The following is a 144,179-nucleotide window of genomic DNA, read 5'->3' as shown; positions in this document are numbered from 1 at the left end:
ACACAGTTAATGTTGAGATGCCAGTGTTTGCAGTATGATAAACATTTTAATGATTTGCACCCAAATTACACGCTAACTATTTAGTCTGCTATTTGAATAACATTTAAATGTAAGAAGTATGCAGAATGCAAATACAATTTACTGCTAAAGTGGTAATCTTGTTCAGAATAAAAACAGAACTGTAAGCACACACATATATTCTTAACTTAAAGTGATACAAGTAGATAATGTGAAATAATGAATTTAGTTGAATCCTGATTGTATGTCTCAGTTATATGATGAGCACACTATTTTCCCCCTTTCTCCAAGTTATTGTTGCCTTTGAGGCATGGCAGAACACTCATTTTGAGCTTCTCTCTTTTTAAAAAGTTTGCAGACAGTAGTAGAGATTGGAGAATTGAAAATTATTGAGTTAGCACTGGAATCGTTCCTCAGCTGAGCTGAAGAGAAATTGGGACAGCTATTGATGGACAACAGAACTGCACTGTATTATATAAATCATTCAGGTGGCACTGTCTGACTTCTTGCGTCCAGGAGCAAGCCTCACATTTATCAGTGGATCACTCTTCAGCACTTTATAATACAGAATACCAAGCAGCTCTGTTGTAGAGGATAGGTAGAGCAGACTAACCACTAATGTCTATGATTTTGAAATGAATACTTCTGAACATCCTTGGTATTGTCCGTGGTCTAAATAGGATTGAGAAGAATTTAAATGGGCTAAGGTTCCTATTGCATGAGACTACATTTCACACTGTGTAGTGTAGCAATATACCCTTCCAACTTACTGAACATCTTCTGAAGCCCCCCTACATAGTCATTCCTTGTTTTGTGGGGGAGCAGGCACGATTGCAGGAGCTCTGATTATGTACACATAGCCAGCCATGAAATGATTACAGCTGCACTGAGACCTTCACAGGACCCCAGCACATCTTAGCACTGGTATCATTGTTTGGCATCTTATTACTGGAACATGTTTCTGCAGTCCTGTCTTTTCCCCACAAAGCAAATCTAGACTGGCCCTACAACCCCCATATATTTAAATGTTAGTCTTTGCTCAAAAATTGTAACATTCAGGTCAGTGATGTTCTAACGCTGAAAAGTGACCATCCTATATGTCATTTGTAAATTATAGGAAACAATTAATGTTAGTATGGCTCCTTGCTTCCATAGTCTGAACATATTTGTCATGCATCTGATGAAGTGAGCTCTGATTCAAAAACTACATTTCTTAAAATTATTATGCAATAATAGATTTATTGGTCTTTATTGATGCCACAAAATTTGTCAGTTCCCCCTCTGTAGTTTGTCATACATGTTGCATATGTGTTACTACTGGACAATCTACTTTTTGGTCTCTCGTGCACTGTCCTTTATTTCACTGGATGACTCACATTAGAAAGGAGTCTTTGTTTATTCAAATAGGGAATTATGAAATGAAATCTAATGAAATGAAACATGGCAACAAGTTCCAAGAAGAGGATTACCATCTAAGACCATTCAAATCTCAGGTTTTTTTACTGAGCTAAGTTTTGATCAGATGTCTCATCATGGTAATCTATTTCCTTATGATTATTTTTTTAAATTTACTCCCAGACTAAATACAATTTACTGAGGATTATTTGACTGGCATATAGTTATTTATTCTTATCTCATCCTAGCTCTGAAAAATGTTGTTACCTAAAAATAAATAAATAAATAAATAAAAATACCCCCCCCCCCCCAAAAAAAAAAAACCCCAGCTGACCTGATGTAGAAGTTAGTGAAAAACTTTAGAGTCTATGAAGATTATCAGATGGGGGGAAGAATCATAGAATTGTAGAGCTGGAAGAGATCACAAGGGCCATCCAGTCCAACCTCCGGTCATGCAGGAAATCTCAATCAAAGCATCCCTGACAGATGGCCACCCAGCCTCTGTTTAAAGACCTCCAAAGAAGGAGACTCCACCACACTCCAAGGGAGTGTGTTCCACTGTCGAACAGCCCTTACTGTCAGGAAGTTCCTCCTTATGTTGAGGTGGAATCTCTTTTCCTGGAGCTTGCATCCATTGTTCCGGGTCCTGTTTTCTGGAGCAGCAGAAAACAAGCTTGCTCCCTCCTCAATATGACATCCCTTCAAATATTTAAACAGGGCTATCATATCACCTCTTAACCTTCTCTTCTCCAGGCTAAACATCCCCAGCTCCCTAAGTTGTTCCTCATAGGACATGGTTTCCAGACCCTTCACCATTTTAGTCACCATCCTTTGGACACACTCCAGTTTCTCAATGTCCTTTCTGAATTGTGGTGGCCAGAAATGGACACAATATTCCAGGTGGGGCCTGACCAAACAAAATATAGTGGCACTATTACTTCTCTTGATCTAGACACTATACTTTTATTGATGCAGCTTAAAATTGCATTGGCCTTTTTAGCTGCTCCATCACACTGTTGACTCATGTTCAACTTGTGGTCTACTTGGACTCCTAGATCCCTTTCACATGTAGTTTCATTCAGCCAGGTGTCCCCCATCCTTTAACAGTGCATTTTATTATTCTGCCCTAAGTGCAGTACCTTACATTTCTCCGTGTTGAATTTCATTTTGTTAGCTTTGGCCCAGCTTTCTAGTCTATTCAAGTCATTTTGAATTTTGATCCTGTCCTCTGGGTTATTAGCTACTCCTCCTAATTTGGTGTCATCTGCAAATTTGATAGTATTCCCCAATTTTGTCCTCCAAGTCATTGATAAAGATGTTGAATAGAACTGGCCCCAGGACAGAGCCTTGTGGGACCCCACTGGTCACTTCTCTCCAGGATGTAAAGGAGCCATTGTTGAGCACCCTTTGGGTTTGCCCAGTCAACCAATTACAAATCCATGTAACAGTTACTTTGTCTAGCCCACATTTTACAAGCTTGTATGCAAGAATGTCATGGGAAACCTTGTCAAAGGCCTTACTGAAATCAAGATATACTATATCCACAGCATTCCCTTCATCTACCAAGCTGGTAATTTTATCAAAGAAAGAGATTAGGTTTGTCTGGCATAACTTCTTTCTCTGAAACCCATGTTGACTTTTTGTGATTATGGCATTGCTTTCTAGGTGTTCACAGACCCTCTGTTTAATGATCTGCTCTAGAATCTTTCCTGGTATTGATGTCAGACTATCTGGACGCTAATTATTGGGATCCTCTTTTTTCCCCTTGTTGAAGATAGGGACAACGTTTGCCCTCCTCCAGTCTGCGGTGACTTCTCCTGTTTTCCAGGAGTTTTCAAAGATTATTGCCAATGGCTCCGATATTACATTTACCAGTTCTTTTAACACCCTCGGATGTAGTTCATCTGGTCCTGTAGACTTAAATTCATTTAGATTAACAAGATATTCCTGTACTATCTCCTCTGCTTCATTTGTTAATGTATATTTGTATTAGTATTGAAAATGTTCAGATGTGACAATAGTTGTTACAGTTTAAAATTGGTTGCTGTTGAAGACCAGAAAGTCTAGGCCTGAAAACAAAGATGTTTATCACACTATGCTCTTAAAGAGGTACTATTCCAGTGTGACTCCTCTAGCTGCCTCCTGTTGCATGCTGGGATTGGCAGTTTTAAGGAGGGGTATTTAGAATTCTCAGGCAGAGAAGTTCAGCTCCTTAAAACTGCCAATCCCAGCATGCAACAGGAGGCTGCTAGAGGAGTCACACTGGAATAGTACCTCTTTAAGAGCATAGTGTGATAAACATCCATGTGTTCAAGGACAAATGGTCGAGACAAAATGTAAACAAGACATGGTTTTGTTTGTACTATGATTGGTTCCTATGTTGCATGGCAACTGTTGGGAAAGGGGCTGTCCTATGTGATGACTCCGTGGGAATGTTTATTCTTTTGAGAAGAACAAAGACTGATCTTATGTTCAAGTTTTTCCCCCCGGTGAGCATGGACTTTGAAAGAGAAAGATGTGCTGTACAATTGTAGCTGTTAGCTTTTGTAAATAGCAACTAAGACAATAAAAGCCCTCTGAAGAGTGAAGCATGCTGAAGTCTGTTTCTTTAATTTAGCAGCTGTTTCACTAGGCATTGTTCCAGCAAGCTTTTCCTGTGTTGGAGTTTGCTTTGATCCTGAGTTCCAGAGAAGATTGCATCTGCATCCAGTTGGTACCAGTTCGGAGCCATGGGGCAAGAGACATCACCCAAAACAAAATTTTTCTAACATCATTATCCTCAGGTTGAGCACCCTTTTCCTTTTCTGAGAAGACTGAGGCAAAGAAGGTGTTGAGTAATTCTGCCTATTCTCTGTCCTCTGTTAGCATTTTGCCACCTTCTCCACGTAGTGGCCCTACCATTTCCTTCTTCTTCCTTTTGCAGTGGACATATATAAAAAACCCACCTCTTTTTATTGTTCTTAACATCTCTAGCAATCCTGAATTCATTCTGCGCTTTAGCTTTTCTGACTTTACCCCTACACATGCTTGCTATTTCTTTGAATTCTTTTTTCATGATTTCCCCCTTTTTCTATTTCCTTATACATGTTGTGTTTAAAACTTAGCTCAGTTGAAAGTTCCTTAGTCATCCATCCTGGTTTCTTGAGACACCTCCCATTTTTCTTTCTCACTGGAACTGTTTGAAATTGTGCCTTCATTATCTCCCTTTTGAGAAACTCCCATCCGTCTTAGGCATACTCCCAACAAAGTCACACAATCATGCTGGAGATTTTCAGACACATTGCCCTTATCCAGGACTTAAGCCATGAAGATCCAAGAATGCTCCAGCAACAAACCATTCATGGGGAATTCCAAGGAACGGTGTCTTGCTGGAGCATTCCTGGAGCTTCTTAGGTTAAGTCCTTCATGAGTGTGATGTGGTCTGAAAATCTTCAGCTTGATTGCGTGACTTTGCCTTGAGTATGCCTTTTTCTTCCCTGATTTTCCCCCATCTGATAATCTCCCAAATCTTCATGGTTTCATGACAACCATCATTCTGGTACGAATCTTGAAATTTTCAAAATGAAATAATAACTTTTGCACCCTGAAGATATGAACAGAATTCAGCTCCCACCACAAGAAAATCATGATAAAAAGTTTTAAATATTATATTGTTGTGTTGAAAGGGAAAAGTTTATTTCTGTATCAAATACACTGTTATTACTTTCCAGCCCTTTATTCTTTTGTAAAAGGAATACTTCCTTTTTTGTCGAAGGATGACTTGATTTCTTGTGAGAAATAGAGTGGCTAATTCTGTCTTCTACTGACAGAAACCTTAATGGGAAACATTTGAAACCTTCAAATAATAAAGCTGAAATCTTTAGCTATAAACTTCTTCCATTGCTTTTCAGCAAATAGGCAACAAATGGCATCCATAGCAGAATGAGAAAATTTTCAGATTCTCCTGCCACAATTCTCATATTTACTGAAATGCTGACAGTTGTTATTGATGTTTATCTTTTACACACCAGTAGTGCCCAGAAACTTATTTTGGTTGGGACAATAAATATAATAAAAATGTTGTTCTCATCAACTATAATCATCTTTGAGAAAGTGGAGAGAGAATTTGGCCAGGCTGGCTGTAAATTATCTATTTTTCATCCTCCACAATGTCTTAGGGCTAGCAAAACTGCAGGGTATGGGGCTCAATCCTACATCACCTCAGCTTGGTGTAAATATCTGTATGTGCTATGATATGTTTAGCTATGTATCCTTCCACAAACTTACTGAATAGGCCCCTGAAGTCGCTCCGTATGGCCATGCTTCATGCTGAGCAGACAGGATCAGAGAAGCATCTGCCTATGTCCTCAGATGCAAAATGATCATAGCAGTGTTCACATCTTTGGAAGACCCTAGCTGGACTGATGTCATAATTTCACATTTGGCTATGAGGCCATAGCCAGACTCTCTTCTGAGGCTTCTTGCCTGCTGTGAAGCACAGAATGGCCATGTGGGGTGGCTTCAGGAGATTTCAGTAAGCTGGGAAGACTTTGAGTGCTGGAGAAGAAGGAGAAGAAGGAAGGGAATATAAACTCACACATCACCTTAAAAAGTAATCTGTATATATAGATCGGTGTCCCTAACATACTTTGGGCCATTGTGTGTGTGAGACAGAGCAAAATGATAAAGTCCTACTCCCCCCCCCCCCCCCACTTTTTAGAGCATCCCACTTGGTCTTCTTTTTTTAAGAGCTGCCCACATTAGTTCACCATCTGGCTTACAGCTCCTTTCTCTGTTATCTCCCACCAGTGATTGGAAAATAGAGGGTATTTAAAGGATGTGAAGGTTCCAGATGGAACTGAATTTTACTTTATAGCCCAGCAAGTTTATTCCTCACTAGATGCAGATTCTATTTACAGGCAACAAATATAATTAATAGTATATATCAGAGAACTGAATTATTCTTTGCAGACTTGGTAAAAACATGTTTTATTAGTAATTACTGTATTTAGCTATATTTACTTTGATCTGACCTCATGTCAAACAGTAGCCATCAAGTTGCATAGCAAGCTACTCCTAAAACTCAGGGTGGATAGGGAACTCCTGTTACATGGTGGATAGGGAATTCCTGTTGAAGGGAAGTGATTTTGTTTTTTAAACCCTTCTTGGCATGCAAACTTAGTCATGTGGTGCTCTAAGTTTGACTGTGGGAATTTCTTGGACTCTGACCATACTTCAGAATTAACCACAATATTTCTTATAAATATATTGGGTCATTTAAGTACATGCATCTTATTTTTTTCTTGTTATTATTTCTTGCACTTTGTTGTTACTAGGTACACAGCTCTTACTAGCTCGTGTCTTAGAAATCAATTTGGCTGCTTTCCTATTGAAAGGATGTTTTGTTCTTTTCCTTGCCCTCTGACACTTAATACGAACATTGGCAGAGTTTCTTGTTAATTTCATTTGTGTCACTTTTGAAAAGTCAAGAACTAACGTGTACTGCAACTGGAGACTTGGCATACTTTTGGCAATGATGTTCTGGCTTGTATTTTTATAATTCCCTTATTTTTCACAAATAAATATGTGCACTGTTTAGAAGCCAAATATACAGATGGCATGAGAAACAGTGAACTTTAGTTCAGCATTGTATATCAATCATTAATGAATGTGTCTGACAAATAAAGCATTGTATTTTTTACAGTTTGGTATTTTGGTATCATTGAATGACAACACAATCTGGGGCATGGGGAGGTGGGGTGGAGACAACCTGCAATAATGATTATCCTGGGGTAATATAAGTTTAAATATGCTATATACTTTATGTAAAGAAGACATGAATGTGGAAACAGTATTGCTAGTTCTGAAAAGCATTTTTGTTCAGCTTCTGGAGCACTCAAGACCATGTAGCCTTCCTTATAAAGGAAGGAAGTGTAACTTCTGGGGAGAAATCTATTAGCTCATATAGCTACAATGTGGCCTGACTGTTTCAGTTTTGTAGATCTGTTGAAAGTTGGCTTATGAAACCTCATGAATGGGTAAAATGAGAATGACAGTTGCACAGCCTTTTATATTTTTGCTTTGTGTGTATGATCTTCCTATTAACCACTCTATCCTAGATGCTGCAAACACATTGCCTACCTGCTGTCATTAATTTGTCATGTGCAATCTCAAAGCAATGACATCTGGTATGCACTTTGGAACTTGAAAATAAAAGACATCTAGATTGCTAGGTAATTTTAGTATTATGGTTGTTAGACAGAAATAGAGGATAAATGCCTATGTAGGTAGGGTGACCATGTGTTCTACTTTAAGGAAGACAGTTCTTCTTGTGTAATTTGAACCCACTGTTATGGGACCTATCCTCTGAAACAGCAGAAATTAAATTGTATCCATTTCCCACACAACAGTTCTTCATGGGTTTATATTTCATATTTAGATATCATCTCAAACTGCCATACTCCAGGCTAAGATTATCCAGCCTCCTTGGCATTGCTCAAAGAGAGCTTTTTGAGACCCTTTGTCATTTTGGACATGTTCTCCTAACATATTTCTGTTTATTGTTTCATCTACTCTGTATTTGAGTAACTTTGGATATAATTGTATATATGTATTTATTTATATGTTTGAATACATTCCTCTGGGCTCTTTTTATTTATTTAATTAAGTGTATATGCTATCCTTCTAGTCAATGTAGTTCTATTGTCAAGAAATTACTACATATGTTAAGTAGTTGTACCTGGTCTCTTTATTTTAGGAAGAGTGTTACCTGAGTGTGTGTGTAATCTCTATTATTATTGGCCAATTGGGTAGAGGAGCCTTTACAGATGGAATTGTACTTACCAGTTCAATTCAGAAAGAATAAGAGAAAAAACTGGAGAGGAGAAGAGAGGAGAGGAGATGTGATTACCCTGGATGAGAACCAAGCGCCAGTGCGCTGTAGTGATTTGATTGTTGGTAAGACACTGGTTTGCATATTGCACTTGGTGATGGAAACTCACAAGTAACCTTGGGTAAATCTCACTCTTTCAACCTCAGAGAAAGGGACCTGCACTGAGAACACAATAGCAGTGGCAGATAAGGGAGCTCCAGACCATGTGGTTTGCTGGCTGTCAGGGTGGAGTTTCCAGGAACCGCCACAGCAAACAGCTGCTCTTTTGAGACCAGGACAAAGGCCTTTGGGACCAGGATCAGCCCAGAATGACCAGATTGGCATCCAGACTGGCTTATCCCAGACAATGGCTTGGCCTGTGTTGTCTGTACAGGATGACATGAAGCTGGGAATCTTTTGGTCCTTGCATTCATCCCTTTAGTCTTGAATAGATGCATAGATACACATTTTAAATGGCATTTTTCTATCAGTATAAAGACTATTCAACTATGCAAGTATTAGTACTTCTCAAAAACCTATTTAAATGAACCAATACGTTTTATGCAATGTTGGGGTAGAAATCATTATGAGGTTTTTTTTTGGGGGGGGGGGATTCAGTACTATATTACTTGAAGTATTTCAGGGCAGTAATTTCTGGTTCCAGTGAAAAACAGAAATATGGGTGAAAATGAATTAAATTGCAATTAAACCTGAACTCTGAAAACCTTAAAATTAGAATTAGTATTGACTTTGATATTTGAGATGACAGTTTCACATTAAATTCATTATAAATGCTCTGCCTTTTAGGATTATTTTCAATCAGACGTTGTTTGTTTACACATGGTACATTTGCTGAGAGAGCCCAGTCATTTTACTACTGTGACATCACTTTTATAACAACTCCAAATGTCAGACACAGCCCATGTAACCCATGTGTAAGATCCACAAATTCACTTGCATCATTTGTTAATGATATCATATGTAGTAATAATTCTAGGTTTTAAAAAAATACTTTCATTTAGGTGATGGGTCAAAACTCTCACAAAATTCACATATAACAACCAAAATTTTTTGGAAAAAGTTGGTTAAGGTTACCATTTCAACCAGGCAGACATGAAATATATTCTGCTGTCTGATATACTGCAGGCCCAAACTGAAGCAGATGTGGACAGAGAGTAGAAAACAAAGGAAAACTATGAGTGTATGGAGCAAGACTACCTTAAAGGCAGAGGCTAAGCAAGGTCAGCTCTGATTAATACTTGAATGGGAGACTGTCATTGAATATCAGGTGGTATGGGGTATGGGGTCACCTTAAGTCAACAGGCAACATGAAGGCATATATACAGAGAAAGACTCTACTTTTGATGTGGAAGTTATTTCATACCAAATCTGTTGGTAGCTTAAGGTGACACAAAAATGTTGCTATATTTGTTGCAGTAAAAAAGCCTGGGTAGCTTTCTAGCATGTTCTATGGAGGGTTCCAATCGAGCTGTACTGAATGAGATTACACTTTCACTGAAATCTTATGTTCATAGTTTGGGTGTATTTTTGGACTTTGCCCTAAGTCTGGATACTCAGGTTTCAATGGTGGCCAGGAGTGCATTGGCATAGTTAAAACTTGGAGATGTCAGATCTGGCTGCAGTGACACATTTCTTGATTAAATCCAGTTTGGATTGCTGGAATGCATTGTGTATTGGACTGCCTTTGGAAACTGTTCAGAAACTTCAGCAGGTCTAAAGTGCTACAGCTAGAATGCTGATAGGGGCTGATTACAATTCCCTTGATGAGATAGCTTTACTGTCTACTGGTTCATCTCCAGGCACAATCCAGAGTGCCCTTACTGTCATAAAAAGCCCTATGTGGCTTAAAGCCAGACTATGAAAGACTGCATTTCCTTATACAAACCTGCTGTAGGTTCTCACGTGAGGGCTTTCTCATAATCCAACTATTGTCACAGGCTTGTCTAGTAAGGACACATGAAAGGACCTTCTCATTAGCTACTCCAAGGCTGTGGATTTTTCTCTTACAGGTAGCTAGGTTAACATGCTCTGCTTTGCTGGTACAAAATGATATATTTTTTTAAACAAAAATGAAACAGGGATTTCAAAATTTAACTGGTTATGCAGAAGGGTCTTTTAATGGGGTGTGTGAGCAAGACATTTATTTTCATTTTTATATCTTTTACATGCCATGTTTGAAATTATTGGTGTTTTAGTAAATTGTAGGTTTTTTTAACTTTTTTATTGTCAGGTTTTTAGCAGCACCATATTTTAACCTTACATATGCTAGTTTGAGTCCTATGTAATAAGAGAGGGGTGGGATATAAATATAAAAAATATTTCAAATATATTTTTTAGTATTCAAGGTGCCACATGATTGTTTGGAACTGAGGTCTTTATGTCCAAACTTGCTTGAGCATTCTCAGATTTTTGGTATCCACTGGGGTCCTGGAACCAAACCCCAGCAGATACCGAGGACTCACTGTTCTTTGTTTTAGCTTGTGAAAACAAACAAACAAACAAAATTATCTTAGCAAACTTATTTAGGTACATTTTTTTCTTATGAATTGTCTATTAAGTTCCTCATTTCCACAATAAATTGACAATTCTCTTCTTGTATGAAACATCATTGGGCTATACCAGGGCTATTATTTGAAAGTAGTTTATTTTGAATCCAGTTTTTTTTTTTTTTTGTTAAATTAATCTATCATAGAAATTCCCATAGGAATGTTGCAAATCATGGCTAGAGTCCTATATGTATACTCAAAATGGTGCAAGAGGAGCAGTCAAATATATTTTTATATATTTGATGGATACAATTTCCTCTTTTTAAAGAGATAATACTTTTATATTAAATTTGGGGTGGAAACGTGGAGGAATACAGTCAGTAGACCAGCATCTACATATTATGGAGACAGCCTTGTTCAGATTTATTTATTATAAAGTTTTTAATTTCAGGACGAAAGTATTTGTGACTTCAGATAAGCTCACACCTTTCTTTTTCAGACATATTTCTCTTTTTAAAAAATAACTAGTGAGGAAAAGCAGCAAAATATAGACATTGTCTATGGATAAAGCTAAAGCTAATATAAGTGATGTGAGTTTGTTTTCCTTGCTGGCTAAAGATCTCAGACATTTTGAACAATTCATACCATGGTAAAGCTTTTGGAAAAGAGACTGCTGCTGCTGGTTTTTTTTTACATACAACGAACACTTTAAGAGCTGTGTTATCAATTTTGGTGAAACAGAATGGCAGTTCCTAATAACTGCACATATTTACACAAAATGGCATTCTGCCTCACTATTCTGTCAAAGACATGGGAAACATTGTGGAAGCCTCTCTTTTTTAAAAAAATATCCGTTGTGTGATGGTAGCTACAGTACTATCCCATTGACAGTTGGGAATGCAAGCCTTTTAATGCACAAAGGGTAGCACTACTTCAGCCAATCTGTGATAAAAGGGGGAAAATGAGATCACTATGGAAACGGCAGGGAGAATCTAAAAGGTTTCTTTATAAAGTAAACGTCTGATGTTTGTGACTGCGGGGGCAAGAAATTCATAAAACTGGATGATGCTATCATTTCTGATTTGTTATCTCAGCAAATGCCAAGTGTAAGCAGTCTGACCATGGCTTTATTAAGCACTTTCTTTTGCAAAGCTAGTTACTATTCTGAGAGAGAGAAAGAGAAAGAGATGGCAGTGCTGCAAGGGATATCTCATTTGTTTAAATTTTTCATCATACTTTTGTCTCTGAGTGTAATCACACAAACCTTAAGGCTTATGCAGTCAGAAACACTGTGAGCTTTCTAGAAATGCATTCACTCAAGAAGCTGAATACCACTGAATGAGCAATGTTTCACCCCATTACAAGTCTGCCTTTGATCTCATATTGCAAATCTGTGACCCTCTGCCTCCAATCCAAAAACAAATAAATGTGAAAGGGAAGAAATCTTCAGTACACAGGGTGCTTGGGACTAGGGGAAAAATGAAGGTGCTTGCTGATGTTGTGACAGCTCTCTCGTGAACCTGCCTGGACAACAGACAGCTTCCCTGGATGAGTTTTCAGAAGACTGGACTGTGCTGAGACAATGCAGCAGCATCTCTGGCCCTTCAAAGGCCACATCATGCTGGCATTTAGGTTTTCCACCAAAGCACTCACAGTAGTAGAAAGACTGACAGTCAGGTATCTTATGAACTTCCAGTTAACTCCAAACACATCGGAAATCTCAGTTAGAAAGAAAATGATGGTAAGTTGTTATTATTATTATTGTTATTGTTATTGTTATTGTTATGTATTGCTTTTTAAGTATTATTTTATGTTATGTGATGCACCAAACAGAAAGTATAGTTTTAAAATTTTACAACACAGGTGTATATTTTATTTATCTTTTTGCCCTACTCCATCATACATTTTGTTCATATGTTTTACACACACACACACACACACACACACACACACACACACACACACACGGATTTGGGCACTTGATATACAAGGTGAATTTAAAGATCATTTACATAGATTTAAGGTCTGGCTATAGGTGGGTTTTGTCAACTGGAAGTTAAAGACTTTGAGAGTTAAACTATTTTCATTTTTGAAGAACAATACTCATGCAGTGTAACTATAGGCTCGTGGCTAAAGATATATTATTCAAATAAGTAAGTTTTAGTTTCATATATCTATGAATAATATCTAAAAGAACAAGCCTCTAAAGTTGTAATTCATATTGCAGTAGGTTGGCTTGTAAAGTTTAGAAAAAGTATGATTCCGTAAAAACATTTAGATATTGAAGTATGTTTATGTGTTGTAACTAGAACCCTATTAATTAGAGGGCAGATTCAATGAAATTAGGCAATGCAAACTTTAAGAAATGCAGAAGTAAGCCTTTGAACAATAAATATGCCGTTATAAAATGATATGTTGGGCAAATTTATTTCATTGTTGCTTTTATTGCATACCATGAAAACCAATTATCTGTGGAGAAATTTGACTTTCTGGAGTGAAATTAAATTGCTTTTCAGGGACTTCCTTAAATAGCATTAACTTGGAAGAATGCCAGTAATATTTCACAATCTGGATTGAAAATACCTTGCTACATTGATAAATCATGTTGTATTCAGACTTTTTCAGAGGCAGATGAAGAGACTGACTATTCAGGGCAGGATGATGATACAAGAACAACTCTTGACTATGTATTTTTTTGTCTGTCAAGATACTCTACACCTGGCATTTCCAGACCAGTAACTTCAGCAGTACAAAGCTCACAAGGTAGGTCAGAACTGACAATCAGACAACGTGATAGCTTTGGGAAAGTCCAAATGGTAAGTAGTAATATTTTTCCTTGTGTCTGAATCATCTCTTCTTGTCAAGTATATTGCATGCAATTTACATCAGTTATTTTGCTGAAAACACTTTTAGACCTGCTTAGTGCAGGTTGCAAAACAAAAGTGAAAATATGGAAACTGTCCAAAAAATTGCCAACGCAACACTTAGGCCCACATAATTCTATGCAAATGCTCAAAACCTTTGAATTGTTCATTTGTTCTGTTATTTTTGTTCTCTGTTTTAGCCTGAGTCATACGACCACAATAAAGCAATACTTGTGGATTGACTGACATTGGCAGGATGTAGAACAAGCTGGATATTTGGACAAGTGTTGAGGAAATAGTTCATATGTGAGATTGCTTTCCATGCTTTGTTCTTACTGGAGCTAACATGATGAAGAGCCAGTTTACCAATATCACAATTATCTTCGACAATGAATCTTTGAATTAGACTATTGAGGGTGCCTGTGTTTGGAAATTTTGCTGTTCTGTTCCCTATCCCATTACACTGAACTTGTTTTATGGTGTTTGGAAAATAATCTAGTACCATATCTAGTACCATATCTATATTAGATCAATATTTAAAAGGCATTTATAAGAATAATTTTTAATGAAAATTTACTTACAGTTGGAGCAAAAAAGAGTATGAGGGATGTGATTTGTGCCAGAACTTGTAATATTGGTTATGTCCACTGTTATCAATAAAACTGGAAACCACATTTTCAACTTTTCAAAGCTTTCATCCCTGGCTAGTACTGTCCTGCTATTGTTATTATTGAAATATAATTCTAAGGGTTTTTTGCTACCACAATTTTTTTAATATGAATAAGTTAACTCTGTTGGTGACTTTCTCTGTAGGATTGCAGCAAAGAATATAGCATTGAATATATATGTTGAAACTGAAAACAGTTCCTGTCTAAGTAGTAATTCTGTTACTATAAAATCTGTTCTGTCTCCCCTTCTTCACCATTTTTAACACACCCCATTAATTCTGCAAGCTATACGTAGCAGGAGAAGTCACATTAACATCTCTAACCATAGAAAAGGCAGTTTACATTTTATACACTACAGATTTATACACCGAGATGAAAGGTTAATTAAGGCTACCATTGAAAAACATGCTCTGAGACTTAATATAGCAAAAATGCAAATAAATCTCATATAATTCTGGGTGTTTCCTGTGTGTGTTTGGTTTGTATATTTTGCTAGATCGAAGATATCTGCTGCCAATTTATTAATACTGTCATCCAGGATATCAGTAAGTGCCTTGTGGGAAAGCCCACCACATTCTGATATAGTTGAAGGAATACTGTTATCCTCAGGTAACATTCTCATGCACTCATTATTATGTACTAAAAAGAGATATACTTATTTCCTTAATTTTTATGTTCCCTCTGGGAAATATAATCCAAATCATTGAAGGATGTCATGCTTGTGGGTGAGATGTGTGGAAAACAATCACAACAAAACCTTGGCAATATCTATAGACTTGCTACTATTATTTATTTGTTTATTACTTGTCGTGATTCCTTTGCTCTCTAACTTAAACTGAAACTGAATTCAGAGACATACCCACATTAGTTTGGAATATCAGTATGCAAAGGGATCTTGTAGCAGTTTTGAGACTAACATGCTACAACTTATTTCACACAGTTAGTCTCAAAGGTGCTACAAGATACCTCTGCATACTGAAACTTTGAAAACATTGAACACGGAGACAAAATGTGTTCAGGTGTTTTAGCAAAAAGTGTACTCATATTTTTCAATGAGCTGCATTTACTCATAGATATTTAATTGAATATGAAGGTCTTTGTCAGAATTAAGAGTTCTAAAGCCAATCCTGTGCATACTTAATGAATTCAATGGTGATTACTCCCACATATCTGCGCATAAGATTGTAATATATCTTTCAGAAAAATACAACAAAAGATCAGCGAATCAGTTTCCTTTGCTGTCATTTCTTCCTTTTGCCATTTCTTAAGAATTACGTAAGCCCCTTAGTCTGGACATTTTATAGGTTTAATTAGTGATCCTCGATATTTGTGTCTGTACATCTTGTTATAGTATTCTAACAGGTTCTCGCCATTTCTGAATAATGTCAAATCTTGTGATATTGTAGTGGTACGTAAGTGAACATTGCAAGGGATAGAAAAAGATGTTGGATTTGACAGTTTCAGCAAACTTTTTTTTGTTTACAACTCTCAACACTCACCGTGAAATTTTGCACACATTTGGGGGCTGGAAATAATGCATACAAAATAATCTCTACAGGCTAGCATGTGAATGTGTACTAATATTAAATATGCACTAGCACATTTTAATCAATGTGGGATGTGTGTGCACACATTAGGTAAAATGAGAAAACAAATGCACACATGGGGGGGAGACATAAAAGCATATACATTTAATACAGAAATAAAATAATTATTTTTCCAAAGCTATACAAAAAATGGTATGAGAAGAAAATGAAGATGGAACTTCTTTGCCCATTATAAACCCGTTTGTTCTGATACAACATCTGACTTAACTTCCTGGTGCTAGGGAGGACTGTAGAGTTCTCTTTCTTGAAAGAAATCTTGGGCACCCAAAAGACAGGATATTCTTGACAGAATTCTTGGGCTTGCTACGTTAGCAGTTGTATTTTGTCTAGGGTTGCAGAGCAGTGACATGGGAAGGCAGATGGATAACGCATTTGTCCAACATCTTTCTTCATGGTCACTGGGCCCACAACTTTTACCTCATACACCAATATCTGCACCAGTGATACTGGCATAATACCTCAACAGGATTCCAACCCTGACTGAACTGATTATCTAGTTGGACTTTTTCATGCTATTGATTCTGTCTTTGTAGAACATGCTAGTGATATATTAACACTACAGTCCTATGCACACTGTCCTTTGAGTAATTGCCATTGAATGTCTAGAGACATATTTCTACATAGACATGCATAGGACTGTCTGAAGTATTCTTATTCTACTCTCCCATAAAAATTACATTGATTTAAATTGTTTGAAATGGTAACCCACTTGGTTTGCTTTCCCCCTTTTGCATCATTGTTTTCCCCAAGAGTGGTTTATATATGGTTGCCAGTTTATAAGGGCCAGACCCACTTGATTTCAACAGTATAATCATATTGCTTACTTTCCGATTGTTCCATTTACTAGTCAGTTGAAAATTCATCCAAGTTCCCCACATTCCCTTTCTCACACACATTTGGGAATGACATCAACATGGGGAGAGGTGGTTGTGTGAATCCTTCCCATTTGATCAGCACTTCATCAGAAGTGAAAGTTCCTATTGGATGAAGAACCAGGTATTTATCACTGTCCTGAATGAATGGAATCATACTATGAAGATGCGTTTTCCATGTCTCTGAAGTCCAAAGGAGGGTGTGAAATGCACAGTTTGATCTCTTCCTATGAAATATCTATCTTCTTGGGACAGTGGTCTCAAAAACAGAAGAAGGTAGGCTTTGGGGTGAAGTGTATGCTTTTCACACATTGTAAGCACCACAGTAACATAATCTAAATGTTGGCATAATCTGGTCAAATCTTAAAAGAGATATAGCATTATGGATTACAGATGCTTTACATATTGGTGTTTTCCCTTCTATAGACAGATAGATAGATAGGGTTACATAGCTATAAGCCAGAATATGTTTGCATGACATATATGTGGTTTGCTTATTCATATATTTATTGTAAGTTGTTCAGAAAACTTTATATTATGGAGAAACATACAACTGTTCTTAATAAATGAATAAATACAAATGTAAAGGGATTTGCATTACCATTGTAAGGGAGGGCTGGGGCAGCAGAGCACAACCTTTGAATGTTTGACCCCTCCAGACTTTTTTGACTAACTTTTTTTCTAAAAGAGAGAGGGGGAGTGGACTCTCATGAAAGCCTCCTGGATTGAAAATTTATAATTCAATTGCAGTGCCTTTTTCCTATTTTACACCAGGACCATGTTTATCAAAGGTAAAAGTGGTTTTCTGTTTTTCAGCAGTCTATGTGCCCTCCCCAAGGGTTCCAGGGAGATATAATTGGCTTTTGGCCTTGTTATAGTTCTCCGTTGCTGTAGGAGAAGATCTAGGAGAAGATCAAGAGGATCCCTGCCACAAAAGAACAAATAATATGATTAATAAGAAAAATGGCTTGTCCATCATTGAGCTAGGGAAGGTGGGAAATTTTCTTCTCCAGCTTTTTATAGCAAGCTGGATGGATACATTTTGGAGGTGATGTAAGGTTCTAAGAAGTAGTGTCACTGCAAGGTGGATGTAGCCAGTCCTAAAAATCATTATTTTAGGTGAATTTCTCTTCCAATGCTTCTTATTCTTTCCGTGGTTAACTGTTCACCACCATGTACTGCTAAGCTGGAAATGCTACACTTTTGAAAATGGTTTACAAAATATTTTTTAGGAATTGCCAATGGTAACCCCAAAGTTGTTAAAGTTAGACAGGTGCTTAGATGTGGCAAACACTCTTCCCTCATTGATGAACAAACTGGGTAAATTTAAGAAATCACTGATTCTTGGATTTGGGAAGCCGTAGCGCTGCACATTTCTGCTAAGACTAAACTTTGCTGCTTTCAGAGTAGTGGAAGGAGTGAAATATAGTTAATAATTTCCACCGTGTGTAGTTTGTAGTGTTCCTTTTAGAGAATTTGTCATTACATTTACACTGCCCTAATAAAATGAGTTGTTATCATGGTATTGTCTGTTGTTCAGAAGAAAATTTTAGTCCTAGGTATTATTTTATGGTCAATTAATTTATTTTAGGTCCTTAGTCAAAATCACTGATTGGAGGAAAATTAATATTTTAAAATTGGTTCAATGTGTCATGTTCTGTTACACAAACTCCTCCAAATCATGATTTTTTGGGAACATTCTCTTTCTTAGCTTTTAAGGCCATTTTATGACATACCCCCGTCTATATGACGGATCACACAAGAAATTGCACTCATCATTTTCTTTTAATAGCATAGACATTTCTGTTTCATCTATTATTTATTTATATTTATTTATTTATGTTATTTATGTTATGTTATGTTATGTTATTTATCTAGTAGTAAAATATTTTTCTACTGGCCGCAAACTCCGTAAAATCTTGGCTCCACTCTATTTCTTCAAATGCTGAAAAGGTAGACATCTGTCAGCTCATATGAGTGCACATACCAATTTTTGGAATGCATATTATGACCAAAGGGTTGGACTTTTTGAGTATGCATGATACCTTAGAAATATAAGTCCAAGGTCCAGTGCCTTCTCCTTAAACATAGCAAAAGTTAATGTTCCTTTAAAAGAGGAAGTTTAAGACTTGCAAAATTTGGCTGTTATAAATATCTATCTGAGGATAACCTCAGTCCCCAGAACTGTGTTCAAATATCAGTAGGACTTATTTGAAAAGAAAATTTAATGTGAAGTCTAAAATACCAGCCTGAGATTTTCTGTGTAGTATCCAAGAATTCCTGTCTGTTGAAATGGATGGTTTAAGTTCTGTTTATTTTGCCATTTCAATCCAGTTACTTCCTTTTGTATCAAGATACAATTATTTTCAGAAGAGAGCTTGAGAAATCCAGAAGTACAGAGTACTTTTAAATCAGACAAAAAATTATTGCTGTTACCTGTTCAAGAGCAAAATACGACAGAAGATAGTCGTACAGCTATCTCACTAATAGTAGATATAGAAGTATTTATTTCTGAAGGAAGTTTCCTTTTTATTGACTTATCGGTAGCATTTGAGGTATAGATAAGTGGTAAATTAAAAAAATATTGTGTCTGTGCTAAATAAATTATATATTATGTCACAAATCAAAGAAAATACTTAGTGTGGCAACAATATAACATTTGTATGCGTCTTTCAGTAAAGTAAAGGTTTGGGGGAAGGAGGACGGAAGAATAAAAGAATTGCAGTTTATTAAGAATTCCAAACATTCCCCAAGGCATAAGAACAGTTATTAATTTCAGTGTGCTATAATTGTGCTTTAAAAGAACAAAACAAAACAAAACAGATGTATTTTTCATTTTCTAGAATTGTTGCGAAAACCTAGCAATGTATCATCATTTGCAAAGACACCCCTCCCCTGTCTGCTTTCTGTAGATTATACAGAAAGCAGTGGGTGGTGGTTATAGGAAAGAAATGTGCCAGTAAATAAAGAGTTAAAAAAAGAAAGAAAGAAAGAAAGAAAGGCAGGCTCAGTGGTTTGTTGAGATCTGTCAGAGCCTGAGTGGCTGGCTACATATCTGTCTCAGGAACAATAGGTACCTGTATTCTGCCTGGACTGCTGGGCAGGCATTAGCAATCTGGGAAAGGTCTGTCTCTGTTAGAGGTTTCTCCCTGAGAATCCCTTATGACAGTCCCACTTTTCTAGGGGGCTGGGTGGGTGGAAATCCCAGCTGCTGCCAGGATGAGGGGGCAGAGCTTTGATCATTTTTATTCAGCCTTGACTTGGGTCTGAGGCGGAGGTTCTCAGTCTAGAAGTCAGCAGGCTGTCCTTTCATTTACTTCACAGAGGCACACATGCAGACAGAAGAAGCACATGCTCTCTCTCTCTCTCTCTGTCTTTCATACGCGTGCGTGCACACATACACACACATCCCTTGGCTGGTCTACGCAGGCAGCTTAGTGTCAGAGCCACAGCCGAGGCACAGTCCAATGAACATAGCAGCACCAGTCTTCATGGTGGGAAGAGGGGGCATGGAAGGTGATGACAACAATGGAGAAGACTCCTTCGACAAGTTTAGGTAAGAGGGACCGGTTATTTTCTCAAGTTTTCAGACCTGCTCAGATCCATTGGCTTTAAATGGTACTATGTGAAGGCTGAAAGTCTTTGCTAATTTCATATTATCGCTCCTTCCTAGGTTAGCTTATTGCCTCAACAAAGAATATGCATTTGTCTTGTTCAGGGATGGTGGGCTCTTCTCTTTAGAAATGTTAAAACCAATCTTTCAAAAATGTATTGTGCAACATTATTTGGGCAGGCAAGTTAAATTGAACAACATTTATTCATTATGTTTTAAAGGGAGAAAGTAGCACTTTGCAATGGGCATAAATACAGTAACCAAAAACTGTTCCACTAACTCTGTTGTTGTTGTTGTTGTTGTTGTTGTTGTTGTGTATCATCATCATTATTATTACAGTCATTCACTTTAAATTCTACTGTTTTAGGGATGAAAGATTTTTAAGGTATTTCCTAAGTTAATTTTCTAACATATACATTGTCTCTATAAAAATATTACTTTTCCTTTTCTGGGATGTTGGGCTATTCTCCTTAGAAATGTTAACAGTTGCTATTCAAAAACAAATTGTGCATCTTTTTTGGGAAGGGGAGTTATGTTACATTAAGCAGTATTTATTCATTATAGTTCAAGGGATAGAATATCACATTGTACATGAACAATATGAAAACTATGTTCCATCAATACCACTTTTTAATTATTTTTACACTCTTAACTGTACTGTGGTCAGCGGGTTTTAAAAACTAATGAGCTTCCCTGTGGACTTCACATAGTCTAATCTACATGACTTGCTGGAGCAGGAAGATGCTATTATTCTGGGCATATTTTTAATGCAGGTGTAACCTTTAAACTTTAAAATATTGCTTTCAGAATATTTTCTGTTAAACAGAGGCTTGTGAGGTTTATTGTGTAAAAGGGAAAACCATTTAAAGATAGCAATAATAAAGTTGAGTATTGACACAGTGTGTTGCACAGTGCAAAAAGCTAATGATCTTTTTTTTTTAAATGCCCAAATATGTGAATTTAAGATATATTTTCTGTTGGTTTATTAGGACTGTAAGTACAGTATATACTTACAGGATATGTAGTTCAGGACAGTCTGCAAATGTCAAAAAAAGGGGGGGCAGGAAGTCGAGTGTCTTAGAACAAAAACAATTAAATTGTAGGGCTGAAAGATGCATAAGAAGATGAAGGAAACAAACAGAGCTATAACATTAAACAAAAGAGATAAGAGACCAGGTACATTGGTGTCATGTTTTTTTTTTTTTAATGGCATGTAAACCAGATGCCATCATATCTTGGTCACAAAATATTAATTTGCTGTATGAATCCCATACAGGAACAATGACTAACTCTGCAGTGTGAGTACTGTAGTTCTTTTTTTTTTTTTGTTAGATTGCTTAATCTGAAGGGAGAGGAAGGCAGTTTTAAACTTGAGTGTAAGTAATCTGTGTGAGAGCTGCATTTTATTCACTTACCCATTTGTAAGACTCATTCTGGGTTTCCTGTGGTATATTGTTATGTAAATCTGGTTCAGCAGGGGAAAGCATTGCTCAGGAGATTCAATTTGCTTGGAAAGTTGTTCATTTTAGCTGGGATGAATGTTATTTATCTGATGTGGTTCAAAGACAAGAAATGACTTTTTCTTTGCGGAAACCTATTGTGATGGTTACAGGGTGATCTAATCTTTTTAATTTTGGCTTTCACACCAGAGAAGATTAAAGAGAAATCTCAGTTCCTTTAGTGACTACTAAGTCTCCGTGGGTGCCTAAGCACTCTTCTTGGTTGCTATGGCCAGCCTGACCTCTGTCTATGCCATTTTAGGAACTAAGGCAATCCTTTTTCACATTTAAGAGCATGTACCTTGATTTATGTCCAAAATTGTGACCAAACGTCTTTGTATCCATGTGATAAATGGTAGCATGCAATTAATCATTTCCTAGAGGTAAACAGTGCTGCCCCACTCAAAATATGTTTTGTTCCGAGTTAATGGTATGGAACAAGCCACTCTCTGCAAACAGCTATCTATTATTTAAGAGAACCATTGAAACTTGGATCAAAAAGGAGGAAATTGGCATTCATTTTTTCTGGCATTTGTCTTTCATTTTTTCCTATCTGATGATGAGATGGCATACAGATTGACAATAAATGGTTGGCATTCCATCCACACTATCTGACCATATGATGGATCAATTCTTTGTATTCCACAAGGCTAAAAAATGGTCCATGGTGCTTTATCTGATTCTTCTTGTTTGCTTCTCTGTTATTACTGACTGTACAGAGATAAGTACTTTTGCTCTTCTGAAAGACGCTCACTGTTTTACTCTTATGAAAGTTACTTAATTGCTATCAGATTTTGTAACTACTGGAAATGTTCAGCCTGGATGATACTTAATGGCCCTTGCATTTTCATATGTTAGAGAATCTATTTCACAGGGAACACTGTGGTTAAGAGGTTTCTTTCTTTCTTTTTGTACAGCATGTTTATTGAGGAAATGAAGAACAATATTTTCCTGCTAAATGAAAATTACTGGTTTAACTTGTTGCTTGGGTCTGATATGTGAAGCTAAAGTAATAATGATCTCAGGCAAACAGAGAAAATTGTTTGGCATTCTTTAGTACTGGCAAAAAGAACAGTAAAACCTCAGTTTTCTCCCTTAATACTGAGTTTTGGCCCCTGATTGGCTAAGCAGGATTGCTCCTCTTAAGAATTTCCAGATGCGGCATTGCACCTGATAGATTGGCTTGCATTATATTGAGAGCTTGATCTAGCTAGTGATTATAAAAAAGTAATCCTTCAAATAAATATGGTTGTTTTTTGTTTGTTTTTTAAACCCACTTCATACATAAAAGTGGAAGTGAAATTTCATTGCTTTGGATCCAGATTTAGCTATATTTAGAGTAAATGCATTGGGGGAGCTTATAGTTAATTATCTGCTGATAGAATTAGCTTCAAGCAAAGCACCACTGAGAATCCAAAGTAAATTCTCCTTTGGATGCCAGAATTTGTGCTGTAAAGTTAAATGAGGTATAAAAGTTAAATAAAGTTTTATTTAAAGTATTTGCAAGCCTTGTTCTGCTACTTAAACATGCGGCATATTTTAATCATATAATTTATAAAAGGTAGTTTAGTAGCTTGAGGTGGACATGTTGCTTAATTTTTGAGATATCCAGGGGATGTTACTGCATTAGACAAAGTGGAAATTAGATTAAGTAGATGCTGTCACTGAAACCCATTTTTAAAAGAATGGATTTTGGAACCTCAATTTTAAGTACTGGAGGGATGCAGAGCCGAATCTGACAGGTTGTTTAAGGTTAGTACTATGCTGAACACTGCTTGAAGAAGGGAAACCTGAAAAGTATTTTTTCTTCTTTTCTTTTTGATGTCCATAAATAGATTTATCCTAACAGTAAAAGGATGTAACCAAAATTCCAGGCAACTGAGGGTTGTCCAAATGACGCCAAGGTGCAACTCTGGAGGAAGTGGTTTCAGGGTGTACCACAATCTTACTTGTCAGGTTCTTGTAATGCTCAGAATGGCTGGGATTTCAATACAGTCCAAACTCCTGAAAACCAGCAGCTTTGTCACTGACTTTAGTGGTAATCAGATCACAAAACCTCTGCTGTCTTATCTTGTAAACACATTTATATTAAGAAAGCAGGTGAATAAAATATTTATTGACACTTTTATACTTAGCTTCTAATGTACGGGTTGTCGGCTTGTGGAAATCCAAGGTTCATGATAATTTCCAAGACTCACCTTAAAGATGTAATATAATTTCTTCTTTATATATCACAAGCCCATAGTGTGCCCATTTTTATGTATAAATCAATGATTAGATGCTTCCTGGCACTAATAAACCAAACAGAAATGCTTCATAATTAGATATCATAAAGTGGTACATAGTGATGACGGACTGCTCATTCTACCAAATCCTGTCTTCCTATTTTCACTGTCACTGCTTTTAACAGTGACAGTGGCCTGAACATAATTTCCACTGCTTCATATGTTTACTTAAAAAATAAAGTAATAGAATTATATTGTCTTAGTTAACTGCTGTGAAATACAGCAGTATTGATTAACCAGCAGGAGATGCTATTTAAGTGTTTCCGTTGTCACTTGTCCATTGGAGTACACTGGTTTCACCAGTGACTTGTTTTGCACAAATCCACAGCAAAAGGGCAAGAGTTTATTTGTTTGTGCTGGCTTCTTTGAATTTAACAAATCAGTCTTATTTGTTTGTTTTGATGTGAATATGTACCACTTTCTGCTTCTGAAATATAAATATAAACTAGATAAAGCACAGGTGTATTTTTGAAGGATGAGGGGAATCAAAAGGAATAGGAATGTGTTAAAAGCCCTTACAGAAAATCAGTATTATATTAATCATTGCCTTATATGAATCTGTCTACAGCATTTCCAGAGATTGCTTTGAGTACTGCTTACATTTCAAATCCTATAATTGGCACAATGTTTTTCAGAATAAGATGTATACAAAATCTCAAATGTGCACATAGAAAACAAAATGTTCTCCATAATTCCCCCCCCCCGCCCCTTCCTGTTGCCCTATGGCAAGAGCTGTCTGACGTCTTATGAAATCCCTGGATTTGTAGTTGTATGAGGGACTCAAAGTCTCTGGCAAATAATTCATTATACCTTATGAAACTACAGATCCCAGGATTCCATAGGATGAACCTATGGCAATTAAAGTGATATCAAAATTCTATAATTGTGTCGTATGAAAGAGATCAGAGTCTCTTGGTAGGTGGTGAGTTTCCTTCATTTAAGGTTTTTAAACAGAGGTTGGCTGCTCTCGTCTGTCACTTAGCAGTAGATTCCTAATTGTAAAAAGAGTTGACCTAAAAGGTCTTTGGGATCCCTTCCGACTTTGTGGTTCCATGATTCCTGTACAGGATAGTCAGCCTTTCCCCCAAGGAAGCCACTCCATTATCTCTCTTTTTCTCCCTCTCCCTCCTGTGTTTTTCCCCATTTTTCTTTCCAGTTGACACTTCCCATTCTGAGACTCCTATGCATATACAATGAACTTGGTTATTTATCAAACTCAGGCTGCTCCCTTAAGGTTGGGTTTAAAGATGCTTTGTATTTGCACTAGTTTCAGAGTTCTTCTAAACATTACATCTCTCTCTCTCTCTCTCCAGCCCAGCTCTGCCCATTTTTGCAACATGTCTGGTGTCTGTGCTAATATTTTAAAATCTTATTTTAATTATTTTTGAAGAATGAATTGCATGATACTGGCCATTTCTTGCAGCAATATTTCAATGTTAATTTTTTCCCCTGACCCTATGTATTTACTGTTTTAACAGTGTATGAATTTAAGTGACTAGAACTTTCTGTCATGGAGTTGCAAGTTTGGAACCCAGAGAATTGGCACAACATTTTAAATTGCCTATTTGAGGAACAAGCTGCAGTTTCTGTCACCCATCCTCATAAGTTCTGTCAGCTACCATTGTTAAACAAGTAATAAGCCGGCATCTAGAGGTATTACACAGGAGACAGAGAAGAGTGCTATTTGAAAGGAACAGACCTAAAAACCAATGGGAGAAGCCATGGTTGCTTCACTCTTCAATTCATGTTTGATGTTGCAGTAGGCAAGCCTATATGCCATTACTGTATATTTCTCTGTGGCTGCTGCCATACTGCAGAACTAATATAGTTTGACACAGCTTTAACTGTCATGGCACCATCTTAGGGATTCTGGGGAGCTGTAGCTTGCTGTGGCATATGAGCTCTCTGACAGAGCAGGCTGAATATTTCCCAAAACTACACATCCCAGAATTCCATAGCATTGAGCCATGGCAGGTCAAGCTGTATCTAACTGCATTAATTCTACAGTGTAGATGCAGCCGCAGTTTTTGACATATCACATATTCATGACAGAAGCAAACATTGTCCTTAAACAATCCATCACAGCACAGGTATAAGGTCAGCCAGGCAAGAAGAATCCTCCACTTGCACAAATGACCTCAGCCTGAATTTCCCCCAATTCTGCCTCCCACTGCAGCTTCCTAACCCCATTTGGGAGTGTTGATAGTTTGGAAGTTGCAGTGGGAGGTCATCCACCCTCAGGAAAGATTTTGGGGGAATGTGGATTTGTCTGGATTAAAGAGGAAGGACAAAGAATTCCCCTTCAGCAACTATTCTTGTGGTGGTGCTATGCTGGATGCAAGTGCCTATGCTTTGCTAAATTATGCATGCTACAATTTTGAATTGTATGTGCAATTACTGGGTCTTCCTTACCCAGTCCCACTCTCCCCCGTTCCCCCCCCCCCTCTGCAGCCACTGTGCCTTCATTAGCCAAATGTCCTGAAGCAAAACAAACAAATGAAACCTCAAACCACTCTCTTTATGGCTTGCCTTTGGCATAGTATAGATTCTCTATTGCACTACATAGAAATCTCTGCCTGGTGGGTGAAACTACAAAATTTATTGATCTTGTGTTTCCCTTTGGCATGTTGATAACCATGTTCCAATTCAGAGGGCACCCTCTTGTTAGCAAGCACCTAAGATGTTTCATTAAGAGAATAGGATCTGGAAGGGTGACCCTGGGGAAATCACCATCAACCTTCTGTGAGGATCAAAGTGCTGAAGATTTGCAGAAAGTCTTTGAAGCACATTAAACCAAAACATGGAATATTCTTGCAGGACTTTAGATGGTGCTTCCGATCCGAAAAAGGAGTTTGAACTTAAGTTAGTAGATATCTTTGAAGTCCTTGTGAATTTGCATTTTCCCCACCCTCAATGGTGAATCATTTGCACTGCAGTATTTAGAAATATTGGTGAAATATTCCATTTTGACACACTTGCTCCCTTCTCTTTATCTATTAGAAGACATTATGATTCCCAGGACCTTCTCCATCATCTTCTTTATCCATTACTGTGTTGCTACATTTTTATCCTGCTTTTCCAATTCGTTAAAGTGCTCAAAGCAGAAAACTAGAAATCCAACTATTTATTTCTTTACTTGATTAATTTACTTGATTTATATGCCACCTTTTTCCTGACACAGGATCCTGTTAAAAACAAAATATTAAAATGATGAAAATATAAAGATCAGATTGAAAAGATTTGTCTATACTCCATAATGATAAGGATGGTTCCTACAGCCAAGCGTCAAGCTGCTGGGGGCATTTAAGATTAAAAATCTGCACCTTGAGCCCAGAATGCAAGTGGCAACCAGAGCAGCTCTTTCAGTATCAAAACAATATTATTTTGGTATTTGAATTTTGAAAAACACCTTATTTTGATTTATTGGGGTGCAATCCTTATGTACTGGTCACTTTCAGTTTGTGTTTCTCTGTGTGATTGAGTCATCCATCACAGAATCCATGATTTATCACCATGACATATGTTTCATGCCTCTCAACAGAACTTGGAAATTTTATTTTTGGGGATTATAACACTCAGACTTTGGTCATGTGGGCATTTTGGGAGTTATTGGCTAATCCCCCCCCCCAAAAAAAAAGTGTCTCCGAAGGGATAGGGATAACAGCAAATTTTGTTTAGATCATTTTATAAGTACTTTGTACACTTAGAAATTTTCAGTGTTCTTTATAAATTTGATAGAAAGAAGATGAGATTTTTTTCCCCAAAAAAGTGGAATCTGATTCAAGCAAAACTGACAGATTCATCTGTCAAGGCTAAATGCTTTGAATGCTTAGCTCTTGAAAAAATATCCATGCATATTCACCATGATTGTGGTGTTTAATTATGGCTATCACCTCTTCTTCATTGACAGATTACTTCTTTATGGCAGACAGGTGTAACATGATTCTTTCCATGATAGGAATAGGTGTGCCTATTAAACTGGGCTAGTGCAGGTGGTACATTTGTAGCTCATTTTGGGAATGAGTTTACCAAAAACTAAAGATTCTGTTATAAATGCAAACTGATATTTAAAGAGTATGAATGTGGGAGAAATTAATAAATCAAAATTATTTTCCATGCAGAATCATTTACACCCAGCAGTAGTTAGGCACAGGATTAAATAATCAGTTTATTTACTGTCCGTATTACATTGTCCCAAGCCCATTCTTTCCTGTTTTCTTGCATGCTTGCTCTTAATTTATATCCTGCCTTTTGCCCAACTATAAGGTAAAAACAAGATGCAGCTAAAAATTGGAGGATACAAAATTTTAAATAGAAACATCTGTAATTTAAAACAGAACAAAATTGTCATTTAAAAGACAATATGGATTAAAATGCAGCACTCCCAATCCACTAAAAGCCTTTTTGCCTGCAACTGCACACTACCTCCTCAAATCTGGTGTTTTTCCAGCCCCAAAAGAAGCCACACCTTTTTGGGGCAGAAAAGGGGCAGCTTTTCTACTGTGATGCCAGCTTTTCAGCACTCCTGCGGTGTGCGGTGTATGAACACCATGGTGCTGGAGCACTCCAATGCTGCCTACCATCTGGTCGGGCAGGCAGCATGATGCCAGTTAGGGGTGATGTCAGGGCATGCGTCATCTAAAGGCCACACCCCAATGTCGCCCCCAAGCCAGTGTATTATGCCAGTCTGTTTTGCCCCATAGTCTTTCAGATAGTCTGGACTTAAGCCATATAGAGCTTCTTTCTTCCTTATATTTCCCACATACCATTTTATCAACTGCTCCTCTTAGGCCTGTGCAAACTTAATTTCTGCTTTTATTTACAAGTAGGCAAGAGTTTGTGGCCAGAAAATTTGGCTTCTGTACATCATTGTTTTATGGAATGATGAAATTGGTCAGAAATACATCTTTAGTGTCAGCTTAGAGATGTAGCTGGAAGGACTCAGCAATAGTAGACTCATTGCTATTTCTGCTTCTCAACCATGAATTGATCAGATTACTCACTGAAATCAGGCAAAGTAGTATGGGATTTCCCCCTCCTTCCAACAGATATGAGTTTAAGATCATGTTTCCACACTAAATGTAAATCTGTGTTGTAGCGTAAATTCAGATGCAATTCTCCTAATCCATATTCTTTAAGAAGATAAATAAATTTATGTGAACCTCTTTTATTTTCAAGTCTCGTCCATAAAGATGTTCACTTAAAAAAAAATCTTTATTTTACCTATATGGCTTGAAATGCTTGGTATGTTTCCTTTGAAGTTCTGCAGATATGAATACTATTGCTTATTTTCTTTTTTAAAAAAATGTCTTGTTTGTGTTGATTAGGGCCACCTAATTTCAAACGCTTATCCTCTAGAGAAGCTAAAGGAATCTGGAGTCTTTCCTTTTTCATTAGTAATTCCTCAAGCACTTCAACAAAACAATATTTGATAGCAATGTCATTTTCTTGTGGGTGTAAATAACTGGAAAATGGCTTCTAAGTTTTTAATACTAAATAGATTAACTAAATAGATGTTGTATAGTAATCAGTGTTCCCACTTTCATTATTGCATTTTAACATTTAACTGATTGAATCCTCTTCCTAATGAATATGATATTTTGAAAGTAAAGGGGAAACTCTGTCTTACTTGGAAAGAGAGACAGAATGCAAGAACAAAAGGGCATGATTCTTCTAACAAGTGGAAGGATAATATCTTCCATATAGACCAGTGGTTTTCAAACTTTTTTCCCTGAGCCTGCCCCACTCTTGCTGCCCTCCATGAAGTGGATCAGTGACAAAGGGCTTTAAAATCTAGCAGAGCCTTTGGACGATATCACATGACTGAAATTGGAAGTATAATCCAGTGTAATCCTGAACAGAATCATGCGTATTCACGTTATTGCATGAAAGGTTACCACATGCAATTGCTGGCAGTCCAAACGCACTCCGAAAGCAATCACACATCAATCCACAGTTAAGTAAATTCGGTGAACTATCGAAGTCACAAACCCTGTTTCTAAGCAACTTCGCACTCAGTGCACTGTTTTTTGGTGTGATGTACATGTCTCCTTTGGTCCTGCCCCCCCCCATCTGAAAGGGGGGGTTCCCTTGAAGTCACGCTGCAATTCCGCTTCAATTTTGCTTCTGCTTGTCCTTCAGCATTGCTGGGGGGGCATGGACCTGGAGCTATTGGATAACCATTATATTCACGTTTTAACGTGACAAGAGTGAATATATGCTCATTTTAACGTGAATAGAGCAAGTTCTTTCAGCCATTCTCCCCCCTCCATCTCTTTTGTAAATTGTGGAGTTCCTTGGTTCCTCTCTCTCACACGCCTAAATATGCTATGCTCTAGTCATCTGGAATCTCACTGAGCATGCGCAAAAGTGCCAATTCACAATCAAGAACCCATCCATGTGATGGCCTACTTCACACAGAATCTGGGTCGTGTTTGGGGAGGCTATTACAGCGAATTTAAGGTGTGATAAGTAATCACGTAATTGCATGAATTTTTGGATTGACCTTGCTGTCTTCTCTTTCGAAATTGTGAGCCTCCCGTCCTGTTTGATAAACTCCTTTGTGATGGAAAGGTGAGAAACAGTGCAGGAAGAATGTGTGGCTGGTGCCCCCAGGTGGACATGAGGTGGGTTGCCTCCTTGGATCGTATGATAGTTAATTAGAACTTATATTTCTTGCACATGCACATACAGACACACAGCAACTCTTTCACCCCATCAGTTGAGAACCACTGATATAGACAAATATGGTATTGGCCACAAGAAGTATGGGCCATGTTTTTTATTATCTGCAGGGTGATCTCTTATGGTGAACACCATTGCTATATCTATTTTTGCAAGATCTAGCAATAGATATGAATTGGAAATTACTGGTGATTTGAAGTAATTTAATACCAGTATAAAGATATATCATTGGATAGTTAGGATTCCAAATATTTTAAAGTTAGGTTTCTCTGTGCCATCAGATTTCTAATTTCTATGTATGGTTTTAAAAGCTGGACAGTGAAGTAAGCCAAAAGAAAGATCAACTCATTTGAAATGTGGTGCTGGAGAAGAGTTCCACGAATAGCACATACTACTAAAAAGACAAATAAATGAGTCCTAGAACAAATCAAGCCTGAATTCTCCCTAGAAGTCAAGATGGCTAAACTGAGGCTGTCGTACTTTGGCCATATTATGAGAAGAGATGATAATGTCTAGAAAAGACAATAATATCTTGAACATGCATTTAGTCATTTTTGGTTATTTCATTGCAGATTATCCTTCACTATAGGTATTGCCTGTGGTATTATTCCCTGAGGTACATTATTCTTGGCAGGATAAGCACAACAGTGGCTGGTACTTCATATGAAACTAGTCATACAAATATTTTCTGAAATAGCTAAGTCACCTTCTACTGCACCTTTCTTGCAACTATTCTTAGGAAAATATATTCTCAGAATCTGCTTATACAGGATGCTTATGGTCAGGCAGATGGCTTGCTATTTCTTGTTTATACTTACCAATTAATTGAATATTTTCTATATTAGTAAATATATCAGCTGCATGGTTTGGAGCAAATATTTGACTCTGCATGTGTGGAACTCAGTTTGGAACCATTTCATTTTGCCACCAAACAAAGCCCCTTGAAATTCAGAAAATGTACCTGGCTGTACCTGAAATTGCTAGAAAGCCATACATGAAGGCTTTCTGTGAAACTTCCATTGCTTCATCAGATGAACAGCAATGCCCCAGGCATACATATAATTTCCAAAGCATGAGCCATTCTCGCTAAGTATGTTTCCCAGAGTTCCACGTACTGGTGGTAATATTTCAGTGAATCCACGTGCCAGGGAATAATTGACAGTTGATCTGACACCAAAAGGTACATTTCAGATAGAAGGAAGAATGGATATGAGTGAAGTTGCTTTCTCCCACATTTGATTTTTTTATACCTCAACAAATTTTCAAGGTATGTTCTCACCCTGCCCCCCTCCCCAAGAACAAAGAACAAAATAAAGTTTGTACAGAATTCTCACCTATACACACTAGCCAAATTTATGTGGTTTAGCTACCATCACACAGATCGGACCATATTGTACCTGTCTTCCATGTTGCTATTAAATGTGAATAATCCATTATGAAAAATTTAGCATAGCTGAATATACAACAATTCAAAAATGCAGCTTGGGAAGCATGAATTAATTCATCAGTTTTACTTTACTTTATATCGAATTATTCATATCTTCAAGTTTTCTTTTTCCTCCATGCATCTGGGAAAGTAGACTAAGGGTCTGTATAGGCAGTCCCAAAGGAGCGGTGTCCCACTGCCCTTTCAGGGCTTGATCAGGGCTGCAGCAACCACATGCTGCAGCCCCGATCCAGTGCTTTGCTGACTCTAAAAGAAATAGCAAAATGCTACTCCTATCAGAGACAGCAAAAAGGTGCCCTTGCCATGGCGGCAGCACTTTTTGGCGCTTCTTTTGGTGTGCGTTATATAAATGCCGAACCAAAAGAGTGCCGTGACACCACCTGCAGTGCGGTCGGCATGACACCTGCGTGGAGGCAGCATTGAGGCATGTGTCATTCAGATGTCACACCCCCACACTGCCCCACGCTGGCTCTTCAAACTGGTCCTTACAGCTCCTAAGTTAACTAAGCAAATGCTGCAAGTTCTTTCACTATGGCTCGAAACAAATGAGCAAAAAGTGCCTGCTTCAGGCTGTATTGGGAACATGGCATTTAGATGATGTGTGGTCGGAAGCCACACCAATGCCATGCCAAGCAAGAAGAACCAGGCCAAAAAGGAACAGATATAATCCGCTTCTTCCAGCAGCCCAGTTCAGGTCTATGGTGGTGGCCCGGATTGGGCCTGGGCCTGTGCAGTCCCAGCATGGTCCTTTTGGCTCGTCTACTTTGGGCCTCAGTTAGTATCAAAGGGGCTACAAGATTTCTTTGCCTACTGATATTCCAAACTAACATGGCTATGTCTCTGAATTCTCTTTCTCCTATTTATGAACAAGTTTTTAAATTTAATACCATGTTTCCCTGAAAATAAGACAATGTCTTATATTTATTTTTCCTCAAGAAGGCACACTATGGTTTATTTTCAGGGGATGTCTTATTTTTATTAAGTATGGTACAACAATCTACATTTATTCAAATATAGTTAAGTCATCATCTTCTGGAACATCGTCATAACTCTCCAAACCTGGAATTCCATCCTGAATTTCTTGCGACTCCATTTCCTTAAGAACCATTGGCCCCAATCTTTCCACTCCCTTCCCACCCCCTTCCATTCCGTGCTGGGCGTATCAGTATGTGTTATTTTCAGGGTATGGCTTATATTGCACAAATGCTTAGAAATCCTGCTATTGCTTATTTTATGGATATGTCTTATTTTTGGGGAAACAGGGTAAGTTGTTGTCATCACACAAAACAAAGCACAGACTAATTAAATGCTTCCTAATACTGGAACTGAAGTCAGTGATTTGCATTGCATGGTTTGGCGTTTGGGCCCCGCTGTACACCTGTTGATATTACTAGAAGAGTGTTTGAGTCTGAATATTGGAATATGCTCAGAAACATAAATAGTTTGTTCCCACTGCCAAAATAAAAAAAGCAAATAATCTGAAAATAACTCATATTAGGAAAGTCTGTTACAAACCAAGATACCAATGGAAGCACTGTTTCACATATTAACAGAATAGCTTTTAAATAGTCTTCTCATGTACTAGGAGGAAGTATAATGATAAGGGTTCCCAATTTGGCGGGGAAGGGAAGGAATTTCCTTGTTCTCTATTCATCATATCCTTCTAAAGTCCAGGATCTTATATTCAACAGATTAAATCTGATGCAAGTCCTACCTAGAGCAGACCCATTGAAATAAACAAACTTGGGTTAGTTGTGGCTAACAAGACCTGCTGTTCGATTTAGGCCAATGAAAATATAAAACTCTAGCCTTGTTTGATAGAAAAGTATGTGTGTGTGTAAGAGAGAGAGAGGCTGAGAGAGAACATTTTGAATTCTTCAGTGTTCTTTGATATCAAGGAAATTGAACTTATTTGATCATGCTTTCAAGATACTAGGTAGCACCCATCAAAATTGGGGATGACTGCTTTAAATATTAGTGTTGTGTTGCCAAGGCTATAGCTGGCTCCAGTGGCATCCTTATTTAGTTTTTCCCTATGGGGAACATGTCATTGTATTAGTGACAACTGAGCTCTTGTCGTGGCAGTATTAAGATGACAGTGGTTTGCCATTTCTACTCTATTTCTGGCCATCACTCTAATCAGACTGTGAGCTCAGTTTGAAGGGCTAAAGAAGATGAAGCAGCTGTGGCACTGAGGTGAGCACAAAAATCAGAGGGCAAAAGCTTGATGAAAGAAGTCAAGCTTGCTAGAGAGTTTCCAAAAATCCCAGTATCATTTCCCCAAAGTCCCTGGTCAGAGCAGGCTTGGGAATCAGAATGAATTTACAGGTCCTGAGATTGTCCTGAATGCTGGATGCTGTGGTTTCTATGGAAACAGAAACTGAAGATGACAGGCAGGAGGAATAGCTAACAAAAGATTGTACTCAACTGCTGGATGCTCATTTAAAAAAAATATTGACACACACACACACACACACCTATTAAAAATAATCTTACAATATTCATCATCACTCAGTCTCCTTTCTACAAAACGAAATAAAAAAGCAGTGGGCTTCAGTTGCCACCAGCCATGGCTAGAAACATTCTGCCAGTGCTGAAACATTGAAATTCTTGTCAGGTAGAGAAGGCCAGAAGTGCTCTGGTTTTCTAAAATTCTTACTGCTCACGCAAGCCTGCTCTTACTAGCAAAGAAAAACAATGCTTGAGGTTCTACTACCATAGTTGCAAGAGTAAATTGCCACTTTAGCAGCTATGACACAAAGTGTGTAGTATGTGTTCAAGAAATTTTGTGAGATCAAGCTGGCAGTTACCGTCATATGCTGAGATGTGCACACTTAGTCTGTGACACGACTTCCATGGTTGAATTTCAATTTCTGATCTCACTGTTTCAGTATTTCTTTTATTCCATTCACAGCAGGGATGGGCAGTCTCCCAGTTTGGTGTCTGCCACCACAATTCCTATATCCTTTGCAATTATAAGAGCAATGGCTCTCTGTGGTGTAGGAAAGACTTAGTAGTGGTTCCCCAGGCTGTAGAAGAGTCCTGCCAGGGAAGCATAGCACGCTGTAGGCAAAACATCTCATTTCCTTCTGGAAGGAAAGCTGGAAAAGGTCCCATGTTGGTGACAGTACTGAGCTTTGGTGGTGTGCTTCTTCAGAAAGAGAGGCAGCTGTGGAAGCAAAAACAGCTGGAGGACCAGCATGTAGGCCACAGTGCTGCTTTGTCACTTCAAGAAGACTAACCACAGTCTAAACTGATTGAATCCACAGATGGGATAAATTTCATACAAACAGAAGATGAGTTTTTCCAGATACAAAAGGAAATTTTAACGTGAGTGTACAACAATTCTTGGGGGGAAAACTGCTTTTGCTTGGCTAGCTGCAGATGATAGGAGTTCCACCAATGGAGGCACCTGTTAAGAATGGTGCTTTCAATGATTTTCATAGAATCATAAGAGTTGGGAGAGATCACAAGGGCCATCCAGTCCAACTCCCTGCCATGCAGGAATACATAAAGCATTTCCAAATGTATGTTTTTCATTCATGCACAACTGGTACAAAAAAAAGTGATTTGGAGCTGTCTGTAGATATTATGACAATAATCTCAGCTATGTAAATACAGCTATATAAGTCTCAGCTATGTAAATCCCATGGAAGTTTGTATTTGGTAGATCACCATCAGTTTGTTAAATTATACCTGTAAGGCCACAAAAAGCTGGTGCTCATTCAAATAAACCTTGTGGGTTAAAAGGCTGTGACTGGGCATAACTATGCCCCACAGTGCTGGGCCTGTTTCTCCAGTATAAGTCATTGATGCTTGAAGACTTTTATTCTCATTGGTTCAGAATCGCTTTATATTAAGGATGTAAATTCTAGACTATTTCATCCTTATTTGGAGGAATTAATAATGATGGTCTCCCCCCCTCCCCCACTATGAGAGATATATCCCATCCCAGTTTTCTCCCCTGTTTGAACATCGTGAAGTGTTGCAGAGGAATTATTCAAAGGAAAAAGATACATGGGAGAGGGTTTGCACAAAAAATTGTTTTGTTTTTTTTACATAAAACAAGTTTCCTGTTCAGGAGACCCATTTTACGCACAGAAATTAGGATTTTTTTTGTACAAAAAAACCTCATGATTTTTTTTGCACATTAAATCCTCCGAAATACTTTGGATTATCAGATAGCAGGAGAAAACTGTGTAAATTCTTGCTGGTCTATAATACTTCTTGATTGGTTTTCCTGCCTGTCAGGAAGCTGGTTTTTCAATCTGAGAATTAAGAGTTACAAATATTCTTTCAATCACTGCTTTATATATACTGAAGAAGAAGCTGATACAGGTATGCTTCCCTCATTTCTGAGTCTTGCCTGCAGAAGGAAGAGGTGTCTATTTTTATAGGACATCATGTAAGTGCAGAATGTTCATCAGAGAATTTAACCAACATATTTTTTGTAAATAAGTAATGAATGAACAGGAAATAGGGGAAAAGAAAGTGAAAATAATATGTATATTTCCCTTTTTTCCATTTCCTTGGAAAGTCCAAAGTGCCTCTCATTCTTAAACGCACTCAGCTTCAGTTGATCCTTACTTCCATCTGTGAAGGTTTGATGATGTACAAAACTAAAATTAACATGCAGTTGAGTTCTTGATGTAGTACACTAGACTGCATAGAGCCCTTGCCCTAGTAAAAGCCCCTATCAAAACTTATGATGCAAATCCATTCTTTGTAGCAAGTACTTATCTTTTAGAGGCATAAGTTGATCTGTAGGAATATGGTGTGATTGAAGAAGTGATTGTGTTACAGTTGTCCAAACAGCTTGCTTAGTTTTTAGATGATCCATTGCCCTCTAGCCATTTGTTAAGCATATTTTGTCCTTAGATTAATCCTAGATACTGCCTTTCTCAGTTCTACACGTCATGTGTATTCTGCTTCTGTGAAGGATAGGATTGTTTAGTTACAAACCAACAAGGCACAGAATTAGACTTGACATGTACATTCCAGGTATGTGACAACAGAAGATGAACATGTGACTCTCATCTTCCCTTTCTATCATGAAAGAGAACTTGTTCATTTCTCTAATGGAGAGATGCATGTGCTTCTGATATCTATGCAGCTCATGTGACTTTCTTTGTAGAGGATATGTGCATATTTTTCTTTTGCACATTGTTTGGAAGCATGCTGTTTCCACATATTGATCTTAGCTTCCTTTTTCTACAATCACTGGTAACTGTACAAGTCACCACAAAGCTGGTAAAAGCAGGCTAATGTTTCTCATAAGGTTTGATGTAGACCAAAACTATGGATTGTAGTTGGCAGTAATCTATATCTGGAAGCTACTTCTTTTGGTAGGAACTGTGTCTGTTCTAGAAATATATAATAAGTGAATGGAGTGTGGCTTGGAGCATCCCTGGACTGTGCTAGTCAACCTCATGTATTTGGAGGTATCAGGGGTGTAGCTGGTGGTGGTGGAGGAGAATATGAGAGCACCAAGCCACCAAACAAGAATTGAGCTCCTAGAAAAAATTTCCTACAATATTTAGCATTGTGGTTACTTAAAGCCTCCATTCAGCATTAAGTTTAGATGTCTAAAGAAAAGGGGCAGGCAAAATTTACTAAGAGAATGTTAACACAGCAATAGCATTTAGCAATAGCATCTACATTTTTATACTACTTATTAGAGAACTCAGCACTCTCTAAGTGGTTTACAGCTTGTAAGCCAATTGTCCCCAACAAATTGGGTACTCACTTTTACCAACCTATGAAAGGATAGAAGGCTGAGTCAACCTTGGAGACCTGGGACTGAACTCACAACCTTGTGGCTGCAGTACTAGCATTTAACCATTGCACCACCAGAGCTTCTTATATAAAGGCACATATAAAGATTTCAAGATGCGGATGATTTTCAATGTCTCATTCAAGACATTTGGAGACAAAAAAGTTACATTTGGGAAAAAGTATTATTTGTGAGGCAACATCTCCCACCCTCCAATCCAGTGACACCTTGGTGGTGTTACTGTTGAGCTCAAATTGGTCCCTGAAATTCCCTGCCACGTTCAAGTTGTGTGAAGAAGAATCAGATGATATTCTTCTAGCTGACCACTATAGGAAATAGGATGTTGGTCTAGATGGGTCTGATCCACTGATCTCTTCTTATATTTTTACATGGGTGTGAAAATTATACATTATTTTTTAAAGCTGGGGTTTATCTGATGTTTATCACACTATACTCTTATAGTGCTACTATTCCACTTTGACTGCTCTAGCTGCCTCCTGTTGCATTCTGGGATTGGCAGTTTTAAGGAGGGGTATTTAGAATTCTCAGGCAGAGAAGTTCTCTGCTTGAGAATTCTAAATACCCCTCCTTAAAACTGCAAATCCCAGAATGCAACAGGAGACAGCTAGAGCAGTTAAAGTGGAATAGTAGCACTATAAGAGTATAGTGTGATAAACATCTCTGTCAGCAGTAGTGGCTCCTCTGTGCTCTGGATGACCCATGTGACTTATTAGCAAACCTATTCATCTTCCAGGAGGCTTTGGTCTTGAAGAGAAAATTCCCATCTCCTACAGGGTTTTCTTTATGGTTTAAGAAAGAAAAGAGAAAGTAGGCATGTTTGTAGATGCCAGCTGCAGCCTCTGTTGGGTTCCAACAGGGTTTTAAAACTTTTGTAGTATAATGAATATTGCAAAAAGAAATTACCACTTTATAAATAAATTAAAATAGATTTTTTAAAAACCTCTGGTGACTGGAGGCCACAAAAATGGCCTCGGGGGCTATATAGTGCCAACCTCTTTTATAGAGAAATGCTGAATATTTTCCCAAACTGATCTAATTTTGGGAAAGAACCTTTATAGGTAGGATAACAAATAAAACACAAATTGGTATGGAAAAAATACTAGTTTCATTGTATGAAAAGTATATTAGAAAATTGCAATGGTAACACAAATTGTACTTTAGAATATTCATGCATTTTTCTTACCTATTCTCAAATACCTTCTGTACCTACTATGAAGCATCTTACCTTACTTGATAGTTTCCAGAGTGCATGCTCAATTGCATACTGAAATTCCTATGTTGAATCCCAAGTACATCCATAAAAGGTTGGAAACATATTCCTTGTCTGGAAAGTGTGAAAAGTCACTGCCACTGTAGACAGTATGGTGCCAGATTGATCAATAGTCTGACTAGTATCAGGCAGTATCCTATGTTTTTAGTGCTTTGGAAATGGATGGGCACCTGTGGCCTTCCAGCTGAACTTCTGTTCCCACCATACCTTAGTAGTTGGCTGTGCTGACAAGGGCTACTTGGATTTGCAGTCCAACACTGTTGGTAACCGGACATGGCACAGTTGTCCACCTCTGCTTGAGAAGCACAATACAAGCACTGTGAGGCACAGATTTGTTTAGACATCCCCGCTGGGATTTTTAGCTTCACAATAATAAATAATATTGCAGTGGGCCTAAACTACTGTATTATCAGTTGCACAAGTACTATTGGGGAATCTAAGACAAATGCATTCAGAGTGCACTACTGTTGTGGTATAGAGAATAACAAACCTAAAGTGCATCTCTTGGGGGAAAATAGGCAAACGAGCTGTGGAGTGAATCTCAGTCTTAGTATAATCAGAAAACATCTCTGTGTCAGAGTTCTTTTCCAATGAATTTGTATTTGAGATCTACATGACATGGAATTTGGCTCATATAATTAAAGCCAAATGCTTGCTAGAGCTAAAAACAAATCTGATGAATACTGTAGTTAGTACTGTATAGAAAAAGGAAATTGAAGGTAATGTCAAAACAGATGATGGAAGGATCATTATGAGGAAATATATACATATTTATGTAAATAAATATCCTTACCAGCTGACCAACATGCAAAGCTTTTTATTTCCTTTTAATCCACAAAATAGTTTTAGGAGGAGAGACTTAATGAGGTCTTTTTAAAGTGGATACTTATTTCAGTTCTTTTCCAAATGACTAACTGTTTAATTTCCTTTGAAAATAAGAAGGTATACAAGGCACTTTGCTGTCAATTTTTAAAGGACCAACTGAATGTCAGGAAGAATGAGGTTTTCGATTAGTTTCTTATCTTTGTGTAATATACCCAAATTATTAGTGGCACATATTCCTGTAATTTTCTGTATTCAGTAAATACCTTTTCAGGCAGAGAGGGTAGGTTTACTTTTGAATGAATAAAAAGCATTTGTAATCTGGCTGAGAAGGCGAAATTGAAGATGGTGCTTTGCAATTTTATAGAGAACCTGTATTATTTTTAAAGCAAAGAAACCAACTGGGTTAGATAAAACAAATTTTAAAATGTAGCCCGGGTTTTTATTATGAAAATCTTGTGTTTACTTAGGTGGCTTCAGTAGCAACCCCCTTCATTATTATTCATAGGCTTGTAGCTATTATCTTCTTTTATTTGGCACGTTAAGGCCAGAAGAGATTCTTCACTCACAGTTATCTCAGATCAAATCATTCTGACAGATTAAACAAAGGGTCTAGTAAGGTGGGAGAAGGACCTACAAAATATTGCTCTTGAACACTGAATAGCATTGGTGTTTATTTCAAGGTAGCCCGAAATATGGCTACTTTGTCCATAATTCATCAATTCATATTTTATATGTAGTCTGCACTGAATGACATTAACTCAGCACAAGCTGGTGAGTGGGCTTCTTTTGTGATGTGCTAAAACACACTAAACCAGGCTCAATATTTTTGTTCATGTTTATTGCATGATATCACACCAGGTACCTTGTGCAGTCATGTTTAATTCCCAGGCAGCATCCCAATGTTTGTGTTGAATGGCAGCAGCTGTTCCAGTGATGTCACTGTTTATCCATCACATGGAGGCCATTCCCTTATCATGCAAGTTTACTATACTTCTAGTCATTCCCACATTGTAGGGTTGCTGATAAATATTCAGATCAAAGTTGCTGCATGTACCAAAATACTGATTTATTCTTCTCTTTTGGCTAAGTTTGATGTGTTTGAAAGATTATTGCTTCAACCAGAGAGCAAGCCTGGAGCTTTTCAGTCTGCCTTCAGGAGAGGATAGGATCCTTTTGGGTTTATGACACCATTTGTTGGCCTGTTAATTCTCTGGAGGTCATTCAGGCAATACAGAGGAGCATGGAGCTTGCCTTCCCCATTTTTCACCTCACATGTAGAGATTCTCTCCCTGGTCCCTTTCACACTACACAACTACAGCACTTTGATTCCCACCTTAATTGGAATTCTGGGATTTGTAGTTTAATGAGGACTAGAGATCTCTGACTGAGAATCATAAATACCACTTCCTAAACTGCAGATCCCACGATTCCATAGGTTTGAACTATGGCAGTTAATCTGTAACTGCTATAACTGTGTAGTGTTTGTGGCAATCTATGGTTTGCTATTTCACCCAGATTATGGTGGTAGTACAAACAAGCAGTGACAGTAATTGGGGTGGGGGGGATGTACAGAAGGGGCAAAGTATATTTCAGCTTTAAAAACTCATCTCTTCCTTCAAGCCTTCCCTCCTAATTCCGTTTAAGAATATATTCCCCTATCGATGTATAGTATCTATGATTTTTGATTTTAACAATGTCATTGGATGTTTTTTAAATTTTGCTCGCATTTAATCCATTTTAATTATGTACTTTTAAGATGTGGTTTTTACTGTTCTTATTGTCTGTTTTTAACAATTTCTGTACACCACTTTGATCGTTGGAAAAGTGGTTAATAAATGAACAATTTATTAATTTTATTTATTATGTGTTAAGATTTCTGAAATAAAAACCACTATGTATTTCATGCTAAAAATAGTTGCTTATGAATCAGAGTAGGAAGAACCAGAAATGTAGTGACTAAAACCTAAATCAAGTTGTTTGTTCCAAGTACTGTAGATTCACTTATTTAATGGAACTTGCATAAGTATTGGCTTACTAAGGGCTGGTACAGATTGGCACTAAAAGTCACCTTATGGATGGTGTGGGGGATGGTGTGGGGGGGCCTGGCGTACTCATGACGTATGCCTCGACACCACCTCGACACTACCCAGAAGTAGGGTTGCCATAATTCTCTACTATAAATTGGGACAAAATGTAGGACAAAATTTAGACCAAAATATAGGATAATTGTAGGATAAAATTTAGCCCAAAATGTAGGACATTTAAGAAAAATGGAGGACCTTAAATGTCCTCCATTTTGGGCTGAGTTTTGTCCTACAATTGTGGGCTGGCTACATAGCACTCCAACAGCATTTAGATGCTGCATGCTGCCCAAGCACTGCAAAGCCATGGCAGCAGCAGAAAGGGCGCCCTGTTATCAACTTGAAAGGGAGCGACATTTTGCTGCCTCTATTTGAGCTGGCAAGTAGCTGGATTGAGGCCGTGGTTTGTGATTGTGTGGCCCCGATCCAGCTCTTTAGGTGGCGGCATCATGCTGCCCATTCAGGGCCATCTGTTTCGCCCCCAAGATTACCTTCATTTTGTAGGTGTATTCCAGTTGTGGCTAACATCTGGATTTAACTCATTCACTAGGGAAAGTGTGAAGAAGCTGAGATATCTAGGCTCTGTACCCAGTGCACAGTTTTGTGGACCCATATTAGATAGATTGTCATTTGCTGAGACTAAATAGAAGATTATGTAGATCTAAAAAAAGCAGGATGTGGAGATACATATGAGTTCCTGTAAAATGACTGATGGCAGTTTCAAAATTGAGGGCTTTGGAGAACATCTTACCAGTTGTTTGTACAGCAGTGTTACTATCATTCATGAGCCTTACTGCTCCTCATGAAAGTTTGAATTTGCCACAGACAGGAAAACATTAATATAGCACTTGATGGACATATTGCGGCAGCTACGTCATATAGTCAATGGCATTCGCTAAAAGACAGTTTGTGTTCTTCAAGAAAAGTAGAGATTTGGTCCATAAATTCTTATTTGTCTTTTCCATTCTTACCTTTCTAGAACTTTTGGAAAAAGTTTGAGTTTTGTTTCAAGTCGATCCATGTCACTGCTATAATGTCTTTCAAGTGATCTGAGTTCTTCTGGATCAAGAAAGTAATAGAACTTGGGACTGAAGGTGCTAACCCAGTTCAGAACATTGTGCCTGAGAGCATGAAAGGTAAGAGGGGGAGGCATGACTTATTTTGCTGTTGATGTTACATTCAATATCCTTTTGTCTAGCCAACATACTGGATACTCTGTCTTATTAAACAAGTCTCTTTAAGATGGGTACATTGTAACATGCCAACATCTAAATCCTCAGCATAACATATACACACACAATCACCCACTCATACCTACACAGGACCAAAAAGGATGAAATGAAACTAGAACTAAATAGTCCTCACCACAGGGTGATACTAAGTTCCTCTACCATGCTCAGGAACCTCTTCTTTTCCTCTTCAGTCTTGAGCATCTTCTTCAGTCGAGTATCTTCATACCCTCTGTCCATATTTCTCAGGAGCCACCATCTCTCACCACCTTTTCCAGAGTTAGGTTCTTCTGTTTCTTTTCTCTTGAGACTCTTTTAGTAGCCTCTTCCTCTTCTCACTCTGAGATATTGATGCTTCTGTGGTGAAAATATTCAAGCACTGGGAAAACTATTTAGGTGCCAATTTGCAGAGTTAAAAATCAGCTTTAGTGCTCCTTGCTTACATTTAGGTTTAGGCTATGTTTCACCCCAGGCATCTAAGAGTTCAATTCTATGCACACTTTCCTAACTCTGAGCAATAAGCATGCATAGGAGGACAATAGTGTAAAGGCAGTAGAGACTGAGAAACTGGAATTAAAGGATTTATTCTACTCAGTCTCAATGTTTCAACCAGTTGCTGCTCTGTGTTCCAGAGACCCAAGCACAAAAAAATAATGTTTTATAGGGCTCTCCCCACATATGCCTATCTGTTTAATTCATTTTATAATACTAGACCCCACAGTTGTCTCAGGAATCAGGATTTCTCGGTACTAGCCAGTTAACATCTGTTCTCCCCTTAATCTAAGGTGAAATTCATTGGTTAGAACTTGTTTCCTTACTGGGAAAACATTGCAGAACTCTTTTCTCCCACAAAGTCCAATAGAAAAGCATCAGCAAGCAATGGCTACTACTCTGGAAGTTGTCAATTGAATCAGTTATAACTGAGGAAAAAGACGCATCAGTATTACATCTTCCAAAGCTAGTGACTATCTACATCAGCGATTCCCAACCTGGGGTGCTTGCATCCCCAGGAGGTACGAGATGGAATTTCAGGAGGTGCAACAAATAGTGGTTTGTGTCCTTGAGTGGCAAGTCACAAGTCATCACTCAGCCAGCTTCCAGTGTGCCTTTAGAAGTGGCTGTAGGTGGTTGTGTTGCATAGATAATAGCCTCATCATTTATTTTCAAAGGGAGAGGATTTTACAATTTACAATAGTTTACATTTTTTCTAAATTAGAATCTAATTACTCAATTTGGGCCCGGTACAGACAGGCCTATTGGCGCACTGTGGCATCATAATGGCACCGCAAGAAGAACCCACTTTTTGTGAGTTCTTTTTGCTCCACAAGGAAGTCCTACAGTCTGGAGGCTGTGACTTCCCTGTGGAGCAAAACCAGGTGCTGGGAGACTGCCCTTTTTGGGCAGTCTGTACTGGTCCCTGTCTGTGTAGTGCATAAAATGCACATAGAGTGACATTTTATGTACTGCATCAAAAGCTTCTTTTAAAAAAAAAGTTCTGTTGTTTCACCCACAGTATTGTATGTGATTCAATTTGTGATTTAAAAATTACAAATTAGTCTTCTTTATCTTCAAATATGATAATAGTTTTGTAGGGGTGTGAACATTAACCAACATTTCAGAGAGGTAGAATTTAAAATATAGCTGCATTAGTCAGTAAAATGAGTATATAAAGAGACTTGTAGCACCTTCGAGATTAACTGAAAGAAAGAAGTTGGCAGCTTGAGTTTTTATAGACAACTGACTAAAATGCATCTGAGGAAGTATACTGTAGTCTACAAAAGCTCTTGCTGCCAACATTTTTTCTTTCAGTTAGTCTCAAAGGTGCTACAAGATCTCTTTACATTTCTGAGGGATGTAGGGCATAAAAAAGCTTGAAAACCACTGGCTACATTATTATCATCAGTTGACGACTCAACTTCTTGTCCCTTTATTTATTTATTGGATTTGTATTGGATTTTGTCTTTCTCCCAAAATGGCATTCAAGGTGGCTAACCACTGTCCAGTTGGTCATTCACTCTTCCTTCTTACTGGATTATTTTCTTTGCTTTTTATACACTGAACAGATCATTGTAGTTTTTTTCTCTTCTACTTTTTCCCTCTGGTTTTTACCTGAAGGGCATATCCCATTATTACATACTTTAAATTGCATTTTGTTTTAGCTGGCTTTTTTAAAAAAATGTTTCAATTGATAGTTTTAAAATTTGATGCTGGGTTTTATTATTTTACATGGTGATATAAGAAACCTTGGGAAGAGCATGGTTTTGAGAAGTGGCTAAGAAATGTGTTAAATAAAATAAAATAGATTATACTCATTTCTAGTTCACACATTTATTGGGAGTTTTTGTTGTGCTTGTATCCTATATTCTACTACTATCATGTGCTGTTTAAGTGGTAGCAGCACTGGTCACTTTTGTCTTCTCCTAGCTATGCAACTTCTACAGATCTAGGTCTTAGCTGCCTTATTTATTCTCCGCAACATGAAGTTCTCTGAATAATTTATAGTAATCAAAAAATAAATTAAAAATAAGACATTAAGCCATAAAAGCAAAATCACAGAGGGGTGACAGAATGAGCAAGAGAGTGTATCAGAGAGAAAAAAGGAAAAGGTGTGATGGCAGAAACAGACAGGGGATAGCACACCTACTTCAGGCTCTGACTATCACTGCCTCTGGTTCTTTCCACTGTTGACATCTGACTTGACAGATTACACCCAAGGAAATTTATCCCTCAACAGGGTAAAAAAAGGTTTCTAGCTCCTATGTGTCACTTTTGGTACAATTTTGCTATCTACCTTAGGTTTAAAAGACAACTAGTTTGTCAAATTTCTGAATGAGTGAGGCTGATTTTTGTGAAATGATACAAGCACAATGCAGGCAAAGTGCTGATGAAAGCATGATGTGTCAGGGACAGTGTCTCTAATCATATGTAGGTATACAAAGATGTCTTTTTTTTCTCCCCTCCTGTCACAGGGATGGGGGTGGGGGATGTAACTGTATTAACTTCACTATCATTTTGATGTGAAGTCAACTCCAGCTTATGGTGACTATCATACAGGGTTGTTGTTTTATTTTGGCAAAAGTTATTCAGAGGATATTTGCCATTGCTTTCCTCTGAAATATAGCCTATATCACCTGGCATTCATAGATATTTACCTTCCAAGTACTAACCAGGCCTGACCCTGCTTAGCTCCCAATATCAAAAACAAGATCTGGTGCCATCAAGCTATTTAAGCTATGCAAAGCTAATTATAGGACCTTGCTGGAACACGTTGTCTCTATTAATTATTTCCAGACTATACAATGGGGACCACTGATATAGACTGCTAGTTGATGCCTGACTTCAAAGCCAATCCAATATTAACAGAAGCCAAGTCACTGAACAGGAAAGTCTAAAACAGAGGAGAGAATTGTGCAGCCCTCCAGATATTGTGGAACTGCAAGTTCTTTCCTCATCTTTAGCTATGCAGACTAGGGTTGCTGAGAGATACAGTCCAACATCATCTAAAGAGCTGCAGAATTCCCACCTCTGCTCCAGAGTTTAAAATAATTCAGTAGTAGGAACAATCTTCAGTGTGAAATAAAAGATAAATAGAAAGTGTATTAAATGAGCTTATCACATGAACTTTAAAACTATCTCAAGACTCCTGGGCTAGACCTGGGATGCAGGATGGAGGCAGGTATTATAGCCTCCAACTTTGAAAAAGTGCTGGTGGAGTGCTGTTGGGACCTGGCTTGGACCCGGGTTGATGGTGGGTGGTGATTAGGTGGCGATTTAACATGCAATAATCTTTACCTCTATTCTGCATCCCGGCTCCAGCCCAGGAGTCTTGAGACGATTTTAAAGTTCATGTGATAAACTCCTTATTCTTGTATCTTAACATAAGTGATAATTGCTTCTACTATTGGACATGATACTCCCTTTCAGATCAGCAGGCCAGCAAGACAGGTCCACCCACAAACCTGGTCTGCATATCGCTTACTGCTTTCTGTGTACTGAAGGAATAATATTGACAAGTACTAATTCATTTTGGAGCAAATTAAAACAACTGGTAAGTTGTTGTCAATGAGCCCGTAACAGCTCATGGTACCCATTAGCTAGAACTGGTCATATTGGCCAGGGTTTCTGGTAGTTATACTCCCAAAAAGTAACCTTTCCAAGTTCTGTCCCAGCTCAAGTACATGCTATAAATTATTAAAGCTTCTGATAATTTTTAAACTAAGGTGTCATGGAGATGGGATTAATTCAAAACACAGAAAAATCACTTTCTCTGATCTTAATTAATTACTAATCTAAACCTGAGCACTTTAAAATATGAAAAGCTCTTAGAGTTGGTAAAATTTGGCTCTGGATATGCTAGCAATGAGGTGTGCTTTCATCAGTTCTAATTTCCTACCCAAATTCGCCCATACTTTATAAGAGATTAATGTACTTTCCACTGTACCATGTCAATTGGAAGTAGGTTCCTAGTGTCCTAATCCTGAATGTCAGCGCTTGATGTTATGCACTTGATGTTATAGCGAAATTACATCACAGCATTAGACCATTTTAAGGCCATGGATAGTAAAGCAGGAAGCTACTCACCTCAAGGCACCCCAGGAAGATGTTTCTATTAATTATTCTCTCTCAATATTCTTAATGAGCTGCAGTTTGAGAATAAAGAATATTTCTCTGCATGTTTTATGTTTATTGGCATACTCATAAAGTCACACCATTCTTTTCCTCCACTGACACCATGTTTGTCATAACATCTGAAGCATGGAGGACATGTACCTGCATAAAATCATCAGGGTGGGAAACTTCCCAAGAGTACAAGACACACAATATAAAATATTACATTGACACAGAGACTGAAAAATTGCCTTCTTTGGACTAAAACTCTCTGGATGCCTCAACCAAGATGGCCCTGGCCCATACTGGCAGAGAAAGACCAGGCAATGCAGTCTGCAAAAATGGCTTCTCCAAGTTCTCTGCCAAACACAACAGTAGGGAGACAAGAACATAAATTTGCGAGTGGGGAAATGTGTTTTTGAATGCTTGTGTATGATTTTTCAATTATTGCTGTGATTTTACATTGGGGGATATATGTGTATCATGTAGCTATGTCTAGGAATTTCTATGTTGTTGGAGAGAATGTGGATGCTGCAAGGACATGCAATGTGAGGATTCCCAAAGTCCCTTCAGATGATGTCCTTGCATCCAGTTACAAGAAAACAGTTGGATAAATCCTTTCTGATTTCCTTGCTCTCTGACAACATGGAAATAGCCATGGAACTAATGAGGAGAGTATTGTGGGTGAATTTGATCATTGCATAGTCAAAACAGAATTCCAGCCTCTGCAAAAAAAGGGGGAAAAAAGAATTGTGATGCCATACATATGATTTACATCAATAATTCACCAACAGGATGACAGTTTATATTTATAATTTATGATCGAAAACGTTTGTTGGAGATACAGCTATGATGAAATAACTGCAATCTGTCACCAATATGATCTTCTAAAACCCATCTTAAAAGCCAGGCAGCTTCATCAGTTAAAGTAGTTCTGTGACACTGACAAGAGGAACAGAGGTATGACATATCCAGTTCCCTCATGCTACTGAGCCCCAGTGCAATTAGCAGCAGCATGTAGAACTGTGGCATCCTGTCATAACTACGTGTCACACTATGGCTTGCTGGTAGGAGGAGGCTGGATGCATCATCCCTCAGTGAGCCTCTCACACCCCCACAGAACTCCCTTCAGTTGGTGCAGCTGCCTGGCTTTTATGACAGGTGTTAAGGGGCATTTGCAAATGTGGCAATGGAGTCATAATTGTAAATGTGAATACCAAAATTTATGTGGTTCTAAGTCTAGCTTACAACATTCTAAATACTAAACAGGATGCCAGCCCTTATTTATAAAAAATTATGAGAAAAACAAAAGCTTTAAATTTTAGAATTTAAAAATACCCGCCAAGGCATTCTGCGCTTTGTTCTCAATTCAAAATGTTTCCAAGTTCATTACTGGACCATTTGTCCTTATTACAAATTAAACTATACAGTATTAACAAGTTGCAAAGCACATTCAAGGCAGTATTCTTGGAACTGGTAAAATGCAGTTTGATTGCATGAGATTCTCTTTTATGTCCCTCCCATCTGTATATTTTATGATCCAGATATATCCTGGATGCAGGGAAGGGGTTCCTGTTAGAGCTTGAAAATTTAAAAATAAAATAAAATTACAGTTCCATTCCTCTCAAGGCTCGGATCTTTTAAGAAGATTATTTTAGATTATTTTAAGATTATTTTAAGAAATAATCCAGTTTGAGACTGCTTTAACTGCTCTGGCTCATTGCTAGGGAATTCTGGGAACTGTAGTTTTGTGAGACCTTTAGCCTTCTCTGTCAGAGAGCTCTAGTGCCGCAATAAACTACAATTCCTAGGATTCCCTAGCAGTGAGCCAGGATAGTTAAAGTGGTCTCAAACTGGATTATTTCTGCAGTGTGTTTTGGACCATAGGCATGGTCCAGACTGCCCTTTTGCACCATGCTGGTGCCAATTTTAGGGTTAGGGACTGTGTGGCAACCGCACGGTCCCTAATCCTAGTACAGCGCAGTGGCATAACAATGGCAGTGTCCCGTGTACACAGAGGCTGCCATTGTGATGTAAGCACTGGGTGGTGTCTGCACTGTGTTGTGCATCACTTACATCATGAGTGCGCCAATGGTGCACTCACGACATCTGCCCTGCAGTGCTAAAAGAACCCGTTTTCCCAGGTTCTTTTTCCTCTAGAGGGAAGCCACGTGATTTGGTGGCTGTGGCTTCCCTCTGGAGGAATTAGGCAATCAGCAGGCTGCCCTTTTCGGGTGGTCTGTCCTGCGCCATAGTTACACATTTGCAAGAATGACTATTTTATTTGTGATTTCTCCAGAGTAACTAAAACAGTTATTTTCAGATTTTCCAAATCAATGTTTTGCATGCAACAGCATGGGGCATAGCACAAATCAACATTTGAACCATGAACTATTCCTCCTCAAACATTTAGTGTGGCTGTACCCTTGCAACTAAAAAAGCAACAAGTAAGTTACACTTACATTGCAAAAGGAGTGAGATTATCCCTTGTTACATTACAGTTGTAATGTGGCACAGTTGTAAGTTTGAATTAATGTGAAAATAATTACAGAGGGTGATTTTGACCACCCCAGATTGCCATACACATATTATTTAATGGCAGCAAAGTGAATGCACATACACTGAAGTGTGTGCATTCATGTCACTACTACTGAATTATATGGAACATGATTATTCATGTTTTTTAGCATCTGCAGAGGGGTGTGTGTGAAACCAATACAGAGGGTCCAATGTAATTACAAGTGAATTACGAATGAACATATACTTCCAAGCTCTAGTTCTTGCTTAGATTCACAGTTTCAATTTGCATGGAGGAATCCATACCTCAAGTCTGTATTTTGAACATGAATTCGAATCAAAAAGGTACAGAGTAATTAATTTCTGTGAACTATTCAGCTGTTTTCTTTTCAAGATATTCCTTTCACCCATGTAAATATCTAGCGCATATGCAAGTCTACGGCATACTGGTATTTTTCCTTTTTGTAGTCCAATATTGGCACATACTTCTTTCATAACTACAATTTTGAAGTAGTATTCCCTTATTTCAGTTTTCTGCCTAGGAGCCCTGACCTTGAAATGTCTAGTTTAGGCTGCTGGTAGGCTAGAAAATATATTTGATCTCAATATCCACACTGTGTATTTTTGTTTATTATGTGATTTTAACATATATGAGTCCAGAAACACATACATGACATAAGCTTGTCAAGATGTATTATCTGCCTGTGGGTAAATGAATGCTTGCTTAAAATGGGTAAAATTACTCAAACACAAAAGGACTTTTTATTCTATAGTTTTTCCCAGGAGGATTTGAAACCAATTTTGGGTGTCTCTTACAGCTGACCTTTGAAAGAATAAATTAGGTTTTTCAAGCCTTCTCAGATGTGTAGCCAAAAGGGAGCTGTCTAGTTACATGCATTTTTAAACATCTCCTAGCAGAATCTGAGATCAAAATGCAAAAATCTTTGGCTCAGTGATAGTCCCTTGAGGAACTAGGGAATCTCTGAACTTATAAAACAGAAGCACATCAAGTATTTTCTGCAAAGAAAACTGCTTTTCATTCTACATTGACTGTTTCAAGAGTATGGTTTGGGAAACAATATGATGATAAAACCAAGAAGTAAATATATGGAAGCTCATTTGTACGTTTTATTCCATCAGGGAACAGTTTAATAAAATTTGAACTATGTATGCTGAATTAGTTCATGTATTTACTGGCCCAAATCATATTTGTAGAATACTAAGAAATGTCAATATACACATGAGTTTGGGCTCCTGGGACAGCACAGACAATTGGTATTCAGCAGGTAAAAGCTGACTCATCTTTTCAGCAATTCTAGTTGGGATGAACAATAGGATTAAGGCCATTGTGTGTCACCTTTTATCCAAAGAACCTAAAGCACATCACGCTTTCCTGTCTTGATATCACAAAACTTCACAAATTAGCTAGGCTGAGAGTAGAGTCCACTGCGAATGAAATTCTTTGGCAATTTCATTATTGAAGGAACCAGCAAGTACAGTCACCTCTTCTTATCCATGGGGAATTCTGTTCTGGAGCCCCCACCCCAGCTGATAGCAAAATACTCAGAATCTCAGTCTCAGATCCTGTTGTTTCCAATGGTGGTGTGATGCACATGTGACCACATTGGCAATCCCATGGATGGAAAGGGTCAACTATAATTTTAGCAATTTTAGCACTTTTCTTAATAATATGAGAAAGTCATTTGAATCTGTACAGTTTTTGAATACTATTTGTAGTTTGAGACTTATTCTGTGTAAAATTTGCATGTGTTTTTTCATACAAAACAGCATTTTCTGCATAAGTGCAAGTGTTTTCAGTACTGAAAACAACATTTCATTGCATAAATATTATTTTCAGTTTCCAATGGGAAATAAAAGAAAACATAAATAATCCATGTGCAGATCTTTTGGAAAATATGTCCTGAACTGTAAAGATGCTCATCAGTCCAGGATTCTTCTCAAGAGGCACATTTTTAATGATATTTCAGATATTTTCAAATCTTCTTTCCATCTCTAGTTTTCATTTTCTCTTGCTCATTTTTGTTGCTATTGAAACTAAAACATAGGAGCAACATTTCCAAACGTGTGCATTTTTCCTTGTGAAATATGAAAATACCCACAGCATTTTCACCTGGTCCAGAAGACTGAGGTCCAAACTATACTGCAGAAATAATCCAGTTTGAGACTGCTTTAACTGCCCTGGCTCAATGCTAGGGAATCCTGGGAACTGTAGTTCTGTGAGACATTTAGCCTTCTCTGTCAAAGAGCTCTGGTCCACAATAAACTACAAATCTCAGGATTGTCTAGCACTGAGCCAGGGAAGTTAAAGAGTTCACAAACTGGATTATTTCTGCAGTGTGTTTTGGACCAAGGTGAACAAGCCTTCAGTCTTATATCAATGAAACTCAAGGTTTCTGCAACTCCTGGCTCTGTTCATTTTGCCATGTTGCTCTCTGTTTTTATATTTATATCCTGTTTTCCAGCCCTCTGGTGCCCCTCAAAGCAATGGTGTATCCTCACGTTCATGTTTAATAAAACATTGAAGAATTGTGTAATTTTTTTTAAAAAAATCAAAAAAGCAGGTTTTCTGGAATCCCAAATTTTTTAGGGAATCCCACTCTTGTCCCAGATTCTCCTTCTGTTTCTTCCTTTCCTGTCATCATAGGACTTCCTAGCCTCTTCCCAAGTATTCCTGTTGTATCTGAAAGTCTCCTGAGTTAAAAAATAATAATAATCCTGTTACTCTGTAGTACCATGGCCAGAATACTGTTGATGTTGTATAAATATTAAGTAGTTATAATAATGGTAAAAATAGCAGCGGACACAACTCAGTGTAAACCTTGTAGCTTTGCATACTTGAAACCCAGATGAATTGCTTCTAAAATGCAGTTGAGTTTGAATATAATATTACATTAGAACAGCCTTTGGAAGATTAAATTGCTATGAAGATGTAATACTGCTGAACATTTTAAATGAATAAAATATTCTATCCACCTGCTCTGTCTTTAGCACGTTGTCCAAGGTATTCCAAAAAGTAATTAGTTCTGAATGCAAGGTTCTATATAATAGTGTTTCCTTCTCAATTATTCATTCAAGGGAGTGGCTTGGTAGGCATCTAGTAAAAATGGTGAAGTAATAGCACATTGCAGTGGCTACTCTTAAGCTCAGGAAGACCCTCCCTAGGGAGGCTAGACTGGCTCACTCCTTGCTGTCTTTCATTCCACCTGGGTAGAATTGTCCAGAAAGGATTTGTCTTCGTCTTCCTCTGAGGCTGAGAGACTGTGGCTTGTCCAAGGTCATCGAGTAGGATTTCATGGCGGAGGGGGTATATGAACCCTGACTTCCAAAGTTGTAGTCCAATGCTCAAACTTCCACACCATGGTGGCTCTTTGAGCTAAACTGTATTATAATAATATTTTTGTATACCATGTTTGTTTAAATTGTAAGCCACCATGAGTGTTAATATAAGAAGATATAAATAAAGTGTATGTGTGCATGAAGACCCAGCATGGCATAGTTGTTTGAGTGTTGGAGACCAGAGTTCAATTCCCAGCTCAGATTCAAAACCCATTGAGTAACCTTGGGCAAATCACATTCTCTCATTCAGGGAAAGGCAATGGCAACTTCATCTGAATACATCTCGCCAAGGAAACCCTGTGATAGGGCCACCATAGGTCAGAAATAATCTAAAGGCACACAACTACAACATATGCCTGAATGGATGGATAGATACTGTGAACTCCATGAGAGGAAACTTCAGCTCCTTCTGCTCCAAGTAATTCCAGATGTTTTGCTTTCCATGGGTAAAAGAAGAAAGCTAGAATCTCATGAAGTTTTTAATTTTATTTACTGGCATGTTCCCCCTCCAAACTCTCCCTACCTGCTCCCAGGACCAACTTTAAAACAAAGATTAAAAAAAAACAACCAACAACCTATCAGTCTTATGGAGCAGTTGTATTTGTTAAAGTAACTAAAACCTGTATCCCAGGATTTCCCATTTTATCTTTTCCCATACCACTTTCACCTGTACTTTCATTTATCCATGGCAGGGAAGTCTGGAAAACAATCAGCTTCCTACAAAACAGATGGTCCTTACTTAGTAGCACAGGGTGGCCAGGAAAGATAACATCCTATTCCTGTGATTAAAACCTGCTTCAGCCAAGGACTTGATTGAGCACCTTGCTGCAATGCCAACAGGATCAGAAGGCCCACCTGGTATGTTTGCAGGTTGCTAACCAATGGGAGGTAGCTTAGTCCATTATTATAGTGAGGTGGCCCTTGCCTCTTTTTGCCGTCACAGAGTGTCAAGTGGATAATCATTGGAAGAGTGGCTGCAGGTGGGAGTGTGATCATCTCACTGCCAAATACACTGATATAAATAGGCTGGAGTCCTCCTCCCCCATCTGCAGCTGCCCACATTGTTTGAAAATATCTGCCTAACCATTATCCCTTCTGAATGCTTGAGACTGAGGTCTTAATCAGTCGGTTGTTTTGCAGGAAGCAGGGTTGCCAAAGCATGGCCATTTTCACCTTTGATAGTTGAAATGACAAGGAGAATACAAACGGATGAGTTTGCCTGCCAGTACATAGTGTTGCTGGGATAGAAAAACACATTCATAAACTTGAGCTACACCTCTTGCCAAGCTAGCTAAGAAAGACATGGGGTTTTCCTTGGCTCAGGAGACTGTGAACTGTGGGCAGAAGCTGGAATACAAATCAAGAAATTTTGCATATCTATTATTTCCTACCAAATCCATACTTTAGGAGAAGATACCATTAAAAATGCATCTTTGTGATGAAGAAGGTGGTGTTCAGTGCCTCCACCCACAAAATCCCTTGTTGCAAATGTGCAACAGAAGCCAGGGTCTCCTGAAGCTCCTGACTGCAAGAAACAAGGGGCTTTGTGGATGGAGGTTCTGGATACAACCTTCTTCTATATCCCCAAAAGTATATAATGTAATCAAAGACAAGGTTGTAACAAAATGTGTTATTACAAACATATTTAATCACAAAGACACCATACTATTGGTATCTTCTCCTAAATTATGGATTTGTAGGAAATTATAGATATGCAAAATCTCTTGATTTGTAGCCAGATGTGTAGCCAGGTATGTTCTTGAGCATCTAAAAAACCCAGTGTGGAGAACAGGCAGGATTATACCAAGCTAGCAACAGCCACTCAATAGTCAGCTGACGACAGCCAATAGAATTTTGACGTCAAGAAAAAGAATTCCATTGCTGACAGAGTCAGATAGGATTTTGGTTTCATATAGTCAGGGTCTGGTTTTGTGAGAGTCCAAAAGTTGGGAACTGTGAGGGCTGAGGTTTGGAAGGAAAGGACTGAGCTCTAAGATCGAGTTCAGAGGGAGCGAGTTTCAGGGACCGATAGCCTGAGGGCTAATATAGAAATAATGTTAGAAAGACCACAGTACATAAGGACAGTGTGAGGGTCCTAAAAGAGAATGCTTGTTGTTTAACAGATTTATAACTCTGAACCAAAGTGTAACAAGAACAAGTGAACATAATCTTGTAAAAAAAAAATATTGTTCTTTTATTCAAGCTTGTGTGAACCTGGAATTATTTTTGATGCTACTAACAAATAAAGTAAACCCATAGATTATAATAAATAAATAAATAAAAATTTTATTTCTATACCGCCCTTCCTCAGATCAGGGCGGTTTACAACATTTTAAAATACAAAGCAGACACCAAACAAGACATATTAAAAAGGAAGACACATCATTAAAAACAATTACCAGAAACAAAACCATAAAGCCCCGAGTTAGCTAGTCCTTTTGCCAGTGAGAGGGAAGGAGGTACATAGGACTCTAGTCGGGGAATGCATTGCCAAAAAGGAAGGTCTTCAAATCCTTTTTGAATTGGGCCAGGGAGGTGGCCGAGCGGAGCTCCATGGGCAGCATATTCCAAAGGGCCGGGGCGGCGATGGAGAATGTCTTCCTGGAGGTGGAGACAAGCCTAGCCCCGGGAACCCTAAGTAGTTGCTGCCCAGATGTTCTGAGGGTGCGGGACGGAATATATGGGGAGAGGCGGTCCTTCAGGTATCCTGGGCCCAAGCCATTTAGGGCTTTATAGGTCAACACCAACACCTTATATTGCGCCCGGAAGCGGATGGGCAGCCAATGGAGCTCTTTCAATACTGGTGTTATATGGCTGGCCCTGGACGTGCCAGTGACCAGCCTGGCTGCCATGTTCTGCACCATTTGTAGCTTCCGGGTTTGGCATAAGGGTTGCCCCATGTAGAGTGCATTGCAGAAATCCAGTCTCGAGGTTACCAGAGCATGTACCACAGTTTCAAGGTCCCTCTGGGCCAGGTATGGGCGCAGCTGGCGAATGAGCCGAAGCTGATGACAGGTGCTCTTGACCGTCACATTCACCTGAGCAGTCAAGTGAAGGGACGAATCAAGAAGCACCCCCAGACTGCGCACGGAGTCCTTCACAGGGAGCGTGACCCTGTTCAGGACAGGTGGAACCACCGCCATTCCTGGACCAGGGGAACCTATCACAAGTACCTCCGTTTTCTCTGGATTCAGCTTGAGTCGGTTTTCCCTCATCCAGCCCATTACTGATTCCAGACAGGCCACGAGAGGAGAGACGCCATCCTCAGTCACTGCATCAGTCGGAGACATAGAGAAAATTATTTGGGTGTCATCAGTGTACTGATAACCCCGCGCCCCATGTCTCCGGATGATCTCTCCCAGCGGTTTCATGTAAATGTTAAATAGCATGGGAGACAGAATGGCTCCTTGAGGGACCCCGGTTTTAAGGGCCCGCTCATCGGAGCACACATCTCCCAGCTGCACCATCTGGGACCTCCCAGAGAGGTAGGACCGGAACCACTGGAGCGCAGTGCCCCCGATTCCCACCTCAGCCAGGCGCCCCAGAAGGATACCATGGTCTATGGTATCGAAAGCCGCTGAGATGTCCAAGAGCACCAACAGGGACACGCTTCCCCTGTCGATGCCCAGACGGAGATCATCGACCAAGGCGACCATGGCCGTCTCAACCCCGTAGCCCGCCCGAAAGCCAGTTTGAAATGGGTCCAGATAATCCGTTTCAGCCAAGACCGCCTGAAGCTGGATTGCAACCGCCCTCTCGATCACCTTCCCTAAAAATGGCAGCAGTGACACTGGCCGATAATTATTATGTACTAGGGGGTCGAGGGAGGGCTTTTTCAATAAAGGTTTCACAATGGCCAATTTTAATTCAGATGGAAATTGCCCTTCCCTCAAAGATGTGTTAATAATCCGTCGCAGCAACGAAGTTACTGCCGGTCCCCCCTGGGCTGCTAGCCACGAGGGACAGGGATCGAGAGAGCAGGTTGTCTTCCGAACACTTCCGAGGATCTTGTCCACATCATCGGTACTTACCAACTCAAACCGATCCAGTTTAACAAAGTCCACGGAGGCTCCGGATGCCTCTACCCTAGGTTCTGCCTGAATGTCAGCGTTAAGATCTTCGCTTATCCGAGAAGTTTTATCCGCGAAGAAGTTATTAAATTGGTCACAGCAGGCCTTAGAAGGTTCAAGGATCTGGTTCAGGGCAGGAGGGAGCTGAGTTAGCTCCCTGACTACCCTGAACAACTCTGCTGGCCGCGACTCCGCGGACGCGATACGAGCACCATAGAACGAGTTCTTTGCTGCTCGTATCGCCTCTCCATAGTCCTCTAACCGTTGGACTAGGAGAGTCTTGTCGTCTAAGCGAAGGTGTTTCCGCCAACGGTACTCTAGCCGTCGCAGCTCCCGCTTCCTTGCCCGGAGATCTTCCGTATACCAGGGCTTACATTTGGAAGCGGGTCTGAGAGGGCGCTTGGGAGCAATTCTGTGTATAGCCCTCGAGAGACCGGTATTCCAAATACCAGTCAGGGCGTCAACAGAGTCGCCGTCACTTCCAACCATTCCCTCTAGGGCTTCCTGGAACCTTTTGGGTTCCATTAGCCTTCGAGGGTGGACCATCCTAATAGGTCCACCACCCCCGGGAGGGATCTGGGTAGAGACCTTGATTTTCACCTCAACCAGGAAATGATCCGTCCATGGCAGGGGGGAAATATTAGCTATTTCCACCCACGGATTTTCCACGTCAGAACAAAAGACCAAATTGAGAGTATTACCCGCACAATGCGTAGGACCCAGAATCAGCTGGGACAGGCCCATGGCCGCCATGGTATCCATGAATTCGCGAGCTGCACCGGGTGGAACATAGCTGGCCGTGAGGGAGATGTTGAAGTCGCCCAGGACAAGTAGCCTGGGCGTCTCCAACATCAGCTCCACGACCAGCTGTGTCAGCTCGTTAAGGGAGTCCGTTAGCGCACGGGGTGGCCGATACACCAACAGAATCCCTAGACTGTCCCTCGCCTTTAGGGTCAGGTAGATACACTCGATGTAGGACGTCTGTCTGATGTGGTTAGAATCATAGAATCATAGAATCATAGAATCGTAGAGTTGGAAGAGACCACTAGGGCCATCCAGTCCAACCCCCTGCCATGAAGGAAATCCAAATCAAAGCATCCCTGACAGATGGCCATCCAGCCTCTGTTTAAAGACCTCCAAGGAAGGAGACTCTATCACCTTCCGAGGAAGTGCATTCCACTGTCGAACAGCCCTTACTGTCAGGAAGTTCCTCCTAATGTTCAGGTGGAATCTCTTTTCCTGTAGCTTGCATCCATTGTTCCGGGTCCTGTTCACTGGAGCAGCAGAAAACAAGCTTGCTCCCTCCTCAATATGACATCCTTTCAAATATTTAAACAGGGCTATCATATCACCTCTTAACCTTCTTTTCTCCAGGCTAAACATCCCCAGCTCCCTAAGTCGTTCCTCATAGGGCATGGTTTCCAGACCCTTCACCATTTTTGTCGCCCTCCTTTGGACACGCTCCAGTTTCTCAATGTCCTTTTTGAATTGTGGCGCCCAGAACTGGACACAATATTCTAGGTGGGGCCTGACCAAAGCAGAATACAGTGGCACTATTACTTCTCTTGATCTAGACACTATACTTCTATTGATGCAGCCTAAAATAGCATTGGCCTTTTTAGCTGCCGCATCACACTGTTCACTCATGTTCAACTTGTGGTCTACTTGGACTCCTAGATCCCTTTCACACGTAGTTTCATTCAGCCAGGTGTCACCCATCCTATATCTGTGCATTTTATTTTTCCGCCCTAAGTGCAATACCTTACATTTCTCTGTGTTGAATTTCATTTTGTTAGCTTTGGTTCCTGGTGAGGGACATGGTGTTCCTATGTATCAAGGCCACACACCCCCCCCCCGCCCACCTAACCTGGGCTGGTCCTTCACCGAGAACCCGGCAGGCAGGGCCTGAGCCCACACAGCATCCCCTTCAGGCCCCAGCCAGGTCTCGGTAATGCAAGCCAGATCGCAACTACGGTCCTCCAACAGGTCGTGGAGGATGTGGGTCTTGTTGTTGATCGATCTGGCATTGCACAGGAGCAGCGACAGGGTTTGTGGCACGGTTATTATAAATAAAAGTGATCTGAAACTTTACATATTGAGATACCTATGGGTGTATAATACCCTGTACAGCTGCCCACTGAGGTAAAAGAGGTTTGGTGGAGGAGAGGTTCGTCACAACCAGGAACATTCCTATGGTAGAGGAGTAAGGCGGTGCTTCTTCTCTAGCTGCACAAGCGAAATGGAATTCATATTCCATTTTGTATTAATTCATATTAATGTATGAATGAATACCATGGAGATACATTCTGTTCTCAAGCTTTGGTTTTCCACACATTTTTTACTTCAGCTCCCAGCCATTACAGCAAATGGGCAAAGATTTTGCTATTTGATGTTAAAACATTTGAAAACCTGAAGTTTGTAATTCATTTCATTAGTAAATTAATGAATGCAATTGACATGATGTGGACCGGAAAAATATTGATCTATCCTTCCCCAGGCCTATCAAGATTTCTAAATGTTGGATGAGAACCTGATTAATGGTCAAGTCTTGTCTAAGGAAGCTTGGAGTGTTTTAAAATATTTGCTACCTCTTGTACTTGAGCCTTGCTGCAAAATTAAACCACATTTACAGTGTGAATATGAACCTATTTTAATGTTCATAAATGTAAATCCCCTTTAACTTTCAGACTCTTCAGATGAATAACAATTTTTGAAGGTGCTAGGAAATATTTTTGTGAAAGATCATCAATCAGATTGATTGTAAATTAAAACACTGGGTTCTTGCATGTGCATACATTTGGCTGTAGTCCCACAGGAGAGCTATAGCTTTCATATTGTTAAGGGTAATCTCAGATTTTTAGACCAGCTTTGAATTTGTACTATAAACATGCATGTCATCAAATCCATGCTGTGTTAATGCTTTAGTTCATCTATTGGTCCATATTCCTGTAGTTGTTCTATCAGTAGTTTTCATAAGTCACCATAAAAACCGTGGGGCTTATAAGCAAATGTCACCCATCATTTTCTTTTGCCGTATCCTTCTGGTCAATTCCTTCTTCTGCCATGAAAATTGGCCCCAGGAGGCCCACTCTTGGACATTTTAGGAAGCAATTATGTAATACCTAAAGTATTCCCATTGTTTCTCTGCTCTGCTTATAGAAAAAAATTAACAATGTCCTTGTATTGTTAACAAATGCTTCTAACAGTCTGTATTAACAGTATCAGGAGGAGTCCAAAGCAGATTCTAAATCCTGAACATATCACAGTGTTCCTATCCAAGAAGGTTAGCATGCCCTTGTTCAGTGCATCACTGACTGGTACCTATTTCTGCATCACTACTTGAAATATGAAGGATGTTCAAGAGCTGTCAATCTCTTGACTGCAAATTTAATATGTTCTACCATAGAAACAAAACAACAAAAATAATTCTTTTATAAAAATTACTTTGTAGGAACATGGTGTTTTTGTGTTTTGTGTTGGTTTGTTGTTGTTATTGTTGTTTTAAGAATAGCGGCATTTGTACTTATTAGTTCTTTTGTGATCCTAGGAAACTGATTTTCACATTCCATGTAATTTCCTCCCCACTGCAGTATTGTGTTCCCCATGGCCTCTTTTGGGAACATTCAAACGAGTCCAGATTTATAGGAATAAATATGGAAAAGTTACTTATTTGCATGACAGCTGAAGGAATTCTCCCACTCTTGGGTGTTCTACAAATTACAGCAGGAATTTCAGCACTCCTGTAAATTTCAGCAGGAATTGTTGATACAATTCAAAATTACACTGGTGGCATTTTGTTATCACTAAATGAAGTTCTCTCAGTAAGTTTTTCCACAAGGTTTTGATGGCTATATATATATATATATATATATATATATATATATATATATATTTGCATGCATTAAAGCAATTCTCACTCAATACAGTGTTAATACTTGAAAATTACTTTTGGTTGCCAACTAAGGCAACAATTTAAGGAGACCTACTTAAAAGTAAGCCATATTGAATGCAGTGGAATTGCATTCTCAGTAAAATTGCATAGGAAGCCAGCATGGCGTAGTGATTTGAGGGTTGTACTTAGGACTCCAGGAGACCAAGGCTGCTGGGCCATGGAAATCCACTGTGGAACTTTGGGGGCAACTCACATTCCCTTAGCCTCAGAGGAAAGCAATGGACATCCCCTCTGAACAAATCTTGCCAAGAGAACTTTGTGATGCCTTAGAGTCACCATAGGTTGGAAACAATTTGAAGGCCTATACAATTAAAAAATTGCATTGGGATTGCACTAATGTCAGTTCATAATAAACATAATTTGTATATGTCTTTCTCTATGTGTATGTTTATTTTTATTTCTTTTTGTTGTACAAGCTTCCTTGAGTCCAGCTTTAGGGAAAAGGCAGGATGAAAATAAAGTAATACATTGCAGTGCAATGCAGTCATGATATTACCATATATACTCAACTGTAAGTTGACTTCATGTATAAATTGAGAGTAGGTTTTGGGGCCAGAATTATGGAATTTGATATGACCCATGGATAAGTCGAGGGTAAAACTTAAGGACATGTAATGAAGGATGTAAAGGTCGAAGCAAAGGAAAACAATGCCTAGGAACTTATAAAATTCCTGTAGGCATAACTATTTGTGCATATACTAAAGGCTGGATGGATGAGTAGAAGAGGGTCGGTGCTTCCAGGGCAGATTAAACTTGCCTTTCACCAGGGGATAGTTTTTTGTGTGTGTATGTGTGAGTGAGTGAGTTAAAGTACAGTACTTACACTGACCTATCGACTCAGGGGTTTTGGGTAAAATTTTCAACCTAAATTTCTAGACTTATACATGAGTAAATGCTGTAAATTCTTTACCATTCTATAATGTGACAGGTTTGATTAAATGAAAAGTGTTTGGGGTTTGTTTGTTTTTTGGCAGTTTTTATTAGCTGATGCATTCAGGACTTGAGCTGACAATGACATGGAGAATGGCTTAATTTAGAATAAGCTCAAAAGGAAACAAATACATACTGTGATGAAAATGAATCAAGGGAATATCAAGTCAGTATTTCAATATGAAGTTAATTGTGTTTGGCAGAACTGGGTGTTCTTTTGGCTTAGCTGTTACCATACTTGCCTTGCGAGCTGTTCCTAGGTGGTGCATTTCAAAGCTGCCCTGTTCAAATGTGAAATCCTCCCACTTATAAAGCCTGACCCTGCTTTGAACTAGGTCCAGCCTTCTTCAGATAGGGTTCATATTCTGCTGCTATTTAGCCATCCTTGCCTTCCTTCCACATTCCCCCCTCCAAAAAAAGTTGGGGAGGAAAAGAAGATCCTAGAGGTCCTAGAATGTCTACACACTAGCTGGGGTGCTTAGAGGTTTCAGGAACTGTAGACCACAAACATTGACAGACTAAGTTTACTACTACATAGGAGAAGGTCCATAATATTTCCCATTAGCTGAAAATTATATGTGTGGAGTACTGTTTCCTGAGTGTCAGAGCATGGAGTTTTCAAATGAAAGATGTCATTTCCAGCTAACAACAACAACAAGCCTTGTATAGAGGCATTCATAATCTGTTTTGCTTTGTTTCCCTTTTTTAAAAAAAAAAAATGCTACTTTTAATTGGATTTTTAAGGAGATCTGTGAATTTTCTTATGTTCATATATATTTTAAATTCTCATGTACCAGTTCTGGTTGATTTCACTAGTGTAAGATCATTTATAGCATGGAGAAGACTATGCTGGCAATGTCTGCATCAGAACGATTAAAGATGAAGAGCTGATCAAGAAAATAAAGGTGGCAATCCTAATTCACCATCACTGAGGTAGTTGAATATATAGGGATCGCTTCTCAGCCTTTTGGCTAAGATCAAGTGTAAGAGGAATTCAAAGTCAAAATTTTACTAACTAAGCACTCAAAGTCCTCTTGCGAGATGGCTAAATGTATCTGTTTTGCTTTTGCCCACATTTGCTTTTATTTTTTAACCTCAAGAGGTCTTATTAATTGAATTTAGAAAGAAATGTGTGGATTTGATAAAGTTCTTATAAAGAAAAAAACAAATTCTTATCTATAGCTCCCAGAATTCCTTAGTCAACAGAAATACTGGCTTTTCTAAGCTCTTTCCCCTTTTCCAAGTGTTCCCAGCATTTACAATTAAAAACCTAAATGATTTAGGGGTGTCAGGGGCAAGTTGTTTTTGAGTGTTTTCAGAATGGAATGGCGTATTTGTAAAGAAAAACAATCTTTATCTCTTAATTCCTCACCCCACTCCAAGGTTTTGTTAAGGAAGAAAGTTATCAGAAATAATCTCTCTCATGCACACTTTGTCTTTTCACTCTGCAGATACTACCAGTATATTGAACGACCCATTGATTCTTCTGAGGTGAATCCGCTTAGAGTCAAATGGCTATAGGGAATCAACTCATATATTCTGGCTGAAGGCAATTCAGAATGGGATTGCTTCCTTCAGGAGTGAACACAGGTGTGTTGAAAAATGTTGTGAACATAAGTTATCATTGATTTTTCATTAATGTTTGACAAGTAGAGTTAGAGACAGACATACAACTACTGTTGCACTTGATACAAAAGATGTACGAAATATATGTCTCAATGAAAATCTCTTTACAAATCCATAGCCCAGTCTTATACAAGTGCATTACAAAGTAGGTCTCATTGCATTTAGTGCAGCACACATTTTAAAAATATATATAGGGTTTTATCCCTATTCTTTGAGGGGTTGACAGCAGAGCCAATGTTCTGAACAATGGTTTCAGGAAATGCAGTCAGAATAATATGTCATAAATTAATGCAATTCTAAGAGCAAGATCTTGTGCACCTTCATTCAGAGGTAAGGCTTGTTGAATTTATTTGGTCTCTCTTCCAGACAAACAAGCAGAGAGTTTAATAAACTGTACAAATATTCCAGTAGTTTTCTTGAAACTACATATATTTCCATCTGCATGAAGGAGGGGCAGGTCTATAGACAGCCACATGCTTTGTTCAAGGATCAGTCTCTGGTAACAGGGCTGGTAAAGACTGGTGTCTACAAAACTGTTGCTGATATGGATGGGATTTTTGTTTTTCCAAAACAGAGATTGGGCTCTCGTAATAACTGACTCCAGTCCAGAAGTTCTTAGGCCATTATGAATCACGACAAGCCTAACTCTCCATTCAAAGTTGCCCTGTGCTTTTTGTCTCCCTCCCTCCACTTCCTCAGTCTTGCCAACCTGTGAAAATACGAGAAGAAGGAAAAGAGTTTCTGAAGCTAAATCCCTTTAACCTCTTCCTATTAATGCAATACTGGGAAATGTAAATTGTTGTGTTTTTTTAAAATATTTCTCAGTCAAAAACAAGAAAGAAATTCTTTGATTTATAGAAGCAGAAACTTAGGAGAAACATGATGGGTTTGCTGGACTCCTCAGTTTCAATTTCCACTTTCCCATCTCTCGCATACCCATATACAGAGCAAGTTTGTAAATTGAGGGAAATTTATAGAGAGAGGGGTAGAGGAGGGAAACCTGTAAAGAACCTGCCAATGAGGAGATCTTACTCTTCAGCTAGGAAATCTGAACTACTGCATTACATGACAGAAAATAATTGTATTAGAGGTTATATCATTTTGAGTGATAAACACTGGATGTTGTCAGGTCTATTTCAGTCATTTCCTATTGACTTCCATTCTTCTAATTGCTACCTCTTCATACTGTTGTTGTTTATTTGGCAGGAAAACAGCCATTCTGATGCTTTGGGTGCTAAATTTACTCTTTGACGATAGTGTGAAAGATGGCTAGAGAATGCAGGGATACCCAATACAGATGGAACCCTTCATTCATGGAGTTTTCTTGTTTGTTCAGAGGAGATTTGTCATTGACTTCCCCTGAAGCTGTGATCATGACCAAGCAGGAAATTGAACCCTCATCTCCAGAGTCATAGCCCAATATTCAAACCACTACACCATTCCGCTGCTAGCAAATGCTAGTGCCAATCTCCCCAAATATAGCCTCAAATGCTGCTTTGAAAGAAATTTTGAGATCCACCATTGTCTTGCATTTTACTTCTTTATAGTCTGTTTGATACCAAATAGTTCTCCAGTTTGCTGTGGAAAAGGTATTTCTGGCTACTCTGGCCTATATTTTTATAACCATTTTAACAGACATTGTACTGATCTTTTAAACATTTTTTGTTTAGTCTTCCAGAATTGTTGTTAAATGGAGAGATCTTTGTTATGCAAATGTAAATGGTGGCCATTCTCAGAGCAGAACTATATTTATTTCCCATCATGATGCGCCCAGTGCCATTCAGTTTTACTACAAGGTAAGGGATTTATTTTGATTCTACTGCAACAAACATAAAAAGATATAATGTTCCCTTTAAGGCTATAATTTTGAAGCATAAGTGGCTGCATCAGTATGATCCTCTGCTAAAGAATGATTAAGAATAACAAAATGTGGATACTTTAAGAATAGATTACTCTAAAGGGAGGAACATGCTGTTTATTTTAATACATATATGTCAATAAAGGCTGGTTCCCCCACTGTGTTTTCTAGTTCTGCTGCTATGAGTTAGAAAGTACCACTGAGTAAAAGTTAATAAGAATTAAGCTTGTTTTTAATGATAGCCATGCATAGATGCCATTGAGTGTCAGGGTGGACACCTTAATCTGTCAGTCTCACTTTCAGCCCCGTTCATTTTTAAAAAGAAAACTGCAACCTTAAGCATTTCAATTTGAATTTAAAAACAACAACCCTAAGTTCTTTCTATGCAGAACAAAAAGAAATGTGAGAATTTTGTTTCTTCAAATAGTGACTGGAATGAAATTCTCCTGCATTTCCACCAGCAATATTCAATGGTTAGACCAATGCCCAACACTGAGGGGATCATGCTCTTCCAAACTAGTGTGCAGGTATTAAAAATGAAGAAGCTTTATGAAAGCAATTGTGATTCCAGTTCAATACTAACGTTGTTGGATATACAGGGATTCAAAGCCAGATTTTTAAGTGTTAAAAAGCCAAAGCCCAGGCTGAGGTGTATGAATACACCAGTTTCACTTTCTTTCACATTGAATTTTTAAAAATATCCAATTCTTCCATTGGAGATTTGTGAATTTTTGTAAACATTTACTAAAAAATTTTCTTCATCCATACTGAGTGTACAAACAATTTATACCAGAGGACAAAGCAGAATCACACTCATTGGCCCTAGCTTTATGTCTTCTTGATAAGCTGTACCTTAAGAACCAAAGGAAGGAGAATGGAGTAGAGATACAAAGAGTATCCACCTCAACATTAGGAGGAACCTCCTGACAGTAAAAATTGTTCAGTAGTGGAACACACTCCCTTGGAGGGTGGTGAAGTCTCCTTCTTTGGAGGATTTTAAACAGTGGCCATCTGTGGGGGTGCTTTGATTGTGAGTTCCTACATGGCAGGGGGTTAGACTGGATGGCCCTTGTGGTCTCTTCCAACTCTATGATTCTGTGGGGAAAAAAATCACATTCTCAATGCAACAGGCTAGCTTGACACACCAAGAGTCCCTGGTGAATGTTGACTGGCCTCCTCAAAAGTGTTTGCCATCACTGCAAGAGTATGAATTTTGTTTTTCAGTGAGGTTTCCATAATTCGGGGGGGGGGGGGGGTTGCACAAAAGAAGTATTGCGAAAATATTTTTCCTTTTGTGAAGCAAAGCATGCGTGCACACACACAATAGGTGCAGAAGAACTGGCTGACTGATGAAAAAAGGTTGATGATAAGGACTTGAAAAGAATGATTGATGAAAAGATAATAGTTTTGTGCAACATGTGTCATCGAAAGCATTTTTGTGTTCCCCTCCACCTCATGACCCTTGAATAATTTTTTGGCTAATAACATCACATCACATCCTATAAGCTGCTACAAAAACATGGTGGCTATTCCCCATAATTTTCCTGAAGTGCCCCCAAACAAAAATTGAACTGCAGTTAAAAGTGTTGTTACATCACATCACTGCCAGTTCTGATGTGAAACATCTGTGTGGCCCACTGGAAGGGCAGAGGGATAAAATTGCTTCCCATCTCTGGCACAGTGGCCCATCTCTGCTCTAAAATATACTGAAAGGGCACTTCAAATAACAGTGGTTTTGAAAGTAATAGTACACCTCGGTGGCTGAGTCTAGTTTAATGTTGGAGAAAGTAGGCCCAGATGCAACAGAATATATTTTGCCACAATCAAGTCAATGTTTCCACCTAATCTGTTGTGTCTTACTACAGGTCTTGATCTATGGGCTTGTATATAATGAGAAAACACATCTGATGGTAACTCTGGGATGAGAATTACACCATGCATTCTTTATTCAAATAAATGTGTGGCATGAGAAATCCATCTTTAATTTCTTCTTAGACATATGCTTTTTATAGATGAGTTATACTTTCAGTATTAGTGCTTAATCGACCCTGCAGCCTTGGCATTTTATAACAACTTAGGAAATGTGCCTAAATGTTTGAGGTTTAACTATAAAATGAGAGCCTTATTAAACTTTATTGCAATGCAGAGACAATCTTTGCTGACCTCAGGTTTGCATTGCTTCATTATTGCCAGAAAACTTTTTCAAGATATAGAACTTCAGTATCCCTTACTACTACAGCTTTGTGCTAGAAATGCAAGTCACTGCATTACTTTTTGGCACTGTCATATCAGAATTCATACAGCAGCACAGGAAAACTTTCCTATTGGTATGCCCTGTAGAAATGTATGTGTGAAACATGTTGCTCTGACAAAGTAATTCTGACATTTCACTTGCTGCCATAAAGCACTCTGATGCTTCTGCTATATCTTGGTTGAACACTAAGGGGATAAACAGACTGGCCAAAAGGACTGGCATCGAGGTGGAGTGAGGGCATGGCGGCAGCACAACACATGCCTTGATTCCACCTCCAAGCTGTCATCACACAAAGGAGCATTACGGTGTTCCTTTGGTGTGGAGTTCAGATGACACACTTCAAAAGGAGCGCTGGAAAGTGCTACCATGGCAGCATAAATGCCCCCTTTCCACCTCCAAAAGGAGCTGCATTTTGCCACTTCTTTTAAGGCCGGCAAAGTGCTGGATTGGGCCCATGGCATGCAGTTGCTGCAGGCCTGATCCTGTGCTGAAAGGGGAGGTGTTAAGCCACTGCTTCGGGGTTGTCTGTTTTGCCCCTAAAAGAGACTTAAAAGTACTTTCTGGTGTGGACTGCATTTGACACATGTAAGGGAATAAATGATGAAGATCAAAATATGGGTTTGTGAGCTTTTACTCAAGATTGGTTAGGGGTTGAAAATATACTTTTAAGGTAACTTGTTATAGTTCCTAGGCCCCAGAAAGTTAGTTACATATATATTTATACTATTTGCTTTCTTGTTCAAAAGCACCTAAAATAGCTACTGTCAGGTACTTTAAAAACATCATAATAAAGCAGGCAGCTGGGTTGTGGTGCAAAACACAGTGAAGCACTCAGTATCTACAAATGTAACTAAAAAGATACATTGCACCATATAGGAGCAAAGGACAGTAAAATGTACAATCATGTTAACCTACATCTAATGTTTGATTCTAGCTAATATAGACCCATTGAATGGATTTAGGGCAACGTAATTTAGCTATGAGAATCAGTGTGGGGTAGTGGTTTGAGTACTGGACTGTGATCCTGAGAACCAGGGTTTGAATCCTCTCTCAGCCATGGAAATCCATTGGGTGACTTTTGGCAAGTTACACACCCTCAACTTCAGAAGAAAGCAAAAGGCAAACCCCCTTTGCATAAATCTTGCAAAGAAACCCCCATGATAGGATTCACTTTAGGGTTGTCATAAGTTGGAAATGACCTGAAGTCACACAACAGCCAAATTTAGCCATGCCTTTTGCAAAAAGACATTAATTACAAGTAACTAGTCATTTCAAAGCTCTCTTTGTGACAGAATGCTTAGGTGGATGGAATCCTTAATTATTTTAATAATAATAATAATAATAATAATAATAATATGTTTTGTTTATATACCGCTATTCCAAAGATCATAGCGGTGAACAGCAAGTAAGCTAATTAGCAAGTAAGCTAATTTGCCCCCAACAGTCTGGGTACTCATTTTAGCGACCTCGGAAGGATGCAAGCCTGAGTCGAGCTTGGGCCCTTTTGCTGGTCTTGAACTCGCAACCTTGCAGTTTTGAGTAAATGGCTGCAGTACAGGCATTTAACCACTGCGCCACCAGGGCTCCTTTAAATGTATATCAAATGTTCCATATGGTCCATATGGATCAGAGGTAATTCAGTTTCTTCCCTTCCCACATTTCACAGTTGTGGGAATTATCATGGCAATCAGTGTCATTGACACAGTGTCTTGGTGAAATATACATGGGGCATTAATAAAAAAGATCGAAAGGGCCCACTTATACTACAGAAATAACCTGGTGTGAAACTGGCTTCCGCAACGTTCACCATACCCCTGGATGGCATGGTTTGTGGGGACGGGACAGTGAAAAACCTACTTAACCTTTGGTAGTGCAAATGCACTACTGAATCAATCTGGATTGCTGGGATCATTCCCGGCCATGAGGTGCTGCCATGCTAATGCGAAGCAGCACCAGCATGAATGCCAGATCGGATTATTCCTTGGAGAGATTCATTCGCGGTAAACCTAGTGGGAACACTGATTCAGTATTGCATCACCACAGAGATCCGCATCTCCTTGGTACAAAGAAGTAAGTGTGAATGCCTCCAGAGTTTCTCTCATGCTGATCACAGTTGTACCTGAACAGATAGATGCTGAGTTCCTACTTAGCTCCTTTGGGCTGTTGGAAAGGGACCAAATTCCCTCTTTCTAGAAGGTATATGTTTAACTGCATGGATCTGCTACTCTAAAATCTAGCTGAACTTCAATTTCAATCTGATTTGGATGTCATCATGAGACACTGGATCTATTTGCTGAGCTTCAGACTCTGCAAGCTTAGCTGGTGGGCCAGCTTCCACCATGAAATAGCTACTTTACTACACTGATTGGAATATTGATTGCACAGAAAATGTCAATAACTGCAGAGAACAAAGCCAAAGCCAACCTCTATCCCTACAAACAAGGTGTGACTAGTATTCCAGCCATTTCAGACTGATGTGCATTTATTGTGATGTACAGTGCAGCCTTCTTGACTTGCATGAGATAGTTTTCCCTTGAACTTTTCCATCTTTTTATTTTTGTATTAGAAAAGCACATGCCAAAGATTTATTCTGATATATTCTGCTCTTCATAATTGACAATTCACAATAACTTGTGTATATCTCCTTACGTCTATTGGTGCTGCTGCTGCTACTGTTTGTACTTATATGTCATATATAAGCTCCCATCAATAATCCCATCTTCTGCCAATTTAGCAGTTTGAAAACTTGTAAAACTGCAAGTAGATAAATAGCTACCACTTTGGTGAGAAGGTAACTGAGTTCTGGGCAATCATACTGGCCACATGATCACAGAGTTGTCTTTGACAACATTGGCTCTTCGGCTTAGTAACAGAGATGGGCACCACCTCCCACAGTTGGACATGACATGACAACCTTGTCAAAGGGGAAACTTTTACCTTTTATCAGTGTTCAGTTACTAATGCCACCCTGCTTGGGACAGGTAGCTTACTGGGACCAAAAGAGCTTCTTATTTTGGTGGAGGGGAAAGATGTGGCATAGGCTACAATTTTTGATTATAAAACTTTGCAAGTAGCAGAAGAATAGGATAAACTATCCATTGAAAAGAAAACACTTAAAGTTCTGTTCTATTCCACCAGATTTATATTTAACCTCCATTAAAAACATGATTTCAAATGATTTCGGTTGGTGGAATGTGTATAGAAAATGGAATTATGATCAGACCAGAAAACAGAGGAAAAGCTATATTTTATATATAGAAAGTACCTTATGGAGACTTGAATATGTACCATTTGGTACATAGTTACCATAGTCTGCATGGAACATTTTATGATGGATTATCTCTGCTGCTCATAATTTATGTTCTGTCCCAGTCATATTGCATAGATAGGTCTGAATATTTCTTTGGTAGTTGTCCGGGTAGTGTATGAGAAAGTGTCAGTGTTAAATAGATGCAAATAAATTGTTAGAGTGCAACAGCTGACAATTTGTCTTCATTGCAAAATGACTAGAATGGTACCTCTGGTATCTCAACAAGGCGGGTAGAATTTGACTCAGAAAATCAAATTAAAAGATTTAGAAAACCCAAAGCCCTTTCAAATAGGGTCTACATTACTCCAGCATTTGTGGCCAAGTTCAAAATGGGCCTTGGGGGAAGACATTGCAGACCCAATTTGGACTGAGGCCAGATTTAAGTGAATTAATTCCAATTTGATTAGAAACAGACCCAAATTAATTAATTTAATTTAGGTACATTCAGAATTTGGCTATGGGTAGCATCACACATCTTTGCAAAATATGATCAGTATTCTGTTATAGTGCATGTTCTACAAATATTGGGGAAATGCTGAAGTAACAGTTCATTGATGCATAGGGAGAGGGATAAGAAAATAACAATAACAACAACTATTATTATTATTATTATTATTATTATTACCATATTCAGTGTTTTAAGTTAAAACAATATGGTATTTTTGTTAGCTACTTAGCTATTTTTGGGAAAACTTACATTTGTGTATGGACAGCATATTATATCTGTCTGCATCCCTGAAGGAAATACATGATCCAAAGAAGAGCTTGGGGCTCTTTCATTAATATGTGTAGGCTATGAGTTGGGATTAGGGTTAGGATTAAATTAGGAATCCCCCAACCAGTATGGAAGAAGAGATTTATAAATATAAATAATGAATAAATACACAATACATGGTATTAGGTATAGCATTATATACAAATATATACATTATGAATATTGGAATGAAAAACAAAAGCCCAATCATTTCAAAGATGTTTCACTCACATTAAAGCACATTTCACTCAGAGGTTACTTTATTTTTTTGCTGTTTGGCTGAAATAAATAAGAATGCCACTCCAAAGACACTCTATAGGAAGTTAAGTGTAAAAGTTGGAAAGATATTCTGTGCTGATTTGGGGGTAGGAATAGAGATGAACAGTATATATAATCAGAAGTAAGTCCAATTGAGTTCAGTGGGACCTACTTCAATGTAAACATGCTGAATACTAGAGGTAGGATACTAGGAAAAATCTTGCTGCTCTTGAGGTTTTACACAAATCTAGTCATCTCAGCATGATGAGACTATATTGTAAGTATTGACAACCCCCTTGAGAGCTCTAGTAAGATTGAGATACATTTTTTTCCATTGAGGCTTTTGCAATTTGTGCAAAATGCAGTTTGCCTAGAATTCCCGTTTCAATGAAACAAAACAAATCTGGTGTCTTTGTCTTTCCCCAGACGGTCAGCAAGCACAAGAGAACAGGCTGCATAATCACAAAGAAACAAATAACGCAGCCAGAGATACAACATTGACTAAGCCGTGACACATTGCAACAGTTATCACATTTTACAATACTGTGCAATTTTACAGAAATGTGTGACGACTGTTCTAGAAAAGGCATGAATTTTGTCCAAAGCCAAAAACAAAAGTCTTCAGTCTTTTGGGAACTCATATCAAGGAATGTTTTTCTGTTGATCTATGAAATAAATCAAGATTTACTCATCTACTGACGAATCATTGAAAAGGTTGTGGAGAATGATAGTCCATGAATCTATTTCTCCTTGAATTACTATATCATTTATAGATTTTTTTAAAAAACCAAATCACTGTTTTCCACAAGTTCTGTGCATACATATAAAATGAAATAGCAGTATAACATCAAAGTGTAAAGTTTCTTTGTTTCTAACAACTCAAAAACAATTTGCTTCATTAGTGAAACTATGTACAAACTTTCTTAACCATGCATTGATTAAAATTTGGCAGGGTTCCTTGGAGCCAGATAACTTTGCTTTGGAGCAGCAGCTGCCCCATTGACTGCCAATTATAAATCCCTGTTGCAGAGAGTGTTAATTAGAGTGATGATGGAAATATTTTAAACTAAGGAAGGGATGAGGAGGAAGGGGTGAAATGTTTATTTATTTATTTGATTTTTATTTTAAATTTCCCCCCTTATCAGGCTCAAAGTGGGTTTCAACAAATGCAACCTCCTTTGTTTTAAAAATTAATGAGCGACTATCAAATTAATTTTGAACAACAATTCTTCTATCAGTGGTCTCACAAACTGAAAGTCAGAGAGGTTCCCAATTAGTTACTTTGGGGTGGAAGGGCTTTGAACTAAGTTAGATGAAAAATTATTTATTAAAAGTGACATTTTAGGCTGTGATATAGCACACCTGAGTCTCGCTCCAGATGTCAAAGACTTATCAAAAGGTCTTTTGATGTGCTCTTGCCATGTGCCATCTGCACAGGCATTTTTGTGGGCAGTGACTGACTTCAGTAGCAGTCATTCCAGTGAGCATTGGGCAACTGAATTGGGGTGACACTACCATTTACATTTCCCATTATGTTACTGATAAACACCGAATGACACCCACTGGGACAACCATTTTCATTTTCCATATTTTGTAGGAAAATAAAATGGCAGTGACTTCCAAAATCAAATCATAGAATTTAAGATCATAATTGACAGATCTTGAAAGCTAAGCAATAATTTCACATCCCAGTATTCCAATGGAGGGGCCACATCTTATTTTCTTCACAGAACAGAGACAAGCTTCATGGAATGCTCACTTTCATTTCAAATTTATGTCAGTATACTCTTGCATGGTAGCTCAGTTAAAAGAATACATTTCTTTCTCCTTTCTCTCTGTGGAATTTGTGCTTTCAAACAGGTGAAATACGCTTATGGGGAGTTTGCAAATTATCTTATGAAAGCTAAAGGAAAATCAATAGGGATATTTCCCTTAGGGTTTAGCATACTGATTGTAGAAATATTAATACTTAATGCCGCTATTATGCTTCTTATCTACACAACTGAATAGGGTAGCCAGGGGTGGGAAGTGTGTCTTATGCTTCTAAAAAGAAGCAGTGATATATGCTTCCAAATGTCAATGTTGTTAGTAGTACGTCTTCCTAATATGCACATAGCAGTAGTTGCAGTAGTAGTAGAAGAAAAAAGATAAGTAAGCACAACTATGTGAAACTCATCAGGTATATCACAGAAGTACCCCGTTTCCTCACCATTTACATGCATGTGAGACATGACAACATTGAAGAAAATTGCTGATATTTCTAAGTACCTGCAGCAGGACTTATCTGTAATAATTCTTAGCGGGATTACAAATGTTTCCACTCATGCAGAGAGTAGCTCTGCATGTTGACAATGTAATGCAATGATAACTTCTGCAGTTCTTACAGGCAGCTACAATAACACATTGAACAATTTCTTTGAACACCAGAATTTACAGTTTGCACCAGGGACGTAGCAGATTATGTGAGATTTTGTTTTGTTTTGTTTAATTTCATTTTTTAGGGTGAGTGGGTTTATATGAGTGATTAGCATGTAGAACTTTTCAAATGTAAGAAGAAAGTTTTAGTTCTGCTATTGGTATTTCTTTCTCAGATATAGCATTGCAAATGGGCACAATTTACCAGGAGCATTGCCCATGCATATCTGGTGAAAACAAAGCTCTCACGATCACTTCCATATCTTTTGTACTAGTAGTCTGACCACAAGAATATTGTGGGAGACCTAAACGTTGAAATTCAAGTGTACACATACTAGCAACCACTTCATGATATTTAAAATACTACAAGATCTTTGGTAAATAAAATAAGTATATAAGTTTTGGTGTCATACCAGCATTTACAGCACACATCTTTCCCCTCTGAAATGTTCCTTTTGGACTGTTAAAGCACTTCATTTTAACAAAGCAAACGGCATTAAACTGATACAGAAATGGATCATTTTATTTCTAAAACAGAGGCCAATATGCGGATAATATGAGCATACACAGTTTTTGTGCATGGATTTGGGGAGGTTTACCTTTTCAAAAGGAAAGGATTTCCACTGGGATTTGCTGGTCTAAATCCATTTTCTCTTCAGCATATGAAATGACAGCCCATTCTCAAAGTCCCAATATTAATTTTTAAGGCCTGTCTGTATATTCATCTGCCAGCCATCAACAAATTTTCTGGATTTCTATTAGCTCGTCTCAAGCTGCTGGCAAGATAAATTTCTCTAACAGGCATCAATTGAATGTATTAAATGCCTGTTCTGCCCTAGAAGACATATTGATTATTTTTTTCTCAGCAAAGTGACAAATACCATTTTCATGACTATAATAGAGATTGATTACAATTTTATGGAACACAGAGGGAGTTGATCTCAGTGAGACAGCCCTAGGGCCTATAAAAATTGCAGAAAATCATTTAGATTAATAAAGAAATTAATGAATTCATGGGCTGATGATAAAACTGAAACATTTTAGAGATAAAGAAAATTACAATACATATATAGTTGTTACTGAAAAGTGAAGTAAATGTAAACATGCTTAAAACTGCTAGTAATGTAAAACTTGTGAAAACAACTAAATGTTTTTCAGTTTAACTTAAATGTAGCATTGTTTCGTCTTTATTTTAACAGTGCTATGTTTTAAAGTAACTGCTTCAGTGTGCTGGCAATAATGTATTTATGTCAGATAATGGATTGGACTGTGGAAATCTTTTGCACACTTACACACACACACACACACACACACACACACACACATATATATATATACACAAGTTGAGGGAAATTGAAAGATAAGCCCCACTATCTTACTCTTAGTAGTGTGGTTAAATATTTACTACTATTTCATCTGCTGCTCTCCATCAAAAAGAGAACTAAATTTGATTGTTAACACTAACCCATGGTTTAACAGATAAGAACAACTTTCCCTAGATTCATATATTCCTCTGTCTCCGCTTCTCCCCTGACTAGAAGCTGCCACTTCCATTTTAGATTAACTAACATTCTCTCCCCCTACAAAAGGGTCTGCAAACTTATCACTGGAGATGGATATGTTTGAATTTTCATGGGGAGGGGACTTTTTATATTCTCAGTGGAGAACAACACTTTATAACATGCAGGCTTTGGCCTAGAATAAATAGGACAAATGAAACAGCTTCTGATAATAATACTTATTTATTTATACCCCGCTCTTCAGCCAAGGCTATCAAAGCGGCTTACAATTTGTTAATTAGACAATTAGACACATGGTATTCAAACAACACACACCTTCAAAGTGGCCTGAAGATGACCTGCAGTCCTTTGGAACAGAGCAAAAAGAAGCCAGAATAATCCTGCCTCTGGCAGTGCAGGCTGAGTCCTGAAGCTGTGGTCTGCTTTGGGAGCAGGCTTGCAGTTGGTGCGGTCCCGACTCGCTTATAGCTTGAGCAGACTCGGGCTGCTCTTTTGAACCCATCTGCTCCAGCCCTCATTGATGCTAACATTGAGGTGAAGCAGATGAGGCAAAAGGAGCTGCCCGAGGCCACTCCCGCTGCAGCATCTGGTTGCTGTGAGGGCAGCCACTGCTGCAGTCCCAAACGGACCACAAAAAGGAGTGGTAAGAAACTTCTCCCTTTGTGTCTGGGTTTGGGCTGTATTAGGCAGTCCCAGCATGGCCTCCACATGATCTGGTTGTGTGTGTCAGGTACATGCCCTGCTCCTGGAGTGGCCTGACAGTGATCCTTTGGGGCCATCTGTCTGAGGCCATTGTTACTTTCTTTGACCATTTTTTAAACAACAAAACCCACATCTTCACCTGATGAAACAAAAGGTGATTTTGAAAATTTGCACAAAGAATTTTGTGCCTCAAAATTATCAGTCTTCATTTAGGAATTTAGGAATATGTCTTCTGATCAAGATGGCCGCACATATACAAATGTATGCAAGCCATTTGTATAACATTTGACATGTCAGTAATCTTACCTATGGCTAGTGACATCAAGCAGGGTTTACAGTAATCCTAGCACAGATTAATCAATTTTAACAGTTTGAGACAGAAAGCTGCAGTCGACCAGAAACAATTTTGGTTATGCTGGTGAATAAACCATGTGTGTGAGAGAACATGGAGTGAGGGTAGACTTGTTTTCAAAATGTTGAGTGTTGTGTCCAAACCAGTCGGTTGACTGTTCTTTGTTGTCTCCATTGGAGTACAGTATTTTAAATTATTTATTCTATTGGGAAGTTGTTTAAAATTATTTTATATACATTGTATAGGGAATTGTTAATGTAAATTTAATACATTTTAAATTTAATATTGATATAAACCTCTTAGTTTAGAGATTTCTGTTATATCAAACACTATATGCAAGCAATATATAAATACTTACATAATATTCATGCACCAGGAAAGATCTGTAGAAGCTTGGCTTTTGGCTCTAAAGAATTCCTTTTAGTTTAGCAGGGCACACCAAATGTTACTTTTCCAGAATCTCAAACCTGCATTAAAATCTACATGGAACCCAAGCCTTTGTATTTGTATTTTGTTTTTAACTCATCTCCACTTACTTTTTTTCCTGCTTCAACCCACCCTTCCATCAGGTCTGAAGGCTCATGCTGTCTTTAAATACTAAAGTGCTTGTACTTGACAGCAGATGTCTGGAGGCACTTTGAGGGCATGATTTTAAGGTCCTTTCTCCTTTCTTATACAAGTGGTTGCTGCTTATTTTTCAGATAGATTCTGCTGCTTTTTTAGCCTACTTCAGTAACCTGCTTCAACAACCAAGCAATTATAATCATTTCTGTTACAATGGACATACCAAGTTAGATGAGGACTTACTGTTCTGCAAACAAAAGAGATCCTTCTCCTTTTAGAAGGAGCTAGGATCCAGCAAGGATTCCCAGTGGGGGCAAGACCACTTTTTCCCCGTTCATCTTTCTCCAGCAGCCCCCCTGGCTATTCCCGATTTTCCTTTCTTCTTGTGGGGTGACCTTAGTACATGAGGGGGAGTGGGAATTGGAGTGAGGGGAATACTTCCATCATCCAGTGTCATTTGAATGTTACTGAATATAAATCTGGATGGAACCCTTTGATTAGAAATCCTCAGTGCCACTTCAATTTAGATTGGCTGCTTCACATGTTACATTTTCAAGGGGTGTCTAGACATGTTTAGTGCTATGTAAGAGGGCAGGAACAAGTATTCCTGCATGGCAAGGATTTGGACCTGAAACTACCTGTAACTAGATGGCCCTTGTGGTCGCTCCTAACTCAATGATTACGTATATGATTCTAGGTTTCAGGTAAATTTTAAGCCATGTGGAAACCAATCAAACTCAAGTATACCAAACTTTCTTCAAATTGTACTCAGTTGTTTTATTATTATTCTTTTCCAAATACAGTGTAGATAAAATAATAACTTTTATTGACCCAGTTTCCATGGGGGATTTTTCAAAGGGCTCCTGTAGTCGCCACATCAAATTTACTATAAATCTAGTCCATTTATTGATGACAAGAAGATATCAATAGTGCAGCCCTTCATCTCCTGAGTAATTTGACATCATATGGTGATTTCAGATTAATTATTTTTGTTTTGCAATTGCCCTGCCTTGTTCTTAGAATGTCACTGGGAACCAGATGACAGTGTTCTGTATCTGTAATTCTTATTCAAAAATCTGTTTAAAAAGAAAGGTCAGAATAACTGCACAATGACTTTTGACTGGTGTCACTAGGAAATATGCATTTAGAGGCACACTTTCTATAAATTATATGTGTAATTAATAAGATTAATAAATTATATATTTTAATTAATAAGGGAGATTTTTTTGTTTTTTTTGTTAAAAGCAATATTTATCGTTATTTATGGTTTAAACAACTGGAACTTTTTGCCTGCTATGAATGGAGCATCTCCTTTGCCAATAATGTTTCTTTTAATATGGCAACTGGTTAGTCAGCATAGTAAATCAAGAATGTATTATAAAGGAGTAAGTTTTATGGTGGTTCTATCTAGTTTTAATCCAGCAGGGTAGAAGATACCTGTAGCAAGTAACATTGGGATTTCCTTTGCATGTTTCTCTGAAAAATCACTATGGAGGTTATCACATGAGAGATGGGATGTCATTGTCCCATCACTTTCCTATCTTTCCCACACAATCATGGGGAGGACTTTCTGATGATGTTGCGCTTATCCGGACATTATCCCATCCAGAAAGCTCAAGTGACAGAGATTGTGTGAAAGACTTTCATATGATGTTGCACTGATCCTGCCATTGTCTCATCATTGTCCTGTCATGGAAGTGGCATCGCCCGGCATTTTGCATTAATGGGAGTTCAAGTTAATGCAATGCCACTTCAATGAAACACAGATTGGCAATGGTTGCTACAACTGCAGTTTCACCTGTCCTGCAACTCAAGATATGTGGTAAAAAAACCTGCTCCCAAACCACATTTCCCTTCATTAACATAATTGTTATAAGAACTGCAGCTCGTACTATAATTTTCTTAATCCAGGTTTAAGCAAACACCACCAACATATAGAGAATTTGGGTTATCAAATAATAGGAGATTATCACACACAGATGGGATTGGTCCTCTGTCCTTATCCCATTTATGACAGTGATCATGTGGAAGCCTTTCAAAACATAGTGCCGATCCCATCATTGTCCTGTCATTTAAGTGGCATTGCCTGGCATTTTGCATTAATGGGAGTTCAAGTTAATGCAATGCCACTTCAATGACAGGATAATGAACACAGGAGAGTAGATTCAAGTTTACTTACTTCATTTCTTCAAATGTTGTCATATTTAGAGCACTCTTAATATTTAATGCATTTATTATGAGTATGATTGAGAGCATGCCTACATGGACCATTTAAACTGGTCCCTCCATGCACTTGCTGCAACCTTTCCTCACGATATAGGGCTTTATACCTTTATACATTTAAAAACAATTAAAATCACAGTAGGCTCAGAGTGCTATAGAATCATGGAATCATAGAGTTGGAAGAGACCCCAAGAATGGCCACCCAGTCCAACCCCATTCTGCCATGCAGGAACTCCCAGTCAAAGCATCCTCAACAAATTATGTAATGGAGGTGTCCATCTACATTGTAGAAAGATATACTATAGCCTTATTAGACTGCAGTTCCCAGCAGTCTGTGGTGCTCCTCTTTTTTGTTGTTGCAAAAATCCAGAAATGACTGTTTTTGAAAACATGAGTCCATTCTCAGGAGAAATGTCCAGAGTAGAGTCTGAGCCTCCTTTCTCTGGACTTCTGAAACCTAAATTATCAGCTCAGTGTGCAGAAGCACAACATTATTTTAAAAATATTATGCATTAAATTACCTTCAGTCTATGTCTATGAGATGCATATGAGACATACATGGATCCCATCTCCCATTATATCCCATTAGACATACTGTATAAAAATATACCAAACTCTGAAAAACTCCAAAATACATCTAGTCCTCAGCATTTTGGGTAAGGGATATTATTATTATTATTATTATTATTATTATTATTATTATTGCATGACCTTAGCATCACCATGCGAGAGGTGCAGAGAGAGAGAGAGTTGGTCATGTCTTGCCTCTGAGGCTGAGAGAATGTGACCCTCACAAAAGAGAATGTGGGAGAATGAGGATCTGCTGAACTTTTCCCCTGCCATTGGCTTCTCCTTTTGTCTCTTGTCCCTTTAGATTGCAAGCCTGAGGGCAGGGAAATATCTAGTAATTTGTAAGCTGCTCTGATAGCCTTTTGGCTGAAGAGCTGGGCATTAATAATAATAATAATAATAATAATAATAATAATAATTATTGGCAAGGAGAGTGCAGAATTTCCAGGAATGAGAGAGTGTGACTTACCCAATGTCACTCTGTGGATTTACATGGCTGAGCTGGGATCCTCCCAGTTCACCATAGAAATTCACTGGCTGACCTTGGGCAAGTCACATCCTCTCAGCTTCAACTCCAACTCCTAGGTAGGTTCATGGTAGGTTTTATTCATGGCAGAATTCTTGCCATCACACCCTACTCTGCTCCTAATTGAGGATTCCTGCTTGGCAGAAGAGCATTGCCACTTGGCACCCGACCCCTCCCCTTCTCATCTGTGAGGGTCACACTATCTCAGCTTCAGGGGCATCCCATGACAAAACTCCTCTTTATGCCAATAAAGTTAGCTACTTGGAATGCCCAAGTAACAGGGGATATTCAGGGCAGCTTCTGTGCTAGAATACACCAGGATCAGCCCAGAGTATTCTGGCTAGTTTAGACCTGCTCCAAGTCTGAATGAAACTAGTTTCTTTAAAATGGGCTTCATATAATTTATAGCCAATTTGTGCTCTGTAAAATTGTTGAAGCAGAAGTTCTTTGAAAAGTTAGAAAATATTTTTTAATAATTATTTTTTCACTTTCAGAAGTGAAATCTTGACTGGCCACATAAATTGTCTGGAGGGATTGCAAGTTAGAAGAGGCAAGTAATTTCTTGTGCAATGTGCATATATTTGTTTGGCAGTTATAGAGGTAAATGTCAGAAATATGAGGTAGCACCCAAACAGCTCCAGTGTGAGATTCTAAATGAGACAAGTTGCAGACCTGTCTTCCTTATACATAAATCTACTTACTGCTATTTGGTCAGAGTCTGGCCTTTAAATTACCTATGGGATGAAGGGTTGTGTTATTGAGATCTGCTTCTTTCAACAGGATTCTCATTTTCCCCTCCTAAAAGCCAAACCCCTGCATCAGTGCTTCTAAATTATATGGTAGTTTGGTTTGGTACTTTGGTAGCATCTGTAGCAAAATTTGTGTTTTCTCAATAAATAGGTGAGATTCTATTCCAGGTATTCAAGAAAGGGAAATACGTGTCCTCTTTTCAATGAGATTAAACACCTGGACCAGTCTTGAGTCTCCTTGCTGTTACATAGCAGAACTGGTGACAAGGTTTTCACATAAATTGTGTAGCCCAGCCACAGTTAGATATAATAGCACCCATCCTAAATGTGAAGACTGAGTTACTGATGAATCTATTGAGCCAGAGTTTCAGGGGAGCTCTAAAGCACAAGCAGATAGAAGTAGGGAGTTAAATGCTTCTTTCCTTCAAACTGTTCTTTAAAGCTGTTTTCTTCTGACAGGAGACATGATGATTGGGGAGAGGGACTGTGGGCAGAAGGCTGCTCATGCCTATGGCATTTATTCTTTAAATCTTTAGCAATGGCCAAATACTTCTTTATAGGGAGCTGAATGACTGACATTATTCTGCTTCATATCTAATAATTTTAGCCTTAGATAGTCTTATCCAGCTCCATAGTCCTTTTACAATGAAATTATTAAACTGTATCCTTCATTTTTTGTTTTAAAAAGTATGATAATAATTGTGTCAAACATTCTTGTAAATTTTTAGATCTTCTCTTGCCCAATGACTTACCAGTGAAAAGCCATGCTCTGTTTGAAAGTCCATTTTATTGCCTTTTATGTTAAACAGGCATTTTGGGGCTTTGTAGTGAAACTGTGGAGACCATGTTTTCCATATCAATCTGCCTAAGTTTGGCATGAATTATTTGCAAGTATGTTTGTGATAGCTTGATCGTTGTGGAAACTGCCAACTATTTACTTTCAATTCTGTTTTGTAAATATAAATCAAGTTTCTATGGCTATAATTACAGCTAATTAATGTTTGTGATTGCGTGCTAAAAAATTGTTGTGTTCAAACACTGCTTCATTTATGTAAGCTTTGTATGCGACATTGGAATTTGGCTGTCTAGTGACTGAATGATCAAGCACCTGACTCCAGTAATAGGTGGAGGGCTCTCAAATCAGCCTCTTTGTACTTATTTAGTGATACCAATTACTCCCTCATGGTAAACAATCAAAGCACTTGTATCTGTAGTAGTAGATAACCTGGAAATCAAATATATCAGCTGTATACAGATCCATAAAGAGATTGTCCTGTCAGCTAAACAAGAATAAAAGATGTGATTGCATACAACACCCCTTTTCTCTCTATCAGGCAAGAAGTGGTTGCCATGCTGAACCAAGAGTAAATGAAAGATAAGGGAGAAAATATTCATAGGTAGAACTCATCCCTATGTAATTCTACATATAATGCTCAGATGTAAATTACATGCAATTAAATAGGTCTTATATGTATGTAGGTATATGACTGAAGCCTTAGTTATCTGACTTCAAGCATCTGATGAAGTAGATGGAGTCTGTGAATGTTTATGCAACAAAGTACCAGCTTCTTTGTTGCAGTTAGTGTCAAGGGTGCTACAGGACCTATTACTTTGAATATGACTACATTGGGGACACTGTTGGCTTTATGTGGAAGCTTGTTCAACAACACCACCAACAACAACAAAAATAATAGATTTATTTATAGCCCGCCCAATCACAAGTAATCAGTGCGGGTTACACAGAATAAAAAATACAGTACATTAAAAGTACAATAAAATTCAAAATTAATCCCTTTCCCAACTCCCCATCCCAGTTCTAAAACAACAATATTAAATAATCGCAATACACTTGCTGCCCCTCACTCCTGGAACCTTCTTCCCTCGCAAGCAAGGGCCATCACTTCATTAACCAGCTTCAAAACGGAGTTGAAGACCATCCTGTTCTGAGAAGCATTCCCAGGCATTGCATGATTGTCACTTGCTATCTGATGTTCTTTTTGTTGCCTGTTTTATTGAACCATTTCCTGTATTGCTATGTGCTTTATTTGTATTATCCTATCATTTCTTAGATTGTACGCCATAGGCAGGTTTACTCTTTTACATTTGTTGTTTTATGTACAGCGCTGCGCAAATCTACAGCGCTATATAAATAATAATAATAATTATTATTATTATTATTATTTATTTATTTATATCCTGCCTCTTCCATTTTGGGATCGAGGCGGGTAACAACAGGGTTTATACGATACACAATATAAAAACAATAAAACCCACAAAACCCTGACCCAACCCTCCCTCCCAAACTATAAAACTAACATAAAACAAGATTAAAATATATAACAATACTACACTACAAGGTTATTTTACAATCTGCAAATGATGAGGAGATATAGTAAGAAGGATGGGTAGAATCGGTTCTGGGCAGTTATCACTCAGTTAAAATTTGGGGATGGGGGAATTGAGCAGACAGAGAGATGCACAAACAACAATCGAATTTAAGTTTGTGTTCGTATTCGTGTTCATTGTTTGGGATCAGTATTGAAGACCATGATAAATGATGGGAAAGTTTTCTATTTAGGAAATTACATTTCTCATAGGGAAGGGTGGGGAACAGCTACATGAATCAGACAAATTATGCAAAGGGAAGAGAAGAAGGCAGAAGTGAAATCAGACCTGAGGACATCAGACTACACTCAAGGAAGCAGCAGATCATACAAGGCAAGAGGGATCACACCAGGGAACTTGAGTTGATATTTTCTGTTGCCCCTTATAGACACATAGTTGCTTTTCTAAACATGGAGGCATACATTTCTTCGCTTCTAATATGTACTAGATTAATTTAGCTTATGTATTTAGAGGGGAGTCTGAAGTGGGGACAAATGTGATTATGCAGATAGATATCTTGTGGGTTCAGGCCAGTTTCAGATATTCAAATCGCATGTCAATTTCATGATGGAATCCTACACATCATGTATCGGTAGAAAAAAATTATGTAAGTGTGTGTAATTCAGTGCCTGGAAATAAGTATCTAAGACAGGAAAATGCACATAAACCAGGGCAGATAAACCAATTTTAGTATGCTAATTACCCACCTTTTCCAGTTTTGTCATTTACATTGAAGTTAAGATCTGGATTTATTAGGTGATTTGCTGGTTTTCTGAACCCCGATTTCTACCAAGCACAATCCCTCCCTCCTCATCAAAATAAGTTCAGATAGAAGAAATTTTAACTTGAAAATCAAGATGGGATTTTGCAAGATAGGAATACAGTATACCTTCAGTTCTGGTGGTGAAAAAAAATCTGGGATGAGCTGGTGCTCAGAGGCACCTTAGTTTCTTCATTGTGAGAATGTGTCCCCACTCTGTTCCATTGCATTACATACCATTTAGCACATCAAAATGCTATCATAGCCTACATCAAATGAAGAATGTTACCAAGCACCAGATGTCTGAATGAAGCTGACATTGATCCTTCATGACCCGTTGTATTGCTTGGGCAAGCCATTTTCTATATGATTCATTTAACTTTCGGTAAAATGGGGACAATCCTTTTGTTGTGAGGGCAAGTGCACTAAAACATCATATGAAGATTAGATATAATAGCTGCTATAGAAATCTCTCTGCCATTCCACATTGGTATGTTTCCATTGGCTGGCATCAATGGAGTCATTCCATTGATAGCACATTATGGCTTACATCAGGGACCTGGTACAGGGATGATTCTTCTCTCATCACCACTCCCCACAGCCCTCTGTGTTGCAGAGATTGAAAATCCTCTAAAGCTGATTTTATATGGCATGAGAATAAGAGGAAATAAAGTTTTGTTGGGCTAACAAGTCTACATGGGTTTTCGGGTGGGGAAGTTTGCATGTCTTAATAGCCTAATGCCCTGTACCATGACTGGACAAAAACAGCTGCTTTTCTTCCCAGCTGCTGGGGAAAACCTAAGTGTCCCAGAAGCCAAAACAAAAACAGAGGATCATGGGAACTCATGTGGGGGGAATACCAGGGCCAAAACAGACATGATATTACACCAAACAACATAGAATTGAATGTGAAGTAGCCTGGGAATAGGATTTGTGAATTTGCTAGTTCACCGAATTTACTTAATTTTGGATTACTGTGGAATTGCATTCGGAATGCGTTTGGAATGCCAGCAAATGCATGTGATAACCTTTTGCGCAATAATGTGAATACGCATGATTGCATTCAGGATGACACTGGATTATACTTCCAATTTCTGTCGTGTGATAACGACCCAAGTGAATAATGTATGTGATATTTTGTGCAGGAAACAGTGTCTGCAGCACAAAAGACATATTCTCGGGGGGGGGGGGGGACTCTTTGGGATATTTTTGGACGTGAATGATTTTTTTTCACAAAAAATTATGTCCTGAAATGCAAAAATGTATTGAAAAATGCATGAGCCTCTTTTCACCTCATCCAGTAAGAAAATCTGTTAAAATTGTTCAATATTGCATTGTATTTACTCTGAATGCCAGATACTTCATTGGTGCATAGCGAAAATGGAAGAGATGCTAAGAGTTATCCAGAGGATACTATTTCTGATATATGCCATGATGATTTCTAGTACGTGAAGTAAATTGCAATGGAAGATGTGTCTGCTAATGTTTTTGCTATATCTTTTCTTTACAGAAGCATTTATTAAACCAGGTCTAAGAAGGGAAATATGATGTAGTTAAGCAATAGTCCTTTCAAATGTACCATTTCATTTCAAAGAAAGATGCATGCATTCAGGACATTTCCACTTTCCTGAAAGCTGCTTTTTACTAGATAAGTGGCTATTTTTCCTTCCTGGCTGACTTCCTGTGGGTTTGACTGTAGAATAGCAGGTGTACCATTCCAAAGTGTCTTTACAAGTGGCTCAGCAGGGTCTCCCTGCCGTACATCCACAGGAGACAGCTCATCTGTTTAATCCTTATGTTTTAGTCAACCTTCCTTATTATGTGTGCAGGGCTCCAATGCTCAGCTGGATTTTGACTCTCAGAATGAATTGATGGAGCTCTTTGATCTTTGCTGTGTATTGCATCTGTTTCATCTTTCATCTTAATGCATGCTCTCCCCAACTCCAGCTTTATTTTTCCAAATGAATTCATCATTTTTACTTTGTTCTCCTTTATTTCTTGGCATTCCTTTTTTAAAAAATGTGAATTGAACCTGATGGCATAATTTGAATATAACAATAACTGTTTGGCATGTGTATAACTTGAAAATACACAAAGTGGCCAAGAAATTTATGTTTATTGAGAAGGAATATTTGACATTAGCACCAACTTTAAAATGAGACATGGAATCATCTAAACAAATGTACAAATTATTGCACACATTTTATAGAATCATTATCATGCTATATATGCTTGATGGAAATGTTATTTCATTTGCCTGGAAAAAATATTACACAGGTAAAATGTCACATACCGTAGAATTACTTATTGATGGTAATAATCATTAAAGTGTCTAAATAATTTAGTCTTCTCTTCAGTTTGGAGTCATTCAGAGTAATAGTCTGGTAGAGTTAAAGAGAATCCCAAATGGTTTGCGTTATTTCATAGATATTTGTTTCCTGCTATACATAGTTTCCTGTTCATAGTTGAACTCTTGCTATCCAACACATTAAATCTCATCTAGTTCAAGTTTTACCTGAAAGTTTACAATTGCCTTCAGAATGGGCTACAATTGATTTTTCCTCTTCCTGGCAGAATGCTATGAGACTGAGGACATAGTTCTTATGCACTTATCTAGAAGTAAATTGCATTGAATCTGTCTTCTGGGTTTGGAGATTTGGAGCTGTTCTGCTCCAAACAAATGAAAATTGTAGCAGCTTTTGAGTACTTAATTTATTGAATTAAACATTTATTTTTGAATTTTCGCATTCCAGTTCTGCAGTGCTGAATGGATGCTGGGAGGCTTTTACAAACTGTACAGTAAACTTCCAAGACTTTCTTTTGGGGATTTATCTTAGAACTTCTCTTTTCTTTTCCAAGTGTTGATTTTTTTAAATACTAATTATGGCTTAAAACCAATGCTTAAACGCACTGATTTCATCAAGCAATAGTTTTCTCAGATTTATTAGATGGTTTTCAATGGGTTTAAGGCCACCTAATTCTGTCTTAGATATTTTTCAACATCCAATTAATAGTGTTTCCAATTAAAAAAGAAAAAAGAAAAGATAGACTGCAGCAGAATCAACCATTTAGAAGAATACTTTAAAAGGTGTAGTCAGCACTAAGGCTTGTATGTTCTTGTCCTTGGGTATCATTGGACATCCACTCCACCAGGATGCAACCTTGTGAATATTTATATATAATCATAAAGACTTATGAGAAAATATTGATAGGTTTATATTCATGACAGCTATTCTAAGTATATCTAACCTGGACATGAGACTCACTGACCTCAGTCAAATTTATTTCTGAGTAAATATGTTTTGGATTGGAATATAAGATTTTACAGTACATTGTTCCCGAGTTAGGTCCAGAAGGCGACTCATCCAGAAGGCAGCGCATTCACAGAATGTATGAAGTAGGTTGTGGTGCCAGAATGGCTAGCTCTGTATCCACTGCCAATATTCACAGCAAGCAAGAGAAGAGGCTCTGTCTGTGTAACTTACATATATGTATAGAACTTCTCCGTGTGAAGGCGTATCCTGACCCAGTCATGGTTCCTCTCCTTTTGCTCACATCAGGGACTGATATATATTCAAACCTCTGTTTCACACATGTCATAAGCAAGGACAGTTGTGGCTGCCAGACAATACCTCTACCGCACTAGACTGTTACAGTGCTATTATTCTACTTTTACTGCTATGCTACCTCTTGTGGCAGTCTAGGGTTTGTAGTTTAGTGAGGGCCAAGAGCTCTCTGGCTAAGAATTCTCAATGCCTCCCCTAAACTGCAAATCCCAGGGTTTTACAGAAGGCAGTAAACGTGTAATAATAGTGCTATAACAGTGTAGTACAGTGTAATGCACAATTGTATGGCAAAATGAAGTGGTCTTCTAAGACCACAAATGATGGGAAGTGGCAACAATATGTTGAAGGAGAGATTTATGTGCTATGCAAACTCCACAGCATCTTAGAAGCTAACCTATTGCCTTTAAGCATGGTGGGAGACATTATCCCATAGTGAGTGATAAAAGATTCAACCCCATAGTACTGTCAGTTTTTGCAAAAGAAAGTGGTTGGACACCCCCTAGTTCTTCACGTCAGACAGCAAAATGTGTTGGGCTGATCCAGCCTGTAGCCTAATGACAGAAAGAATGAACAGCAAAATAATCTTGTAGTTCCAGCCAGCCATGGGCAGGAAAGAAGCACATTGTGTAGTTAGCAATGTCTTCTTTGTAGCTGGCCACCCAGGTCCTAGGTGAAGTGGAAGATTGTTTGGAATGATTTATGGCAATAATAGCATATATATTTGCCAGGGCATATATCACTATCTAGGACTTCAGCTTAAATTTGTACTTTTAAGAACTTAATATGTAATAATTTGAATGGAAAATAAAATATTTCTAATCCTACATTTGCAAAGAGTAAGGTCCAATACAGACCGGCACTTTGTGGGCAGAGCTACAGCACTGTGTCCATACGCTTGATGCTGTGACTCCACCCCCATTGTGCCATGATGCTTCACACCCTTCTAGATAGCACATGGCATCATGCTGTGACTCCAGCCCAATGCCCAAACGGTGCAACGTGGAAGAGGCGTCATCATGCTGCCCTGTCACAGCTATAATGCACCTTCCAGGGAGCAAAAAAGAAGCCACTTTTGACAGCTTCTTTTTGCTCCCTATGGAGGCAGTGGCGTATGGTTGCCGTGGCCCCAATCCAGGGTGTAAAGAGGCAGCCCTTCTGTACAGCCCCTCAATTATCCTTTTTATGGTAGAATATGTTTGATGACTTTAAATGTTGTTTTGGATTGACATTCATATTTAGTAATATTGATTATAGTATATATTGATTTCAATTCCAGCATTCCTGTACAAGTGGGGTGAGGTATTTTGAAGAATTAATTGCAGCACAGCAAAAGTACATATTGAAAACAAGACTTTTGTTGAGTGTTTTGGGCCCCTTTTTATTTTAAAATTACATTTGCTTTCACACTGGGAAAACCAAGTTGGCAATATAATTCAATACATTAACTTTGTCAATAATGTGGCTGGAACAGATGCTTTTATCCTGATTTTAATATATATGCTGTGTGAGTTAAAGAATATTTGAATGATCAAATATTTAAATGTCACAATTATTTCAAAATGCTGGAACAATGGTTCTGAATATTTGTTTCTCCAGATGTTTTGGCCTTTTATTATGGGTAGTGATATTTCTCAGTGTATGTTTTACCCACAACTAGGCTGTATAAATGTGAGGCTGTATAGTACACTACTTGTTAGAGGCTTTACAGCTGAAGCCATCTTCCCTGCCTCAAGTACATTATTTCTTTCCAAAAGATTCTTGGTTGAGAATGTAGGAATTAATAGGACTTTCAGTCAGAAAGTATCATGCCGTTCTAATGATGATTCACAATGTGTTCATTTTAATCTCCTGCAATTTCTGTGCTGTAGTGGTCTCGTGCTTCTGCCTTAATACTCTGCTTTTGTCCACATGGCTATTAAGAATAAGTGAGTAATGCAAATCCATAAATGAATAACTTAAAAACCAAACCAACATAACACTGTTTCCTGAAAAACAGATAGTACACACTTGACCTTAGCCAAAAGGCTAAGAAGGCTTTTGTGGGCAATGAGAAAGAATTTGAAAACATTTTTTAAAAATACAGATTTACATGTGAGGCTTCAATCCTAAGAACATTTACTAAGGAGTAAACAGAGTAGCTTGAAACCTATTGCTCTTTCCAACTAAAGTAAAATAAATAAGATTTAATGTATTGGTCCACCATTTAGCAACTGATTCAGTGGAGTTATTTTAGTTGGGGCTAAGTAGCAGGATTGATGCACAGACTAGGACCCGGAGCAATGGATGCAAGCTCCATGAAAAGAGATTCCACCTCAACATTAGGAGGAACTTCCTGATAGTAAGGGCTGTCCGACAGTGGAACAAACTCCTTCGGGGTGTAGTGGAGTCTCCTTCCTTAGAGGTCTTTAAAGGGAGTCTGGATGGCCATCTATCGGGGATGCTTTGATTGTGATTTCCTGCATGGCATGGGGTTGGACTGGATGGCCCTTGCGGTCTCTTCCAACTCTACGATTCTATGATTCTAAGATTTCATTCTTGGGAAAGATGCTAAAATTGCACTACAAGTAAACCCACTATGTTCCCAGTTTAAATCTGTGTGAATAATAGCCTCATTTATCTGGCCAACTAGTTATCTGGATTCCAAGCCACCAGTTAAACAAGGTTTTGTTCCATTTGATTTACTTCTATATTTCCACAAATCTTGCTGTATCCAGTGATTTATCAATGAACCATGGAACAATATATCACATTTGCATGTGGCATGCAGTGTTAGTGAAATAAACAGAAACGTGACATCTGTACTACGGATAAGATTCTTTTTTCATTCTACTTTTCCATTCATCATCACTACGTTTTTGTTTTTGTTTTTTTGGTTAGCAAATCTGCATGTACTTATGTGTGCACACGCGTGTAATCTTGGGGTGACTATATTGTTCCAGGAAAACTGCTTCTGTGGTTCTATAGGCACCATGCTTCAGTGCATTAAAGAATACCTTCCTTCATTTTCAGTTTCATAGGATTCATTTTATTTTATTTTATTTTATTTGCTTGATCATCCCATTTACATTGAAACTATTGGAAACATCAGGCTGCAAATAGAAAACTCAGGTGCGTTACAGACCGCCGAAAAGCAGCGGCCTGTGCCTTTCCCCGGGGTATCGGGGCCTCAGTGGATAGAACGACAGCCGCTGAGGCCCCGATCCGCCGCTTTCCAGGCCGCGGGGAAAAGGCAGCTTCCCCGCAGCCTGGAAAGGGGTGTCCTTGGGGCTTCAAGCCCCAAGGACACCCCGCGGTGGTGGGGAGGAGGAGAAAGGGGCCGCTTGGCCCCTTTCTCCCTTGCGTTGCTGGGCGCAGCTGTCTGAAGGCTGCGCCCAGCGCCACAAAGCAGCACCGCAAACCAGGAAGGAGCTCTGAAACGGAGCTCCTTCCTGCTCCGCGCAAAGGACGCACTAAGCGCCCTTGCGCGGAGCGACAACGTCACGTCCGCGCCGCCCCATTTTGTATGGACTCAGTCCGTACTAGGCTTAGGGGGGTGCGGAAGCACCGCACCTTCCTAACTCTAGTACGGACTGACTCCGTACTAAACGGCCCGTCTGTAACGGGCCTCAGTTAAATGAATTAAGACTTCTATTGTCATAAGTGAATTTATTTTGTGATGAGGTGGTCTTACTAGTATTTTGAAACGGCCCTTGGGCTACTCAATAAATTGTTTGTTTGTTTGTTTGTTGTGATGAGGTGGTCCTCACTAGGTAATAAATCTTAAATATTTTTTTCAGTTGCTTCAGTGCAAATGCAAATGTTCCTTGCACCAAATCTTAAATGTGTGTAAATCTTTTATCAGGTTAGAGGGCCATAGAATATTTATGGAGCTTCACTTTTATCTATCCAAATTTTAGATATGTAACAGTAAGAACTGTAAAAAACAATATTAAAGATGGTAGGAGGTGGCTCTAATACCTAAGGGGAATGAAAGAAGATTGCCCAACCACTTTTACAGCTATGATTTTATTTTATTGTTTATACAACTCTGATGTTATAAATTTCTCTTCCTAGTCTGGACAATAAAGGGAGTCGTATGGAGTCTGGTTGTGAGAGTCATGTTGGGATTCTAGTTGTGAATGTACATGTATTTAAATGGCTACACATGTGAGATTCTTGACTTCTAGAGAACAGGATCTAGAAATGTTTTAAATAAATAAATATGGTGTTCAAAAATAGTCACTGAGTAGAATTTTGCATTTGTTTGAATGGACTGATTTTGTTGTAGTATTTTCATATCAAGACAGTTAGGCAGGGCAGAATAACTAATATTCCAAAGTATTCCATTTTTTTCCTATTTAGCTTTAAAAATAGACCTGTATTTCACACATTTAGCAACAACTTTTCAAAGATCTAAGTAAATTACTTGCCTCATAATCCTTAAAGTTCATTAACACAGACTGGAGTGCAAAGCTGCAAAGTCATATACAAATAATATTTTGATTCTAAGATACAAATTATTGCAGAAATCCATGAGTAGTCAAAGTGGAGTTTCACATTATGTGTTTGCTGTAGCTACTCTACAAATGTTAACAATACTTGAAAAAGGAGATAACTTTTGCGCTGTTCAATAAAATTACCTTAGTTGGAAAGGGACTGCTCCTTTGTTGTTGTTGTTGTTGTTGTTGTTGTTTTGGGGGGGGGAATCTTTTTTGAAAAACAATTCTCAGTGTGCTTTTCCATGAGATGTTGGGTAGTAATAACATCCTGGTGGGGCCTTGTGTCTTTGTAAATGGACCTACATCTGTAGGAATTAGAACTGTGCTGTTGTGTAATGTACATTGATGCATATTATTGTGTAATGCGCACCACTGTGCTGTGAATATTGATGCACATTGCACACCGATGCACATTAGGTGATGTCCCGTTAACACACATTCAGAATTCAGTAAAGAGGTTTCTTAGCACCTCTACTACGTATCTCGGTATAGGTAAAGTTACATGATGTAATAGGTTATATTAAGATTCCTGCAGAGTTCTTTATATGTGTATATATTAAAAATAATATTTTGAATTTAAATGATCCCTGATCTATTGAATGTGTTCTTAATTGTCATGAGGCATCTTGCTGTAAGGATTTAATCATCTCTAGTGACTGTCCACCTGTGTCTTTTCTTTTCAAGAAAAGCATGAATCTGTTGTCAAATCAAGGGATGTGAATAATAACCATTTATTTAGGATGGTGCTTCTCTCTAACAAGATCAGAATTCAGGAGCTTGTTCCACTTGTAGGAGTGTATAGAGTGTGAGACTAATTAAGATGGAAACTGCTTTAATGGAAGCCAACAGCTTCTGTGGGCCCAATTAAGACCACCCAACTGTGAAATGCAGCCCCCTAGGTAGAAGTTGGATTGGCCATTTTGTGAAGAGAGGAATCAAAAAAGGAATACCTATTTTCATGGGTAAAAGGAACTGAGTAAATGTTTAAGGGTTTTGCCTAATCCCTTAAATTTAAGAATATGATATTAATGTTAGTACTGAAGTTCCTCAGTACAGATTTACATACACAGCGCAATCTGAACTTGAAGCCCTGCTAACTGTTCTTGAGATATGGCTGTGTTCTTGGTCCCAAATCAATCTTGTCATTCCTCAGAAAGCAATGAAAGATAATAAGTACTATTCACCTGATTGCCTTCCTGCTCAGAGACAGCTGGTGACGCTTGTCTTCCTGATAACCAGGACTTTCAGATCTAAGGCAGGGATAAAGAAAAGCCGGGAGCTTGCTGAATCTAAATTTGACAGTCGATGGCAGTGTAGAGGGGTCAGGAGGGATAGAATCTCTGACACGTATAAGAAAGGAACAAAATTTATCTGCTCTCGTTGCAATGATTAGATGTCTCATTGTCTGGCTTTCTTATAGCGGATGATTGATCGTGCCCGCCAGCTGCCTAATATCATAATTAACAAAGTTGCTACCGTGTCTGAGAAGTTTAATCGAAAAAAATTGCCAGCAGTCTGATGCCGTCGTTGCCCATGAGGATGAGAAACACAGCAAAGTCGACTTTTGGACTAATGGATCTGCAGAACTATGTGGGCAGAATGAGAAATAATGCTCCTGGGTGGCTAATGGTATGTTTCTTTTCACAATTCAATTTTCCTCTCATTCTCTCTCATTGTCTTAAGATCTCGAAGGACTTAAACTTTCATTTCGAAGTCTCATCTACTTTATTATTTTATATTTATGCTTTAATATCAACATTAAATTATCTTATCATTATCAATGCTCTTAACAAAATGTATTTAAAATAGAGATAAATACGGTAATTGTTTCTATGTTCCCTCCACCACCACACAGATTTCAGACAGATTTTTGAAGATTTCCATGTTTTATTTTTGTGAGTCCTAAAGGAAGAAAGTGTCTTAAAGTCAATGGAGACATAGACTTCACTTACTGGTATTACATTAAGAAATGTTGCTAAAAATATACATTTATGCATATTCTTATGGCTACAGATATTTGTAAAAATATCTGATTAACAGTCCTAATTTCGGATACACCAGAATATTTAGGAAATATCTAAATAGCTCAGCTGTTGATCTGAAATATTTACACATTTTATGGTTTAAAAATGACTGTTCAATTTTTTGTGCTTTGCAGTTGTATTTTCCCCACTCTCTTTATGAGCTCTATTTGCTCACATAGTTGTCCCTAGAGTACATGTTGCTATCGCTAGTCCAACATATCAATGTGAATATTGACAGTGATGTCTCTGTGCGTGTGTGTGTATGTACCATATGAAGAGGAATGGATGGGATATTATGGAAATAAAGACAAAGAAAACAATAGCTGATGTATGCAGCACCACAGGAAAATGCATAGAAGGAAAACATTGCGGAAAAGCTGGTCATAGTTCCATTATCTGGATTTAATAAACCTCTGAAAAAGGAGAAGTTGCTTTCATTTGCTGATTATTGGAAGTGGAATTGTATATTTTAACCAAATTTGGAAGACAGTTTTCTCATGCATTTTCTTTTAGATTTTCTTTTTAACTGAGTATATTGTAACTAATGCAACGAGTTGTAGCTCTGACTGCCAGTATCTCTCTGAAAATTATTTTGTTTCACACATTCTTTCTGCTAGCAGCATGTCATCTGCAGATTTTAAAGTATATTAAAAATTATTGATACCATAAGACTTTTTTTAAAAAAAATTCCATGCATATGATTTCATGCATAGCAATTCTGTAAGTATTTTAAAATATTTTATTATATCTTGTCAAATTTGTGGAAAATAGAAATGGCATCATTTTGTCAAGATATTATTCTGAACTGCAGCTATGCAAAGAAAACTATTGGTCAGAGATATTTTTTCCTCACATGATCAGTGATAGATAATAATTCTAACCATTCCTGGCATTTTTATTGTTCACTGGTTTGGAAAAAAATACTTGTTTTGTCTGGAACAAAGATTTGTATAAATATAGAAGGGAGGGGGGGAAAACCAGATTAGTAATGCAAATTTTAAACAGAATGAAAGATTAGGCTACTAGAACAAGTATATTGTTATTTTAATCAGCACTCACATAATATTTCATGTAATTGAGACATAGTGCATTGTTAAAACTCAGCTGGAGAACTAAATGTCTGTATGGATTACAGAAGGAAATGCTAAAGCAGTGTCATAGCAGATGTGCCTGGTTTTTAACAGGATTATTTCCTTGGATATGTAGCAATGAACTCCTCATAATAGTTTCAGAGGAACTAATAACTTTTAGAAGCATGTTAATGGCAAATGTGCCAATGTAAAGAGTTAGAAGATTAGTGATGCATTCTCTGCACTGAAATAAGAGTATAATAAATGTCTCTCAGGTGACTCAGGCTGCAGCAATTTTTATTCCAGATTAAAGCATGATGGACCTTTGGTTGAGTGATTAACCCTTCAGAAATTAAAACCCAGTGCTAAAATTGTCAGTCCAATTTAAATGCAAACACAAAAACAAGGGTTATCATCATCGTCATTCTTCTTTTTCTCTCTCTTCCTCTCTCTCTATGATGCTGAGAAGGACCATGATTTAGCTTGGGCAAAACAGCTTGAATAGCAAAATGGCTTTCCAGAATTCAGTAAAGGAATTTCAGAATGAATGCACTGATGCTATGACAATCATATACTGATACTATGAAAAAGCAGGTAAGAGAAATATGATCAGTTAAATATCTTTAATGACAAGTTGAATTAGGGTGCAGCTGGATGCATGTCAAATCAGAAGCTCAAAGGAGCTTACTCCCATATAAGTGTATATAAAATAGCTTCATTAAGTTGGGTTCTTGCAACACAATGAATACGGGATAATTTTTTTCATGGTGTAGCCTGACACAGGAAACATTTGAAGAGTTAAATTTGAACAGAGTCTTAAAAAATCTTTTGGCAAAGCAGGCAAGCCACTACAGAATATAATTTAAAGAGGGCAAGAGGTGCAGTCCTATACATTCACTTACCAGGGAGTAACTCTCATTGAACTTCGCAGGGCTTACCTCTGAATAGATGTATATCAGGTTGCACCGTTTAATGCACACATATATTTACTGGTTTAAGGAAACTGATTTTTGATTATGTTTACAAACACATTCTCAGGATAGGCTTCAATAATAGTTCAAGTTATTATTATGTTAATTATTAAATTAATTATATGCCAACTGTTCTGAATATACTGGACTATTTGGAAAACTGAGCCTATTAACAAAATGGCATTTTAGGTATCCATAATATGGCAGGCACAATGTTTCAGGGCTGTGAATGTTATTCAAGACTGAACTAAACTTTTATTGTAATGTTTGTATTCAATATATAGAACAGTTTATCTTTTATTTAAATATTACTTCAGAGTTAGTATATTATGCCCATTATTTATTAATTAGCCATCAGATGATTAATCAGATCAGAGTCAAAACATTCTTATTAATTTTGTCACGTGCATACTTTCATGAGTGCTTTTGGTATTTTGACTTCACATTTGCAGTGGAATAAAGAATATTTCCCCAAATAGCTTAGCAAAATAAAATAGTAAATCAAAATATTCAGAATGTTCAAAAAGTTGATGAAAGTTGTTCCAAGATTCATTTTTAGATATGAATTTTGCAAATTCAGCCAAATACTGATTACATTAGCAAACAGAACCCTGCAATTTCAGAGCATGACATGAAAACAGAGATTTGGGGTACTGATATTGACCCAAAGAAAAATAAAGCTTCAGAAGCATATTTGAATTTCATCAGAGAGATTGAAGATTTGAGTGCTGGTCTGAATATTAAAGGACAGAAATTGAAGCAGATATTTATGGTAGAATTTGTCCCCCTGCTATTATTCTTTCAGTTTACCTGCTATTATAGAGAAGAAAGAGAATTAATTAGGTCAATCATTCTCAGATTGGCTTCTGTCTGTATATATTTTCCTGAAGCATGTGTTCTAGCACTGGAAGGGGATTAGACTAGATGATCCTTAGGATCACTATTATCTTAATGATTACATTATTCAATGATCAGTCCTCTCTAGGATCATAATAGGATCATGTGGTCCTTTCATACTGCACCTGACAAGCGGACTAGAGGAAGGGCTACTGTGTCATTTCCTAGAAGCTTCCTGTGAAGCACATTACAATGTTTTACTGACTGACTTTGTAGCTGCACCATACTCAGCATGGCACAGCAGTAATAATGAATCCCTTCTTAATTAGTCAGTTTGAATTCACTCTAATTACTAGTTTCCTGTCGTGTTCACTACTCTTGCTCGCCTTGTGTTTTGTCTATTTTTTGAAAAAAATAAATAAACAGAATATATATATATATATATATATATATATATATATATATCTCCTACCTTTAATTGATCTCACTAACTTACTGACTAATTGATGGCCAGTTCATCACTAAAGGAATGGTTTGAATTACAGCTGAAGGGAATGCTTTGATATTTTTGCTTGAGGAGATATTATAAAAGGATCATGGCTAAATAGTATACTGCAAGAAGGATAGGAATGGTAGGAATAATGCGCATAGACTGTATCTTAGTGGCCACTCCCAAGTTCTGGAACTCCCTCCCTAGGCAGGCCAGGATGGCTCCATCCCTGCTGTCCATCTGGCGGCAGGTAAAAATGTTTCTATGCCACCAGACTTTTGCATGACATGAATGCTGTTTTGTTTTTTGTTTTAAAGACTTTCAAACTTTAAATTTTAATAATGTAATGTTTTTAATTGTTTGAATTGTTTAATTGTTTTTTAAGCTTGTATTTTGTATGTTTTATAGTGTTTTAACTTGGACTGTTTTAGATTTGTAAGTCAGCTAGAGTCCCTGTACAGGGAGGAAGCCGTGATATGAATAAACATAATAAACATAATAATAACAATAATAGGAATGATGCAGCCCTCCAGTTGATGTTGGATTGTAATCCCCAGCATTCTTCATGAAAGGCTATGTTTAGCTAGGACTGCAGTCCAACAACATTTGTAAGACCATATGTTGCCCTCTCCCACCCCCACTGTAAGGCTATATTAAATGCTATGGAAAACTAACCTTTTAGAACTAACCTTCCAAAAAAGGCCCCTAGTGTGTTACCACTTGTGAAGAAAGCTAGGTCAGAGCAGTGGCATCAATGGGCAGGTGCAGGGGGTTCAGACCACACCAGGTGACACCCAACAGAAGGGGTGACACCCGGGTGGGGTCCTCCTCTCACTGCGGTGGAAGGACAAGTGTATACCTTGTGGCTTCACCAATTTCTGGATCACTTCCCTAGGGAGGGAGCCAAGGCAGCAGCAGAGAGGTGAGTGAGCCCCTCATGGCTTTGTTGCCAGACCAGCTCCCTCCCTGGGGATGGAGGCCAGGTGGTGGCAAGGGCAGTGGAGGGGTGAGCACACCCCTCATGGCTTCATTGCCTCCCAGTCCTCTCCCCATGGAGGGAGCTGGGACAACGATGAAGCCACAAGGGATGAGCAGTGTGGGGCAGGCCACTGCTGCCGCCCTCGGCAGCCCTCTCCCTACACCAAGCCTGGTGTTTCCACTGAGTAAGAGTACAGCTACCTGAAATGAATTGCTTTATGTGATTATTTTTATAGGAATTGAAAAGTATTGGTTGGCCCTTTATGTAAATGAGTTACTGAATTGAATATTACCTCCATTTCAGGAAAAACTCTCATGCGTGTAGATGGGATTCTAATTTTGGAATTTTTATTCATAGGTGGTGACCTTTTATTTTTGTTTCTTTGAAGGTGGATTTGTAAATGTGACACAAATTATAATGTGCAAAGTAGGCAGTCAAGATACAATCTTGTATAAGACACAGAAAGCCGAGAGTCTGAGAACCACCAGTCTACATTCTCCAGGATGCCTGTAGAGTTAATGAGCTCTTTGCTGGGTGACTCAGGGAAGGCAGCTTACGCTCCCTCCGTATAAAGGAAGTGAAGATCCTACTTCCTTTTTCATATTGCTAGCTAACAAAGGTTAGAAATGGCAATGTTGAGCCCAGCTAAATCTTGGTATTACACTCCCTACATAGTTAAGAGTTTCTATCTTTTAAAATGTGATGTATGTTATTGAAATGATAATAAATATGCAATCTCCTGTCCTATTCAATTTATTTCTCCCTTTCATCAAAGATGAGTTCCCACTGACTCTGTCAAGATAGAGAAGGCTTAGGCATTGTAGTAGAGAAATTAAGCAGCCTTAGGCAGCAGCTGCCTTCTACATAGTCCTTTCATTTGCACTTAAAACACCCTCCAGGAAAAAAAAAATCCTTTTTATGGGATTCCATGAAAAAGTAAAATAAGATGAGAACTGAACTTGTGAACTGGTGCAGTTGGATGATGGGAAGGGAAAGAAAGGAAACATTTCAGGGTGCTGAACATGTATACTCTAAGGCTTGGATTAGCACCGTATTTAAAGCAATCCATCCCTTAAAAAGACTCATAATTGCCTGTTAGCTATATCCCACTCTACAGGTATAATGATTCTATCTCTTTTCAAGATTTGTATATAGATTACTAATTGCTACCTGTCAGATTTTACTGCCATACTTTTTCAAACGTTCACATTGTTATATAAACACTTTTAATATATCCTTTGAAATATTTTTATAGCTAAAAATATAGTACACTGTTTCTTTTAAACATTTTGAGCAATCACTTCTAGATTACATGCTCATATAAACGGACATTTAGCTACTGACTATGGCTGCATGAATATATTTTCAGTAATTTGAAACACACATAATATATCATTTAGAGCTGTTTCTACAATTTATTTTCATATGAAGGGTTCATTTGATTTTGCTAATGGAATATATCTGTTGTTAATGTACCTTCTCTTGAAGATTGCCATTATTTGCAAGGTTTAAATTAAGAAAGGAACAAAATGGAAAATAATGTATAGGTATATGTATCATATGCCTCCTGTAAAGAAGTTGGAAATCTTACTCTTTTGGGTTACTACTTCCACAATCTCTAACCAGCATGGCTACTTGGAGGTAACTTTTCCAAGCTCTGCTTGTCTACGTTTATGCTTTTTTTTTTTTTTTTTACTCACCTGTCACTTCAGTGCTTTTTTCCTTCTGATCTTGGCAGATTATATGACATTTACTAGGTGTTCAAAGGAGACACATTACAATATTCTCACCTGAAGAATGCTCTAAATAATGTTCTCCTATGTTCAGTGTTCTGCTATATAGAGGTGTTGTTGTTGCTGTTTTAGGGGAAAACAGGTAAACTAAAAGTTTCCCCACCAAATATATTCTGTTTGTTGTATTTTTTTGTAAACATCAAAGCCTGAGAGTACTCAAACCAAAATTTCCATCTCATATGAACATTTATTTTCTGGCTCTGGGTGTTTTGAGTTTTGTGGAATACCTTGATGCAATATTCATGAACACTCCTGTGAACATGGACAAAAATTTATACCCGATTCACTGGAATTCTCTTCAGGATCATAAATTACCCCTGATATGGGATCTGGTGGCTTAGTGGGTAAGACACCAATTCTGATGATTGTAAGGTTGCAAGGTTGGCAGTTTGAGACCTGAATGCTGCATGATGGGATGGACTCCCATCACTCGTCCCAGCTTCTGTCAACCTAGCAGTTCGAAAGCATGCAAATACAAGTAGATAAGTAGATACCACTTTGGTGGGAAGGTAACAGCATTCCATGCAGTCATGCTGGCCACATGACCACCAGAGTTGTCTTTGCACAATGCTGGCTCTTTGGCTTACTAATGGAGATGAGCACCATCCTCTGCAGTCATGACTAGACATTCATGTCAAGGAAAACCTTTATAATAATAATAATAATAATAATAATAATAATAATAATAATAATAATAATAGCTTTATTTATATTGCCCCACCTCTCCCTTCAGATCGAGGCGGGGTTACAACCTGATAAAAAACCATAAATACAATCATAAGATACAATACAGTAAAATACAATACTTAAAATACAATCACAATCCAAGAACAGTAAAAAATTCAAAACATGCTACAATGGTCAATTACAGGGAATCAATCTGGCAGATAACATGGTGTCTTAATAAGAATCAGGAGGGTATGCCCGCCAGAAGAGCTCCGTCTTGACAGCCTTCTTGAAGGTGTCCAAGACGGTAGTTTGTTTGTCAAATAATTATCAGTGTTTCTAGTTAGAAGTCAGAGACATAGCTGCATTAGCTGGAATATCAGCATGCAAAAGGGTCTTGTAGCACCTTTGAGACTAACTGTGTGAAAGAAGCTTTTGTAAATTGAACCGACTTACTCAGATGTGACAGTTCACTCCATGCATCTGAAAAAGTAGACCAGGTCTATGAAAGTCTCAAAGGTGCTTCAAGATCTCTTTGCATCTAGTAAGAAGAATATGCTCATTCACAGCTGACAATACAAGTATAAAAACTGAAAGAGTTGCAGAGTGAATCCTGACTGTATAGGTTGCATCCATATATTTTTTTATCAAAAAGGGTCAATTTCATTTCATTTTCTTGCACATCTATACAACAACAAAAAGTTGTGACTTTTCTAGGCTTTGACTGAAAGCTGCCAGCAGTTGGCCTTTTCTTCATTAATTTTCTTATAAGTGCTGACAAGGTATTGTGAAAACATATATTTCTAAAAAATGTGGTTTGTCCGCTCCTCCAGAAAAATTGTGCACTGCTCCAAAACTATACCTTAATGACCTTACAACTTCTTGTAGCACATAGCCAGCATGGTCATACTCTCTGAGGGATTCTGAGAATTTTAGATAGAAAAAGAAATATTTTCAAGCCCAGCTTCTCACCATGTTTGTACACATCTCTGTGACAATGTATTTCATATACAGTGACCTCCATGTATCCTATAGAAAAAAGACATGCACGAGAGAAATACACAGGTATGAAGCAGCCTTGAGTATAGCTAGAGCTATTTAAGTATCCCCATCAGAAAACCTTTTTATACAATAAACATTATTTCTTTAGAAGAATGTCTTATCTGATAATATAATTTGGTTCTAGATTACAATATACTAAAGAACTGCTAACAATTTCACATGGTGCTTTGATCTAAAATGATCTTTAGAACTACTGTTTAGTTTTATACAGTAGAGTAAATTGTACAAGAAAACACAAACTGTTCACATGTAATAACTTGCTCACTTAAGGACTTGCATTGACATCAGGAGCTCAAATATGCTTGTGGTGGTAAAAAGAACTTTGACTCTTTGGGGACATTTACCTCATCCCTTTTTGATTACATACATACAGTGCTTTACAACATGATGTTAAGTTTAAGGCATAACATTACCACAATAGAATCTACAAACCAAGGTCTTGTTCTGTGATGCATGTACCAATTTCTGCCTTCATCTGTCTGCTGTTTCTCTGCTCATGGTGTCTTCTGCGGCAGGTCACCCACCCTGTCACACATATGTGAGAAATGCTTCTCCAGTGTGCCGTCCCTATGGTCACTGTGAATACCAGAATTTGAAACATTAAGCTAAAAAAACACACATTGATTTTGATTGTTTGAAATACAGAAATTAATTCATTGTTAATGTTAGGAAGTGGTGGAAATTAATTCATTATGTTTTCATTAACTGGTTCATTAATTAAACCATTTGTTTTTAAAGAACCTTGGTATTTACACAGAATGGCATATTTGGTTGTCACCCTTGCTCCTTGTGGTATAATGTCTTAACGATTTCTTTAAAAGTATTCTTAAAAGAGTTTTAATTGGGATGTAATACTTTGCTAATTTAAATTTTGAAGGAAGCAATAAGTGATTTTAGTTATTTTCTTCCCACTGTGAGAAAGTGTTTTAAAAATGCTGTGTAGTTTTCAAAGACTATTTGCAGTTTGGGTAGTCTGCACAAAATCTGCATGTAGGGGAGATTATCACCAATAGGAAAAAAGCCACACAAGAAGCTTTCATAAATAAGTTTCAAACTACAAAAGTTCTTGTCAGTCCAGGATTCTCCCTGTCAGGGTTTCTGAACATTAAAAAAATGCAACCATTTTGCAAATAGTTCTGAATATTTTTTACTTCTAAGTTGCTTTTCATAACTTGGCCCTTTTCCAGATATAGGACTACAAATACCACCACACTTCACTTAAGGCTAGCATGGTGGGATTTGGAGTGTAGCCCATATGGAGAACTCCAGACTGAGGAAGATTGTTTTAAAGCATGGCATATAACTATTCCTTCAATAAGGATTTGTCATATATCTGCATCTTTCTTTATTTTTTTTCCACACTTAGCTATTTCTGCCAACATATATGCTGTTTTACATAGCCCTCAAACAACATGGAGTCTTTGCACTGGAAAAAGTGAATAAGGAATGATGTGTTCATTCCACGTAGGGGACAGTAGCATGTTAAAAACATGCTCTTCCATAGATCACAATATGTGAACTGTATTGACTACAACCTACTTCTAATCTGCACCTGATGCATCTGATGAAGTAAGTTGTAGTCCACAAAGTATATGCCAGTTAAAATGTGTTACAAATTGAGTATTCCTAATCTGGAAATACTAGATCTAAAAACTGAAACTTTTTGCTGCCAGCCCCTTGCTTTGCCCCCAAGGCAGCAGCTGTAGCATTCCTACTTGCTGGTCTCTCAGATCCTCATTCTCTTTTCAGAGAACAAAAAAGATGTGAGACTGGAAAGAGACATGACTGGAGAGAGATGCAAGGATTTATAAAATAGTGGGAGATGTGGATGTGCTCCAGCCACTTCACTTGGATTCCCATTTCACAGATCCTCAGACTCTCTCCAGCTGTGTCTTTCTCCAGCTGTGTGTCTCCCCTACCTTGCAAATACAGTACGTATTACTCTACTTGTGTTCTGTACTGTAGTATTATGTATATGCAAATACAGGTATTCCAAAATCTGAAATGCAAAACACCTCTGGTCCCAAGCATTTCAGATAAGGGGTAGTAATAAGTGCCTATAAAAATCAAGGATGGAACAAATCAAGGATGGAACATTTTAATTAAAAACATTCTGAATGTTTCTGGGCACATGTAGAGCATTCCTCTCCACAATCCAGTAATTCCATCCAGTAGACAAGACAAATAGGAATCTGTGTGTTCTCAAGCAATAGAATAGCTAGCCAGATATTTCAAAAAGGACAAGGAGCAATCTGGCAATCACTTCACTATGCCAAGCAGCACCATAATCTTTACCTGTGCGAGGGTATATTCCTTTCTGCTCCATACACATAGCCTGGTGCATTATTGCTATTGTACTTGCAATAATAGAGTGCATTTATGGCACATGATGATGCTTTAATGCATGTAATGATATTGTCATGCATTGCTGCTATGAGAAACAAAAGGATCCTATAGCCCTGAGCTCAGATGTATCCATAGTACAGTATTTTTACCCCTTACCCTATCACACAGAGCTCCTGGGCTTTTTCCAGCTGGCTGTAAGGCCGTTTGGCCCCCTACAGCATGGAAGGACAGCCAGCTTTTATCTTTATCATCTTTTTATGGGCTTGTGAATAGAGTGAGACCTCCAAAGAATAGGATCCCATGCTTCTCTGGTGTGTAAATTATGGCTGCTCATTCAAATACGACTTCTGAATATGCAGCCTGCAAAGCCACATAGTGCATAAAAAGACTAAAATTCCATAAACATTCTGTTTTGCTGGCTTCAGTTACTTTTCATACTGACTGTTCCCGAAATGAATAACAGAAGCCAAAATGTAAACAATAATAAATAATAAATAAAGATTTGTTGTGGCTTGTGAGAAGATTACATGATATTTTAGAGGAAAAAATCAATTTGAACTAATATTGGCTTATTATGAGAACATGAATTTGCTGGGGGTAGGTATATTGATAGATTCATTTTAGACATCTGTTTAAAAAAATCAATAAAACCCTTCGTAAAGTTTTCCCATAGAATTCTAGCTGAAACATGACAAAGGCATTTGTCAATGCCAGTTACATGGCTCCAACTCTCTTGCCTATTATAATTGTATTTTATTTTGAATTCAAGCACCTTATAGAGGTTCAGAGAGGAACACGTCATTATATAGTTAACATGAACATCATTGTAATACACTAAGAACATTAGCCTGAATATGAAAAATATAAGTAAATTGTGGAGTTGTGCAAGAATGATGTGCATGAATTGTGGAGACACTGTTCTGCATCCAAGTGGCAGGAACAGGCAGGAGCATGCTGTACAACAGTGTTACCATGCAAGGTCAGTGGATATGCACTGTGGTGATAATGAGAGAGTTTGGGGTCACAGATTTTCAAATGCTACTGTAGTAGCTGAAAGACCACCAGAAATAAAAAGTGCAGCTCTGAAATTAGTTTATATTCCTCTTATTTAGAAACTAACAGCCTCAACAGACTGGCATCAAAGGCTGGGATCAGGGCGGAGTGGGGTGATGGTGTCTGCACAGTGCATGCCCCAACTCCACCCCCATGCCAGCATGACACTGTGTGCTTCACCACATAGTCCAGATGATGCAGCACCAAAGGAGCACCAAAAAGCCACGGTGCCAGAGGCTATGGCGCCCTTTCAACAGCGCAAAAAGCAGCCACTTTTTGTGGCTCCTTTTTGTGCTGTGGAAAGGCCAGAGTGGGGCCATGGCATGTAGTTGCTGCAGCCTCAATCCAGCAAAGACAGAGGCAGCTGCAGGCCACCCCTTAGGGGGCGGTCTGTTCAGCCCCCAAGTAAATGGTACTCCCTTGAAGAGGGCAGAAATGATTGGACCTGCCCCATTTACCATGACTTGTCACCAGCCAATGTTCCCATAAGAGAAGTTCAATTTTCTTCAATACTTCATGATCCTTTATGAAACTGGATTTTCCTCCTCCCTGTTTCTTTTGGAGCTACAGTTGTCCCCTGCACTGTAACTTCATGCACCAGCTAATACAAGATGACTGAACACCCCTCGTAAAGACTTCCCAACTAGTTGTTCCTTCCCCACCCCCACCCCCATATCTGCTTGTATTTCCTTCTTATGTGGACTGTTTTAGTATTTGTTATTTTACAGTTGTATGCAGGAGTAAACAGATGCAGAGCTTTTGAATGAATGGAAGGATTTATTTTTTCATCTAACTAAAAATGTATATTAAAATGTTTTGTAGATTGCATTCTCAAACAACTACCAGAGTGAATTTTGCCAGCAAAGTCTATGTTGAGATGTATTTATAGATACATTAACCTTGAATGTTCTTCTTGATAAAAAATAAAACCTTTGTTCAGATGTGAATCAGCCTATGGCTCTAATACTATTGAGGATGGCAATTATATTAAAAATTCATACACTTTCTGAAAAACAGGCCAGCTAATTGCTGAGATGTAATTTAGATATTTTTCTCTGAGTTTGCAATTCGTGTACATTTTTTTTTTTGGCCAAATTACCCTTGTTTCTTCATCGTATTTGCAAAAAGAGACTCCTGCTTATTGAACTATTACTACAGGATCTAGCTTTCCCCCCAAATTACACACTTTTTGCATAAATGTGCCTAATTACCTGAATTCAGTTTTGATTAGCAGTGTTAATTGATGCAGCTGTGGATGGGATCTGTTTACCTAAATTACCATGTGCAAACAGCAATACGTCTGAAAGTGAATATGCTGAACTGAAAATACTAATTAGCTGAGACAGATTGTTATTCAAGTCACATCTCAGGGCCTTTTTAATGAAAGCTTGGATATGTCAGGGCTTTATGATATGCAGACAGAAAATGTCTATATTACATACGATTTCCTAAAGTTAATTCATGAGAGCAGATGGGATGTCGGCTGGGCTTCTCGTGACTTGCTTCTAGCATTAATGTGAATATTGTGCTCTATTGATAACATAGCCCATTGTTTGAGCATGTGCCTGCTCATGTGCACTCATGAGAACAGAGAGAGGCCCATTAAAAACTTGATACCATGCCATATTGCTACATCCAAACTGAAACAATTAGTTTTTTTTAAAAAATACATTTGCAAATTCTTTTTCCTTACTACTGTAACAATGCTCAAAATAGTCTGAAAAGTGTCCTGCCAGTTTAACAAAAACAGTAATGAGTTTATGGAAACTAAGTAAGCCAGAGAAAAGGGCAGAAACTGGTTGCTGTTACTTTTAATCTTGAAGTTGAAAAGACCCATTCCATTTAAATGAATGATGAGTGTCCTAAGTCTCATCTTTAAAACAAAACAAAACACAACAACAGTAGTGTTAATGCCATGGTAGCAAAAACTTAATTTGTAGTGTGAAGTTACTGTATTCAGTTGCACTGCATATTGCAGTGTGCAGAATTTCATGAAATCCGATTGGCCTTGAAGTACATAGCACTGACTATATGATTCTGCCTTTTGGAAGATATGCATGGGAAAATGAAAGATACTCTTAGACTGGTCAAAAGTATAAAGATCTGAGCATTGCAATGGATCCAGCAATAGCACTAAAATAAGAGGGGGGAAAAAACAGGTCCTTTGGATTATATGGCATATTCCTTAGTCACAGTATGGAAACTATTAAGAGAGCAAACATGAGATAATGGTTTGAATGCTGGAATATGACTCTGACAGGCCAGATTCTAAATTTCCACTTGGCCATGGCAATCCACTGGGTTACCTTGGGCAGGTCACACTGTCAGCCTCAGAGAATGGCACTGGCAAATCTCATCTAAACAAATCTTGCCAAGAGAGCCTTTGCCTTTGCCCTAGGGTTGCCTTAAGTCAGAAATGATATGAAGACACAAAAAAACACCAGCAACAACAAATGGAAATGATGATAGAGGGATAGGAACGAGGACTCAGTTATCTAGTTAAGGAAACACTAATATTAACTGCTTTCTTAATATGAATTTATTCTAGGGTGGGCAATGTTTAAATCCCCCCTTGCATATTTATGTTTGTGTGGTTGAAAAACACACCCCTTGTTCCTCAACCCCATTCCTTTCTTCCATTTTTTAGACTGAATTGAACTGCACAGATCACATTTTAAAGGAGAAATATATCCTGTAATTCTTCACACACATTCTTCTGTTGCCATTCCTCACCCTCTTTTTCTATAGCCTTGGATACCTTGGATGTAATCTGACTCCTGCCTCTCCCCATCCTGTCCCCCCCACAAACATAGAACTTAGCCTGTTTGTTTTCTACTTGCCTAGAAAGTTCTTTATGGACCTGAAATTACTTCCAGGATGTGAAAGCTGTTGATTGGGCCAGAGCAATACAGCAACATCATTACATACCTATTTGTTAGGTTGCTTTAAAATAACAAGGAGTAGTGAACCAGCATGGTGTAGTATTTTGAGTAGGACTTCAGGTGACCAGAGTTCAAATCCCACTCCTACCCTTACCCCCACCCCAGAAACCCATTGGGTGGGTGACGTTGGATAAGTCACAACCTCTGAGCTTTAGAGAATGCAATTACAAACCTTCTCCGAATAAATCTTTTCAAGAAAGCCTTATGATAGGGTAACTGTATGGCTCAGTTGAATTTAAGCCAAAAAAAGAACAAATGGTAATTCATATGAATTCATATGAATGGGCTTTCCCAGTCATGACTAGCTGTTGACCTTGTTAGCATGGCCAGCAGAGAGAGCTTGGTAATGTGTGCTTGCTTGACTCCCTCAAAGAAGTATACGAATATAGGAAGCTGTCTTATAATGAGTGAGACCATTACTGTATATACTCATGTATAAGTCTAAAAATTTTAGTCAAAAAACTGACCCCAAAAACTTAAGTTGACTTATCCATAGGTCAGTGTTAGTACTGTACTTTAACTTTTATTTTAAAAAAGAAACCATGCCCTGGTGAAAGGCAAAGTATAATCTCTCCTGGAAGCACTGACGTTCCTCTATTCTCTCATTCATCCAGCTTTTAGGATGAGCACCAACAGTTATGCCTGCTAGAATTTTAAGTTCTTGGCATTGTTTTCCTTTGCTTCATCCTTTAGATTCTTTGTTATGAGGCCCTAAGGCCTGTTACAGACTGCCCAAATAAAGCTGCTTCAGGTCTCTTTGGAGGTATGCTGTTTAAATGATGCATGCATCCTAAGAATCCGGAAGCTGCACCAAAGCTGCACTCTAGTGCTTAGGAATGGAGTGTGGCTTTGGCGCGACCTTCGGACTCTTAGGACCCATGCATCAATTTAAATAGCATACCTCCAAAGAGACCCAAAGCAGCTTTATTTTGGCAGTCTGTAACAGGCCAAAGTTTCACCCTCGACGTATCCATGGGTCATATCAAAATACACAATTTTGACCCCCAAACCTGCCCTCAACTTATACATGAGGTTGATTTATAGCCGAGTATATATGGTAGTTTAATCTGGTCCACATGGCAATGGTTCCTCAGGGTCTTTTTTCTTTTCCTGTCAGGAAATCCCTAATACTACCTAAAATCCAAGTTTTAACATGGCCTCATCCTGCTCAGCTTCCAATAGCAGTCAAATTCACTTTGTTTTCTGAGTGAGTATGGTGAGGCAACCAGAGTGTGGCCTAGCAGTTGTGGCAATGTTCCAAGCAGGATGGTGTCATGGACTGGTTCCACACCATATGCCAAAGTGAGGAATGCTGAAGTATCAAAAGAATGATGAGACAGAAACCCCTGGCATTGATCAACAGACTGGCCCCCCAAAAATAATGGACAGCGCTTGGGCCTTTGAAGCTCCCTATGGATGACAGGAACTGAATGGAACTAATTTCTTTCGATATAATGCTAAATTATAATTCAGCATTATATGCACAAGCCTCAGCCTTGTATGTGCTCCATTCTCTTTTGCTCATCTGGCCAGACCAGACCAGTTTATCATTATGTCCAAATCAGTAATAATTGCAAACTAACAATACATTATGATTTACTTCCCCACCTATCCCACCCAAAAAATCCAGAATCATAAACCATGTCTTGAAGCTGGCTTGTTTGGACAAACCAAACTATGATATGTTCCAATTTGGTTGTAGCTACTTTTAGTTGAATATGGAGGTGGATGGTCCTGATCTCTTCATAGCATTCAAGCCTGAGGCCCCCACAGCATTTAACCAAGGTGGGGAAAGTGTGACCTATGGGCCACAAGCACCTAGATTTCTTTTAGGTGGGAAACACCTCAAAATATTGAATTACTACACCTGGAATGTTGGCTTACATCTAAACCGATCCTTGAAACTTCCTGAAAATCAGTGAAGAAACCTGGAAGCTGAAACCAGAAATAGACTTCTAGTTACATGAGACAAGAGAACAGGGAAAACAGAGCTTCCTATACTCCCATAAAATGGTCCTAATGTGAAGAAGAACACTCACTTGTGCTGCCTAAGATCTTTTTATAAGAACTGAATACATCCATGGAGGGCAGACCCAAGACATAGCCAAACGACATAGTCATATAGTTTTTAACTGACTCCAGTTTATTACAGTTATCCCACTTTCGTACTGAGGTATTCAAAATGGCTTACAGACGTGAAATAAAAATATCACAATAGAATAAATGTAGAGTTATTACAACCCAATAAACATAAATAACTAATGGGAGGTAAGAACTTTCAAGTTTTCCTTTCCTTGACAAAAAAAAAGGGTGTCTCCAAATTTCAAGCAAAATGTGGAGAAAGTTGTCAACTGCCACACAATTGACTTTGTCTTTTGAAACTTCTTTTGAGAAAGAAATATTTATTTGCACCTAAAAAGAAACCCACCCAAAAAAACCCTAGCCTGACCACCTGGAGACCAATATATTCCCCTATTCAGGTCGTATTGGTATGGAACCACCACTATTTATAAGAGCCAGTGTAGTAGCTAGAACATTAGATTTTTTAAAAAAACCTGGGACATCTGGTAAAAAACTTACTGGGCGACCTGTCTGCAGTCTAATTTATCTCATAAGACATTCAGCATAATGTCTTGGCAGTAACAGTCTGATATATTGTGCTGTTTGTCTTGCTTTTCCCTGTTTGTCCAGCCTACAGAAACATGTTGTGAAGGAGTGCAAGTATTCCTGGACAATACCATCTTAGATGGTAGATGGACTGCATTTTTGAAAAGAAGCAAAGTCATCATCATCATCATCATTCCAATATCTTATATGAAGAAAACTAGCATGTAATTGCTAGAAACATTTTGTGTCTTTATTCCTGATGTCTCTAGGTTGTTTGAAAGCTGAGGGAATGTACAAATTTATGATTTAGTTATCTGCACATTTTAAATTAGTATAACTAGCAACTTTTTAATACAGTGACAGCTGTTTTCCTAAAACAGGGATTTTTTAAAATAAAGAACAAATTCTTCAATGTAGGAAATGCCCACTTACACAGCACTTTAGTCAGAATATGTGCTCTCATGGCTCTTAAAAGAATAATAGTTGTATTATTTGCTTGTCACCTTCTTGGGCACAAATGAAAAATACTGTCAGAGAGGGGTTGTCACTAGACTGAACTAAAGTCAGAGATATGAAGTAGAGAAGGGGCTTGCAATCCCTTCTTTATTTGAAAAAATGAAACATTCAACAAGAGCATAACTGTTGGCCTCTCTCTACATTGCAAACAAGCCTTTTCCAACTAGTTCTAACTGAATTTCTAAAGATTCCTTTACTCCTTCTTTATAAAAGAGGTGGAGTTATTATTGCAATTCAAGACTGCTTTTTAAAGAGACAAGTCTAGCATACCACAATGAGAAAGTATCATGTGCATGAAGCACTGAAAGGAAGAGAATGACACCACTGCCCTAAGCATGTATATTCAGAAGTAAATCTCAGGGATTTCACCAAGGCCATGTAAGAGGCATGTTTAAGGTGGTGTACCACATGTCAGTCTTACTATAATAGCAAGTATTTTTTTAAAAAATCAATAAGTCAGAAAATGAAATAAAGCACATGAAAATATCAAGGTCAAATAATAATGATTTTGCAGCATATTTTTAAACTGGTATATAAGCCCCTTAGGGCAAGAATGATGACTGTCTGTACAATGCAAAGTACAACAGCTCCTGTGAGCCTGCTCATAGTCTCTTGGTGCTACTGCAATATACGTATTAAATAATTCAATACCAATAAAGAAATTGCAGCGATAGAGGGAAGCAATTCTCAGCAGTTAAAGCTGAGAAGGGATGATAAAATATTGAGCTTTGGCAGAGAAAGTACAAATGCTGTACATTTCTGTAAAGATTGCAAAATAAAAGTACTGGTAGCAAACTCCCTAATTCATATGGGATATTGGCATTCTGATCTTCAGTTTTGTGTGACTAGAGAACTAATAGGGATGCGGTAAATTCAGTATTAATGTTTTATTAATTGTATTTGTATTATTGTATTATTTTATTGATGTAATCCCACCTTGATCCTTGGGAGAGGTGGGAAATATAAATAATAATAATAATAATAATAATAATAATAATAATAATAATAAGAAGAAGAAGAAGAAGAAGAAGAAGAAGCACAGCAATGACATTAGTAGGTTCTAGGCCAGGGATGGGATGATCTGTCACCATGGGCTATGCTGGCTGGGGCTAATAGCTGTTGTAGCCCAAATGCATTGGGGAGGCTACATGTTCTGTACCAATGGTTGAGGCTGGAAAGTCCCTAGCTGCAGGGATCTACATAGTATCCAAGAAACACAGGTGTAAAGCTGACTGTCTTTGAAATGGCAAATCACTACGTATTTATTTTGCGGCATCAATTTCATGTAGTGAGCCTTTCTGCTGAATTGACAGAAGCTGGCATTTATCACATCAGAAGTTCCACTTTGCCACATTTCCTTGGTCACTGCATCAATTGAAACTGAATTTTGAATGACATAGCTATGGCATCCAAAGTATTTGAAATAGTATTTGGAATAATAATACCCCAGGGCATTTGCTGAAAGCTTTTTTCCCCCCTCTCTCTTCTGCAGTGAATTTTGACAAAAGTCTTAAATTCAATATGAAAACCTAATATGTATTTATATATGAGAGGTGACTATTATTAGAAATTAGCCATAAACTCTAAATTGTGCCTCCCCATCTTAGTATGTTTTAAAACATTTGCTGGTTGGATCCCAATCAAGTTCAGTAAGCACCGATTCCAATGCCTCATTTTTGAAGATGTCCTCCAATATATACAGGGAGTTCTGTAAGGAAAAATGGGGTTCTGAGAAGATGGAGAGAAACTGCTTTCCAGTGGCTTGTATTTTGAGCTGATGGAAACAGTATGTACTATTAGTTGACGAATTTTCTTGGATTTTTAAATCATGTCAGGTTGTAATATCTTTTTAGATTTTGTAATATATATATAGTCCAATTTCTCCACAATTCTCTATTTCTTGCATTTTATTTTATTTTATTTTTGTATTTGTGACTTTGGAAACCCTTCTGCATCTTACATGCTGTGTCTGAACTATCTCATAGCCACTGGTGACTGGTAGCTCCTCCCATGTCAGTGGAACACTGCATCTCTTCGATATTTTAGTCCAAATTTTCATGGAGCTATCTATTGTAGTGATCGAGTTCAGTATCTTTGTTAGTTTCTTTAAAATTTGGACTAAAATCCAGAGCAGACCCACTGCCCAGCTGATGAAGACAACATCAGCCTCCATCATTTTTAACATTCTTATTTTACTACAGACCTAATCTTGGAATTTTTTTTGGTCTGATTATTAGGTTTGCTGTGCTGATAAAGTGGGAAGGAGGAGAGTTCTGCCCCGAGTCCATTAGATGAAAGGTAGGAAATGGATGTAACTAATTAATAATTTAAATAAAACAATAATTTAATAATTTAAATAAAATAATAATTTAAAAATACTATTGGGCTTGTGCAGGTTTCAATTTGCTATTCACTAAAATCAAAGTGCCATTATGACTCCAGAAATAAAATAATAGTGGGCCCTTGATATTAACTGAGTTTTTGTCCCAGGGTCCCCATAGATACCAAACCTAAGAATGCTTAAGCCCCATATTATAGTAAAATGATGTCATTTATATAAAATGACAAAATCAACATTTTCTTTTAGGACTTTTTAGAAATATATTTTCAAGCGATGGATGGCTGAATCTGTGAATGCAGAATCTGTGGATATGGAGGGTTGACTGTAGTGTTTGCTCTCGTTGCTCTAACATGTACTTGGGAATAAGCACCATTCTGCTTTAGGAAAGGATTGGATGTTTTGAAGTAAAAACAACGAAAGTAATTGCCTGGCTGGTGCTTGGACGATGATCACATGAATTATTTTTTTCTTCTTTAAAAAAAATGAAGAAAGTATGTAACCACAAGAATTGCCACCCGCAGTTGACCCTGGAACAGGTGCTGCCAATGGGGCTCATTGGTCTTGGCTCAGCTATCTGCCATTATCTAGTTTTGTCATTTTCAGATTTCCTTGGGCTCATGGTCTTGGACTTGGGTGCCTTGGACCTATGCCAATAATTGCCCACCCACAAAAAGGATGTGCTGTTATTTCAAAATAATGGTAGCCACTAGGATGTATATCTTCAGTTGTTTGGTTCTCATATGAAGTGACAGTTTATATCAAAAGCTGAGGAGATTTTTGTCCATTTTTATTGTTTTCACATTTGGAGACTTTTGCTTCCATTTTGTTTGTATAAAATTATTGATTTGGTGCCCAATATACCATTGCTTTGTCATTCCTTGGCATTATTTTTTGGGAGAAGTCCTAATATCACACACATACCTCTCCAAACTTATGGCGATTGGCTTTCCCTTCTCCCACACTAGCAGGGCGTATCAATATGTTAGCATCCTTTCTCACTGAGGAAAAGAACATTTACGAGTAACTATCACTGCAAATCAGTAAGTGAAATATGAAATATTTCATGAAAGATATCATGGAAAAGCTGGCAGGTTAGGACACTAATTTTGAACACTTATGGACACTAGTTTTGTATGGTGGTTGCTCATATTGATACTACACATTGGCCACAGCCATTATCAGGGCTGCATTACCATTGCAAAAATAATCCAGTTTGCCACAGCTTTAAGTGCCATGGCTCACTGCTATGGAATTCTGGGGATTCTAGTTTGTTGTGGCACCAGAGCAGAGCAATTTCCAGAATTCAATAGCATTGAGCCATGGCATTTAAAGCAGTGTCAAAAGTGGATTATTTCTGCATTGTAGATGCAGCCAATGAAGGTAGCTAAACAGGGGGAATATGCAAAAGATAGCTCAACAGGTACCTGGTCACAGAAGCAGTGCAAGCACTGGAAAAACTGGCATCTGGGAAGATCTTTAATCATTTTAGAAAGAAATACTGGTTTGGAGCTCATGCGTTTAAGGTGGTATCTACTAGGTAGAAATGTCTTTGAATATTTAGAATAATTTGATTTGGGCCAACAAGATTGGTTATATTTCTAGTTTCATTATTTATTGACATTTATACTACACTCTTCCATAAAATATCCAAGATGGTGAAGATCAGAGGTGTGTAGTGGAGAGTCTAGATCTACTGGCAGGACTCTGGGTAATATGGAGGAGGTTGGCAAGGCTTTCTAACTCTCAGTTGTCTCACAATAGCAGCAGCAATGTGATTTTTCAACATGTTGACTTACACTGTGGAAATGAAAACAAAACAAAACAAACAAACAAAAAACTTGATATAACCAGAAGTAGATTTCTAAGTGGAAGAACTATGAGCCCTATCCAAATTTTCCCTTGGAGTCAGAATTCTTATGTCTGTGTATCTTTTGAATAAATCTCAGGGTCGTTATAAAAATCTGCCCAATTCTAGCATAGCAACTTCCCACCCTGTTTGGGGGAAAATCCCTATAATTACTACTAAACTACTGTTATAATGGTGGACTGAATCTTCCAATAATTGGTATACTGGCTGTATTTCGTTGAACAGAGGAGAAATCTTGAAAAATTGCAAAAATGGAGAGGAAATAACTATCTTCCCTCTTGTCAAAAAGTTCCAATTGTTTTACCTAAAGTCTGCATTCTCACAAAGAATTGTGAGTGCCAACCTTTCAAGTAAAATGGTAAAATACTACTATAAATGGTGACAAGCAAAGAATTGTTTACACTCTTTTTCTTTTTTAAAAGAAATTAAATATTAATGAAATTCTGCTGCAGCATTTACAAAACTTAATTGCATTATTCCCAAACCTTGCTTTTAAAAGCTTATTCTGATGATATTATACCTTTAGTTAAAACAGTGTTAACATGAGTGGATAGGTTAAATGAAATCTGTATATACAATAAATTCACAAAATCTGATTTCAAACATTTCCTATTTTTAGTGGACAAGTAGAGTCTAATACACAAATATTACAGTTAGTTAGTGAATCATACATTTCCCCCAGAAACTCTTTGGTCCCTGAGTTTCTCTTTTAAATGATTTAAACTGAAAAGCTTTACTTCTAAATAGTTCTGTGAATGTGGAGTCGGAGGCTCTGTGAATATTTTAATGAGTATTTTCTGAGATAATTGAGACTGGACATGTTCTCAGTAATATAATGCTTGTCACTCCTCTTCTAATATTATTTTTGGTTTTGATTTTAATGAAACTTTCAACTATTTATTATCCTCCTTATGGGCTATTAAGCACCCCAGACATAGGTTGCTGAACCAGTAAGAAATCAATCAGTAGAGTTAAGCCCTGTATAGTTGTCATTGCTCAAAACTGGTGCCTTTAAAAAATGAATATTAAGGGGGAAAAACTATTTATACTATGAGCTACTGTGGAGATTTTGGAAAAGCTATGAGTAACAACTGGCTGAAGTTCTATGATGTCATGGAGCCCACCAGATGCTCAAGGAATGATACTGTTAAAACAGAATGTTCATAGTTGGACTATGAGGGAAAAGAAAATTGTTCATTTGGCTGTAATGAAAATTTCAGTATAAGCTCTAAGGCTAAAACAAAACTAGTATATCTTTCATCACTTAGAGCGTAGTGTTGCAGAGTACTCTAGGCCTCATTTTTACACTGATTTTTTTACACTGATCATCCATGCCTGAACTACTTGCATCCACCCATAATGACACATTGCTCCATCAGCTGTACTCAGTCCTGCATGGATTATATGATTACTGGTCCTGTAAATAGACCATAAATTTAATTTTCTTAAATTTTTACGATAATTTTCTTGAATGAACATTTCAGCCATGTTTAATATTAATATTAATAATAATGTTTAATAATGTTACCATGTTTAATAATAATGTTAGATCACTCAATGGATCTCTTGTTGCCCTTCCCTGCCCACACAAACACTCTCTGAAGACAGGGCTGAAATCTAAAGAACCAAAGCCAGCATGTTTACGGTACGTTCCCAACAGATCAAATTAGAACAAAATGGAAAGATGAACTTGTACTTGAAAACAGTGGCTCTTTCTAGAAAATAGGTCAATTGGATTGTATGAACTATAAAGAACAAAACTCCTAACCATTCCTTCCAAAACACTCTGGGACCATATTATTTATTGACTGATTGATTTATGGGATTTATATCCCACCTCTCTCCAAAAATGGAATTCACTTTCAACCATACTTTCTCTGAGGTGTGACAATTTCTTCTCATCCCCAAGTGCACAAAGGTAGTTGGAGTTTCCTAGGTAAAGCTCTCCAGGCTATTGGCTGGACATATTGGTGCTTCCAATAGCATCTGGACACACCTTTGGTACTTGTGGAGTGGGGAAGAAGCAGATATTTTCCCCTGGACAAGAGCAAAACCTGCTTCTTATTTTCCAGGTGTACAAGAACAGATGGATGGTCCCTTGGCATACCCCTGTGGCCAACCAGTGGCTTGAGGAGATGAAGCTGGGCCCAGGAGGCTCAGTTTTCTTTTTCATACCCAGTGTTGTTTTCTATGCCCAGAATAAAGGGAGGTACAGAATACTTCCTACAATCATTAAAAGTACTTACTTTGTACTATATTAGCCACCTATAGGATTCTATCCAATATATAATGAAATATAAATAAATGTATACCATTGGGAGGAAAGGGAAAACAAATGTAAACTAATGACATGAAGGGAACATGGACTCAAAGGAATGGTGTGTGTACCAGGAGCCAAGACACTGCCAATTTCAAGCCTGAAAGAATGCATGCATTTGTAATATTTTGGTTATATTGGGATGCTGTATTCTGAATATTTTACTACTGCACTTAAAATGTGAGAAACAGCTTTTAAAATGGCAGGTGTATCAGATTTGCAGCTTCTACCTATGGTCTTTGATTATGGCAGTTGTCATTATCCTACATGTGAATTCACTGAACCCTCAACTACTCTCCTGAAAAGACTGGTTGGGACAGCCTTTCGTAACCATTTCTCCAGACTTGCCTCAGACTGTTTTAATAACATAGGGCCATATTTCGGACTTAGCTGCAAACCATGGTGACCAACTTTTGACATCAAGAAACAAAATTTTATCCCACTGAGAAATAGGCATGGTCATTAAAAAACAAAAAAAAAATAGAGAGAGAGTTATGTAGGCTACTATGATGTAGGTAGATTCACTTGTAATGGAAGAGGGAATAGAAAGGTTTACTTTCTATTCAATCCCAGGGGCTCCAAGGTTGACTCAGCCTTCCATCTTTCATAGGCCAGTAAAATGAGTACCTAGTTAGTTGGGGACAATTAGCTTACAGATTGTAAACTGCTTAAAGAGTGCTGAGTTCACTGATAAGTGGCATTGAAATACAATGCTATTGCTATTATTGCTATTGATCTACTAACATACTATTACTATTAAAATTGCTATTGGTCTACTGTATAAATCATGGAGCTAAATGTATACATAAAAGTATACATTTAATATAGCTTGAGGTATAGCTTTAAAGGGAATAATGTTGGTGCCAGAAAAGGTTCCCACATGAGGAAGACATTCCATAAAACTTTGATAGCTGTCCCTATTTCCACTTAATCTGAAAGGGAGTCAGGCAGGCAATGGAAGTAGACATTCTTTCACATATTATGTCAATCTGTGTTGTACTAAATGGGCCCCAGGCATTATTGGCTACTTATAGAGGTATTTTTTTATATCAGTCTGTAGGCACCAATAGTGATATCTCAAAATGATGCCACATGATGCTTTCATGTCACCGGGGCAATAAATTCATCCATGTTTTGGAACTGCAGGCTTGAACACATACAATATCTTCAGTTCTGAACTCTTGTTTGTTGTTGCTTGGAATGTGTTGGTCCTAGGGGGAGAAATTGTGAAAAGGTATGAAAATCTCTTTCGTTATTCAAGTGGAAACTGTTTTATGAGCTTTCAAGCAGGTTCCATAAACATAATGCAGCATATGAAGTCACAGAATCATCGTTTAAAGTCCATTAAAGTGTCGCAGAGCAGCTAAAGAGAGAATACTGATTTTGTGTTATGGCTGCAAGACAAATGACTCCTTAGTGGAAAAAAAATATCTTGCTTTAATTAATCCAGGGTTGACATGGATAATGTAATGGCTGTGTTCTAAAAATTTTTCTAATGAAAATTGTATGAACAGAAGGGCTTGCAAAGTATGATACTAACATATTGATTACTAGCAATTTCAGTATGTTGAATTAGAACATGAAGTTTTTTTTAAAAAGAAAAAACTAACCCGATCAAATTAACAGCAAAGATCACTTAGTTAAACATTTGTCATTTTCAGAACTACAAGTGGACCCTCCAGAGCACAAATTAAACTGACCAGGGCTCATCATGATCCTATATTTAAATGGCAGCAACGTGAATGCAGGCATGCTGAAGCCTGTGTGTTCACATCCACACTTTTTCAAATCTGTGCACGGTCCCAGAACTGAATCCTACTTTGATTTTTTAAAATCAGTTTATGCCAACTAGTGATAATTTTTTGGTATTTAAGGCAAAATTGTTGTCAGCTTCCCTCGAGTTGGCCCAGACTCAGGGTGACACTGTAGACGAGATGTCTCCAAGGCCCCCTATCCTCCACTGCTCTGCTCAGGTCCTGTAAATTCAGGCCCATGACCTCCCTTATTGGGTCTATCCATCTGGCCTGTGGTCTTCCTCTCTTTCTACTGCCTTCTGCCTTGCCTAGCATTATTGGATTTTCTAGAGAGTTTCGTCATTATGGTTTCCAAGGAGATATCAGGTTTCATCTGTTCAAGGACCCATACGTTACGTTTCGTTTCGCTTCTTCTTCTTCTTCTTCTTCTTCTTCTTCTTCTTCTTCTTCTTCTTCTTCTTCTTTTTGGCAAGTGAGTTGATTTTCTTTCTGTCGGCTTTCTTTATTGCCCAGCTCTCCCATTTGTACAAAATGATGAGGAATATAATGTCTTGGACAATTCTAACTTTAGTGCTCAGTTATATATATTTAGACTTAAGAATCTTGTCTATTTCTTTCATGGATGCCCTTTCTCCATATTCTCTTTCTCCATATTTTGTTCTGACGGTAGCCTTTTGTCCTAGGTACAAATTTCTCATCAGGACTATCAAATGTGGTGGCATTCTCATGTCTTTAAGAGTGTCCCATAGCTTTTTGTGATCATGCAGCCAAAGGCTCTGCCATAGTCTATAAAGCACAGTCTGATTTTCTTCTGGGATTTCTTGGTGTGCTCCATTAACCCTCACATGCTTGTGGTGTGTAAATACATTTTACATTAGGTAAATACCAAAATAAATTAACTTGACACATTCTAAATGTGTGTACTTTTCCATTCTATTCTCACAGTGTATGCTACACTCACGAGTCATATACATTGGATTTCTGCAATCCACTGTATCATAAAGCAAGTTAGCAAAATATTCCCAATAAAAGTTTCAGGAAACTCTTGAAGACCTGAAAAAATAGCATATATGGCAACTCACCCACCTTCCACACATTTTCTCTGTCTGTCTCTCAACAGCAAGTCAATAAAAATGATTAAAACTGGAATCTCACAAAATGTAAACCTTTAAACCATACAATCATAATAATAGGAAGGATTTCCCCCCTGACTTTTACTGTTCCAACTGTTACTGGAATTTCTGAGTGACTAAAGGCAACAAAAGTCAATCCTTTTGTTAGCTAGCTTTAAATTTAGCTCATTAGTAGTCTTATCTATTTCTTTTATCTTACCCTTGGCATACTTTGGATACTGTAATCCATCCATCTAATCTTGTGCAGGCTCCATTAGAAAATCAAATTGCGAAATCAAACCATGAATGAGTCAGTTGTTCCCAAAAGTACTAACTAACATGGGAAGTTGAACTGCTATGTTGACTGTTGAGACAGTCCTGCTGAATTTAATTTTTGGATTTCATATCTATCTTGTTTCACAGTTTTTGCCATCCTGTTTCAGCAGATTTCATTCTGTATAACTTTTAAGTGTAGCTTTTCACTTTTATTGTGGGATCTCAAAAATGGCAGATGCAATGATCCAATAAGTGAACCACCTGAGAACGATTTACAAATAGAGAGCCATTCCATAGACTTCATTCAGCCCCAAGGAGTAGAATAGAAAACTCACATTTGTCATATAGCAGTACAGTTCTGAAGAAATAAGAAGATTGCTTTACATTCTGTTTAGTAAATACTCTTGCATTCCAGCAAAAGGGATCCATACAAGATAGAGCCATGTAAACATATCTATATGCAATGTTGATGCTATATTGGATCCATATGCTCACCATGTTGGACACTCAAATCCCATTGAACTTAAATTAGGATGTGCAACTAAATCCCAGAACTTTATTATTATATTTATCTATTATACAAATAATTTGTTATAATACAGTTAAGACACTGACTCTGACAATTGCAAGATTTGCAGGTCGACAGTTTGAGGCCCAAGTACCAAGTGACAGAGTGAGATCCCATCACTAGTCCCAGCTTCTGCCAACCTAGCACCTTGAAAGCAAGTAGATAAATAGGTACCACTTTGGTGGACAGGTAAAAGCATTCTGTGCAGTCATGCTGACCACGTGATTATGATGTAGTATTTGATAATGCTGGCTCTTAAGCTTAGTAATTGAGATGGACACAACTTGACAACCTTGTCAAAGGAGAAACCCTTACCTTTACATTTAAAGACCTAAAGTTGTTACTATTGCTCATTCAAAATAGTTAATTAATAGTTTAAAAATAATGGTCAGGGTTCTCTATCAGCTACTTAGTTAAGTATACTTTACTAAATAATCCCTCTTGGTCCAGCCCACTCACCCCTGACAGAAGTGTCATTTATCCATCCATGCTCCAATCACTGGCAGAATGGACTTCATTTTCCCTATGCATCTAATGCCTGGTAAAGTAAATTTGTGGCACTGATGTCATAATCATAACTAGTGATCTTGAATATGGAACAGCTACCTAGATTTGCTGACCTGTAATTTTTCCATATTCATGATTTCTACTTAGTCATGATTGTGACACTATTACCATGACCAGAACTGTTTTGTATTCCCGATTCCTATGTATTATTTAGGTTTCCTTTAGGAAGTACCCAGGAGAAGCCACTGCAATTGATGGGGGTCTGTTCCCCTTTAAATGGGAAGCAGCTGACCAATGGCTCTATCCCTCGTGTGAACAATCTCTGGTGTGACAAGTAGAAGCAGAATTCTGTTGCAATTCCCCTCATATTTTTGAGGTCTCTCACATGAAGGGGATGGCAACATCAGTCTGCTGCTTCCTGGTTGACATGAGAACAGACCCTCATCAATTGCAGTGGCTTCTCCTGGGTATGTAGGGATGGAAGGTCAGGCTGGAGGGTGTCACTGCATAGCTACAATAACTCTGGCAGTTATGTATTTGTAACTGTCCCAAAGAATCAGTGTTCTTTTATGCAAAAATCATGTCAAGCCCCCCCCCCCCACATCTGTTGGGGGCAAAACTGATTACCCCAAAACATGTGGGAGTGCATACAAAATAAAAACCCCCAAACCCCCACATATCTTTTGTGCACCCCTCCCCTGAATTTTACATTCTAGTTGGGAGAAAACAGAAGAAATTATTCAACCTCACATGCATGAATGAAACAGTGAAATATCTAGAAAGATCTGAAGTGAGCCACTATCACCCAGGATAAGTGATAAGTCTTAATGCCTGTACTGCAGCCACTCACTCAAAAATCATAAGGTTGAGAGTTCAATACCAGCGAAAGGGCTCAAGCTCGACTCAGACTTGCATCTTTCTGAGGTCATTAAAATGAGTACCCAGATTGTTGGGGGCAATTAGCTTACAGTTGTAAACCATTTAGACACTGTTAGTTCAGTATGAAGCAGTATATAAATGAAGCTGTTTGTTTGTTATATACTTGCAAAGTAGTCCTATTTCTGTTAGGGAGTAGGGCAAGCCTGATGAGTTTTGTTTGCTTTTCATTTAGGACACAGCTGTTAGTTTAGGTGTCTGACCTAGAAGCAGTCCCTAAGTTAATAACACCACATTGGCTCTGAATATGGTTGCTCTTCTGCCAAAGTTAAGCAGTTCAAAATCTGACTGATCCATCAGAAAAACATAAATCAATAGGACTCTTTCTGACAGCTGGGGTTTCAGCCACAAATCCATTTCATCATTCATCACAATAGTTTCAGTATGATAAAATTTCAATGGATTATGCCATGGCAGCCTAAGTTGTGGTCTGAATGCCATTAACTGGTGAGAGTTGGTCCTGGATCATAATAGTAAATATTTGATTTGATTTGGTGGTGGTGAAGGATGACATAAACAACTAAGTTGATACCACTGTCTGCATGTTATAGAGAAAGATATTACACCTACATATTCCCTGTTTGTGTATGATAGGAATGGTATTAGTTCAGAGACTATGAAAATATTTTGGTCAGTGAGACTTTGAACAACTGAGATCAATTGAAGAAATGTAAACTAGCAAGCAGAAGAGAACATGTGCATTGTGATAATGCAATTTGGTGACTATTAAAGTTCTGATGGTACTCTTAAAATTCTAGGATAATTATATTGAATTTAGGTTCTGGCAGAGTGAGGCAAGTTAAAACAGTAATAAAAAGGACTTGAGCTTCCCTGGCTGGGAAGCCCGTTGTTTTTAATGCACCACATGACTATGCTGCCATAGTAAACAATGGGACTTGAGGTCCTGTGACTTTTGTTATCCATGGGTGGGTGTGTCTGGAACGGATCCCCCAAGGATACGGAGTGACAACTATATTTCAGGAAGAAAACTTTCTGATTTTTTCCCCTACACCTGGGAACAAAATACCTGAAGATTCCAGCCATTCTGCTTATAATCCTTGTTCCCCAGTGGTTAGTCCCAGCTAGTGTAGGCCTATTGAATCAAGGGATTCTTAGCAGTATTGAGTTACCATTCTGCAACTGAGTTAATGTTTCTATTTTAGTCAGGACTAAACAGTGTATTTAGGTCTATGTGCTGTGTCACTCCTGAGTGGTAATGGTTTGTACAGCTTATTGAAATATACCTTCAAGTACAGTTAAGTACAGTTATACAACTTATTGAAGTAAAACAAGCCAATCTTCACCTTCATTCCCTGATAACTACCTGGATACAAACACAACAATACTGTTGTTTTCCTTTTCCATTTGTTTTTGTTTTTGTTTTTCTATTCATTTTGAGATATGGGGCTGTTTTAAAAGTATCCACCACTTCTCCAGAGTGACAGTTGACTAATTTTGGGTGATTATTCCCTCCCATTTTGTGAGAGGGGAGGTAGGTGTCTGATAGGTTCCATTGGCGTATCAGCAGTGGAAGTTAAGATGGCACTGGCAAAAAGAAAATGGCAAGAGGGAAAACAAAGTGGCTACAGGATGATGGAAGAAGGAGACTGCTGGCTCCAAACCACCTGTTCCTCAAATGCCTAGCTTCTGGGGGATGGGTTGTCAACAGAGGCAGGATAATATAGGGAAGATTGGCTTAGGCAATTGCCTATGCCTGTGGTGGTGAACCTATGGCACATGTGCCAGAACATGAAGCCATTTTTCAGGGAATGCAGAGGGCAGGGAAGAGGAGGAACAGGTGAGCATGTGTTCCTCTCTTCCTGGCCATTGTGGGCCTTCAGCTGCCTCGGGACAGGCAGCTGAAAGCCTGGGAGGGTGCAGGAAGAGGAGGAACAAGCGCACCTCTTCTTCCTCTTCCCTTGCATCTCCCTGGGCCTTTAGCTATCCCAGAGAGGCAGCTGAAGGCCCAGGAGTGTATGTGTGTGGAGGGAAAAGTCCCGCCCCATAGACCCTGCCCCTGGAGGGCAGACATCCCGCCCTGGAAGTCCCATCCCCCCGGAGGTCCCGACTCCGGCACCGGGTAACACCTAGTCCTGGAAAGCCTTTTAGTTTGGACACTTGGTCCCTAAAAGGTTTGCTATCATTGGTCTATGCCACGAGACAGGCAGTTAGCCAAGTCAGCCTTCCCATATTGAGTTCCACGGACCCCTCTCTCACAAAAGACAAGTGTTGAAGAATAGATGACTTGGAACCAGTTGTTTCCCCTCCCTCCACCCTCACTGTTGCCTTTGCCTTGTGTAAGCTCAAGAAAGTGCAACTCATAGTGTAACAGACTGTTAAATTAGCATAATGCAAAGAGCGTCCAGGCACTATCCTAGCCACTAATCACAAATTTTCTAATCCTTGAGGAGAATTGTGTAAAATAAAAAATAACAGTCGTCTTCCTAGATTTTTCATACTTGAGCATTAGGTAACAGACACACCCTTTTTAATAGAAAATGTGCAAAAAGAACAATGGAACAACAATGGAAAACCAATTTTTTTATTTTCATATTTGCAAACCCATGTTTGCCTTGTAAAACTTATGCAGTCTTCATTTAACTTTTCACGCAGATACATTTTTCATGCATCTTCATCCAGAACTATCATTTTTGTACATTACCACTTGCATGTAACTGAAGCCATTTTTATTATAACATATTAATATTTAAGATTTCTCCAACTATGTAAGGAGAACAGTTTTTAGGCATGTACAGAGTTAACAAGATATCACTTGTCTATTTCCCTGCCTCAATTAGGCCACCTTAGTCTTAATAAGTCTTAACAATTCTCACACCAGAATATAGACTATAATGTTACACTGAATGCACTGCAGAACACATCATGCCCTGACACAATTGTTAGAGATCAAGCTTTAAGACTTCCAGCAGAATATAAGCTCATTTCCAAGATGATTGCCTTCTCTAAGGAGTCCAATCTCCCATAAAACAGAAAGAATATAATCAAATAACAGTATTCAAAAGGTAAATGGTCCATGTTTTTTCATGCTGCCTCCCTTCATGATAATTTCTTTATCATCTAAAGTGTGTTACCCTGTGAAAGAAAATGAGCCTTAATGCAGAGGATATGAAGAGTCCAATTAGATTCTTTAGCTAACCATGACTGCAGATTTCTCTGTTTTTGTCCCCCTTTCTTTGAAAAATAGTCTCTTTTCTACTCAGGTTGTAGTAAACATCCATTTAACCACAGCAATTGTATAAATAAGATGCATGGGAATATCCTGTGCCCCTCTTTGGACTATGTATTTCATCCAGCTCAAGAAGCAAGTGTGTCCCTTTTCCCTTCCTAGGAAAACCCTACTCAGGGCCAGTTTCTCTCTCTCTCTCTCCCTTTCCCTCCCTCCCCCCCCCCCTCTCTCTGATATTAATAAAAGAACTAGGCACATGCAGAATGTTTTTTCTTCACCTTTCAGCAGCCACCACCCGCCATTTGATATTAGACAGATAGGTTTGCAGATCAGTGAATGTGACTTTAGCCCTGGTTTCAGCTCCAGCACTTCTGCTTGAAGGAGTAGAACAGTACAGAGGAAAATCTAAGAGATATAAATATGAAGAATGAAAAATACTGCATGTAGAATGTCTGAAGCAGGCTGCACCCTTACGTTAGACTTGATACTCCTGTGTTGTGTTGTGACTTTAAAATTCAGGTTTGAAGCTGATATAATTATAGCCACAGTCACCATCAAAAAGCATGAATTTCATTCACATTCTTTTGAAAACATAAATGTAAGAACCCTCATAAAATAAGGATTAACTATATAATTGTGTAGGATTAATGAATCTCAACAAGGAATGGAAAGAAATTTTGTTTGACTTGACACTCATGACAGAAGGAACATTTTTCAACCTCCTGAGCTATATTAAATGAAAATTTGCACATGGCTTTGAAATTTTGCACCTATGTAAGGCTTATGTGGCTGTTCCAAAAAAAAAAATAGACACTAGGCAATGTACATATTTTAAAATGCAAACAGTGGAAATGAATGTAATGGGAGAATGGACAGAAATTCACTTTAGTCAATAGGGAAAAGGTGCAAAATTAGGGGAAATGTGTGCAAATAAACCTGCAGATTGGGGAAAAATGTATGTAAATTGTGAAAATTAATACTGCAGGAAAAAGTAACCCTCAAAATTTCACAACCCAGTACTTAACAAAAGCTGGAGGAAAGACAGGCATGAGAAGCTTGATGAAAATGACACGGAGAGATGTTCACATCCCTACTGTTGACCCAAGTAGCCTTCTCAAAATCACTGGGAAAACAAATTCATCCCTTGAGAATAAAATAAGTGCACCTTGAGAATATGAATATTTTCAGACTTACAAAATAGTTAACAGAAATGACATGAGCAGAAAATAATGTGCCTGTGTTAAAATGAAATGGTTGCAGTGCACAAAATTGGAAAAAAATTATGCACAAATACTTCACCTAATGGGGAAATTTAACAAATGTGTATATTATTTAAACACGCAAATAAATGCATACTTTAGAAAAATGCATTAACGTCTGTAAGGATTTTATGAGGGGACTGAAATGTACATTTCCTCCAATATATACATTTTTTTTTAAAATGGAAGAACATCATCAAAATTTGGAGAAGTGTGAATAATGAAAGATCAATGCATTTCAAACTGCATATTGGTTTGGGAAGTGAAAATTGGATAAGTTCTCATTACTATGTGAACTGAATGAATTTTCCCTCCATACCTATTGCTGGTTGATAGACCACATAATTTACATGCATAAATTTCCAGGGTCAGTTTTCAGTATCTCTGATTAAAGGGCCCAGGGCTAAGAAAGGAACTTTGGAGAATTTAGCTATAACATTTTAACAACTCTTCATAAATTTGATACCAGGAGATTTATGCCACACAGTATTTGAAAAATTAGAAATCATAACATAAAACACAGTAACAGAACATGGAAAACTTTTTGGACAACAGTTCTGGGAATCCCTGAGGCAGCACAGCCAGTGGTACTTTTTCCATACTCTGAGCAAAATTACTAGAACAAAGACTGCAGGAAAATGGTGCCTGCCCTGTTGCATATAAAGTTTTCTAACATGTGAAATCTTCCATCTATGCTGAATCCATTATCCCACATACTATTACTAGAGAAAATAGTCAAACATTATACTGTAGGATGATTATCTATGGTACATCTCCTTTAGACCATGGCCAAAACAGATGCTTCTGCACCAATAAATAAGAGGAATTCAAAAACCTACAGAGATGCTGTACCACTACATCCAGTATTACCAGCAAATACATAGGGGTCAAGTGTTTGATTAAGCTGCAAATATGTCTTCTGCTGCTCTTCTCTGACTACTCCTTCAGAGAACAGGCTTTGTCATATTCAAGATTGCTTCCTTTATACTGAGACAAAGAAAAAAAATCTAAAGGCCCCACTATTTGAAAGCCACCTCAATATCCCTTTGCAGCAGCATGTTTGAGAATATCAAAGTAAAGTCACCACTGATCACTACATTTACGGGGGGTTTGTTGTTGTTGCAGCAAAGGATGTGCTTTGAATGCCGTAGATAGTGTGTCAGTCATAATAGATATTTCACATATTGCTCAAAACAATAATCCAAAAATTGTATAATTTGGAACACAGAAAACATTTCAGAGCTCTGCCACACTATTAAGGGTATTTTTGTTCTACATTATTGGCATTCAGGATTACATTTAAAATAATGAATGTTTCATGTAGGAACTTCCTTTGAACTCTCCCTCCACTCTTACAGTTTTTCATTGGGAAGATTTTTGAAGCTGAAATTATAGAACTAATTCATTCTCACACTGTTTGTGTTTTATTAGCTTCAACTGTGTCTGTAATGATACAAAACATGTGATAATGTCTGGGATCCATTAATAGAAACATACAACACTGAATAAAGTATCTGTTTTGCTTTTGTTTTTTAGCAAGTATATCATTTTGTTTTTTCCACCAGTGACTTTCTATGTAGATTTGCATAATAAAATGAAGTATGCAAAACCCACTTGTATTTTATTAGACTTTGAGAATGTGGACAATTTTATGTATTACTGGAAACACGGAATCTTTTCAAAATGGAATATTTTAGATGCATGAAAGATCAAAATTTACTTATAGCAATTTTACTTTTTCCCTGTGTTATCATCTGCTTTTTAAAATGAAAGCATACTTACACAGATGTAGAGGAAAAACCCTTGAGGATAATCATAGCAATAGAGGAAAATAACCAACAATGGTTAAAAACTTGTTCCCTAGTCCCAACTAGAGTAGACCCATCAAATCAGCTGTTGAACAGCAAGTCAACACACAGATAATTCCAATTCTTGCAATGATTCTATTCTAGTTGGAAATAACAATAGTGTCTACTTGTGTTAACCAGAACCATTAACTGAAATCTATGCATATATCTACTTGGGATACTTATTATTTAGTTTTGTAGCTACATCACTGTTGTCTAGGGTCATTTCTAAATTTTAGCTGAATCAATTTTTCCTAGAATGGGGAAAAAATGTTGCAATTCAAACCTTTGAGCCAAAAAAAACCAACAAAACCAAAGGCAAAATCTTCTCCTAGGAGATACGGGTGGCATTGCAAATTAATAGTACAAAACAGAACCATAATCTGAAGAGAAATCTCTTCATTTCTGTCTCTCTCGGTGTGTATGTGTGGAGAGAGTGGGGGAGAGAGAGAGAGAGAGATTGCCTCACCATCTTAGGAAATAATGCAATTCAGTCTGAGGAGAATTACTGCCTAGCAGATTCTATTTATCTGTAGCTTAAAAAGCAGCTGCGTTTTTGTAAAAACCAATGAATGTGGCAGTCCTACTTAAAGGTAGAAGAAAAAGAACACCCCTTGTTTTGTAATAAGGGGATTTTCAATTTAAAAGCACGAGAGGGCCTGTTGTGTGAAGTATGGTTATTACATTCACTGTATTCTATCTCACCCACCAGGAGGCTAATAATGAAGGAGTCAGTAAAGGAGGCCAGTGCCATGAGGGTTATCTCACAACCCCAGATGCTGGATAAGTTGAAGAAGGCAGAATCGCTTTTGGATGGCATTCAGGTCTGAATGATGATTTGGAGAAGAAAAGACCATTCTTTCTGAGGTAAACAGTCCATTTCATCTGTCAGCTGAATATATTGGTCTAAAATATGTTTATATAGACATCTATAAAGTTCACTTTATCACTTTCAGGTCCCCCCCCCCCCTTCCTATGTGACAATGAGCTTTCAGCAATACATTCCTGAGACAAAAGATCCAGTCTCTGATCAGCCATACTAAAGAGGAAGCATTGAAGGAATTGCCACTTTTAATAGTGAGAGAGAAATTACCCACATGGACACATTGGAAAATGAGGGGGATTAGCATGCAGACTATGCTTAATCCCAATAAATGCTAACAGGATAGTTTATAATCACCAGGTGATTATTTTAGGTTTTTGTAAATGTGCAATTGTTTTCTCTTTTCTGGAGCTATGAATTTGAGCATACCTAAAAACAAGCATATTTCCAGGATAAATGGCAAACAGAATACTTGTCACTGTATTTATAGACCAGATATCTTCCTTATTGCTGTTATTTATGGTACTGAATTTCATATATGCAAATATGCCCAAGCAATCCCTGAAAGGCTCTCAGAGGGGAGACTTAATAAATGTGTGTGCGTGAAAGCATCTACTGTATGTGAATGTCTTTGTGTGTCTGTGTGTGTGTGTGTGTCTTTGTACGTGTCCTTGCTTCTTTGCAGTAATTTTTTAACATTCATAGCTTACATTTTTCTAAGCGAGGAGTTTTGAGACATATTGAGGTTTCAATGCTTCCTAAAACAAGTTAAATATTTGAGTGTATTTAACTTGGTTTCTGTGACTAAATTTTAATTTCTGATACATGTATGCAAAAGAAATGAAAATGACATACATGGCAATGCATTAAGCATTACTGTTTGGGCCATTCAGAAAAATTGGCTTCAGTGTGAACTAAATCGGAGAATCTCTTGGGGAGAGGCTGTTTATTTTATCAGATAAACAAACACACAATTAAAACAAGTCTTCTGTAATTCTAACTCAACCCTCTTTTCAATGCTATTCTTTTCCTTTCTTGTCGGTTATGCAGCCCTCATGCTAAAAAAGGGGAAAGGGTTTGGTTTTTTGTTTGTTTTTTTAAATGGAGCCAGTGTTTTCTCCCTGCTGAATGTCCTGTAGCTCTTTGCTTTCTCCTTTTCAATTCAGGCTGTCAGCCAACAAGGGAGTGCAGCTGAGACAAACAATTTCCTTCCTCCACAAATAAGGACAACCATGCAGAGCTAAGAAACTGAAAGAAACTTACAAACCAAGGCTATAATTCACAATCCCAAGAATTCACAATCCCAAGAAAAGATTAAACAAATGGCCAATTTTGGGGTGTGAATTTTGTTTGTAAAATGGGAGGTAACATCCCCCCCCCAAAAAAATCCCTGTCATCTCAAAAATAAAAACAAATCACATGATGTTGAGATTTCCACAAATCTCAGTCATGTGATGTCACCCTGTCATCCTAGCATTTGACTATTTCAAAAGGAAGAAGACCACAGACTAACCAACAACTCTCTGAAATCCAAGCTGAATTAGGAACATTGGATACAATTGATCCAAATTTTATGTACTTTTATTTTATTTGCTTGGTATAATTTCAAAAATCTATAAAAAGGAATATAATTTATCTCCATAGAAAGATTGAACTTAAATGCACTTAAGGGTCCCCTACTGAAATCAGCGCATGTAGATATTCTGAAACTGCATTGGATCGTGCCCACTTTTTGTTAATTTCACAATATTTGTTTTTAAAAAAAGATGGGAAATAACTTTTAAAAAGTAGCTTGACTTACTGTATTCTCATAAAACTAACCACATTTTACAGCTAGTGTGCTCCTTGGGGGATGCATATCCATCACATTAAATGACATGTTCAGATATAATGCAGTTCTGACCCATACAAATGAATGGGGCAATCCATAAGTGAGTCATGTGGACTGAGCTGCCTAGAATGTATATGCAGCACTTTGTTTCTGCATCTCAGTCTTCCTTGCTGGATCAGGTCAGCTACATGGAAGGAAAATGTCACTTAAGACTTCATATATTTTCAACATGCATTGGTCATTGTAGCTCCTTTCCTTCTGAGGTTATTTGCTTGGTATCATTTCAGAAATCTATAAAATGAAATATAATTTATTGTCTCTATAAAGTAAAGATAGGGGCCTAAATCCAGTTAGTATTCTCAGCCACCATAGACCCATTGAATCAATTGCTGAATGGTAAATCATCACTATATGTCTACTTTAGCTTGGATTGTAGATAGATTTAGACCGGTGTTTAATATTACAGCAATTAATTGAGAACAAGGTAAATTTGTATCCCAGTTCGATTCCCCCCCGCAGTAGTCCTGAGCAATAGCAATAGCAAGTACATTTCTATACTCCTTATCAGTGCACTGAAGCACTCCCTAAGTGGTTTACAAAGTGTAAGCTAATTGCCCCCAACAATCTGGGTATTCATTCTAGCAACCTTGGAAAGATGCAAGCCTAAGCTGAGCCTGAGCCCCTGGCTGGTATTGAACTCACAACCTTGTGCTTTGTGCATGAGTGGCTGCTGTTTTTAACCACTGTGCCACCAGGGCATTTTGTTCTGACAAAATGAGAGATTAAAAAAAAAAGGAAATGAACAATGTGTACATTTTCATACATATCACTCAAAACATACCTTTACCTAAGTACGCGCTGAGAGGTTTGGGAGTGCATTAATCTGGACCCAGTTAAATCTTTTTGTCCCTAAAAAGTGCAACCTGAGATTAATGAATATATAAATAAGTGTTTCATATGCAGTCTGTAAATCATTTGCATGTTTTATGCATGATCATTTAATTTATTTATGTACTTCCTTTCATTTATGAGTTTCCTGCTCTAAAGTATTCTAACCATATTGAGCAAGATGAGAAACAGGATTTGATAGGCCATCAGAGAATAGTAACAGACAAATACAATGGAACTGATACTGAGCAATAAAAGTTAACTGCAAATTAAAATCAATACTAACACTACGGTTATTTTGCTAATGTTCATATTAGCTATTTTATTTAAAGTGTTGATTTTTAGTCTTGTGGTATTTTGGATATTCTTTGGCACATATATATAAATATAGAAGCAAAATTGCTTCCCATAGCTTTGAATTTAAGTTGTTTTATTGACTGTTTCCATGACCCTTGAGACATGTATTTCAGCTTGGCCAATTAGTGGTATCAGGAATAGTAATTTCATGTATAAATTATAGTATTCATTTCTGGACCTATGGAGTCCTTGTATGTTTTGAAAATAACTGTGTAAGATCATTTCTTTATTGGCTAATATGATTGCAGGGTAGGTGGTGGAATTATAAAAGATAGAGATCTTTAAAGATCTAGAATAAAGTTTGCCCTGTAGAATGTTTCTGGCCCTTGGTTTTTATAGCATTGTACTTTCATTCTCATAGGAGCATCTCCCTGATAACCTGAGATGCTGTAGTGTACTTACAGTGCTGTTGTCTTAACACACTTTGCAAATTCCATGTTTCTAGTGGTCCTGTCAGGAGCTGCAGTGGGAAAGGGTGAAAGGAATTTAAAAGTTTCCAAGATAATTGTCATAGCTTTCTTGTCTTTTGTATGTCTTCAAAGATGTCTGTTTCAGTGCTATTTTCTGTGGCGTCCTGTCTATTTGGTGAATTCAATGGTTGTGTGTTGTGACTGTCCCCGATCTGTCTAGCTAGTAACTGCTCTGAAGACTAAATGGCTGTTAATTTGTGATGTAACTATTGTGGTGTGTTTTCTAATCACTGAAATGTAGTTTTAAAATGTTGAGTAATGTAGCATGAAATTCTCAGTTAGTTTGGAAATGGTTGTGAAATCATGTGAAGAAAATCAGTATTGCATCTGATCAAGATAAATTCACTCTAGTGTTTTATGGCTTTTTATTCCTATGTGATAGTAATAAAGTCTCATGTAGGGATGGAAGCCATGAAATACATTGTGAAAAATCATCAACTAAGATGAGCCATCAGAATAGAATCATTATAGCAGTTGAGCTGCTAACGATTATTGGGAAATGATGTAGTATCTTGTTTTGTTGATCTCCATGCTTGCAGTGGTTCTTCATTGCCTCACCCTTAGATTTGGAAGGACAAGGGAAGTAGCTTCTAATGAAATACTTCATCTTTTAATTGAGCATCGAAGTCATACATTTTAATACATTGTTATTGTTTTGTTATTAAAGATAACACTGTGCATGAAACATTAAATTATGTGAAATATAACATAAACAACAACAAAATCTATGCCATTTATTAAAAGGTCCAGGTTTCTTTACTCCCATTTTCAGGAAAAGATCTAGCTACTACAGTAGAATTGAAGCAACAGTTCCAATAATTTTGCACTGGAATATTTTCCCTGAAAGTGAATGTTATTGTTTCCCAGACATGATATGATTTCTGGGGAGCTATGGTTTTTGTCAGAGGAATGATGACATGGGAAGCAAATGAACAGACACATAATTGTGCTAGTCTATATGGTCTTTCTTTATTACAATTGTTGGCATGGCATGGCACCTACACATACTAACTAGTTTTTACACAGCCAGAATAATTTTGACTCAAGCCTGTATCTGACCATGTTCATATTATAATGTCTCAGTGCATACCGTTTACTCATTATTGTCTTGTATTTACAATTTTCTTGAGACTTATTCTGAAGATGATACACTTCTGGAAAAATTAACCTGTCCTATTACAGTTCTGGAATAAGGATGTGAAAATCTCTCTGTTTTGGTTTTGTTGCATTTCTCCAAATCCCACTTTCATTTTCTTAAAATCTTTTTTTTTCCAGATTGGATTACATGGGTGGCACATGGATGCATGACTATTCATGCATATTTAAATGCATTTTTTCCATAATGTGTACAGTTATTTATCCATTTGACCTAATATTCAAAGGTTTTTCCCCTTCACAAAAAATTACATACATTTTTTCTGTTGTGCACATTTTAGCCATTGAAATTTAATGTTGCTTATATTGTACATTGTTTTGTAAACACTTTATTTGTCCAAAATGGTCTCTATCCTTCTCAAATGTGCAAATTCTCATTGAAAGACAAGTTTATTATTGCAGCAAGTCTCAAGGGGAGGAAACAAAGGCCAATTTTGTCAAGGGAGCTATATGCATGGGCCAAAAGGCCCATGTTTTCCTCCAGCCTGGTGTTGCCTGTTTAGACCACAGAGGTCAACAGACCTGGGCCAGGAAAAGGCAGACCAGATGCCATTCCAGTGAATCTGGTCCAACCCCAGCCCAACCAGTCCTTAGCTTGGTCTAAAATAACCAACTGTTTGCGGTGGAATCTCCGAGAAACTCCATGTGAGCCAATAGATTGAATGGCTGCATACCTCCTTACCTGTAGCTGCTGCTGCTGCCATTCTAACTGCAGCCCCTAACCTCATCCTGTTGTGTCAGAGGAGGGAGACCACATGGGTGAAGCCAGGTACCCCGTTTCTGCCCTTACAAGCTGCAGTGTGGGCCTGCACATAGAATGGCGGTGGCAGCGATGGACAAGTTGGTGGTAGTGGTGGCTCCATGGTGCAGCAGCAAGTGGGCATCTGAAACCCCACCTGTCACTGTGCCAGACAGGTGAGTCCTGGGGGCAGGAATGGGCTGGATCTGTGGGAAGGATATGATGGGCTTTACCCATTGTATCCTGCCTATGTGTTCAGCACCAAGTTAAACAAATCAAACAAAGAGATTTTCCATCCCTAGTTTAAAATCTTTTTGCATGTAATTTTGATATCTCTTCTTTCTCTCTCTCTTTCAGTCTCTCACTTTCCAAGTTACATTTAATAAAATTAATTTTTATTTCTCTTTTCTGTTATTCACTGAAGTCACAAATTTGACCTTTTCTTTTATCTCCAACTCTCTTTCCCTAATAGATTGCTCTGATGATACAGCACCACCAAGATAAGTAAGTGTTTCTTATTGCATAGCTCAGTACAATTTAGATTCAAGCTACATGAGATGTTAAATGCATAATTACATTTGCATCTTTACATTAAAAAAAGGTAGTTGGACTGAATTAACACGGCCTTCCAAAACTACTCATGCTACTTCTGGGCAGTGAACTAGAAAAGGGTATTCAATTGATAAATATTCTGTGGGTCACGGTGAAAATCTCCAATAGTTTGAAGTATGAAAATTAAAATTATTTCTTAAGAAATGTTGGACTAGTTAATATTGAATGATACTATTTTGTCAGTTGATACAGAAGTCTAAAATAATAATACAGTTGTCCCTCCATATTTGCTAGGGTTAGGGGAACAAGACCCCCGTGAATATGGAAAAACCACAAATAACAAAAACACTGTTTTTACCTGAGAGGTCACCTCTCTAGGAATCTCTAGGTCCTCCAGTGCAACTCTGTGGTCAATGTCCAAATTACACTGACCATAGAATGTCACTGGAGTAGCTACAAATGGTCTTTCAGTGCAACTTTTAGTTAAAGTTGACCACAGAGTTGCACTGGAGGACCTAGACAGTCCTAGAGAGAACATATTAATGAAATCTGTGAATAATCAAATCCGCAAATATCAAAGCCACAAATATGGAGGGATGACTGTATTTTTTTTTACGCACCTCTCCCATGGATCAATTTAGATGGGCCTTTGCACCACCCCTAACACTTGAAAACCATTAGCACAACTGTGTGATAATAATGGGTTATTTGAACACAACATTGTGTGAAAACCATTAGCACAATTGCAAGATTATGAAGCTTATCACACAGCCCCTTAGGACGCTCCCAGTGTGGAATGAAAGGGGTTGAAATGGGAACAGAATGGGGGCTATCATTCATTTCATTGCATGCTGGAACGCCACCGATGTCGCCAGAAGTTCCCATTCCATTCCCGGTCTGTTCCAGAGGAGGCAATTTTCATTCAGAAGCATTCCTGAAAATAGCCTCCTCTGGGACAAATTGGGACTGGAATGGGAACTTCCAGTGGCATTGGCGGCATTCTGGAGTGCAATAAAATGGGTGATAGCCCCCATTCTGTTTCCATCCCACCCCCTTTTGTTCCACGCCATGAGTGTCCCAAGGGGCTGTGCAATAGGCTCCTATCACTGGTTAATCACCGTTAATACTTCCAATTGTCTCCTGTGTGATAAATTCCAAGGAGTAATTTTTATATATACAGTGGGCCTTCTCCTTATGCAGTCTCTAAATTTAGGGAAAATCCGCCTATGCTGGAGCCCCATAGGAAATAACGGGGCTCGTGCATGTGGTGGAGTGGTGTGTGTGTGCTGCGGGTGCGCATGCCATTGTTTTCCCTCCCCAAGTGGCTTCCATGTAAGTTTAAAGGTATGTAAAATGCATCCATGCATGGCACGGGTGCACTGTATATTTTCCTCAAAAACCAACTGGGAAAAAACCATTTGCTCTGGCTAAATCCAATAAGAACATCTGTGGGATCAGTAACTGTGATTTCACTTACCTACAACTGAGGGTGGAGGTGGGGAAAGAAGGCCTCTGTAGGCATCTGGAGATTATCTATCATGACTCTATGGTCAATCTCTGCTGGCAGGTATATAGCATTCACCATTATCCATAGTTATTGCTATCCATGGTAAATCTGGGAACATATCCCCCACAGATATGGGAGCTGGACTGTATTGGTATAAGTATAGACTGTATAGGTAGTCCCAACAAGGAGAGAGGAATGTATACCTGCTTGCCATGTAGCTATCAAAGATAAAGAGTGTACCAAAAAAAAAAAAAGGGGGGGGGGAGACAAAACCTTAATTCAGCACTAGTAGAAGCCATATCCATGTGTTTTAGAAGCAACTTGAATCAAGATGTAAAAAGGAGAGCAGACTATCCTCAAATCTTGCACTTCTGCCACTATTCACAGATCAGGAATCAAGAAGGAAGGAAAGAAGGAAGGAAGGAAGGAAGGAAGGAAGGAAGGAAGGAAGGAAGGAAGATGTCTACACATAAGGGAAGGTCTCCTGTGCAGCAGGTTCATTGCTCTCCATGTAAGAAACATGATGGGATTGAAGTTGGAGAGGCTGGTTGATGAGTCTCCTTTTTGTTCAACATACTTTCCAAATGAGTGAATAGACCTAATGGCTGATTAATACATAGGGATTCAATCCCAGATTTTAAATACTGGTTGAGTTTCCTTATTCAAAATTCATGGGATCAGAATTGTTTTGGATGTTGGATTTTGGAATACCTGTATTTGCTTATAAGTATCTTGGAGATGGAACCCAAGTTTAAACACATTTATTTGTTTCATATACATTTTTAGATATAGCCTGAAGGTAATTTTATACACAATATTTTTAATAATTTTGCACATGGAAAAAAGTTTGGGTATATTTAACCACCACCAGAAAGCAAAGGTGTCATTATCTTAGCCACCCATGTAGACAATTTTTGAATTTGGAATTCTGGATAAGGGATACTCAACCTGTACTTAAGCACTCAGAACTCTTGCCTTCTTGGACATGTCTGTCTTTCTTTTTTCTTCAATATTCAGTTTATTAAAATATCAAGTTCTTTCCATCTGGAAACATTATTCTTTTTTTAAAAAAACATCCTGAATATAATAATCACCCATCCCTAAAACCACACGATGTCCCAGAGCTGCAGAAAGTTTTGGCCATCGGGCATGTAGGAATCGGGGATTGTAGATAAAAAATATAGAAGCCTTGGTTTCTCTTTCACCTGCCTTTGTTTGCATCACATAGGGTGATTCTCAAGCTGTATCTTTTCTTCCTTAAAAAATTCAGGTCTATTGACCCACAACAAAACACGAGGAGAATTGTTCCATTTAAATGGATTGTATATCCATTTACAGATGAATTGATGGACTACTATTGTCTCCAAGAACAGAGTCACACACACACGGGCTCAAGGATGCAGTCAAGTATCCTAACCACTCAACTGTTTTGCCTTTCATCCATAAAGTTATTTATGTCCATTATAACTACAATATGTATACTAATCCCTTGTTACCTGTACACTATCAAAATTATTCCAGGAATTTGTGCCAGAAATCACTTGTGTAACATCATCTGGCCACCAGCTAATCCATAGCACTGTTTTTGTACAGAATGCTCAACTGAAAGTGTACAGATGGAAGATCAGAAACAGAGATGGAAAACACACGTATATATGTATAGTGTGCATATGTTACGTTCTGGTTATGTATATTCTCCTCACAACCCATCCATTCACTTCAGAGAAAAGAACTGTATGTAATTCCAAGCAGGACTTGAAGTATTATTATTATTATTATTATTATTATTATTATTATTATTATTATTATTATAGCTAACAGGATCCGAGCTGTTATGGCAAGCAGAAATGATGGCTACGGAATGCTGGAAGCTATAGCACAAAAAGTAACTTTTTCAAGCTCTGTCTCCAAGTCACAGGTTGCATGGTTGTAGAGATTTACACTTACTTGAGCAAACCTAGACTTCTGCTTTAGATTAAGAGTGAGCAGCTGCAAGAAATTGTTTCAGAAAAAAGGAACATAGTTTTTTGTATTTGCATATAAAATTTCACATCAGTTTTAAAAATGCTCTTCCACTTTAGCACATATCTATTATATATGCATACTTGGTAAGTTAGAACAGAAGCCTGCTACTTCCTACCTAAACTAGTTTTCACTTTATTGGGGAGAAAATTCATGAACACTGTAGACTTGTTCATGTGTCTGGATAGGATATTTTGTGAAAATCAAATAAAGAGGGTCGTATTGTGGAACTAAACTATGAGTGTGACCTTAAAGATTCTGCACGTGGATTGTGTAAATTGTGTGTGCAAACTGTAAGCAGTGAACTATTGTGTCATTATATATCAGGTTTACAAATAGCATTGTTTCTCCTGGAAGTAGGGAGGTTTCATAATTCATAATGCATAGCACTAGCAACAAGCTACAGCCGGCCCTTCTTATACATGGATTTTTATGTATGGATTCAAGCATCCACAGTTTGAAAATGTTCAAAAAATATATAAATTTCAAATATCAAACTTTGATTTTCCAATTGTTATAAGGGACACCATTTTGCTATGGCATTATATTTAATGGGATCTTGGAACCAAACCCCAGCATATAACAAGGGTCCACTGTACTTGACATAATGGAGAATGGAATGTATCAAACCACCCACAAAAGAAAAGCAGTGGACAAAGTAAACTTTTTATAAATACTTTTAAAATTCTATAAAAATGAAAATAAATATAGATGTTTAGAATCTTGTCTGATATTCAACACATTTTTTGGATTTTTTTTTGTTAACAAGTTGCATAATATAATTTTTTTGTGAAATGCTATTGTTTAGAAAATCAATTATAAAAATCCTTCAAAAACCACCCCAATATCACAATATTACACAAGCTGCCACAGCTGACATTGTTGATGTAATCTGTTTTAATAATTTTTTAAAACGTGACTGTTTATGTACTATCTGTCATTGTCTTTTAAGAAGGCTGCATCCAGGATGCAAATGTTTTCAAAGTTTGGGAAGTATATAAAAGTAATATTCCATTTAAATATAATTTTTTGTTTTTTATTTGAAACATTGTTTAGCAATCTGCCAAATCAGATGTTCCTTACTGATTGAAATAAATAAAATGAGATCTTTAAGAAGTATGGCTCTCAAAGCAGTATGTCTGCCATAATCTTTGATGTGAAATTCTGACAGTTCATTTGTAAGAAAGCACCTGAATATCAATCTGTTAAAACTGGGCAATGATTTCACAAAATATGCAGCACGATTGCAAAAGCAGAAGCCTATGCCCAAGAAGATCCAAAGGAATCTCTTCCACTTCTCCAAACTCTCTTGCCTACCATGTTTATGTCCTAAAAGTGGGTTGGTGAGGGTATTACCCGTAATTCATATTTTTAAAAAAGACTGCTTGATGCCTCTGAACTTTATGTTTAAGGCCTATTTTCAAAATGCAATACATTTCCAGACACTTTGGTGATGGCAATGAATGGGGGAGGATTTTCACATTCAAGATAATAATTTTTCACATTGCAATATGCCTCTGGCTTGGAAGAAGGAATAAAGATCCTACAACACTATAAGTGGTCCTAATGCCATTTTTTGCAACACTCAAGGACCCATCCCTTTCCAAACTTTTCTGGGTTCAAAATGGGCAAAAGAGCACTCCTGGTGTTTTCCCCCCCAAAACAGGCCAGTAAAGGATTTAAAAAGAGTAGGATCAGCCCTCCCCAAAGCCTGAAATTGTGGTGAAATGGGCAATATCCCAAGGGCCTGGGTCTTATGCTTTGGGACCAATGCACAGTTCATCAACACCAAAAAGGGGGGGAAAAAAGACATGGTTGGTAGTAAAGGCACAGGGATGACAATGGGTGTGTATACACACAATCCTTTGGGATCCCTCTGGGGGGGGGTATGGCCCCCAAAACTGCTGGCAATTGGCTACTCCTGCTCATACAGAATACTCATTGCTCCCTCCCTCATTCACTAAGCTACATTCCAAGCAGGAAACAAATCTGTCACATCCAAACCACATAAATCAGAGCGGTTAATCCTTATTTCAGATTGACAAAGCAATCAAGTCTGCTACATCCATATGCACTCCTGACACTTGGCAAACCTGGTTAAAAAAAACAATGCTGCACAACATTATACAGAGGTGTGGTGGGAGGGTGAGGAGTACCATATGAAAATTTTGTCAGTTGAATGCCAGCCTAGACAAAGCATGTATGGGACTATCACAACCTCAGGAGATCTTGTGATCAGACAATGTTGTTGTCAATCAGAATCTTGATCTGGATTCTGACAAAGCACCGGCACAATTGGTGCACATAGCTTCACAACCTGCTTTACTGATCAATTAATTGAAAAGTGGAGTTCAATTCAAATGACTAAATTAGCACACCAGTTTCATTTAACGAGTGACCTGAATGTATCTTTAAATTCTACTGCTTCTGCTTCCCACGTTCATTGTGAATATTTCTGTATCTGGGTGCTGCAAGGAGGACTGAAGGGATCAGAACTCAGCAGATGGTAAAGAGATATAGTCAGTAACAACTACACAGAGATTGTCTCCACAGGTAACATATTGTATCTCATCACTGCTGCTCTTTTTCCTGGTGATTCTGTACAACAGAAGAAAATTGGTTGAGGAAATGGCCTGCATCCAAATGCAATCAAACCCAGGAAGTGGCCTAATTATATACATTTTGCATGTGCACAA

General features: G+C 38.1%; 1 long non-coding RNA gene across 1 annotated transcript; it reads left to right on the top strand.

Moving 5' to 3' along the window:
* Positions 1–41,724: 41,724 nt before the first annotated feature.
* Positions 41,725–142,468, top strand: LOC149312076 (uncharacterized). The gene is made up of 11 exons (XR_016281397.1): positions 41,725–41,861; positions 43,259–43,415; positions 64,394–64,532; positions 66,239–66,364; positions 95,233–95,441; positions 97,376–97,500; positions 115,406–115,466; positions 131,852–132,006; positions 137,875–137,906; positions 139,849–139,972; positions 140,732–142,468. It is a non-coding gene; the product is annotated as an uncharacterized LOC149312076 (long non-coding RNA).
* Positions 142,469–144,179: the final 1,711 nt, after the last annotated feature.

Source organism: Sceloporus occidentalis, unplaced genomic scaffold (assembly GCF_023333645.1).
Source record: "Sceloporus occidentalis isolate IW3139 unplaced genomic scaffold, rSceOcc1.0.p SCAF_5, whole genome shotgun sequence".
NCBI lineage: Eukaryota > Metazoa > Chordata > Lepidosauria > Squamata > Phrynosomatidae > Sceloporus > Sceloporus occidentalis.
The sequence above is the reverse complement of the archived record's forward strand: the minus strand, read 5'-3'. Positions and strand labels throughout refer to the sequence as shown.